Source organism: Eleutherodactylus coqui, chromosome 10, assembly GCF_035609145.1.
Source record: "Eleutherodactylus coqui strain aEleCoq1 chromosome 10, aEleCoq1.hap1, whole genome shotgun sequence".
Classification (NCBI taxonomy): Eukaryota; Metazoa; Chordata; class Amphibia; order Anura; family Eleutherodactylidae; genus Eleutherodactylus; species Eleutherodactylus coqui.
The window spans coordinates 28,338,749-28,464,135 of NC_089846.1; the positions used below are offsets into that span (position 1 = coordinate 28,338,749).

The 125,387-nt window shown below is 45.5% G+C and overlaps 2 protein-coding genes across 4 annotated transcripts; one reads left to right on the forward strand and one right to left on the reverse strand.

Moving 5' to 3' along the window:
• The first annotated feature begins 1,219 nt into the window (after positions 1 to 1,219).
• Positions 1,220 to 3,157, forward strand: TMEM187 (transmembrane protein 187). Of its 3 annotated transcripts, none has more exons than XM_066579771.1 (2): positions 1,220 to 1,306; positions 1,827 to 3,157. In XM_066579771.1, exon 2 carries the CDS (start codon positions 2,147 to 2,149, stop codon positions 2,927 to 2,929), a length of 783 nt encoding a protein of 260 aa, XP_066435868.1. In that variant the 5' UTR covers positions 1,220 to 1,306; positions 1,827 to 2,146; the 3' UTR covers positions 2,930 to 3,157. The 3 variants fall into 3 exon arrangements, with proteins under 3 accessions (XP_066435868.1, XP_066435867.1, XP_066435866.1); XM_066579770.1 differs by having other exon boundaries at positions 1,243 to 1,340; XM_066579769.1 differs by lacking the exon at positions 1,220 to 1,306 and adding an exon at positions 1,362 to 1,616.
• Positions 3,158 to 9,488: 6,331 nt separating this feature from the next.
• Positions 9,489 to 72,712, reverse strand: IRAK1 (interleukin 1 receptor associated kinase 1). The gene is made up of 13 exons (XM_066580733.1): positions 72,525 to 72,712; positions 45,607 to 45,783; positions 40,901 to 41,050; positions 40,488 to 40,615; positions 38,226 to 38,405; positions 36,960 to 37,024; positions 32,107 to 32,221; positions 29,939 to 30,259; positions 29,329 to 29,397; positions 23,983 to 24,210; positions 18,324 to 18,843; positions 15,807 to 15,932; positions 9,489 to 10,008 (listed from the first exon to the last, which is right to left on the reverse strand). The coding sequence occupies exons 1-13, from the start codon at positions 72,628 to 72,630 to the stop codon at positions 9,953 to 9,955; spliced, it is 2,241 nt and encodes a 746-aa protein (XP_066436830.1). The 5' UTR covers positions 72,631 to 72,712; the 3' UTR covers positions 9,489 to 9,952.
• Positions 72,713 to 125,387: the final 52,675 nt, after the last annotated feature.

Here is a 125,387-nt window from a genome sequence, read left to right on the forward strand (position 1 = left end):
TAGAGATGAGTCATGGCTGGGAGAATACTTCACGAAGAGCTGGGCCTGGATAGTAGAAAAAAAACCTAAAATGGATGGCATTGGCGGAGAGGTTACCTGTGAGCCTTGGAGGTAACTGTACCGTTTTTGCATTTTTTCCTAGCAGACCTTAACTGCAGAATAACATATCCTAAATTTTAGAAATCCGTAACAATTATTCTGAAATCAGTAATCAATTATTCCGCAACAGAAAGATTTTCCGATCGTAATGCAATGTTGCAGTTTTGGGACCTATCGCGTAGGACAGAATTACGGCGCAGAACATTCACGCATGGCAATCTGAGGTTTCAGATTTTCATGCACCATGAGATCTTCAACGGGTGACTGCGCTGGATCAAGCAAGTATAAAAAACAAAACAAAAAATGTAAAAAAAAAATCACCCGGCTCAGTCACACCCTGTAACAGTTTACATTACTTTATGATGCTGTAGGGATGTGACCGGTTCCCTTTTTATTTCCCATAGAATTTTTTTCAATGATATAGTACACTGTGTGTTGCAATTTAGCCCCGGACTACGACCCTGGTGAAAATCCACCTGATTAAGTTTTCAAAGTGATGCCACTAAAGTGCTATTAAATTTCATTTCTTTTATTACCCAGGACTGTGACTAACAAGGGGGCGCCCTCTACGTCTAGGGGGAAGACAGTTTCTACACCAACACAGAAGGGGGTTCTTTACTGTAAAAGCAGTGAGACTAAGAAACTCTCTGCTTGAGGACGTGGTGATGGCGAATTCAATTACAAGAGGGGCCTAGACGCCTTTCTTGAGCTAAACATTATTATATGAGGTTATAGTCACAGATTACTTCAGATGGGTCTGTGATCCGGGGATTATTCTGATTGCCAGATTGAAGTCGGGAAGGAATTTATTCCCCTTGAATGAGGAATTTTTTTTCCCCCTTCCTCTGGATCCACAATTGAGGGGGGGGGGGGGGGGGGTAATAGGCTGAACTGGATGGACGATATACTTGCCAATTGCTGGAAACTACTTTTGAAAAATAAAGATCGTATTCATAGGTTTGTTTTTTTTACTGTTTACGTCAAAAAGCAGATTCACCCCGGGGTAGTATTCACGTCTGTCCGGAAAGGTGTAGTATTGCAGGGTTAACCATTACATGTCCAGCTGCACAAATAGTACATCCTGAATATATTAGAAGCAGCAGGATGTAGCCGCCGTCAGTCCTGCCAGGAGTGAAGAGGGGACAGACCACAGTGATCTGAGATTAAGTGCAGCGTGGAGAGCGGCTGAGTCTTCCTCTAGATACATGTAACTGTCTATATCCTGACACAACGTGACTCTTGTATGTATCACTTGGCATCTGATAGCAATAGGATTGCAAAGCCTCGTCACGCGGGTTTCCTGTGCAGCTTCAGTTCGCACCACCCACAACTGAAATCCTGATTTATGCACAAACCGAGCAGGGAGAACATAAAGTTACTCAGAAAGATAGAAACTAAGTGATTAGACCAGGTCACTCCCGGGGACACTTACCGCACTATAGTCACACCTACTGGTAATAACTGGACTTTGTAAAGCCTCATTCTGAGGAGCAATACATTGGCAGAAGCAAAACCAAGTGAGTCTCTCCTCTCCCCACTTTGGGTTAATATTTAGGCCCTTGTGTGGTCACAGCATGTAGATTTAGCAGATTCGGAACATAGTACATTTATCTTTGAGATCGGCTTATTTCATACTATTTTTGAATAGATCTGATAATCTCAATCCTTGCAATACATTTACATGACGCAATATTGTAAGTTTAAAAGTTCCATTTATTTCCATTTAGGGCAGAAAACGCACAAATCAGCATTGATATTTAACAGGAAACTGCATTCACAGTTACTAAACCGAAATCCTGTACAGCAGGGAGCCGAGCAAAGTGCAAGAGAATCTCGAGCGCCGGCCTCTCCACTTGTGCAGCACTACACCGCCTCTGTGCACAGCCACATTCAGGAAGTGCATAATCTGCTGAAAACCCATCGGGGGTGGGAGGTGAAGACATTAGAGGCGTCTCCGCCTGCTTGCTGCTTCCAGCACACTCTGCTTACTGGTCACATTCTTCAGCAGCCATACTTGGATAGTCTCGTTTCCAAAAAGTGTATAAACATGACAGCACAGGACGGCTCATTGTGGCACGTGCTCGGAGCTGTCACTGCGTGCATGATAACTGTGAGCACTGGGGTATTCGACACCGTTAGTACAGAACTAGGTTACAGTCACTATGCTGAAAAACCTATTCCAGGACTTCCCGGTTTTCTCGCCATGCCGTGTAACTCCCTGATTAACCTTGGATACATTGCGTTGGGTATATATTGGCTGGCCCAAGACGAAAAGGCTATCGGAATCAAGAGTCCGAATGGACGTTATCTGAAGAACGTCTTTTCCTGGATGGCTGTTGTATACGGCCCGGTCCAGTGGGCCAGGATATGGACTCAGGCACAATGGGCTGCAGTTCTAGACCAGTGGTTCACGTTGCCTATTTTTGCTTGGGCGATTATCTGGTGCAACTCCATACTAGACAACTGGGACGGTCAACACTTCGTAGTCATCGAGTTCCTCTCGTTGAGCAGTTATTTCCTGACTACGATCCATCCACATGGGTTTGAACTAGCCCTGGCCATACATATCATATGGGCATTCACTTCTGGACTGCGGTTGCAGAGAAGGTTTGGAGATTCCACCACAAAGATGTACTTGGTTCTTGCGTCGATATCGTGTCTTGGCTTTGTTAATCTTAAGCTTCTCGATCACTGGTTGACACAGTATGCCATTTTCCAAAGACTCACCGGACACTTCTGGTCGAAGATATGCGACATCTTGCAGTTCCATTATGCTTTCCGCTTCTTGGCACACCTAGACCGATACAGATTGACCAAGATGAAGAAATAAGAATCAAGGCATTTGCACGGCCGTATAAATGCAGGGAAGCTTTTCTTTTGATGGAATCAAGTCCCATTTAGCACAGAAGTAGATCACGGTCAACGATGCCTAAAAAGAACCAGAAAATCAAACCTTGGGTCATTTAGCACCAGGATGAGGGTAGAACATAATACAATCGGACGTGGAGGCCTCTGAAAATGTCAATGGTAATTAAATAAAAATCTTTGCTTAAAATCAGTTTGTGTATACGTCACCTTAGAAAGGTCACCTTCTAGAAAGGTCTTCCTGAAAGGTAGAAGTAGCATGCAAGGCAGCAGATCATCCCCATACAGTTTGCATTTTGCAGCCGCACAGCCCCAGTTTACCTTTTTTTTTTTGGCCAATGTGATCAGTCGACAAACAAAGGTTTGCTCATTTCTTGGCAGATTGTGGATGTTCGCTCACCAGCTCATTGGCCAATGTAAGAGCCATTAGGCCATCTTCACACAGTGCATAATCACGGCAGGCATTCCCTAATGGAAAACCTGCAATTATGTTGTAAATCCGCAGTGACTAAATTTGCACTTAAACAGTGCGCATATATTTCTTGTACATTTCGGTCGTGCAAAAAAAAAAAAAAAAAAAAAAAAAAAAAACCAAAAACAACCACAACATACATACTCCATTTTCCTGTGCATTTGTGCACCAAAAGTCCCCATAGCAGCCAATGGGAATGCACAAATGCACGCGCAATACGCTAGGAGATGCGTGAAACACTGCGTACAAGAACTCAGACTAATTAGCCATTCCAATGTCTGGAAGCATCAGTACTTTTTTTTTTACACAGGCAAAAAGTATAGTACAATACGCCAGTGTGTGTACAGAAAAACAACAAACTTTGTTTCGTGAATGTGCTGTGCTCATGCACACACAAATGTGCATACGCCCATGTGAAGCCAGCCTTAGGCTAATTTCACACTGGCGAGTAAGATATTGGGCTGTGATACTCGGCCTGATATCGTGCTCACCAACATGCGATTTTGCTGCTGATGCGAGGAGTTTTGTATCAAAACTGCCTTGCATCACTTCGGGGAGGTAGCGCTCTTCCTCCACGGCTGGTAGCCATGCCAGGGGATCGCAGAGTGTTTTCCATTGTTTTCAATGGGAAATCTTGCATCGCACTTGCGGACACCTAGCATGCGAAGTGATGCTGCCGTGGCCCCATTGTGGGCAATGGGCGATGCGAGGGCACACCCAAAGATAGGACATCAGAACTTTTTTTCCTGCATCGTGGTGCAATGTGGGGTAAATAACGGATAAATAGCTTATGCGTATGACCTCATTCAAAGGAATGGCGTTCATATTTGTGCGGCTCACAACGCGAAAATGTCGCGCGAGAATCTCAGCCATGTGAAACCGGCCTTCGCGTCTGTGTAAAAGGTACATTTTTCTGCCCATAAGGAGGATGTGTCAATCAGTGCTATTTACATGGAACCATTGTTACCTATGGGGATGTGCTGCTGACAAACTGATTTTTCTGTCCTCAAACAATGCAATCGATCGACGAAAGCGCCCGCTTGTCTGATACCCGCTGGGATGGTTACAAGGGGAAATGATCAGCTGGTGGAAAGATGGCTTCCAATCCACCTGTATAAACCGCACGGCCCATAGCCGCATTGCAAACCATAGTCATTTGCAGTAAGACACAAGCGGTTTTGCCAGTCGTTGAGTGTAAACCATGATGGTTCAAGTCATTTGCAAACCATTCCCGCTCTTCCCGAGAGAACAGACCAAAGATGGACGGAAGGGAAAAATGTGAACGTTGTTTGAAAGCAGGTCATCGCTCCGTGTAAAAAGACCTTTAGACGTCTTGTGACTAAAAGAACAAAAACATTACAGAAGTTGTCATTTTGTGGTCCCAAGAGTGTGTAGACTCGGCCCACAACAGGTAGTTTCGTTTCAAAACAACATTGAGCATAGGACTACAATACATAAAAGGCTCGATGTGATGGCGGTTGGTAGGAAACACCTGTTTAGTTCTTCTGGCACATGTTCCACGGCAAACAATGTTCCAATCTAGATCAAGTGATGGCGCTGTGTTCATTGTACTGAGAGGCCAGGGACATCGTGCATTATGGAGTTAAGACGTCAGGAAACCTGTAGACACAGTTTAAAGGGATTTTCCAACACTACAACTATTGACGACTTGGCCTCAGGATAGACCAATAGTTGATCAGCAGGGGTCCGTCGTTCGAAATCTCTACTGCTGACCTGATTGAAGACTGTGTGTTCAGGTGAGCGCTGCAGCCTCTTCTCCGGCATGTAACATGTATATTGGCCACGTGGCCTGAGAGCAGCCATGCGAATAGGACTGAGCTGCAATACCAAGCACAGCTGCTATACAATGTACGGTGTTTATGCCTGGTATGGGCTAAAGGGCCAACAGCACTCAACTGAGCTACCATGTCACTTCAGTCAGCTGATAGGCCAGGATCTCAAGTGGAGGACACTCAACGATCAGGTCATTATTAGTTTAGTGCTGAAGATCCCTATAAAGGCCATATTCAGGTGGATGGATGCTAGTTGTGCCCGGGAAACTCAAGTGCAACTTGCATCAAAGCAGCACATGGACCCTGTACATTGCATGTGCTATTCTCATCTGAAAATGGACAAGAAAAGAACATAGTGATTTATTTTTCCCTACATAGACCATGAGTCCATAGAATCATAAACTGGTAGAGTTGGAAGGGACCTCCAGGGTCATCGGGTCCAACCCCTGCTTAGTGCAGGATCACTAAATCATCCCAGACAATTGTCTGTCCAGCGTTTTTTGAACGCTTCCATTGAAGGAGAACTCACCACCCCCCGTGGCAACCTGTTCCACTCATTCATCCCACTGTCTAATATCTAATCTGTGTCTCCTCCCTTTCAGTTTCATCCCATTGCTTCTAGTCTTTCCTTGTGCAAATGAGAATAGGGCTGATCCCTCTGCACTGACAGCCCTTCAGATATTTGTAGACAGCTATTAAGTCTCCTCTCAGCCTTATTTTTTGCAAGCTAAACATTCCCAGATCCTTTAACCGTTCCTCATAGGACATGATTTGCAGAATGCTCACCATCTTGGTAAATCTTCTCTGAACTTGCTACAGTTTGTCTTTTTTTAAAGTGGGGTGCCCAGTCCATGTGAAAGATTGTCTGAATAGCCCCATAGGTCATGGGGTTGCGTTCTACCCATAAAATACAACAGCACACAGCCCGCATATATGGCTGTCTGAATGGGCCCTAAAGGAGAGGTTCATCCAAATACTTTGCCAAAATTTGCGACTTTTTTTTTTTTTTTTTTACACCAGAAAACTGGCACCACACTCGCTCACCCCGAACAGCAAACTGGGCACAGCCTCCTTGCCCCCAGAGGTTTACAATAATACACCAGAAATTTGTTTAAATTATAGCGCCAATCTAGGCCAGCTCATACCTGTCTTAGAGTTCACCTTTAAATCGCACATATAAGCATAATTAAAAGTTAAAGTGCACATTAGATTAAGAGTGACGTATAAAATACCAGGCTTAATAAATTGCCCCTTTGTATTTTCAAAAGCCCCCCCCCCCCCTTCTTTTCTGACTTCCTCTGGTATACCGACAGATGTGCCAACTCCTCCATTCACAGAAAAAAAACAACCCTGTATTACCCTGAGCAAACCTATCCAAAATCCTGGAAGTGCCCGTGTGCAAAACCCGCCACCCACTTTCAGGCAGCGTTGGCCCCTATCTCCAGCATCAATGGAGACTGCTAGCAGCTTTCACATTCCATGACATCATAGATTGGCACATGTAACAACATATTTTATTCTGCGCACTCCCACCGCATAGAGGAGAATGATCTGAACCCTCTGACGGATCAACTCAGATATGAATGCCAAGTATGCTCAGAAATGCAAGATACAGGAAAAGGTAAAAGGGATGAGCCAACAATGCCGGCATTCATCCAGTCCGATCACTGGCACACAGGTTCTTCATTGTCGTCACGTGCGCCTCTACCCCCAGTACACATACTAAAGTAACAAAAAAGATCTTATATGGATCTGCAAGGGGGACGGTGCCATTAAGGAACCTCCATTGCTACAGCAATTTTGAAATGGGAAAAGCAAGAAAAAGGTCCTAGCTGCACAGCATATTAACCCCCGGCGCCCTGTAATAGTCTTTTTGTTAGTCAAAGTACGGCTTTGCAGAGACATTTATGGCAGACCCAAAGCATGCAGTATACTGAAAGTGTCCAGCAGGTTTAGGTCCCACTTCTGCACAGGGAATGAAAGGACATTTCGCTAAACATCTGTCCATTTATAACCAAGTCTGACGTGGACTTGCAGGATTCCTGTCTTCTAATAGGTGGCGCTATAGAGGTATTGTTCCATCTTCACATTTGCATATATTTCCCAGAAAAGCATGGATGGCCTTATAAGTCTCTTCACATCACTACGTGCTCTCCCTAAAGGAGAATCATTACACCTTCTGACTCCCGTCCTAGGCCTCTCACCCAGTAACCTACTGTACACCAATTAGGGGAACACCCCTCCCCCCCAGTCTCTCTTTTCCTTCTAGAAGAAATGAAAGGCTGTGACGGGTTTATCAAGCGCTGGCTCCCATTGGTTCACGGGCACCACGGCTCAGCCAATCAGAGCAATCTCTTGCTGGAGGCAGGGTATTCAAGCCCCGTTACCAGCAAGAGATGTTCTGTCGGTGCTGAGAACTAAATGGAAGCCTGCCAGAGCGCTGGAAACCAGTGGGAGGGACCCGGACAGCGCTTGCTAGGCGAGTATAAGACACCCCCCAAAAATAAGGCACTGTGCCTCTTTTGTGGCAAAAAAAAAATTAAGACAGGGTCTTATTTTTTTGGGGGGGGGGGGGGGGGGGAGAACACAGTAGAAGTGTCAGCTACATCTCTGTGCGAGTCTGCCTCCTTCTCCTTCTAGTAGATACCTCATCTCCCTCCTCTCTAACATGTCGCTGCTCATCTATGAACGACTTGACTATGAATCTGGAGGCAGGTGGACTGTACAGGAATGATCATTGCTGGGACAACTTGTAGGACATCTGCGCCCGTCAGGGCCCTTTTACACAACCCAAGAATTTTTTTTCCTTTTTGTGCTGAAAAATCAAAGGTTTCATTTGAGCTATATAACGAACTTTGCACTTTATCACATACTCATAAGCTTGCTGACGACGCTGTGCCTATTTAAGCACTTTATACTACGAAGGTAACAGTGATTTCTAGGTTAATGCACTTTGATTTTTCACACAGCCGGCATTACACATATCAGTTGTCCATTCAATAGACATTCATTTTCAGTCGTTCTACAAATCATTCTCCTCCATACCGGTCTATTTCCGCTTCCTTAAATTTACCCACTCATGTTGGTACCAGATTTGACCCCATCAAGCCAATAAGCTTTTGGGTGGTCTTTCCCCCCCTACTTCTAATTCCCAGCAGGACTGCCTTTTTAAGTGAATTTCTTTGCATGACCCGGCAGAAGTAGAATAGTTCCTGCGTGGTGATCTTGGTTTCTAGTGAGGTCTTTGGCTCGTTTCAGCCCAGGACTACTTTTGTTGGTGATGGTCACTGTGGACGGGATGCACAACAGTCTCCTCCACTATCACAACTCGAAGGCATCAATCTTCTGTCTTCCTGATTATCCAAGTCTCGCAGCCATGATAGCCAAGGGGAAGACAATCACACGGACTAACCTGGATTTTTTTTGTTGCAGTGACGATATCCTTACTTTTGCAGAGGACATTCACACTCACCATTGCATTCTGTTCAAGGACTAAAGCGCCATTTACACGGGACGTTTATCACAAACAGAGGTCTTTTGAGCGATAATCGTTGAGTCTACATGCTACCATCGTTAGAGTTTCGGCCATATGATGATTTTATGTTGAGTTTAAAAGCCATCGTTAGGCCAGACAGCTGATAGCACACTGTGATTCTCCATGGGACCACTGATAACATTGTATTTAGCTGCAGTCCCGCAGCAGAACAAAGGGGCTGTATGCAGATAACAGACCACCCGCTGTTATCTGCATACAGCAGAGGGAGGCTCGTTTACATGCAAATGAAGCCAATAAGCTACTAAGGGGCATTAGTGCCCATTAGCAGCTTATGCAAAATGATTGCTCAAACTGTCAATCATCCTATCTTTTGGACGAATATTGAGCTATCATCTTTGTGTGTAAATGGGCCTTGTCAATTTTGGAACCAAGGAAAATGAACAACCTGAAAGCCAAAGACAAAGCCATCTACGGCGTCAATTGCTTTGTTGTATTTTCCATTTTTGAAGGTTGTCATCCTTTGTTTTCTTGACGTTCAGCTGCAAACCCCATCTCACTGCTTTCTACTTGAGCTTTCAGAACGAGCCGTTCCTGATCTTTTCTGCCTTCGGTCAGTAGGGTAGTGTCGTCGGCATTAGACACATTATCTATCTACGTACATACACACTATAATGTGATGTGGCCACATTGCACATGGCTTTGGTCGATTGCATAAAAAACAAAAAACATTGGACTGCAGAGTCAAATACTCAAAAAAAAAAAAATAGGTCTTTAAATTTTATTGAAGTCAAGGAATAAAGAAGCAGAGATACTCTGCGCTATCGGAGACTCCGGTCTTTGGAGCAAGAAGTTTTTCCATAACAGACAAAATGGCTGAACATCAGCAGTGCAATTAATGATTGTAACAGAGCCATATAAAAACGTGAGGACAATGCTCATTATAAAAGAAAAGCACAATAGTCTACTAAAAATAATAAATACTAACAAACATTCTCCGAATTGAAGTTTCGCTTGGTTTCCATCAGTAATACCAAACTTGTGTCATGGAAATAGTAACACTTGTGTGATTGGAGCCTGAAATCCTGTACTTCTGGGCCATCCACTGTCTGAGAACACTTCCAATGCTGATAAAAGCTTCTTTACAGTCATCAGTCTGCAAGCTAGAGTTACTGGGGGAGGCTGAGAACTTTTTGCCACTGTAAATCCAAAAGCCTTTCCTCCAAGGGTCTAGCTGGGAAAGTCATCACTTTCTTCTGGGTATCCTCGGCCCTCTGAAGGGTATTCTACAGAAAAAGGAAGGATGTGTGTTAGATTGCTGGATGCAACGCAGAACCCACCACAGACTACACCAAATATCTGCGCCCAGGCGTCAAATCTATATCCTCCATCCTCAAAGCCTAGGGTTGCGACCTGCACGGTAACCCACTGGCCTATTACAGGCCGGTATTTTCAGAGCCTGCACTGCCCCCTAGTGCCAGTTAACCCTCCTCCGGCAGTCCTGACATGAGGGGAAACACAGACCTGCAGAGCTGACAGCTTCCAGGACCTCCAATGATGTCATGTCATGTGATGTGATACCCTGTGTGCGCGCGATGTGTGCGGGATGTGTGGGGGGATCAGGATGGACGTAGCACAGCCGTGTGCGGGATGTGTGGGGGGGATCAGGATGGACGTAGCACAGCCGTGTGCGCGATGTGTGGGGGGGGATCAGGATGGACGTAGCACAGCCGTGTGCGCGATGTGTGGGGGGGGGGATCAGGATGGACGTAGCACAGCCGTGTGCGCGATGTGTGTGTGTGTGTGGGGGGGGGGATCAGGATGGACGTAGCACAGCCGTGTGCGCGATGTGTGTGGGGGGGGGGGGATCAGGATGGACGTAGCACAGCCGTGTGCGCGATGTGTGGGGGGGGGGATCAGGATGGACGTAGCACAGCCGTGTGCGCGATGTGTGGGGGGGGGATCAGGATGGACGTAGCACAGCCGTGTGCGCGATGTGTGGGGGGGGGGGGAATCAGGATGGACGTAGCACAGCCGTGTGCGCGATGTGTGGGGGGGGGGGATCAGGATGGACGTAGCACAGCCGTGTGCGCGATGTGTGGGGGGGATCAGGATGGACGTAGCACAGCCGTGTGCGCGATGTGTGGGGGGGGATCAGGATGGACGTAGCACAGCCGTGTGCGCGATGTGTGGGGGGGATCAGGATGGACGTAGCACAGCCGTGTGCGCGATGTGTGGGGGATCAGGATGGACGTAGCACAGCCGTGTGCGCGATGTGTGGGGGATCAGGATGGACGTAGCACAGCCGTGTGGGCGATGTGTGGGGGATCAGGATGGACGTAGCACAGCCGTGTGCGCGATGTGTGGGGGATCAGGATGGACGTAGCACAGCCGTGTGCGCGATGTGTGGGGGATCAGGATGGACGTAGCACAGCCGTGTGCGCGATGTGTGGGGGATCAGGATGGACGTAGCACAGCCGTGTGCGCGATGTGTGGGGGATCAGGATGGACGTAGCACAGCCGTGTGCGCGATGTGTGGGGGATCAGGATGGACGTAGCACAGCCGTGTGCGCGATGTGTGGGGGATCAGGATGGACGTAGCACAGCCGTGTGCGCGATGTGTGGGGGATCAGGATGGACGTAGCACAGCCGTGTGCGCGGTGTGGGGGATCAGGATGGACGTAGCACAGCCGTGTGCGCGGTGTGGGGGATCAGGATGGACGTAGCACAGCCGTGTGCGCGATGTGTGGGGGATCAGGATGGACGTAGCACAGCCGTGTGCGCGATGTGTGGGGGATCAGGATGGACGTAGCACAGCCGTGTGCGCGATGTGTGGGGGATCAGGATGGACGTAGCACAGCCGTGTGCGTGATGTGTGGGGGATCAGGATGGACGTAGCACAGCTGTGTGCGCGATGTGTGGGGATCAGGATGGCAGGCCGGCACTGCAGTGACAGTGTCAGGACCCGAGGAGGAGAGCAGAGGAGCAGTATGAGGTATGTACCATGTACTGCATGTAATCTTGTATGTTTAGGTGGTATACGTTTTACCAGCTGTACATATTACATACAGGACATATCCAGGTTACATCAGAATCACTATATACAGGGGAGCTATATCTCCTGTATATAGTGATATGGACCCTGCTGGGGTAACCTGGGAATCTCATATATAATTATATACGTGTAGATTGTATGCGTTGTGAGCGTCTGCAGCGTGTTCTCGTGAGTAGCGCGAATCGCACTAAACGTCAGCTACTCGTGAGAACACGCTGGCCTGGATCCCACACATGCGCACAGCCGCTGGACGGGATCCAGGAGATAAAGGAGGGGGGAAAAAATGGTGAGAAGTCACGCCCCCAAGCCATGCCCTTTTTAACCATGGCCGATATTTTTTCGTGACAAAGGTGGCAACCCCATCAGAGCCGTACAGGAAAAAATACTGGAAGCACTGACGCAGACCTGAATGTTGCCACATAGACCCCACTGACTATATTGGGGTCTGTCCGGCCTCTAACATTCCCCCAGATGATGTAACTCAGCATGCTGCACTAATGCATCTGAGATTTTATGCCAGATCTGACAAGGAGCCTCCAAGCGTAGGTGTGAACAAGCTCTAATCCAGCATCTGTATGACCAGCTGCTGGATTGTCAGATACATATATAGTTTATAGTTTAATCACTTAAAGGTGTTTTCCCACTACTTTAGATTGCTTCACAGCCCCTTTGTACTTCCTGGTTGCTGCTGACCACACCATGTGACTGCTGCAGCCAATCGCTGACCACACCAGTAATGTTCTATAGCCAGCGATTGGCTGCAGTCACATGTCCTGGTCTGCAGCAACCAAGAAGCACAAAGAGGCTGTGAAGCAATTTAAAGTAGTGGGAAAACCCTTTTACAGTCCTGGTTCTTTAAGGGGTGGTTATGGTTACTGGACAATATCCCTTTAATAGGACTGCCTATAGTAAAATAAACTGAGTAGTGCTTAACTCTGCTGCCACCGGAATTCAGCGCTGCAGCCTTGCTGTGATCCCAGTGTTGTGACAGCTGATGTCACGGGAAGTCAGGTGACCGCTGCAGCGTTACATTCCCAAAAATGAACAGGGATGCTGCAGCAGTCAGCCAACTTCTGGTGTAGTCAGCTGTCACAACAAACGCCGGGAGCACAGCGGGGCTGCAGCGCTGGATTCCGCCAGAGGGCAAGTACTGCTCAGTTTATTATTTTACTACAGGCAGTCCCCATTAAAGGGATGTTGTGCAGGAGCCAAGAACCCCTTTAAACCTGCACATTTACAGCAGGAGCTTATGCTTTATCTGCCATTTTTGTCTCCTCTGATTTCATACGCAACGAGCGCTGTTGATCCTGGCGGTCAAGTGATTGTTTCAGCTTTCTGCAATCATGTGATCAGTCAGCAGCTGGGACTAATTAGTAACAGCCTAAACTGCAACAACGGTCACTGAGACGGTATAACAGAGGGGACTATCGGGGCTTTGAAACAATTGTTGTTCCAAACAAAAGAGTGGACAATTGTTCACGTTTCGTCGTCTTTGATTTAAAGAGGACCGAAAAATCCGCGGGTTCGTTCACCAATCGTCTGGTTTAAAGATGGCTCGTTAAGTCTCTGTATAAGTGAATGAGAACCTATGTTAGACTGAACGAGCCAACAATATATCTGCTTGTATGAACAGGCTGCCCGTGAGCGGATGAGCCAGCGGTGACATCATTCGCGCAAATAATATCTGCAAGTCCAAAAAAAAGGACCCCAAGGGCGTCTTCACACAACCGTATGCGCAAATATGAAGGCCTTAGTGCGCTGTATTCGCGCATGAACGAGGTTGATTTGCATGTGCGCACGTAGTACTGTACTATTTGCACAAACAGGGCCAAGTCCCCTCCCCTAGATTAAAAGGCCAACGAGGTCCAGATGTGTTTTTTAGTGGTTTTGGATAGTGTTTCACTCATGCACTTGCATATTTGCGCACCTCCTATAGACTTCTATGGGGCCTTACTGCGCAAAATGCAGAAAGATAGAGCAGGTCCTACTCTTTTCTGCGAAACGCGCACATAAAACCACTCATGAGAAATTAATGGGGTCTATTCTCTGTTTTGCATGTGTATATTTTACGTGTGCAAAAAGGGTGTGAAGAAGCCCTAATTGGTCCGTTTAAACTAGTTGAATTCTTGACCTAATGTTTAAATTTTCTTTCGCGCATGCACAGGCCTAATGTCCACAGGCGGATTTAAATTGCGGTACCTGCGCAGATGATCCGCAGTTCAAGACGCCCATCGGGAAACAAGGGCGTCCGCACCTGAATTAAAGCATGCAAATTTGATTCGCGGATCTTTGGATGCAGAAATCAAATCGCAGCATGCCCCATTTCAGTGCGGTTACCACATTGACTGCTTCCATGGAAGCCGTCCGATCCGCAGCCAACACTGCGGACGGGCCGTGGATTCTGCCGGAAAGCAGGAGTTTGGTTGAGAAAGAAATTCTGTGCATGTGCACCGGCCGGCACTTCCACAGTACAGAAAAAAAGACGACCCGGTAGGCAGGGTCCTCGGCCGCGGGCAGGGTTGGATTCCGCTGCTGGCTCCTGCATATGGAATCCGACCTGCTTGTGGACATAAGGCCTACAAACTGGCTTATGGGAACGATTGTTAGTCTGATCATGTGATCACAGAGGATGGTGGTACATCTTGTTCACATGGGGAGATTCACAACCGGTCAGCGAGCATTTTTACGCATACTGAAAATGAAGTCTTTGCCAGTCTGCCGGCTGTTCATTGCCCCGTTACACAGGCAGATTGTTCGTGAAAGGCGTCTGCTAATCAGGCCATAAAATAAAACGAAGTTCTTTTACATTTATTTAAATTTTATTTCATTTTCTTAATCTTTGGGGATCAAAGCATTAACCCCTTGAGTGGCGGGTTTCCTACCACCCTGCCGTGCCCACCAGGGCAGGTTTTTTAAAATGGTCTAATCATTGAATTTCAACTAATTTTGCAGTTGGGTCTCAAGAGCCATAACTTTTTCATTTTTCCATTGACATGGCCAATTTTTTTGCGGGATAAGTTGTGATTTTTTAAACAGGGGGGGAGGAAAAAAAGAAATGGGGGGAAAAAAGAAAAAGGGGCCATGTCATTAAGGGGTTAAATAATGTATTAACTTCCTTCTCTGGGTCATTATGATGCATGGATACCACATGTGTGATTGTATTTTTGATTTTTTACAAAGTAAAAGGGAGACAAGTGTTTATTATTTTTTTACCAATTTTTTAGTCCCTTTAGGGGACTTTCACAGGGACCCATCAGGACCCCCTGATCACATTCCAGGGGTCCGATGGTGACAGCCCTTTACATGCTGCAGTCACAGACTGCAGCATGTAAAGGGTTAACACAGCAGAGATCGGAGGTTCTCTGATCTCTGCTGTAAGAGCTGGTACCTAGCTGTCCTGACAGCCAAGCACCAGCTCTCCCTGCCACAGAGACCATCGGCTTGCTTCTGACAAGCCGATGGTCTCTATGGCAACCTGTAAACAAAGCAGGAGATTGCCGACATATCGGCAATATCTTCTGCTGGTTTTTCAAAGCCATTGCACTGCTCTGTGTGGGTCTGTGCAGGCAGAGCACACTGTCACAGCTTGTGGCATTGTGCTCTGCAGCTCCCATAGTGATACATAGCCTGGAAATCTTCCGGGCTATGTGCAGTGGAGCTCGTCCTGGAAAATTTCCGGGCGTGCCACTCAAGGGGTTAAAAGGTGGTGGTGGTGGTGGTGGGGGGGGGGGGGGGGGTTATTAGTTTGGAGCAGCAAAGAGAAAAGCTTTAAACTTGGCAGTTGAACATTTATCTTGGGGTGAAGAGAAAGTGACTGTAATAGGCTGCCCTCTAGGGACTGTTCCCAGGGTGTGGGCCCACCTAATTCCCAGCCAAGGTCCAACCACGGCGATGGCACCTAGTGATAACCCTCTATATTCTGCTATTTCTCATTTACAATAGATGTTCAGAAATGAAATGGTTAAATTAGAGCTATTGAGAAGTCTGTGAGCGGACGGGGAAGAGGGGCAGCGCTGCGGGGCCGGTTACCTGGACTGGTTCCAGAGTACAGCAGTTCCAGGCTGTTTATTTTGCCCTGGTCGTACAGTGCCAGCTGCTCCACAAATCTCTGCTTGGCAGGGTTCACGATGATCTGGTGATGTGGCATGGAGATAGCTGGAAGAAAAAACGGGCTGTTAAACCTCCAACACAGAGCCGAGCGCTGACTACACTGAAAAGCAAATAGTGTCTCTCTGGAGGTGCCGGATCTCCGCGAGTCACGCCGGCCGAGAGCGGCCCGCTCCCAAAGTGCAGCCAGCAGCTCTCCTCTCCCCAACACTGCTGATAACAGGGGCCGCTGAGACGGCGCTGCTGCAGCTCAAACATAAAGAGAGCAAATGGAACAAAAAGTTACTGTTTTTCCTCAGTGCAATCGGACAAGTATTTTCTCTTGGTGGGGGAATGGAAAGGCAAAGAAAGAAAAAAGTCAAATCAATAGGAGACAAAGCTGTACATTTCCATACATTAAACATACGATTTTAGACTCAAAATGGGGGGGAAAAAACCTCAACTGCAATACTTTATTAAAAAAAACAAAAACAAACAAAAAACATGATTTCAGAGAGAAAAATGCAGAAACGGACACAAATGTATGATGAAAAGCGCTTTGGAGAAGCAATACCTGCAGTAGTGAAGGTGGAAACGCTCAGCCAAAACACCCCTTCTTATTTCGGCTACCAAGGCTGTCTGTCCACGGGCATTGCGCTTTAACACCGCAGACTTCTGCCGTGGGAGAACACTAAAGTCACCGCAATTTTCCACGATGAACCCACCATTATGATAGGTTCATCGCGGCATGTCGCAATTTTTAGGCGCGAGCGAAAAATAGCTCTGGATTTCCTGCTTGTGTATATCGGGCTGCGCTGTCCCTAGTTATCCTATGGAAAACATCTCAAGCGTGAGCTGCGTGCGATTTATCACTGCAGATCACGCTATGAAATACCGCCAGTGGCCGGCCAGCCTGATCTGTCAGTGGTAAGCCCAAGAGCTCATGCAGCAGTTCACAGTAAGTTTCATTTGCTGCAACCAGAAACCCCTCTAAACTTTGATACAAAAAGTAGATTGGAAAATTTACTTAAAACTTTCATTACAACTATTCCTATTTTCAAGATCTCTGCTTGCTGTCATTTAACACCAGAAGGGAATACTCATCTGGAGATGCTGCATTGGACCGGCAAATGGCAGTGTATAATCAGAAACTGGGCAATGGCTATAAGACACCACATGGACAACAGCTGGACAGGCTCGGAGTGACCCCATAAAAGGTGCAGGTAGGTGGTCTCCAGTATCTGGATCCATGCTGACTGCATCCCACAGTTTCTGGAGGATCCATAGAGCAAACACGACGATTGAGGTGGTCCCACAGATGCTTAATTACGTTCAACTCTGGGAAATTAAGGGGTCAAGGAAGTACTTGAAGTCTTGGCCGTGCTCTTCCAACGACTGTCGGACATTTCTAGCAGTGTGACAGGTCACATTGTCTTGCTGGAAGATCCAATCAGAGAAGGCTACCTTTGCCAACCAGCGGTGGCCCAATTTCGATACAGCTGTGCAAACTGAAGCCTTTTCTCCCGATGTACCTTTGTTATCATAGATGCAATAGAGTCCACTGAACTGTTTGACACACATCTACCTTATTTTCATGGTGAGCTGCTCCATGGTAAAGTATCGGTCGGCCCTCGCACATCTTCATAGCCAACGTTCACCTCTCACAACACCACATGGTGCTCCGCAATTTCTGTGCTGGGTATTCCCAATGGTGCCATTTGTCGTCTCGCTATATACTTTCACCCAATATTATGCCAACAGTTCAGACTGCGCAGTTTGAGAAATACCACCACCCTCGGCCCAAAAGCCAATCATCATCTTTTTTGCAACAAGTGATATATGTGAGCAGACAGCCTATCGCACACCTTATAAACCCACCAAGCCAACCACACATCACTTCCTTCATGGGCTATATGCTGCAGACCGTCCAAAGTAGGTGGTGGTCATAGTGTGACTCAGTGAATGCACTCTATAAAGCTTTCCTTCAAGCCAGAATACCCCTCTAAGAGGCACTGCCACCAGAATCCACAGGATAGGTGATAAATGTCTAATCATTGGAGGCCCCACCGCTGGGACCCTCAACCGGAGTGAATAGGAGTGAGGGTCTGCCGCTCCAGTCAAAGTTTATGGGACGGACAAAGAAAGCCAAACGCCGTACTTGGCCACCTTCATCAGTCCCCTAGACCTTGAATGAACCGACAGCATGCATGCTCAACCACCACTCTAGTCAAAAGTGTCTACACCGTGGTTGTGCAGTGAAGAGGAACAGGGGTCTCGGGGGACCCCCATTGCATTGTGGGGGTCCCAGTGGTCAGACATTTAACTCCTATCCTGCGATAAATGTGTATTGTTGATATACCTCCCTAAGGCTAGGGATTCACCAGGGCTTTACAGTCATAAATATCAGGCTACAGCTGCAGTCAAGTGAAACCCTATGAAAAGCCTCATGGTCACATTTACCTTGCGAGTCTCCAGATGCCGAGCCGCTCCCGCCTTGTGTACTACCACCTCTGTTAAGGTCTGAGGCTGTGAGCACTGTACTGCGGCCCTTCAGCGCCCTCATGTGAGGTGAGGAATGGGTCTCTTGTCCGCCTGGACTGGCACTACATTCGAGCCCGGGTGAAGCAGCAGCTAGGGATAACTCTGGGATACTTTCATCACTTTCTTCGGGTAAATTTGGAGTCCTTTGACTTTCGCATGAAGAAATAGTGCAGAAATTCTCCAGTTTCTCATCATATTGTAAGGGGCTGTAGGGCCGGACGCTGCCTGAAGCCAGAGCGCCCCCGGAAGTACCATATGGAGTAAATTTGTCAGTGTTTTCCTGAGGGGTAAGTAGTGAAGCCTGCAGGCTGGAAAGGAGATCCAGGACAGGAGGAAAGGAATCTTGGTCATCCGCAAGTAAAGAGCCGTCGCCATCGCCGCGGGGTCCCGTCTCCGAAGTGTGCAGGAGGAGCTGCAATCTACTAATGTCGTTAAACACCTGAAAAGACAATGTGAGAAAGGGAATTAAAGACGTCTTACTTGGCCCCTCTTGGAATGAGGTTATTACATTCCTACATGACTATTCCATGTGCCCGCTCTCCTCAAAACAGGTCTATTAGGAATTACTGATGGCATTCTAGGGCAGTCTGATATTCTTCAGGTTTTTGCTTTTCTGTGCAAGGAAGGAGACTATGGCATGGAAATCCATGGACCAGCGATCTATCTCAATACTGATATTGTATATTAAAACAATAGCATACCGTATGAGTAGGAAGGCATGGTTGTACTCCATGATGGTATGGGGCACCGCCACGAGGGCCCTGGAACAAGATTTCAATCTTGTGCTGTGGCCCCTGTAAGATGGAGAGTAAAACCCAATTGCAGAGTTGAAAAGTAGCATGTGAGAAGCAGAAATCTGCTCTACACATCTCTAAGTCCCGGTGGGACCGCTGCTATGGCTGAGGTAAGGAAAGCGTACGGGAAGTGGTCTCCTTCTGCTATGATACATGCATGGCGCCTCGTTGGACCTGTGGTCATTCCAAGCAACTCCCAATGTGATCAGTACCTGAATCTCCTGTAGACAACGGTGATGACTTCCTGGATGATCGGGCCCCCCATCATAGCATGAGGCGGACACTTCCAGTACTTTCCTTACTTCAGACACAGCAGCGGGACGTAGAGATGCAGAAAGCGGATTTCTGCTTCTCACATACTACTCTTTCAACTTTGCAGTTGGGTTTTACACCCTCACAGGGGCCACAACACAAAATTGAAACCAAAAAATTCTGGGGACGTCAGGGGCCCGCGCCGTACCATTATGTAGAGCATCCATGTTTTCATGTTCAAGTACACTGTTATTTCAATCTAAGTCACAAGTACTGAGATATGGCGCCGGATCCGGCTTTTCGCCTTCCAACTGTGAGATTCTATTCCTGAATAGGAAATAGATTTGGAAAATCTGATCAAGCTGGTTGGAAGTTGCAGATACCGCAGCATTACATTTTTGGGTGTAACTGTTCTGTGCAAGAGGCGATCGCTCAGGCATTCGCAGATTTCTCGCATTTCTAGACTCCCAACAGACCCAAGATGGACTGCATGAGCCATGATGATAAAAAAATAATGCAAAAGACTATCTATGTCTGTAAACAAACGACTGGTTCAACATTTAATTGCGCCGCGTATAAAGAGACCCTTACTAGATGAAGGAAACGATCAAAAAAAAAAAAGGGTGTAAGTTACAGTAAATCAACAGGCCCACCCTTTTTTGCTAAGCCCCACCCACATTTTTGAAAGGAAAAAAAAAAAAAAAAAAAAGATCGCCCGAAAGTTGCAAATTCATGCACAAGAGGACTAGTGCAGAAATGTACAACTTATCGCCATAAATCCAGTGCGCAGGAGGGTTAGATTTCACGGTTGTGATGTCAGCACTTGATACATATACGGTCATTGGACAGTCAGGGCTTATCTCATCCTGCAGAAGCAATGTGTGGCAGATCATTTCTGCAGGAAATTTCTTATCCTGTGTCAAACACCAATTAACATGAACTCCCTTTCTTTAACCCCTTAAGGACACGGTCTATTTTGACCATAGGGATGTAACGACCTGTGTGTGTGTGTGTGTGTGTGTGTGTGTGTGTGTGTGTGTGTGTGTGTGGGGGGGGGGGGGGGGGGGGGGGTTAATCATCTCTTTTCAAAGGCCAAAGCTTTTTTTTTTTTAATTTTATTTTCCATGGATAGAGGTCTGGAAAGGCAAAATTAACAGAATAAGCATTTTGCCTTTATTGTGTCGTGCGGGATAGTGTTTAATTTATTGTACAGGTCGTTACTGATATGAAGATACCAAAATAGGTGGGTTTTTAATGCAAACAGAAAAGTGCAAAAAAGGATTTTTTTGTAATTTAAGCTCTGATCACTGATAATGCTTTGCAGGACTTATGTACTGAAATGCATTATCGCTCACTATAGCCATAGTAGGCCTGGACACCAGAGTTGTCATGGTAACCCATTGTTCCAATGCAATTACATTGCGAGGTCCTGATGATGTCACAGAGGAGCGCACATAATATGAGAACTAGACCACTCCTATGTATAGGTGCAATAGTCACCACTGTACAAAATAAGCACTTTCACCTTTTGTATCACCACTATTTCCCCATAGAGTGTAAGCTCTTGTGAGCAGGGCTCCACTCCTATTGTTTGAATTTTTAAAAGGGATATTCTTCCCAGAGGTAGGACCTACACCTACCTCTAATTTCAGACAATCATTTTAAAGGGGTCTTCCGGGACCAAGACAACGATGACCTATCCTCAGGATAACTATTCAATATGAGATGGTAGTCTGCCGCTCTGGACCCCCGCTGATCAGCTGATTGAGAAGAGTTTTTAGCAGAAAACTATGCTGCACACCGGAAAACCCTCGCTCTGCCAAAATCCTTGGGATGCCTTTCAGTGCCTATATAGAGGCACCTGTAAGCTTTTCGCAGCGTTGGATGTTGCAAAAATGTCTCCCCCTCCCTTCTCTTTCCCTGCTCCCATAGGATTCTATGGGACCCGCCGCATTACATTGGCCAGAACTAGGTTTTGGCTGAGCGTATATGCGCCAGCCACGTATGTGTTTTTTTTTCGTGCTGCCGGCATATTTACACACCGTATATTCGCCCGTGTGAATTGCTGCATTGGAAATCAATGGTTCACATGGGTACCGAATATGCGCCTGGGCGTGAAAACAAGCCGTATATGCGCTCATGGGAATAAAGCCATTGTCCATAGGCAAATGTGAAGTGCAGGGCACCCGCTCGGACAATACGCAATTCAAGCTGCCCTTATGGGGACACGGGCGTCTGCAGCTGAATTAAAGTAAGCCGATTTGTTTTGCGGACCTTCTGGTCCAGAAAACAAATCGCAGCATGCTCCATTTTGCTGCAGTTCCCGCACAAACGGCTTCCATTGAAGTAAATGGAAGCAGTCTGAACCACGGCCCGTCTGCAATTTAATTGCGGAAGAGCCACGGATTCCACGGGAAGGTAGGAGATTTAAAAGATCTTTACTGCGCATGGGCGGTGGCGTGCTGGCTAGCGCTTCCGCACAGAGACCCAGACAGGCAAGCACGGTCCTCGGCCAGAGTCGGATTCTGCAACGGTCCCAGACCTCATGTACACAGGTGGGTTGCAGCACGGTCACTAGCCACCTGCACCCAGCTATCCTGGGAGCTGCAGCTGGCACTATGCAAGTGAATGGCACCATGCTGCAAGTCCCTGCACAGCTGGTGAATGGGAACACCGATCTACAGGGAAAAGTTCGAAGGGGACGTGGTGATAAACTAAATGCTGTGAACCCTTTCATTCTAAGGATTTGCGGTCAGACCCCACTAGTAAAGGGACAGCAACACTTTCAATGGATAGTCCCATCGCATAAAGTCCATAGTTTCCCTTCACGATTATTCAGCAGTTTATAAACATTAAATCTGCTAGACAGCAACCAAATGAGTTAGGGCCCATTTACACGCAGAGATGATCACTCAAAAAAAAATAAAATAAAAAGCTAAAAAGCGATCGTTTAAGCGATAATCATTGCGTCTAAACACGTGGCCATTGTGCACTGCTAGCTTATCGACATTCAGTCCAACCTAAAAACTGTCGTTCAGCCTTATTAGCAGTTCTCCATGGGTTGTGCTGATAGCATTGTTTCCTGAAAACAAAAGGATCTGAATGCAGATAAGAGCCCTCAGGCTATTAAAAGGGGTTGTTCCGCGCCGAAACGGGTTTTTTTTTTTTCAACCCCCCCCCCCCCCCCCGGTCGGCGCGAGACAACCCCGATGCAGGGACCTAAAGAAAGCTTACCGGAGCGCTTACCTGAATCCCCGCGCTCCGGTGACTTCTATACTTACCGGTGAAGATGGCCGCCAGGATCCTCTTCCTCCGTGGACCGCAGCTCTTCTGTGCGGTCCATTGCCGATTCCAGCCTCCTGATTGGCTGGAATCAGCACGTGACGGGGCGGAGCTACACGGAGGCGGCATTCTGCACGAGCGGCTCCATTGAAGAGAGCAGAAGACCCGAACTGCGCAAGCGCGGCTAATTTGGCCATCGGAGGGCGAAAATTAGTTGGCACCATGGAGACGAGGACGCCAGCAACGGAGCAGGTAAGTATAAAACTTTATAACTTCTGTATGGCTCATAATTAATGCACAATGTACATTACAAAGTGCATTATTATGGCCATACAGAAGTGTATAGACCCACTTGCTGCCACGGGACAACCCCTTTAACTGCTTTCAGCTAAAGCTTCATTTCCACACTTAATTGCTCTTAAGTAGCTACTTAATAGTTTATGCAAAATGATCATTTAAAGCCGTCACTGAGACTGTTTGAGCGATCATCGCTCTGTGTAAATGGGCCTTTAAAAGGGGTTGTATGAAGATATAAAGTTATCACATTGTATAATGGAACACATGGAGCAGCAGCACACATGCACATCCTGCACTCCATTCATGAGGTGGCCTTCAGGACCCCCATCCCAGCAGTCAGACCCCCACAGATCATAAAGTTACCCCCTATCCTGTGGATAAGACATAGAACTTTTTAGCTTTGCACAACCCCTTTTTTAAAGGGCTTAGCCCAATATAGACTTATCACCTTATCCATAGGATAAGTGATAAAAGTAATATCGGTGGGGGTCTCGCCATTGTGACCCCAGCCATCCCGAGAACATGGGTCCCAGGTCCTCTTTCTCATTACTCCAGGCTCAATGCACCCAGCCGCAGTCATCTCAGACTGAATGGAGCAGCGGTCGCACATGCACAGCGCTGCTCCATTCATTTCAATGGGGCTGAGAAAAAGTAGCGCTCAGCTATCTCCATCAGCCCATTGATAATGAATGGAGCGGCTACATTCCCACATGACCGCCAGTCTCCCACTGATAAGACTTCTCACCCATCCTGTGAATAGGCAATAAGAGTCTATCTATCAAAGCGCTGTGGAATACGTTGGCGCTATACAAAAAAACTTATCTTGGGATATCCCCTCTAAGCCAACCCAGAGATCCCAGCTCCAGGCTTTCCTCCATTACCATGCAGAAGACAATAATGGCACTTGTTAGGCTTGCTTAGTGTTAATGCTCCTGCCTTTTCTGAATAGTTACCTCCACCATGCTGGGACGTTTCTTCTGCCGCCCTAAGCATCGACATGCCAGCAAACAAAGCTCTTGAGCGACCTCTGCAGGGCAGTGTCCTAACCGGAAGTCTAGATGATGCTGGCAGATACGAGATGCGGCTCTGGATAGTTTGCCTTCTGCACCTCTGGTGCCGGTAGCTCCCTGCAGACTGCTGTGCTCGCTCTCCTGATCGCTCTCCTCATTCACAATGTCCTTCTGAAGAAGAAATAACAGTCTGATTATATAAGTGACGGCCACGTGGGGGTCCATACCCTTTCAGAAACTTCAGCGTGCAAATGTAATACCTGGCAGAGAAACAAGGGTCCCCTTATATGGACCAATTCTATGCCCAGGTGTAGACTGACAAGGTCAATGGTTTACATTGGCCAAGCATTGCTGGTATGGGGATGACAATCACAACTACGATCGTTCGTCACCAAGACGACAACTGTACATCTCCCTAGTCACATGGGGATACGTACCATTGCTTTTTAGCAAGCATAGGAATGCTTGCTGGTCAACAAATCGGCCGACAAACAAGGGTTTGCTCATCCATCAGCTGATCGCTGTTTACTTTAAATGGTCCGACAGTCAGGCAAAACAAACCTTCATACTTGATGTTAGAGGGCCTTATATCAAATGCAGAGGAACTTTACATGGCCCTCAAGCTTAGTGGTTGTACATATTCAGTGTACTGTATATGCACAATGTTGACACGCTTGTTGGTTACAGTCTCAAATAATGAAGGCACACGCGCTCGGCAGTTGTAGTGGAAAATAAACAGGAGGTACTCTTTTACGTAGTCCCTTCCCCACGCTCCCAGGACTCCCTCCTCTGTCTCAGGCCCTGACAGTCAGCATTTCTCTTGTAGGCCGGCTCCTCTCCGCCTGTCTCTTGTACACAATGCATCCACAATATGCCCCACAGTAGGGGCAACTGTAGCTTTTTTTAAAAAAATTCTCCCAAAAAGCTCCCTAGCCTCTCACTGAAACGGGCCAGCTTGGAGAAAGTGTTTGCATAGCAAGATTATACCTACTTGCATCAGCTAACCCTCCAACAGGGGTCTGACCAGAGACTCTGGAATTGCATCATGGAGGCCTTCCTGCAGAACCTTCTGCTTACTCCTTGGACACTTCAGACAGCAGAAGGCAGACGGGCAAGAAACCGGTACTTTTATCAAACACGCAACTCCTTCCCATGTTGTTTTGACGCTCTAGCAGCGTCCTATCACAATATAGGCACCCTTGTTAATCAGGCTCTCTTCTACACTTGCTAACGTCTTTAAGTATCGGATAGTGCCTTTAAGTATTGATGATCTAGTCTTCGGACCGCATGACTATCAGATAGTCAGACTCGCAACACCTGATTACTTGCTGTTTGAACAGCTGTGGTGATCAAGCGACTATTATGGCCTCATCATCGTATAAAGGTGTGGCGGTGCCTGGTATTGCAGTTTAATCCTTTGAATAGGACGGAGCTGAAAGGCCATGTGACCGATAAATGGGATATCACCTGCTGAAGGGACGGCAGCGCTTGCCCCAGCGTCATGGCTTCTTTAAACAACTGATTGGCGAGAGTCTAGCTCTATTCAACTGCACCAATCTGATATTGATGGCCCATCCCAAAAATAGGTAATCAATATCTTAAGACACAGAAAAAGACTTTAAAAGGAGCTGCAGAGCAAGATCACATGACCAAGAAGATTCGACTGCAGTACGAGTTCCACCTTCTTCTAGTACCCACCACCGTTATACAGGGCATAAGCAGAATAGATGCACATCAATCATACACAAAGCACATGATACAATCACACACCAACATATATTTGCATCTACATAGCAACACAGTGAGAGTAACAGATTTTTCTTATGCAAATTCTCTCACTATTGCAACATTAAATTTACCATTTTCTTGCCCGATACTTTGTGTATACAGCGCTCTACTACATAACTAGGCCAAGAGCACACTAGTATATAGACTCAAGTGATCGGATAGCGCACGGACACCAGTCTGTGTGCCATCTGATAGAAACAGCACGTCGTAGTAACAATGTGTTTGTCTCCCTTCAGCCTATGTCCATCTAGTTTAGACTGATTCCACCCCTCTTGTTGATCCAGAAGAAGGAAAGGAGAAAAAAAAAATAAAATTCCTTCCCGAATCCATACTGGCAGTCAGAATAATCCCTGGATCAACATTTGATAATTCCTACCTGACTCCAAGACCCGGATCAACAATCTGCCGGTCACCTAATGCCTATATCCTGGAATATCCTTTTGCTCTAGAAAGACATCTAGTCCCCTCTTAAACTCCTCAATGGATTTTGCCATCACCACGTCCTCAGGCAGAGAGTTCCAGTCTCACTGCTCTTACAGTAAAGAACCCTTTCTGTGTTGGTGATGAAATGCTGTCCCCAAATACACCAGTGTTCAAGCCTTAAGTGTAACTTCTATCACATTTGCATTCAGGCTTCTGTTCGGTATGCCACTTTTCTGCTCCATTACAGCAGCCGGTAAAACTGAACCCTGCCTGAAAGGATCTGTCCTGTGACTGAACCAAATGGCGCTCAAAAAAGGACCCCACTGACTAATGGGGTCTATCCGGCTTCTGTTAACTTTCTCTGATGAGGTAACAGTCTTCCAAACCGTTTCATCTGGGATTGTATGCCGGCGGTGCCGAACGGGGCCTCCGATGTGAATATGGCCTTACTGCACAAAGATCCTGCCTAAACTTGTGAAGAAATATTGGGCCATCGTCTTAAATCCCCGGCACTTAGACCCTTACTACGGAATGTGATAATCCCACAACAGTCTGGAAGACACTCGCTGCAGAACAGGGGAAAAAAAGGCATCTTGTTTATTGTGAACCATTAGTATTCTGCTGCCCCCTCCTGGACAAGCGGTGCAGATACCAAGAAAAGAATCAGCATTCATAAAGAAATCAGCAATCCTATAGTTCCAGATTTGGCCTTCGGGAGGATCAGCTGATCGGCTCACCTTTACAACCACCACTTATATATTTTTGGCTTGACCTTTGCTTTATATGAAGTAATTCCCGGCCAGGCTTCACCTTCCAGTCTCCATCATGCAGCCTCCCCAACACGGCAGGAAACGAGTGACGCTCTCAATATCTCAGCGCTCCCACATAAATTCCATTCTTTATGGTTATGACTAATATCTTAGCAGTATATCAAAGTAATAGCAAGCGAGCTGAACTTCAGGGGTTTTCCATGAAAACATGTTGGCCTATTCTTAGAATAGCCCATTAATGAGTGATAGCGGGAGGTAGATGTCCGACACCCACGATCCACTGATCTGCCCTACGAATGGCCCGTGCAGCTCATCAGTGGTGTAGTGGTGGTCCGACACCTACTAATTACACATTAATTGCCAAATCCAAAAGCAACTAAACCCTCTAATTTGCTACCGGCTTCTTCTATTGAAGACGAAGGCTGTAGAAAGTTGATCGAAACCAGTGCAAGATGCAGAAGGATGTCGTGTCCTCATGCCCCACGTCAATGGACTGACCACAGAGGAAGTGGAGAAGTCTGGAAGACACACACATGCCTTTGTTGGCCGAATCGTGGAGCCTGATTAACACTTTCGTTACCGAGGGTCATTAATACTCCTGTGTCCAGGTCATGTTCTGCAGTTATGGCATTCCCACTTTAATTTTTTCTAAAAAGACAGTATTTTTTTTGTGGGGCGACCTGTAGGTTTTATGGTACCATTTTAGGGTTCATACAACTCACTTTATTGTTGTGGGGGGGGGGGGGGGGGGGGATATTTTAATAAATGGGAGTTGGTTTGTAATCAAAAAGCCTTTATTTTAACCTTTTTTATCTCCATAGGGAACTTGAACTTCTACAGTGCAACAGGCCTTGTATTACAGGCTGCCTTTTAACTACTTAAGGACTTCCATTTTTTCCCTCTTCCCACTTTAAAAATAAATAAATAAAAATATGATAACTTTTTTATGAATGCAAGTCCACCATCTTGTCCTTACATTGTACATACTGTGGCAAAAATGGAATGACAACGTTATTCTATGGGTCAGTAAGATTACAAGGATACTCATTTTTTTCATTACATACATACATTACACTTTTTGCTGTACTACTTTAAAACAAAGAAACACTAACTTCGGAAAAAATAAAATTTTCCGCTGCCATCTTCTGACCATAATTTTTTTTTTAAATTATAAATAGGGATAAAAGGAGGAAGTTTAACCTTTTATTATGTCTAGTCCCCACAGGAGAATTGAACTTGCGATCATTTGGTATTATTACATTATACTGCGATCTAACAGTTATTCTTTAGAAGGCCCCAGGCTGCCATGGCAACTGAACGCCACCTCACGATTGCATCACAGGGAAGGGGGTGTTATGGACCCCCAACTTAATTTGGGGGATTTAAATGCTGAACTGACAGTGGCACTTTAAGTGTTAACAGACACAATCAGCAATCATGTTGATTGCAACTGTTGCCGGCGGGTGCCAGCTGGAAGAGACAGTCGGCACCCAGGCTAACAGGATACCCAGACGGCAACCCAACGATCCAATCGTGGTGGGGCTGTTCAGGACATTTATATGTCTCTGTCATAGTTGACAGCTCCATTTAAAGGCTTAAATAGCTGCACTCTAAGGCCTCCCTCACGCAGGCGTTTGCAGAAATGCAGCGTTTTTCAATGGTGCATTTACTGCAGATTCCGCCCGGTTTCAGCAGAGATGGCATTCTTTATGCCAGCTCTGATTAGCTGAGTCAGTCAATGAAGGGCTGTGATTGGTTCTCAGCACTGGCTCGATGCCCAATCACAGCAATCTATTGCTGGAGGCGGGGGTTCTCAAACCTGGCCTACGGTAATAGACTTGTCAGTGCAGGGGTAGCCTGGATCAGCAGCAGAGACCAGCAGCGGCTAGTAAGTATTGCTTACGCTGCGTTTTCAGCCCTCTGAGCAGCCCAATTGAAATGAATGGGAGCATTATACAGCATTTAGCCCTGTGCTGAAAATGCAGCGCTAAACTCTGTACAAAACCGCCTGTGTGGCTGAGGCCCAAGTCATCTATGTTGGCAGTTGTAGCACTTCGGTGCCAGAGGCCAAAGCGAGCCAGTACCCACCGTGGATGGAGCAGGCTCACCTCTTGGGACCGATGCCTATACAGCATATGTTGTGGACAGCTCTACACATACGCCATCAGCTTACCTTGTGACCATTTTCCACATCGCCCCCTACATCATATACATTTATACTCCGTTGATCTGAATTTTTCCACATATATGAAAGTTTTGGGTAGATCAAGAAAAGGGATCTGAAGGGGGAAAAAAAAAGGAATCTTACCAGATATTTAGTGTGAGAATTGCTATCGGCATCTACAGCTTTTCTTCCAGTTAGAATTTCCAGTAAAACCTTAAAAAATAAAACATTTTTTTAAAAGTGAGAGAAGCAAGACGTTCCGATCAGGGGTCGGTGGGGGGATAAAAGCTGAATATACATGTTAATTGCAGGACATGCAGGCAGCAGGAAGACACGACTTTAATCAACACTAGAGCAGATGACTTCTTCCACCGGAGGAGGGACCGGGACCACAACTCTAAGCCAGGCACACCGCAGTACCAGACAAATCCACAATCTGGGACGCCGTCTCGTAGGAGCCATGTGTGCTCTACAATGGGAAAGCGCTGAATGCAGATTACATCCAAGTCCTCTCTGGAGATTTGAGGCCCGAGCCAAGAGAGAAAAAAAAAAACCCCTTTAAGAAAGATGTACCCAATACATTTAAGCAGCCATTAAATATGGAACGCCACTGTAAAACACGGATCCCCAATGCAGCCGTGCGCATGGACCCAAGGCGACGCCAACGATCTCTCAATATAAGAGGACTTCCTTCCCCTTGTGCGTATAGGCAGCGAGAAGCGTAAGGACTTGAGGATCGATGATGATAACTCACCACTCCAAAGCTGTAAGTGTCAAGTTCAAAGGTAAGTTTTCCCAGTTTCACGTACTCATCGGGCAGGTACGCCAGCGTACCCCTCACAGTGCTAGTCCGTGCTAAAGTGCGACTTTTCCCCGCATCGCACGTATATCGGCTGAAGCGAGCCAGTCCAAAGTCCCCCAACTTGGCAACCAAGCCTTTATCCAAGAGGATGTTCGAGCTCTTGATATCTCCATGGATGATGCTGGGTTTACAGGTGTGCAAGAACTGGATGCCGCAGGCTGCCCCCTGCAGGATGCTCAGACGTTGCTTCCAGGTCAGTGTAGGAAAGCTGCCCTGCGGAAGGGAGAAGTCATGACAACGCTGATATACGGAGACCGCTCGTTGTTAAACAGCAATATATGTGAGTTTCAATGAAATAGAGACCGCCCAAGTTTCACGGCCTGATGTCACGCCCGCCCATGTGAATTAACCTAGGGCCGGCTTCACATATTGCTGATTTTTGCGCAGTTAATTCCACTATGGAAAATCTGCAGCATTTCCAGCCCATGTGAACTTACCCCAAGGCCTCCCTCAAACGGAAGTTTCATCACCGTGCTAATTACGGTATAACGCTCCCATTGTTTTCAATGGGACTGCTCAAAACAGACACTCGACGCTGCGCTTTCCAACGCCGTGATTTTCGAGCGGCCTCCTTATTTTTGAGTATTTAGTGCTCCTCAATGGTGAGTGCCAAAAGCGGTCGCTGGCCGCAGCAGCCAAAGACGAAAGTAAAACACGGCAAAGCCCCGCGGTTTAGGTCGTAGCACTTACGCAAGGCATGTGTGAGGGAGGCCTGAGGGTGCGTTCACGAGTTGCAGAGCGTTACGCATTTTGGTGCGGCTCTGCAGCAGATTTCACCCGTTCAATTGAAGTCAAATTAAAGAACTGAAATTTGCAGCAATCTGCAGCATGTGAAAGCACCTTAAGGCTGGGTTCCCACGATGCGGATTCCCGCTGGAAATCTCGCGGTTTGGCCGCGGTTATTATACTTACCAGGCTCGGTCCACATCCCTCCCACTGCGCCCTGGAGCTCCAGCAGGCTTCCTGCAGTCCTCGGCTTCCCACAGAGGATCGCTTCCTGGTTACAGAATGCATAAATCCCGCCTCCAGAAAGTGATGGCTCTGATTAGTTCTTGAGTGCTGCTCAGTCAATCAATGCAACACTCGATGAACCAATCTGATGGCTGTGATTGGCTGAGTAGTGCTCTAGAACCAGTCACAGCCATCGCGTTGTGGAGGCGGGATTTATGAATTAGTTGAGCCACGACATTTATTGGCCAATTCATAAATCCCGCCTCCACAATGAGATTGCTCTGATCAATTCTCAAGAGCTGCTCAGCCAGTCGATGCAGCGCTGGATGACCCAATCACAGCCATCGCTCGGCTTCATCGAGCGCTGCATTGATTAGCTCTTGAGTGCTGCTGGGCCAATAAATGTCATGGCTCAGTTAATTCATAAATCCAGCCTCCACAATGCGATGGCTGTGATTGGCTGAGCAGCACTCTAGAATCAATTTATGCAGCGCTGGATGAACCAGTCACAGCCATCACATTGGTTCATCGAGTGCTGCATTGATTAGTTCTTGAGTGCTGCTCAGCCAATCAGAGCCACCACTTTCTGGAGGCGGGATTTATGAATTCCGTTACTAGAAAGCAATCAGCTGGGGACTGCAGAAAGCCTGCCAGAACTCCTGAGCACTGCGGAAGGAACGCTGACTGAGCCTGCTAGGTAGTGTATTGTCTTTTTTATGTAATGCAGCTTAGGATTATTTTCGGGGTAGGGCTCATTTGAAAATCCTGAAAAAAATTCAGGGCGGGACTTATTTTCAGGAAAATAGGGTATATGGCATATACTAGTACATCTCTTCCATCTGTGACTATTCAGCATTTCTGAGTAAACAGCAGACTCATCTTCAGCGCCCAGCAGGTCAGATTTTGAACGATCAAAGTTAGTTTTTTGTAGGAGTCATCGCTCCTATCGGGAGACAGCAGTCATACCTGGACTCTGGTGCCTAAGGGGCCCCAACGGCTCCTGTACTACATCAGTATTATAAATGGTACAGGGACCCGATGCACATTTTGCATTGCAGCCTTGGAGCTTCCAGCTTCCGATCTAGGGGGTATCATCACTGCTGTCATACCTGTTTATGTAGTCTATCCTCCAGCGAGCCATTGGGTAGATACAGATAAACGAGGCAATATTCCTCTTCCTGCATACAATAACCAGCAAGGTCAATTATGTTTGGGTGGCGAAGACTGCGGAAATATACAGAGAGAAACCAATCGGAAACGACATAAAAGGTATTATTACCGCAATGAACATTACGCAACAGAGTCCAAAGAAACAAGCATTTCATTATGACACTTCAAACCAACGCACGCTTCTGGAAACAGCTGGGTTTACAAGGGAAGTTAAATTTAACCTAAATAGGGAACTACACCCACATGCGTGATTAGCGTGCGGATCGTTATGTACTGCCATCATTAGATATGAAAGGAGTCTGGAAAATATATATTTTTCATCTTGTGACTGCCGCACGCCAAATAAAAGGGTAAGGAATAATAAGTCATATGTAGGGCCATACCTGGGAGCGTGGGGGCTCAACAAGCCACTGCTGCCTTAACCCTGTACCCAAATACCCCGGCCAAGGCTAAATGAATCATTTTCCTGGATAAAGGAAAGCCTGGTTACAAATCTGTTATAAGGAGAGGATATCACCCCTGCTGGGTCCTGTTACTTTGTATAAACAGTCATCAATCAGGAGTGCCATGAACCAGACAAAGCAGCAGGAAGTTCTGAGAGCTCCATACTTGGAGGGTGGGAAATCAGCCCATTTCTGGGCTAAAATTAAGGAGGGGCGCAAATAAAGGCAGTTTACATGCAACTATTCTCTAAATACAGCGTTTTTAAAGGGGCACCAACTTTTCAGACAAACTACCAGCTTGAGTTAGTCTCAACATTCCTGCCATATACTTGTATTAAACATTTTGTTGCTTTACCACTGTAAATCACATTTGAAGTGGCTTCTTTGCAATCTATTGTCATTAGGAGCAGACAGGGCTCCTGTACACTTACAGGCTGACAGATCTGTAGACACTGTGATAAGGATCTCCACAGTCCCTGCTTCTTGCCATTAGTGTGTGTGGGTGCGTGTGTACACTACCATTTGGCCAGAAGGTCTCCAAATACCTGATTGTTCTGGGAAATCAGAGGGGTGAGTATTCAGATACTGCCTCCCTGCTGATTGGACCATAGACAGTACAATGCAGGGTTGGAAGTAAGGACAAGGAAGTCAGGACAGTGAACTGCTGGCAGAATGCTTAGCTTGTTATATTGCCCCCTCTCTGAAAGTGGAATTCAAAACAGCAGAGCAACAGAAAAATAAGGAAGACTATAGGGAAGGTTGAAGTTTAAAGGAGTCCCTCTGCCCCATGTAAGCATTATAATGGTGCATAATATTTAAGGGCCCATTACAGATTTTGCATTGTATCCCAAATGGAGATTGAAGTTACTGCCAAAGATAAAAAGGCATACAACTATAATTTGTGCCATCATTAACTATTAGTCATGGTCACTGGCTTGATATCTATATGGACAATACTTATGTAATTACAATCAAAAGTACGGTTAAAAAAGTGTCAGGACATGTGAGAAAGTTGGGTAGCAGAGTTACAATAGCACCAGCCATATAATAATTTATATAGCGCCAACTTATTCCACAGCACTTTCAAGCATAGGAGAACACAGACAATACAACAGTTAAATGTGATATACAATCAGTTATTAGAAGCAAATGCCCTGGGAGCGGTAAGGAGGTGCAGGAGGACAGGTTGTATGTTATAGGCAGGGTGAAAGGTGTGGGGAGCCATAGGAGGGGCAGGGGGACTAGGTCAGAAGATTTGGAATGCCTCTCTGAAGAGGTGCATTTTTAAGGCGCTTCTAAAATTTCATGCACTGGGGATTGTCCAGATCCCTTGGGGGAAGAGCATTCCAGAGGACTGGTGCTGCTCTAGTAAAGTCCTGTAGGCGAGCATGTGAGGTTCATATTAGAGGGGTGTTTAGCCTGAGTGTGTTAACAGATCAGTGTGCGGGCTAGGTGGTGTATGGACAGAATAATAAACTTTATTTGTATAGCGCCAACATATTCCGCAGCGCTTACATAGACAGGGGATACAGAAAGACAAAAGTACAAACATTACAGAACCACAGTTACATAGTAATCAATTGATGGAAACAATAGGGGTGAGGGTCCTGCTCCAACGAGCTTACATACTACAAGTAATGGGGTGATACAGAAGGTAAAGGGGGTGGAGATGTGCACGGTATGGCGAGGTGGAGAGTGAGGGGTGATATACACAGACAATGGTCAGACATTTAGCCGTGTGACGGCAGAAACAGTATGACTGCAGGAGCGGTTTATGATGGCTAGCAGGGATTGCAGTCAGTAGGTCAGGGAGCATGTTATCAGGCGGAGTACAAAGGGGTTTGTTTAGGGAATGCGGTATGCCTCCCTGAAGAGGTGCGTTTTTTAGAGCACGCCTAAAGTTCTGTGCGAGTCCTGGATTGCTCGGGTAGCCTTTGGTAGTGCGTTCCAGAGGACCAGTGCTGCTCTGGAGAAGTCTTGGAGGCGGGAATGAGAAGTTCGAATTAAAGGGGCGCTCAATCTGGTTTCGTTAGCAGAGCGGAGAGCCCGGGCTGGTTGATGGATTGAGATGAGGGAGGCGATATAGGGGGGCGCTGCACGTGGAGGGCTTTGTGGATGAAGGTGGCGAGTTTAAAGGGAATTCTGTATTTAACGGGCAGCCAGTGCAGTGACTGGCACAGGGCAGAGGCGTCTGAGTAGCGGCTGGACAGGAAGATGAGCCTGGCTGCCGCATTCAGGATGGATTGGAGAGGGTAGAGTCTGGTGCAGAGGAGGCCGATCAGCAATGAGTTGCAATAATCGAGCCGGGAGTGGATGAGAGCAACAGTAAGCGTTTTTAGCATGTCCACAGTGAGAAAAGAGCGGATTCTTGCGATATTCTTGAGGTGCAGCTGACATGTTCGGGCCAGAGATTGGATGTAGGGGGTAAAAGATCAGAATCAAATATGACTCCAAGGCAGCGGGCATGTTGTCTGGGAGTTATGGTGGTGCCACACACTGAGATGGAGATGTCAGGAGGAGGTCGGTTAGTGGAGGGTGGAAATACCAGTAAGTCAGTTTTAGAGAGGTTTAGTTTTAGGTAGAGAGCGGACATGGTGTTAGAGACAGCAGACAGACAGTGATGTTTTGGAGTAAAGGTGCAGAGATGTCACGGGAAGAGGTGTATAGCTGGGTGTCATCAGCGTACAGGTGGTATTGGAGGCCAAATCTCCTGATGGTTTGTCCAATAGGGGCTGTGTAGATAAAGAAAAGAAGGGGGCTGAGGACTGAGCCCTGGGGGACCCCAACAGCAAGGGGAAGAGGGGAGGTAGAGCCAGCAAAGGAGACACTGAAAGAGCGGTCAGATAGGTAGGAAGAGAACCAGGAGAGGGCAGTGTCCTTTAGGCCAATGGAGCGAAGCATACTGAGGAGGAGTTTGTGGCCAACAGTGTCAAATGCTGCGGAGAGGTTGAGGAGGATCAGTACGGAGTAATCGCCCCTCGATTTGGCTGTCAGTAGGTCATTGGATACCCTTGTAAGGGCAGTTTCTGTCGAGTGTTGAGGTCGAAAGCCAGACTGTAGGGGGTCTAGGAGAGAGTGCTCTGATAGGTAGCTTACAAGGCAGGAGTAAACCAGCCGTTCTAGTAGTTGAGATGAAGGGGAGGTTAGAGATGAGTCGGTAGTTGGCAGCATCAGTCGCGTCGAGTCGGCTTCTTTAGCAGTGGGGATATGATGGCGTGTTTGAAAGAAGAGGGAAAGATGCCAGAGGTCAGAGAGGTTGAATATAGTGGTGAGATGGGAGATGACCACTGGGGAGAGGGAACCGAGGTGGTGTGAGGGGAGGGGGTCGCTAGCGCAGGTGGTGGGGCGAGCAGAGAAGAGCAATTTGGAGACTTCTTCCTCTGTCGCTGGTCTGAGTACAGACCGTGAGCAGGAGCTAGATGCAGTGCTGACAAGACTAGGGTCAGGGCTAGTCTGGGATTGGGAAGTTATTTCCTGACGGATGTCATCAATTTTCTTTTTGAAGTAAGCAGCCAGCTCTTCGGCACTGAGATCCGTCACCGGGGGCTGTGGTTTAGGGCTGAGAAGGGAGTGAAAAGTATCAAAGAGCCATTTAGGGTTGTGGGATAGTGAGGAGACTAGAGAGGTGAAATAGACTTGTTTGGCATGGTGGAGGGCAAGGTTGTAGGACAGAAGGGAAGCCACAAACTGTGCCGTGACGCCATGGAGAGCTTTGTGGGCGAGGAGTTTAAATTTAGTTCTGCATTAGATGGGCAGCCAATGCAATGGTTGGCATAGTGCAGAGGCATCTGAGAAATGGCTGGATATACATTAAAAAAAAAGTCTAGCTACTACGTGCGGGGAAGGCCAATGAACAGCAAGTTGCAATAGTCGAGTCGGGAAAGGATGAGGGTGACATGTCTTTAGCGTGTCCGTGGTCAGGAACAGCCAGATTTTAGCAATATTCCTGAGGTGCGGGTGGCATGTTTGGGCCAGAGATTGGATATATTTTGGATTGTAGTAATAATGGTAATGTGGGTAAAATGATTGGATCTGTTGGATTTGCTGTTACTAGGATTATATACCACCACCATTACAGGAACGGCTCGGCTTATTTTGATGCAAATCGGAAACATTTTCCTGTAGAAATATTTGTATCTCAGTGAAATGGGAATTATTCCAATATCTCAGTGATTGGAGCCAAAATCTGGCGAGAGCCAAAAGCTCCCAAGTGGAAAGTGCTGATTCATCAAAACAGGTTGTAAAGCAATGTTCTCTACCACAACCAAATACGAGATGAAGTTTAGGAATACAGATTTATAGATCAACTGGAAACATGAAACATTCATACACAAGGCTGTGTTTCTTACCATGTAAGTTTTTCTATCTCCGTCAGGAAACTCATCTTCACAGTATTCCATTCTAACTCAGAATCCTATAAAATGTACAAATGTATATAGTGCTTACACTAAAGAGTGGATAGACTGGGGGCAGCCATTACACTAAACACTGGGGACAGACCGCCGGCAATGCTTACACTAGACTATGCAATAACTGGCAGTAGCATTGACACGGTGCTCTATTAGTGGCACCAACAGCCAACAAAGGAGGCCATCACCGCCTAGCTTTGCCAAGCTTCTCAATGTCAATTTCCCTGGTTATGCGGCATGTACTACTACATACAGTAACCAGGCAGATTTGCCATTTAAGTTTGGAAATGCCAAGTGACTTCCGCTATAGCAGCCATTTTCTTGATGTTACAGAATGAGACAAAAAAGGTCAAATTGGAAAAAGTTGAATTAAATGGGTTGTCCAGTTGTAAACTATTGACAGCCTATTCTTAAGATAGGCCACGGATAGTAGATAGTAGATCAGCAAGTGTGTGCCTCCCAGGACCCTCTCTGATCAGTTCACCAGGCTGATGATTTCCACAGGAAGCAGACCACTCCATTCCCACTGCAGTGGTGAGGCTTGGTATTGCAGGCCATTCACTTCAATAGGAATTTTGCCTGTAATGCCAAACCAGGCCACTGCAGTGAGAACGGAGCTATGTGCTTTATGCAGAAATTGTCTGTGTGCAAGAACACTGACCTGACTAACAGCTGATTGGTGGGGTCTTTGCCTACCTGCAGGAGTAGATCAGTAAGGGTCTAAGACCCCACCAATCAGCTGTCAGTCAGGTCAGTGTTCTTGCACCCAGACAATTTCTGCATAAAGCACACAGCTCCGTTCTAACTGCAGTGGCCCAGTTTGGCATTACAGGCAAATTTCCTATGGAAGTGAATGGCCTGCAATACCAAGCCTCACCACTGCAGTGGGAATGGAGTGGTCTGCTTCCTGTGGAAATCAGCTCAGTACATGAATGCACCAACTTGGTGAACTGCTGATCAGCAGGTCCTGGGAGGCAGACCCTTGCTGATCTTAAGATTAGACCATCAATAGTTTACAACTGGACAACCGCTTCAGCAACTGGCAGTCTTTATTTTAGAGGGAAATAAATTTACTTTTTAATCTAACTTTTCATTCTCAATTTTCAGAAGACTGTTCAAGAAAACCCAATTAACTATTTTTTAGAGTACCTTCAGTGAAATACCTCTCCACAAGGTAACCATTGTATAAAGTACGGGTCTGCATACCTGTTTCAGCCGCTTGATTGCATACGCAGTGTTCCGGATGACTGCTTTATATACAAAGCCAAAACCACCCTCTCCGATAAGAAAGGACTGAGAGAAGTTTCTTGTACCCTGGATCACATCTTGGAAATTCCACAATAATTGTTTAGAGGGCCCTACCAAGTGACTGTCAGCAAGGGATTCCTGGAGGCAGAAATGAGAAGAGTATTAACTAAATGCCAACAGTTACCGTAAACTTGTGTAGCCTGATCTCCTTACATCTGAACATTTCTCAGTATTAAGAGGTTATATTTGTAGTGTCAGAGCATGCAAAAAATATATAACTCACTTGAGACAGAGAAATCTACTTTTCTGGCTCTCAGACAGGCTTAAGCACACCACTATCCAGAGTACAGAGGTGAAGTATAGTGGCTGTAGCTCCTGTTCTACCAAAATACAGGCATCTTAGAAGTTAGAGGGTTAAACCCATCTTATCAAGTGATGGCATTGTTAGGATATGCCATAAAGTTAGGATATGTCAGTCTACCCTCTGGGACCATACATTGATCATGTTACGTTTTCCCTGCACAGCACGTTCCCAATTAACCACCTATGCAGGAATCGTCAGACTCAAATTCTACAGTCATACAGTCTGTCTGTCCCATACAGGGTTGCAGATGGCAACCAAATTGGTTTCCAACATGCCCAAGAGTTTGCAAGTGGTGACAAGAATTTATAATCTTGTTGCCATTTGCAATTAGCCCCACCACCGCACACTAGCTGAAGAACCCATGTACAAAAGCCACAGTCTCCTTGCTTTACTCTGTAGAGTCTACGCTGCCTTGTTCTGGCTACTTTCATCTTTCAGAGACTGCATTAGCTTGTAGATAAGTATCTGTTTCTCCGAGGCACCTTAAGTGCATGATGAACAGATCGAGCACTGAAGACCTGCTGCCTCCAACCTAAGAGAGGTTGGAGGTCAATTAGACCAAAATGTCTGTTTCAATACTGTGGCTGTTGCAACAATTTACTACCATTCGTTACACCTTGGATATTTCATATGTGGAAAGAATCACAAATAAAATAGTTATTCATTGCTAATATTTGTCAAAAGTGCTGTGAATTCCTCAAAAAGGAAGCCGGTCCATATTTTAGGCTCCTAATCCTTGTGATCTATCAAAAAGGCTATCCATTTATAAAGATGCCCTTGTAAGAATCTAGTAAAACAATTATGTATAAAGTGGACTTCTAGCACGCAACTGGTAACCGCAGTTGGAGAGTTATGGGGCAGTGCAACTATCTTAGAAGTCATGCAGTAGAGTCTCCAAACCCTCCCCTTCCATGTCCAATTGACATCCCCCTGACTGCGCATCACCATCAGCCTCCTCCAAATCTCCTGAGCATGAGCAATAAAGCAAGATATACTCCTAGGATGCAAATCACAGTACAACTAGCTTCACTGCGCATGCCCATGAGTTTTAGAAGTGACTGGTAGGAGGGGAGGGGAGCAATCAGGCATACAAGGAAGGTTTGGAGACCCCACTGCATGACACTTCAGGATAACAGCACTGCCGCCATAACTTAATCTGTAATTAGCATACAGCTCCACCAAGTACATTTTATATATCATACAGCAATATAGACTTCATAAAAGGTGTCTCTTATATATCTATTCCTGTTTATTAAAGTTCCATAGTGGCAGTTTAGGGGCCTAAAAACTGATGGTCAACTACAAACTTTAAGGGGAACATATCAGTTATAACGGGCACAAGAGGAGAGGGGGCGAGCACGGCGCGGGGCACAAGAGGAGAGGGGGCGAGCACGGCGCGGGGCACAAGAGGAGAGGGGGCGAGCACGGCGCGGGGCACAAGACATAGTAAATATTTTTTATTATAACGTTAACTATCTATTTAAATAGGATTACTAAAAATGTTATTTGGCTCTGAAATTTTTCAGTTTAAGACCCAATGGCTCCTTGGTAACTATTTTAGTCCGGTGCTCTGCCCTAATTCTTCTTAAATTTACATTTGAAAAAAACATGGCAGTGAGAATGACTGCAGGATCATACTGATGTTTCCATGACACAAGTCTACAAACTAAAGTCGGCACAGGAGCTGCATACACAAACTACATGGAAATGGAATTTTCTCTCTTTTTGAATACATTGGAGAATAAAATGTTAAAAAAAAAAAAAAAAAAGTGGTGAAAGGCGGGCCTTCCCTTTGTACATAAATTGTCCAATCCTCAAGGATTAGGCATGTAAAATGGTTGACGTTTGGGACTTACTTGAATAGAAGAATGAGTATTACTAGTAGTGCTGTCGCTGCTGCTGTCAGAGCTTGACCTTTTGGATGGGCAAATGCTGCTGGACATCAGGTACGGAGGAGGGGGACCAGGAAGAGGTAGTGGGTTCCCTAAGAAAAAGGCAACACACATATATGCAAATAACTAACAATGTTAACAATTTAGATAGTAACATTTAACTGGGACCCGTCAGCTGACCTGACATCTATTGTATTAAATACCTGCATTCCCCATAAAATAGATTTTTAAAACTCTGTATTGCACAATTCCTATGTTATTGGAAATGTATCAATAAAGGATAATTGGGCGTTACCATTCCCCCCCTAAGTCCTACACTTTGAAGAGGAACATTAAAAAAGAACGGTCAACTTAGTAACAAAAGTACTCAAACATACCAGAAGGACATGCAGTGTCTGTTGAAGGCGGCTTTCTCTTCTCCAAGCGACTGTGCTCTGTGCAAGGCCATGTACGTGTGGGAGGAGAACGTTCTTTGGCTGGATAAGGGTTTTGAGTAGCTGCCAGTTGCGATTTTTTCTCCAACCCCCCTAAGGAGGAAAAAGGGAAAAGCGATGCTTAATACACAAACACGTTAGTGACCAAACAGCTGCCTACACCACACTTGTATAAAGTCAGCCTCTGGCCCTTTGTGCACCACCTGCTAGATTTAAAAGCTATCACCAGACCGTCCTTAGTCCAAAAACAACAAAGATCCCCCACATTAGTGCAGTCATACCAGCTCTTGGCTGAACTGGTATTACACGTTCTTAAAATTATTGGCCAATTGTCTTCAAAGTATACCTCCATCCAGTCCTACTTCCCAAAGAGATTTCAAGGCTCGTAGGCAATGTACCAAAAACATTCGACCCACCATTTGGCCACAATTGAGGATACTCAAACGCCCCTCAAAAATACTTCTGCTCAGCTGGGATGCAAAGAATGCATTAAATACGGCATTGTGGCCTTTTCTGCACTCCAATTTGTAACTTTATCCCCTCTTATATCCAATCTGATCTATCTACTACTCTTACAATAAAACGGACAGAATACTAGACCCGTAGAAGTAGTTAGAGGAACCAGACAGGGATGCCAGCCTTCACCCTTAGGGCTTATTTAGACAGAGGTGCGGGATGGGTATGAATCGGGCTCAGGAACAATGACCGTTACATATCTGAGCGGTGGCGGCTGTTTCAAACAGCTGACACCTGTCAGATATGGGCCGTGATCAGAATTTGCAGCGATCCCATCAGTTGGACAGCTTCCATGCACGGTCAATCCTGACTGCAGCATGTAATAGGTCAGCCGGAGAGGGGATGTTTCCTCTTCCAACTCACCATTAGCTCCCAGTGATGTGATTTTGCGGTGCCAATGGTGGCTATGGTAGCCCTAGGTCTAGTGAAGACTCCCAGAGTTGCCACGTATTTAACCATAATAAGCCTTGTGATAAGGCTTGGCGTCCATTTAGATGGGACGACTGTTAGGTGCTTAAGTACCCCACAGTCATCACCGTCCGCCAACAGGTAGCAGGTAAGGAGAGGCCGGCACGGCCCGCTTCCATGACTGAGCAATGTTTGAGTCAAACTTTTTTTTAAAAGTGTATTTATTAACCCCTTAGTGACGGCGCTATCGTAAAACTACGTCCTGCTGTTGCAGGACGTGTATGAAGGGAGGTAGCACCGCTATCTCCCTCCATACAGCGCGGGCATCAGCTGTTTATTACAGCGGCATTTAAAACCCCCAACGCTGTTTGGGGGTCCCGCACGCCCGCCCCCCCCCCCCCCCCCCCCGCGGTGAGATCGGGGGGAGCCGTGCAGGTGTCATGGCAGCCGGGGGCCTAATGAATGGCCCTAGGGCTGCCTATCAAGACATCCACACAGGGTGGCTTGATATACTGCTTTTTTACAGGCAGTCTGACGTAATGCTATAGCATTACGTCATACTGCAGGAGTGATCAAAGTATCGCATGTTAAAGTCCCCTAGGGGGACTTCAAAGTAAAGTAAGAAAAAAGATCCATAAAGTTTAAAAAAAAAAAAAAAAAGTTATAAAAGTTTAACTCACCCACCTTTTGCTATATCAATTATTAAAAAAAAAAAAAAATCGAAATCAAAATATGTATTTGGTATCGCCGCGTCCGTAAAAGTCCGATCTATCTAAGTAGTGCATTATTTTTCCTGCACGGTGAACGTCGTCCGAAAAACAAAAAAAAAAAAAAAAAAAGAAAGAAAGCCAGAAACACACTTTTTTAGTTACCCTGTCTTCCAGAAAAAACGCAATAAAAAGCGATCAAAAAGTTGTATCTATTCCAAATTGATACAATCGGAAACTACAGGACATCCCGCAAAAATTGAGCCCTCGCTCAACTACGTCGACAGAAAAATTAAAAAGTTATTGTGCGCACAAAATGACCGCAGAAAATTTAAAAAAATTAAATAGATCTTAAAAAAAGTACTACAGCAAAAAAATACTATATAAGTTTGGTATCGTAGTAATCGTACTGACCCATAGAATAAAAATATCAGGTCGTTTTTGTTGCAGTTTGTGCGCCGTAGAAATAGGACGCACCGAAAGATGGCGGAATGTCGTTTTTTTTCCATTTCTCTCCGCTAAGAATTTTTTAAAAGTTTTTCAGTAAACTATATGGTACAATAAATAGTGCCATTGAAAAATACAACTCATCCCGCAAAAAACAAGCCCTCATACAGCGACGTCGATGGATAAATAAAGGAGCTACGATTTTTTTAAAGGGAGTAGGAAAACACAAAAATGGAAAAAAGCAAAAAAGCTTTATCACTAAGGGATTAATAAACCATGCAAAGGCATACCCGTCCTAGGCTCATGCAGCTGACGGGTTGGGCAGTATGAACCCGCTGACAGGTTCCCTTTAAGCCTAGGATTTTAATGTTATAGCTGACCGATGCATACATCTATCAATTTGCTGACATGCTAAGCAATAGCCCTCTTTCCATGCCGCATCTGCTTAACTTGCTTCTACTCTATGAATACATTTCCTTCCTTTTTTCCCCCATTTTCCTAAAGATCTGCAGCTGTGAACGCTTCATCCGTTTAGGTGAATGCTGACTTGGCGCACTTTACTCATGGCGAGCGAGCAACCATAGCCTTTACTCATCCATCATGTGTCACCGCTGTTCTAGCTTCTTACCATTCTGGATTGTGTCACCAACGTCTGTGCTGAAAGAGAATACATGACTAAAAAAGCTCGTTTCTGTAATCATTCACATTTTCTGTCGTATAGCTGACGGCGCTATTTTTTTCTGTTTGAGAAAGGGAAATAAGGAATTAAACTTTACGGGGGGGGGGGGGGGGGGGGATTACTTTTATATACAATTTTTATTGTATTTATTCTTTTAAATCCATATAAATCAACGGGGAAATCTTAAACATTGCGATCTGTTTTTATTTTGGCTTCTCTGCTCCTCAAAACAGAACAGAAATGGAATTTGTCAACTGCGGCCAACGCCAGTGGACGAGCCCCAATTCCTGAATATAGCATCATTATCTGGACGGCTTCCTTTTAGCAGTGGGACCAGCGCATTAAGACACAAAGCTCAAAATAATAAAAACCCATAGCAAGGGAAAGCGTTCCCCACGACCCTGCACCTCGTTAGTGGAAGGCACCACCTATTAACTACTTCCCGTTACTTCATGTCAATATACGTCGTATGGCTGTGAAGGGTGTATGCAGCGAGCTGGGGAGCAGAGTCCGCTGCTCCATACCTGGTGGCTAACTGCCGACAGCAACTGCCATGATCTGAGTTAGTGCTGATCGCGGTCATTAAATAATTTAGATGCCGCACTCAAAACGAACAGTGCCTCTAAACAGCCAGAGGGCGGACTCATGCGGCGCCAATCAGTCCTCTGCGTTTTGATGGGTTTGACATAGCAGCCCAGAGCCTAGTTAAGACTCACAGGGCTGCCATATGTGGGAGCCTATTATGCCTCCCTCTGGCAGAGCTTAGTAGACAACATTGGGAAAAAAAAACACTTAAAAATGGTGCTAATAAAAACTACAGCTTGCCACCAAAAAAAAAAAAAAAAAAAAAAATTGCTCTTGCACAGCCCAATCAATGTAAACAAAACTTCTGGGTCTCAGAATGTGGTAACAAAGCAAAATATTTTTTTTTTTTTTTAAGAGAAAATAAGTGAACTCTCATTTTAGCATCTTTACTGTACGATAAAACAGCAAAAATTGTGTTTCCTTTGATTTTATCTACTTGTTTAACTTTCAGTACATTAAGTGTGACACACACACCAGGTATGTTGAGGGGAAAAATAGAAGTTATGGCTCTTGTAAGGAGAACAAACAAAAATATATAAAATCTGCTTTTGACAGGGTTAATAGGAGAGACCCCAATAGTGACATATTAGGGTAGCACTGGTGGGCCCAGCAACATCAGATGCAGTTTCCTAAAAAGGAGTTTTCCATACTTCGATATTTACAATCTATCCTTAGGAAAGGGCACAATATTAGATTCGTGGGGGAGGGGGGGGGGGGGGGTGCGCAAGTCCTTGCACCCCTGCCGATCAGCTGTTTGAAGGGGCCACGGTGCTCAGGCGATCATGATGGCCTCTTTATTGCCCTGTGAAATTATATCTATTGGTCAACATTGTCTCTTTGCAACTCAGTCCCATTCAAGTGAATAAGACGAAGCTGCAGTACCAGACACAGCTGCTATGCAAAGAACGGCACCATGCCCAATCTACAGTGAAGAGGCCGCAATGCTCAATCAGGCGCTGCAAGCCCATAGAAACAGCTAACTGGTGGCAGTGCCAGAAGTTGACCCTCACCAATCCGATATTGAGGACCTATGTCTTAAGGATAGGTTATCAATACCCAAGTCCCGGAGAACCCCCTTTATAAATGGTCAATAGGCACAGTATAGCTGTGGACCAAACAGCCCTCCAACACTCCGACAAGTTTCTGCGTTGGCCAAACCAACCAAATTCCATCTTTCACCTTCCTAGAGAGGTTTAACATACAGTGACCTGACTGGTCACTATGGACATGGACATCTTTCTAGAGCATCTGGTGTTTTTAGACTTTATTTTTGAGAATAGAAGACGGAAAAAGACAGATGAACTCACAGCATTCAAGAATTTTGTGTGCCCGAAATAAGCTGAGCTTCTGTAAGATGAACAGCAGGTCCTTCAGCAGAGCATTTCTGTTCATCCAGTACCACATGACCTCTTCTGTCCGACTCCTCCGACGTCCTTGTTGCTCCAGAACCCGCAGAACCGTCTGGTCAGGAATAATCATGGAAGCTGAAAAACAGAAAATACAACCGTGTTAACAGGAACCGGACACACAAATCACTACAGAAAGCCTTATCCCGCTCATCTGGGATTACTACAAGGGATTCCAATGTTGCGGTGTAGTTAATGCTATCATTCCCAGAGATCAGCCATATTTGGCTGTAACATTTAACGGAACCTTACGCAATTGGAAGATGGATCGATGCCTCAAGTCAATGACAGACCTTTCATATGGCAATAGAAGCCTTAATAAAAAAAAAAAAAGAGGCTGTACATTTGTTTCACTGGGACTGAGCTGTAATATCAGACCGAACTCTTGGACAGGAGCCGTGCCCCTTTTGGTGGTGGAAGACCTTTTTCACATCTTGTTTAAAACAAAAAAAAAAAAAAAAAAAACCAAAAAAAAAAAAAAACACCACAAGACGCCGACCCTAATATTATTCAGCTTTGGGACAAAGACGTTTCAACAGAAGCTTTTATCTGATATGAAGCCCGACAACAGAATCATTCATGCAGCCCAATGCCGGCATATCAGATGTTCCTGAGAAAGAAGCGACGATACAAGACAAATGATAGGTGGGAGCAGAGAATGTACAGAGATGCTTAACCCCTTGAGTGGCGGGTTTCCTACCACCCTGTCGTGCCCACCAGGGCAGGTTTTTTAAGATGGTCTAATCATTGAATTTCAACTAATTTTGCAGTTGCGTCTCAAGAGCCATAACCATAACCTGTAAACAAAGCAGGAGACTTAGAAACAGGAGATTGCCGGCATATCGGCAATATCTTCTGCTGGTTTTTCAAAGCCCTTGCTTTGTTCTCTGTGGGACTGTGCAGGCAGAGCACACTGTCACAGCTTGTGGTATTGTGCTCTGCAGCTCCCATAGTGATACATAGCCCAGAAGATTTCCGGGCTATGTCGCTATGATCAGTGGAGCTCGTCCTGGAAAATTTCCGGGCGTGCCACTCAAGGGGTTAAAGGGGTTCTATGGTTTAGACAAATGCCCTATTAAAGTCCAATATTCGAAATACCCCTCTTAGCCAGAGAGTGGCTACAAGACAGTCCGACACTCTGGATGACCCACTGTGTGCAGTATACAGACAACTCACTGATTTCAATGCACATAGTGTAATACTTCTTTTCCACTGAGGAGGCACTGCAGGGAAACTGAACACTTGCTGCCAGTTTTAAAGACAAGTTACAGATTAAATTGCTGGAGGGCTATCAGTTTGTTGTTGGGGTAATCTTCTGACAAAAAGGGATCCTCCAAAGCAGACAACTTATGTAAGTGTGGACGACACCATGGTCCACAGCAGGGAAAGTCCAACATTTTGGCATCTCTGGGCCACATTGGAAAAAGAATGATTGTCTTGGGCCACACATTAAACACACAACCACCAACAACGCAGGGCATAGTCCTCCAAATAACACCTACCACCAGGCCATATGGACTCCACACTGGAGTCAGTGCCTGCTTCTATATGCCAACCTGAATGCAGAAACTTGTTCAGGCTCACATGCAGTTTGCACCCACTGGCCTGTTTCTGACACCAGGGAGGGACGCAGCGTTAGCTGGCCAAGATGAGACAACAGTCTTTTGTCCTCACCTTGATACGGTAGAGAAGCTGTCAAGACTCAGAACAGGAAGGAGCATTGCCGTGACAAGCTGCCCCACTGGACCCAGAGTGACTGAGCGAGTCCCTGACAGTTGCAAGTGCGTCCACTGCCTCGCTACCTGTATAAGCCTGTCTGAGTGGAAGCTCCAAGCCAAATGATGCCTGCAGGCTTACCTCCTCCAGATTCAGCCCCGCCCCCCCCCGGGCTGCATTCATAGCCATCCGGGGCCACATGTGGCCTGTGGGCTGGACACCCCTGGTTTAGAGAAAGAAACTACACCAAGAAGTGTAACCACAACCCTTGAGTTTCCTCTCAACAATTTTATTGGAAAGTAACAGGTTATAGTTGACTATACTTTTAATGAAATTCCCTCATAGCTTCTGCAAGGCACTTCTTTGAGCAACCTGAACCAAAAAAATTGTAACCTTCAACAACGCTACTGATTTCCAAGAGCATTGATGGGAAAGCAACCAGAAGACAAGCTGCAGGCCCAACGAGATACGATCACATCAGGAGCGGCCCTGCAAGTGAGAAACCATCTCAGAGGCTTTGCTTTGACGACCTAGCATCTTGCTGTAGGCTTAAACTTGCTGACCAGACAGGGATTAATATATACACCATAAACCAAATACTTGAGTCACTTGTCCCCACCAATCACAATGCATTTTTCATTTTCCAATTGGCTATCTATGATCCCATGAGAATGTATAGTACATTGACCACTGAGGACAACGTCCAGCTCGCTGCACTGACAGTAGGTTGAATGATCAAGCTGAAGGATGGTAGTCCCTCAGTGACGGATCACTGTCCAAGTACTGATGGCCTATCCATAGGCCAAGTTATTAGTTAAGAACCCCCAGAATACCTCTTTACGATCAAGGATGATCAGAAGATTAAAGGGTATGATCTGTACAGTCTTGTATTGACATATCACAGTGCACATTGGCGCCAATGACAAATAAGTTAAAGGAAGGTGGATAGTCCTCATGACCTGCATTTTTTAAAATTCTTAAGTTTTGGGCAAGGAACTCAAAAATAAAATTTTCTGAAATACTACCTGTATCACACCAGAAAGGAAATGGAAGATTAGAGGTAAACAAGTGGCACAAGAACTGGTGTAAGCAGGAGGGGTTGGCTTCTTGGAGAACCATCAGCTATAGGCTCTATGGCAAGGATGGGCTGCACCTTAATGGGCATGGGGCAGTTGTGCCAGGGAGAAGAGGACTAAAAGGCTGGAATAGCATTTAAAACTAGGGACTAGTGAGGGGGCAATTACATTATAGAAGGTGAAGTGTAGATATTGGTCTTAGGCTAAGTAATGAAGTTGGGAGAAGAATTTAGAGCAGGGGTGAGAACAGTTACTAGGGATATGAGGAAAATAGATAAAGGAAATACACAATGTGTGTTTATATTAAAAGGGGTTTTGCAGTTAACAGAAGATGACACAGGACGTCACCATTCTGAACCTGTGGCATCACAGCACCCAGGATGTGATTGCTGGCCGCAGGAGAAGAGTAGTGATGCTGCAGAGGTCAAGTGACTTCCAGTGACATCTTCCACAACAAACATCGAGAGGAACGGCAGGGCTATAGCGTTGGATCCCTGCTGCAGAGGAAGGGCAAGTACCGCTCTTTGTTATTTTAACATAGCTGTGGACATAGGGGCAATGTTATCTGATAACTGGACAACCCTTTAACACCACAAGCCTCACCAACATTGAGGTACTAGAATAAGGCTTGATGAAAAAATATCTGACATAGTAGGAATATCGGAGACATAGCTGGACAATAACCATGACTAGGTAGTTAACTAATGGTTATTTATTATTTTTTTATCAAATGATCGTAAGAACCCAGGAAAGAGGGAGGCGTTTTGCCTTTATATAAAGCCCTACAGTACAGGACACATGTTACTATGCTGCCAAAACAAATTGTTCTTTCAGCCAGGTCTGAACTAGACAAATACTGCAAAACTTATCAGACGGAATTCTTCTAGAGCTGCAGAGGGAGGACAGCTGCTTTGTCTTATGGAGGCAGATGTTCTATTAATTAGGAATTATGCCCAAGGAACCCATGTGAAACGCTCTCATGCCAACATCATAATGAATTTCTTCTTACATATTTTGGACATTGCTCTAAAGATGGATTATCTAAGTGGTGGCCTTAATCCTTCACTGGCTGTTTTATAGTCACTGCCTGCCCAGGATCTGCGGAAACCCAACTTCATTTCTCCCAAATTAATCAAATACACAGCAAACAAATTGTCTAGAGCCACATGGCCGACATTCCTACACCTCCAGCAGAATTTACGATGGTTAGAGGAAAACAAATAGCGACAACATGAGAAATCGCACAAGAAAAAGTCTTTCCAATGTGCTGCAAAGTGGCCTCTTTGTACATTCAGCATCCATAGAAAATGCTACATAATATGTTGGCTGGAACAATGCAAATAAAGAAAAATATGGATCGTTCCATTACCAGCACATGGCAGCCATCAGGTCCGCATATACGTCCAGGATGTAGCGAGTTCACACCTACATTCACTTCAATAACCATGCCAGAAATTGGCGAGTAGGAGTGCTCGTAATAAATAAATTACTTGAAAGCGCTGCGGAATAAGTTGGCGCTATACAAATAAGATTTATTTGCATATTTTGCTTCTAGAATAAAATGGAATTCAAAGTGATCAAAATGTTTTATGTTCCCAAAAACTGGATACATGAAGACAAGAACTCTTACCGCATAAAACAAACCCTCACAAAAGATCTGTTGATGGAAATATAAAAAAAAAAATAAAAAAAAAAAATGAAGTTTTATGACTCCTGGAATGCAGCAATACAAAAGCAAATCTAAAAAAGACAGACAAAAAAAAACACACCACATATTATGATGCTAAATAAATAAAATGAAAAATTACTTAATTGTTAAGGTGCAAACAGGCTTTGGTACCAATGGGCTAAGGTACCATCAGTTACCGGAGCGTTGGGAGGCAGCCATACACTTTTCAGCCAACATTAATCCAAGTGCATACCGGCCAATTTGAGGCGGAGTTCACACCTACATTAGGAACCTTCTGAACAGAAATTGAAGGGACCGCATTATAGTCAATGGGATCCGCTCAGGGCCGTCGCAAGACCGATCCGCTCAGGGCCGTCGCAAGACCGATCCGCTCAGGGCCGTCGCAAGACCGATCCGCTCAGGGCCGTCGCAAGACCGATCCGCTCAGGGCCGTCGCAAGACCGATCCGCTCAGGGCCGTCGCAAGACCGATCCGCTCAGGGCCGTCGCAAGACCGATCCGCTCAGGGCCGTCGCAAGACCGATCCGCTCAGGGCCGTCGCAAGACCGATCCGCTCAGGGCCGTCGCAAGACCGATCCGCTCAGTCAAGGGATTTCCCATAATGGTGCCGGAAACCAGAATACCCAAACACAAATGTGAATCTAGCCTAAGGCTCTGTGTGCACTACTAGTCGGGGTTCTGTTCGGATACCTGTGGAGCTTTCTGATATTTGGGCCTACAGTGTGCAGCACTACATCCACTTTCACAAACGAGCAGAACTTTGTGGGACGCCATTGAAATTACATCACAGGGGGCCCTTTTATAAGACCATTCTTGTTCAGATTCTCGCTGATCATGCAAATCAGTCACCAATAGCGTTTATGCTGAATACCATCGTTCTGAACGACAAACGATAATTTGTTGGCTTATGGTTCATCGTTTAGTTTAGGCAGGCATAAAGACCCATTTACACGCAAAGATAGGTCGCCTGTAGACGGGTGGGTCGGATCGGCAGCGAGGATTCTCACCGCCGGACCCGACCTGAGCGTCTGCAGAGAGCGGCACATACTCACCCGCAGTCGGCAGCGGGTGAGTGACGTTTCTGTGTGGGGCTCTGCGAGCCCCGCACAGAAATAGAGCATGCCGCGGTTTGTTTGCCGTGCGATATTTTGCGCGGCTGTCTGCATAGGATTGCGTTTGTTAACGCAATCCTAGGCAGGCTTGCAGCAGCGGAAATCCCGCCGTGGAATTTCCACCCGTCTGCAGGCGGCCATAATCTTTCAAATCACTGAAAGATTTTGCGATCTATTTGCATAAAAATTGTTAATAGCCAATTGAGAAAATACTAACATGCTTTTGCATGCAGACAAGAGTGAAGAGCAGTGGATAGTCGGCCACTGCAGAAACGGGAGCGGCGGAGCATTTTTATTTAGTTTTTACTGCATTGTGAGCAGCATAGATTTTTTTTCTTATACCCCCAGATAACCCCTAAAAGTTGCAGTACCAACCCAGACCACTGTACAATGTATGGAGCTGTCCGCTTCCTGAAAAGGGACAACCCCACAGTACTGTAGAAGTGACTGCAAATTCATTGTGGAATTATATAATTCTTCTACAAGTTATTTGCATTTAGCCTTTGGGTTAAATTATTATAAGGAAGTAGATATCTAGAAACTGTAGGCCAATCCCAAAAGGTAACATTCCTGTCCAACTAGCGTGAAAATAACCCTATTATGTCATGATGTGGCAGATCAGACTATTAATAGTCAGAGCAACGCCAAGAAAAAATACTTGGAAGAGGTTATTATCCTCTTTATAGGCTGTGGAGAAACTCCTTAGAGCCACGTAGAGATCCATTCCCTGGTATTCCTGGAGCGCCATCATATTCCGCAGCGCGGCACGCAAAATGTCCAAGTTCACATCGGCCCCAGGTAAGAGGAAAGACAACAAAAAAAAAGGGGGGGGGGGGGAACAAAATCCGTGTAAAATTTTGCATATTCTACCCAAATCAGGTCTCCAATTGCGCATGCCTCAGCACAACTTTTTTGTGAACGTAGCGACACACAAGGTACTTTTGGCGTGCACACAACAAACGATGCTCCATTGGCCAATTAGTCCTAATGAGTTCCAGATGTTCTCCTTTTCCAGCGGAATTACACAGCGCACCCACACGTCTTCTTGCGCACCTTCTTATTTACTTTGATGTGCAGGGAAAAAAAAAAAAAAAAAAAAAAGCATGCTGCATTTTCTCTTTTGTGCGACCGCAGCGTGCAGGAAAAATACGCACATGTGTACAATCCATTGGGATCGATGGATTCTGTACCTAGCATGTTGCACATGTAAGTTTTGTGCGCGCGCAAATATGTCCGTGTGAATCTAACTTTACGGATAGATTTTAACGAGTGACCGCTGCAGGCCACAACATCGCTGGTGCAGCTTGAGGCGCTGATATAATTCATTACATCGTGATGTAGTGAAAATCCACAGCAATTCCACAACTTATGATGTCATCGTGAAACCCCTTTATGACATAACACATACAGGCCTGGAGTGTGTAAACTCCGCCCTATGTTCTGTCTATGGTAGGTTTAAAGACAACCAAAAGGGTTAACAGACTATATTCACACTTTAAGAGTTTCTGAACTAGATCAAAAATAAAAAAATAACGCACGATTTTCAAATAGATATAAAAAAAAAAACAAAAAACAAACACTTTCGGATGCATTTTTTTCCCTCCGCTGTTCAAAACCATGTCAAAGAGCGCCAAGTCTGAACGCAGCCACGCCTCTTTCATAACACAGCTCTTAGTACGCGACAACGCAACTTGATTATAGGCTGTAAAGGGTTAATAATTGACTTGGGCCATTGAAAAGCTATTGTTCCCCTATCTTAAAAGAAGTGTTGCAAGACAAAATTCCTTTTAAGATCAGGTGTAAATGAACCGGCTCATACTCCCCTCTCCCTGCTGGCCGACATATTACTTCCTGGGCTGCTGCAGCCTAGGATGTCCCGTAAATGGGCTGCTAATGACAGAGCAGTGTGCTGTCTGGTTGGCTGCAGCAGCCTGTGACATTCCATAAACAGCTGTCGGGAGTGGGAAGACGAGTATGAGCCAGATTATTTTTACACTTGGGGGTGGGGGACCAGATTTTTAAAGGAAAGATTTTTTTCTGGGAAAACCCTTTTAAGACAACAAAAGCCATTGTAAAGCAATTGGAGGGGCAAATAAAGTCTTGTACAGAAAGTTATTACATAAGAAGTCATGCTCCTAGAAGCACAAGCAAACAAAGTAAAAATCCCGATTTAAAAAAATTATATTTTTTTTTAATTTTAAAAAATTTACGTGGAAGCCTCACAAGGATGTTAGATTTTCTGTCTAATGCAAGTGAACAGCAGCAACTGGTTCACCTTCCATGGGAGCAAACAGATGGTAGACGCTTGCCATTCAAAAAACGGATGACGTATGCCGATGACATGATTGCGTACATCCAACTGGAGGTCACACCGAGCCTCGGCGGCAGGTTAATGGAGAGTCAGGAATACGCACCGCAGTACCAGGATTTCATGACACCAAGGAAGCATCAGACAGACAATGAATGAGAGCAAGCATCCCAATACCAAGCTCATTCATATTGTCCATCACTAACAGGTTATTCTTCACGGCTGAAGCTGTCCGGTCAGCGACCTGGAGGACAACCTACAGCAACCCCCATAATTCCCCATGACCGATAACAGTTTCATGGTTTCGTAACTCAGCAGAAGACGGCGTTACCACGAGACAAGCAGTGAATCACCGGGAAAGCTGCAGATGTGACATTCATGCACGTTATCACTAGGTTACTGGAAATCACATAACGATCCTTGTAAAGTTCCAGGTCTGGGCAGGGGAAGTTTAGTACATGAGACTGCACTCGTGTTAGATCTCTTGTTCGGCTGTTCTCTCGCTCCGCGCTCATGGCTGCGTGTACGTGTTCTGAATGGAGAAAGCCGAATAAGCAGCAACAGACACCTCTGGCAGCGGCTCATCTGCAGAGAAGAAAAGCATCTGGCAGCTGAAACCCAACTGGGAAAGTCCGGGTGCTTTTAGATGGAATGATTACCGTTCATAAAATCCTTTAAAACGAGCGCAGATAATCGTTCAGTCTGAACACGAGCGGCCGAACAAGAATCGGTCACTTTTCGGACGCATTGATTTTTATGTCTTGTTCGCTTATTGCTCCGTTTAAACAGCGCTGGTTCAATCGCTCTCATTCGCTTATACAAGGAGTGAACCAGAGGATGCTGGGACATGTAGTGCACATCAAGTCTGGCGACATTTACAGTTTAAAGGGGGCATTCCGGCTTTTTAAAAAAGTGACGACCTTTCTTCTAGAACGGTCATCAGTAGTTGATTGATGGGGATCTCAGTCCAGCAGCTCATCGTCCGGCGCGCTGTCAGTGCTGCAGGACAGAAGTCATCAGCGGTCAGGGCGGGACGTGTAAACACAGGCTTCACTCAAGTCAATGAGAGCAGCTCTGATCTCTGTTGATCTAGTAATAACCTATCTAGAGCAGAGGTCATGGGTGAAAAAGGCTGGAATACCCGTTTAACTGACCTGACAGAGCAGCTCTAGAGCTCTACACAGCAATTCTGCTTTAACCCTTTCCAATCCAATTTTGGATTCAGGGTTTCCTAGGGGGTTTTCTCTTTCTGCCATTATACAATGGCACCACCTGCGGGCTAGAGCCAGTACCGTGGCATGGGACATGCTGGAGTCCCGACAACAGAGCGGCCAGTAATCTACAGTAAAAATACCCTGCCGGACGTCTTCCGACATCGGAGCTGTACAGCCTTCAATCAGAATGTCTTCAGACATCAGACAGTGGGATGGAAAGGGTTAAGGCCGGATTCACATGAGCATATACATATTTGTGCCGTGTATTTGCTCACACAAGTGCGTTTTATACAGTGCTTTGTGCACACAAAATAAAATATATAAAAAAAATATGCAATGACGCTCAGCCAATTAGTTTCAGAACTTCAAAATGTTCTTTCCTTGCCAAAACAAACAAAAAAACAAAAAAGGAAAATAGAACACGCTGCATATTTTTTTGCGCAACCAAAGTACGCACATGTGAACAAAACCATTGAAAAAAAAAATCAGTGGGTTCTTTTTTTTGCCTATAGGGCATGCAAATTTTGCACACAAATACGCCGCTGTGAATCCAGTTTAACGCTGGTAGCACATGACCAGGTTTAGAGTGCGGAATCCACCCACGCAGACGATCCACGGATTCCGCACCCATTAAAAAAAATAGAACATTTACATGCCGGCTCACACGAGCGGAATAAAACACTGCAATTTCCACGAGCAGATTTAAAAATTGCAGCATGTTCTACTTGTCAGCAGGATCCACGCAGCCCGCTTCCACTAAAGTCAATGGAAGCCGTCCGACCCGTGGCTCATCTGCAATTGACATTGTGGATAGGCCGCAGATACCAGTGTCATCGCCGAGCAACGGTGCGGGAAAAAAAAATCAGATTAAAAAAAAAACACAAAAAAAAAACAAACAGCCCTGTACTGCACATGACTGATGGCAAGGGGGGGGGGGGGGGGGGTCAGTAGGAGAGCAAAAAAAAGCCAGCACCCTGCCCTGACGTTCCCCACCAGTAGGAGGCAATATGAGCTCTATACCACATCACCTGTGTTAGAGCCGGCCAGAAGTCCCGGCACCACTGGAGAGGGCATGTTTGTCCCCTCCCTGGATAACACCTTTAAGCAGACCATAGAATTGATTTTCATAGTTATCTATTACCTTCTGCAGAATTGGAGACCAACTTTCCGCATGCAGCGGGGCTCTTCTGGTACTTTATCCCTTATTCAATTGAGGAACTAAGCTTACGTAGCAGAAAAAGGGAACTCCATCCTTGGCCACAATCCCTGCTCTATCCAGTCTAATAGACTAAGTGTCTGAAAAGTACCTGAATGCTCAAGGCTGTAATAAAACGCCAGAAAATGGGTCAATACTAGCGGAAGTCACCCGCACACCCCTTGTGAGCATGCGTAAAAGCAGTACCGCCTTCAGCTTGGATGTGGACTTAAGAGGGAATCCATCATGAACGACTTGTAGATACACCACCAATTAAGTTGCGGTGCTTTTAGTTTAGGCGACATGAAGTCTGAGAAGCCCCTTTTCACAGGCCCCCCCCCAGTCCCGCCACCCTTTTCACAGGCCCCCCCCCCAGTCCCGCCACCCTTTTCACAGGCCCCCCCCCAGTCCCGCCACCCTTTTCACAGGCCCCCCCCCAGTCCCGCCACCCTTTTCACAGGCCCCCCCCCAGTCCCGCCACCCTTTTCACAGGCCCCCCCCCAGTCCCGCCACCCTTTTCACAGGCCCCCCCCCAGTCCCGCCACCCTTTTCACAGGCCCCCCCCCAGTCCCGCCACCCTTTTCACAGGCCCCCCCCCAGTCCCGCCACCCTTTTCACAGGCCCCCCCCCAGTCCCGCCACCCTTTTCACAGGCCCCCCCCCCAGTCCCGCCACCCTTTTCACAGGCCCCCCCCCCAGTCCCGCCACCCTTTTCACAGGCCCCCCCCCCAGTCCCGCCACCCTTTTCACAGGCCCCCCCCCAGTCCCGCCACCCTTTTCACAGGCCCCCCCCCAGTCCCGCCACCCTTTTCACAGGCCCCCCCCCAGTCCCGCCACCCTTTTCACAGGCCCCCCCCCCAGTCCCGCCACCCTTTTCACAGGCCCCCCCCCAGTCCCGCCACCCTTTTCACAGGCCCCCCAGTCCCGCCACCCTTTTCACAGGCCCCCCAGTCCCGCCACCCTTTTCACAGGCCCCCCAGTCCCGCCACCCTTTTCACAGGCCCCCCAGTCCCGCCACTCTTTTCACAGGCCCCCCAGTCCCGCCACTCTTTTCACAGGCCCCCAGTCCCGCCACTCTTTTCACAGGCCCCCCAGTCCCGCCACTCTTTTCACAGGCCCCCCAGTCCCGCCACTCTTTTCACAGGCCCCCCAGTCCCGCCACTCTTCAGCCAAGTCAGCGTGACCCTTTTCAGAAGGGAACGCACGCACTTCCCATAGAGATGAATGGAAGTGTGCATGCACGGCCATTGAGTCACACTTGCTGTGCAAACGCTGATTTTGCCAGTGGGAGAAGGAGGGGGGGGGGGGGCGCGGCAGACACCACTGAGATGGGAGAGCAGGCAAGAAGGAACAGAAGATCCTTGGACTCGACATCATCTAAAACTCAAAGCGTCATGATGACGGCTTTTTTTTAATTGCAGCACCTATGCATTGTCTAGGTTGTTAAAGGACATACTGCAAAAGATAGACACCGGACATATGGTGCACCAGTTTGTAATAAAGGTAAAAAAAAATTTCATCTACTCACAAAAGGGAAAAAAAAGGGCTCATTGGCCGGCATACAAGCCCAGCCCAGCCTTTGCAATTCCAGCTTCTTCTGGGACATTTTTTGTACAGGTCTAACTAAGGTGGTTTCGCGCTTGGGGTTCCGATTTTCTGCTTTGTTTGAGGAGAAGGGATGGGGGAAGATTTGTAATTTGTATATCACCAACTTATTCCACAGCACTTTCAAGTAATTTGTTTATTACCCCCAAGCAAGCTAGGTGCTCCTTTTACCGACTTCGGAAGGATGGAAGGCTGAGTCAACCTCAAGCCGGCTACCATGGTGGGATTGAACTCGCAACCTTCAGGTCGTGAGCAAGAGCTTAGGACTGCATACTGCTGCCTTAACACTCTGTACCACACGAGGCCACAGGAGGAAAGAATCCCCACAGCCGAACGTCTTCATCACTGGACAGAACCGAACAGCACCGCATGGACCCCATTGACTATAATGGGGTCCACCCGCTTTTCGCCCAGCTATCAGACAGAAGAAAAAAAGCATTGCCTGCAGTGATTCTTCGTTTAGCATTTTCAGCCGCATCAGTGTTGGAACGCACAGCTGGATGTACCACTGAAGATGTGAGACCGCCCTAAATGACTGTCAGTCTTCCCTCTATGTAGACATCCAGAGGCAGCGGTTAGTCACCGATTAGGACCACTCCTCCGGACTCCAGCCATAAAACAGGCACTTCAATGAACAAAATGCAAGTTAGGGCCCTTTTACACGGAACAATTATGGTTCAGGTAATTGATGTGTCTTGTGAAACTGAAGGGTTCAGTGGAAACCCTGCCAATGATTAAATGGCAAATCACTCATGGACCTTGTTTACTTTAGTCAGGCAGACTATAATTGGCCCGTGTAATCATCAACTACAGACGACGGCAGGAAGAGATCTCTGGTGAGCTCACCTCCATCCAGTCAGCGATTAGTATCTTTGCACACCATTTTGATCCCACTATACAAGTCAGATGCCTATTTTGCATACTTGAGTGTCCCAATTACGGCGATGTTAGGGAAGACAGCCATGGCTATGTGTGGCCAGCATAATCTACTGCTATCTTGACATTAATGGATTATTTTCCCGTATGATATCACAATCAGATGGAACTAGAATGGGAAAATCATTTGTGCAAATACACCCTGAAGGCCACAACCTACCTACTGCAGTCATGGGCTTCCTAGTAAGTGATTGCCACTTTGGTTGTGTCGTAGTGCAAAGAGAGGAGCAAAAGAAGGGTTTTTTGTATATTTTATTGCCTTGCCACACTTCGCAACCGCTTTCTCAAGGTGCGGGTGGGGTGGAAGCAGCGGCCGCTACGATGGTGGTCCGCCCGTGTTGGACCGTTACAGTGCATTCCATACGCCTATTGTCCCTTTCAGTAGAGCCGCGCAGGTACTTACAGAACAACCAACCTGCACAGTCATACTATTAATTAAGGGATCATTAATTTTAGAGCCCAGTGATTCGTAACCATCTAAACCTGTGAGTCACAATGTGTCACAGTAATTACTGTGCGGCGAGACTTCATAACAGCGACACAAGCTGCAAGGAAAAAAGGAGCAAAAGTTATGTAAGCAGCACATGAGGTCACGAACAAGACCGAAAACAAATGTATCATCAAAAGTTGTGTAAGCAAATCCATCAACTAAGGCCACAGGAGTTATATTTGGTGCATGACATATACCATAGCCTGGCCAAGACGGTGTGTTGGCACCCAACCCTGCTAGTCACTGCCTAGCTATATCTCGCCACGTTAGCAATGGGCAAGGCTGAAGCAGCCGAATTTATTCATTAGATTTGCATGTCAATGAACTCCAATTACACCCAAGTAAAGCAATTTGTTTCCTGAGCATGGACATCAGTTTGAATACAAAGCCAGAAAAAAAAAAAAAAAAAAAAAAGGGGGAGTAACTTCGTTTTTACATTACTTATCTTAGCACTGATCTCGAGTTACAGCGTTTCCCTGAAAATAACCCCTTCCATGATTTTCCATAATTTTGGGGAGGTTTAAAGTATAAGACCTACCCTGAAAATAAGCCCCAGTTGCAGTTAAAAAAAGTTAATAGGAATGCATTGGGTGCGTGAAAAGGGCCGTAAAATTGCAATTGCTGTGTTTTTTCCTGGTCAGACACGAGTTCCTTACCCAACAGGCTCAGTCCAGGCCCTTTCCCACTGCTTTCCAGACCCAATGCAGGCTGCAGTGCTCAAAGAACCAATCACAGCCAATGCTCCATGGAGGCGGGATTTATAAATCCCATAACCAGGAAGTGATCCTGTGTGGCGGCCGAGGAATGTGGGTATTGCGACGGGCTCTGGAATGACCTGAACCGAGCCTGCTGGGTAAGTAAAATAAGACATTCCCCAAAAATAAGCCCTAGTGCATCTTTTGGGGTAAATATATAGGACCCAGTCTTATTTGGGAGGGGGGGGGGTGGGGGGGGGGGGGGGGGGGGTGGGGGGAACAAAGGTACTCCAGAGCTGCATTAATGATTCTGCAGACTTCAGGGCTGGAATCTCCTAAGTATTCCTGACTGATTTGATGCCTGCACACCGCCTTATCTCGTCATTTACACTGTGTAAAAAAATGTAACTTTGATACCAGGAACTGCTCCATAATCTGATGTAGTATAAAACTGTCCTACTGCATTATACAGAAGGTGCTAAATGGAGATGTGAGTGCAGCTCTGGAATACAAACTGCAGCTCAGGATCGGTGCAAGGTAAATCCAGCAATGTATCTGCAAAGTCACGCTAACTTTATTCATATCTGCAGTTTGCCCGAGAGGTTTGGCTCTTCGTTCCATTTCTCATAACTGGATGGATCAAGACTCAGAATGACAAATCACATTTTTCTCTTCTCCTCCGTTCTTCACTTCAGAAGCTTTGGCCACAACGGCGAGCGGCTCAGACGGATCCAGCCAGCGCCGGCCGGCCAGAACAAACAGACCGACATTCTTTTCAGCTTAGAGAACTTGATTTGCTTTAGATTTAGTTTTACGCGATTCAACCATTATAGAACCGACTCCGCTATTTACAACTAGTGATTAAACTATTAAAAAGGGGAACCGGCCACCAATTTTTGGGGTAACGGCTGGCAAGGTGCCATTTCACCCGGAAAAATGCCATTCAATTTTCTTGAAAAATTTCTGGATTGTGTGTCAGCCCAAAAACTTTACAATTGCGCACCATGTACGCAAATTGTTGCAAGTCATCGGGGAGAGCGCCGTCGCATTCTGACTTTTCCCGACCCCGTCTGCTCACCTCCACCTGACATAGCACCAACCTTTGTAATCTGCTGCACACTATTGGCCGCACTCCTGAATAATACGCCATGGTGTACACCCCTCGACTTCATCCATGCCTCTACCGGCAGATAGATTTTCTCACTGTGCTGGCTAGTGGAATACTCGAATGTCATAGTCTTTACAGAGGAGATGGTAATGGTGGCAGGTTCCTGCACACGCACCAATGCTGTTAAGGAGAATACAACGCGACTCGCTGGATGAGGAGAATGAAGCGCCGACCAAACCAGCAGAACGTCTACGACTGACAGTTATGAGTGGTAACCGTACAATGGCACCTGGAAAGCCCCCAACCACTCGAGGACTGGCCCCAATATGCCGATGCCGTATATTATAGGTGTTTATATACAGCAGCCGTATCTGCTGTACAGATCTGAAGCATTCCAATATTACACTTGCGTCTCACTTTCATCCCATACATGTGAGCAGATACTTCTTGGACTTTACAAGAGTGGCATTAACCCACTGTGCCCAATACTTCCTGCTAATCTCTCTGCTGACACTCAACCCAGAGTGCCATACAAAAGGATGCAGAAAGATCGGCACAGAGCTTGGCACGGTTCCCAGCCAAGTACACTGAAAAGCAGTCAGCCCGACAACGGCAGCTACATAATAGGGACTCCCAGCACGACGCCGATGAGGCCGCCTAAAATATAAAGCAATCAAACCTACACATGGCATAGAGGACTCTTGCTAGCCAAGAACTATAGCGGAAGCCACTGCCAGAGCCAAGAATTCAGCCCTCGCTGCTGGGCAAGGTCCCCTATGTTCCTCCATCCTCCACTTTCTGATGCCCCCTCAGCTGACCGGCATGTCAATGACAGTCATGCAGCGTATACACGGGCTTTAGAGATAGATGCATCTTGTAAGAAAACCGCATCGCATCCAAGTGCAATGAGATTTTCTTTGGTTCCCACAGGGAGTAACGGGTGATTCTTGAACAGAATTCCCAAAAATACAACATGATGCAATTCTTGCACTATCGCTGCAAGATGGAGGGGAGGGGGGGGGGGGGGGGGGGGCACTGGGATTTCTGCGGATCTCGCAAAGAACAGAAATCACAAGTGAAAGTTGTCTAATTTATACCCTAGTCTAAATGGACAAATGGTTCATAGACCAATCTCAATCCAGAAGTACATTAATGTACAATGCGCCAAGTTTATTAAGACGCCTTCTGGCTGCCCACGCACCAAAAGAGCAAATCACCACCTACAGAGCAGCCAGAATTTAGGCCACTTTTTGGCTTCAGTTACAGTAAATCTGTTGATCTGCTGGAAGCCCCTTTCGCTGAACGCTACTACTTTTGGGAAAAAAAAAATAAAAGGACCGGATACGCACTCAGTGGACACGGTGCGATTTTCACGCATCCAAAACTCTTGTGTGATTGTGTCCTAAAAGACAGACCCCATCCCTGCTGATGTTCCTCAGCCAAAAATCGGACCGATCTGCGCAAGATCCACGCACAACACAATAAAGATCATTTGTTGCCTCATTTTAACTACACCGAATCAATAAGCGCTGCTTGTAGAGCCGGCCGCCACCGACAGCTGCCGCCAGCAACAATATATTATTAGAGGGAAGGGATTGCCCCGGGAGGAGCAACGGGTGTCACATGTGTCTAGGATGAGGAACTAAAGCTATAATAAGATGGTGGGGACTGCCCCATTATTAGGGGGGTGGTTGCTACATGCACTTGTAATCCCTACAACTGATGCTTTTTAACCTCTTAAGGACCAGGCACTTTGTAGTGATTTTATGGACCTGTTTTTCTTCTGTCAAAATTATTTTTGCTGCAGTTTTTTTTTTTCTTCCATATAGAGGGTATTAGTGTATCTTGACACCACCGGACGCTAGGGCTTTGACAGGAGGAACGCCCCTCTCAAACCCCCAGCTCCCGATCGGTCAAGGCAGGCAGGTCCTGGTAGCACAGTCTCTATTGATGTGTGCCAGCGCTGGAGACTTAGTGCAATAACATGGCAGCATTAACATGTAATAATGTAAGGCTAAGAAGACCACAAAACCCTCAGCCCAAGGCTCCAGCGCTGGCACACATCAATGGAGACGCTGCAGCGATAACCGTCACCTGAGCAGCTACCACCGCCTCCGGCCCTTTTGTCGCCTGAGCGCTTTTTTTTGCCCAGCAGCTGGCTGCCGCAACTATTTGCTCCCTGACAAGCTCCCCCACTCACAGATTGCAATAGTGCCTTAGCCGCCGCTTCTGCTCTGGCAGCTGGGACAGCCAACCAGCTGCAGTTGTTGCCTCAGTGCTGTCTCCTAGCAGCTGTCTATCAGCTCTGGTCCGGCTGACACCGCCGCCAATGCATCATGTCTGCTCACTTACCGCCGCTCACTGAAGCCATTCGGCTCTCGCGCTCACCAATGCCATTATGCTCCCCCACTGAATGCTGAATCGGTAGTGGCCTTCTAGGACCCACACGGCTACCAGATGTGCAGCCAAATCACAAGCTAGGGGCGTCACCCCGTCAATCTTGACGCCACCAGGAATTCCTGGTGGCGTCAAGATACACTAATACCCTATAGAGCCATTTCTTAAGACCTTTTGTCACTTGTTTTTTCCCACGTTTTCATTTTAGGGTGCCTGTCCACAGGTGCGATTTTGCCGGCAGTAAACCGCCAGTGAATCACGCAGGCCGACGCTTTCCATAGCATGGTTATGGAAAGCACCGGCACCTGTCCACGAGCGGCGTTGTATACAACTACACAATTTTGTATAGTTCATTTTTAAAATTAGTGTATTTTACACTAAAATAATTACAGGAATGGATTCTGTTTTGAACATTTTGATATATTAATTTGTATTGTCCAAGATTATAGGGCAAATGTGGCAGTTTAGGTTGGCGTGAGCAGGGTTTGGTTTTTAACATCTGTCTCCCATGGTGTCATAAGACCTCTGGGGGAAATTCACACTGTAGCTGGAGCATCTATAGGAGCACCAGTGGCAGGTGAATACATCCCCCTATAGTGACAGTCACTTGCAGAGCTGATCTAGTTCCGCCAAGACCCAGCAGCTGTGCCATGCCAGGGGGCACCCGGTGATCATTGGGTTAACCAGTGGAAACGAAACTTCCACTTCCTCTATTCTCTACATCATGCTAGTTGAGCACCTCTATGAAGTCAGCACCCCATCTTTCAAAAAAGTTATTTTTCATAAGTTCTGAATGCACCCCAAAGAGTTCTAGCTCTTTAAAAAAAATTAAGAAAAAAAAAAAAAAAAGTATCTCTGCGGTGCTAACTTTCAAAAACAATATTACTAAATCAGCGAGAACTTTGTAAATATAGGTTCTAGAGCTTTGAGCATTAAAGGAGATGTCCCGCGCCGAAACGGGTTTTTTTTTTTTTTAAACCCCCCCCCCCCCGTTCGGCGCGAGACAACCCCGCTGCAGGGGTTAAAAAAACAACCCGCACAGCGCTTACCTGAATCCCGGCGGTCCGGCGTCTTCATACTCACCTGCTGAAGATGGCCGCCGGGATCCTCTGTCTCCATGGACCGCAGGGCTTCTGTGCGGTCCATTGCCGATTCCAGCCTCCGGGGCGGAGCTACACGGAGCCCCATTCAGAAAAGAAGAAGACCCGGACTGCGCAAGCGCGGCTAATTTGGCCATCGGAGGGCGAAAATTAGTCGGCACCATGGAGACGAGGACGCCAGCAACGGAGCAGGTAAGTATAAAACTTTTTATAACTTCTGTATGGCTCATAATTAATGCACAATGTATATTACAAAGTGCATTATTATGGCCATACAGAAGTGTATAGACCCACTTGCTGCCTCGGGACAACCCCTTTAAGAGTTTTCTTCAGAACTCTTGGTGCTATCCAGAACTGTAATAAAATCGTGAGATTTCCCAAAATGTACACATAACTTAATAAATAGTTATTATATGTAAATATTTTTTTGCGAAATCCAGCGATTTTATAGGGTAGCACCTCAAGAGTTCTGAAGAAAACTCTTAATGCTCAAAAGCTCTAGAACCCATATTCACAAAGTTCTCACTGATTTAGTAATATCATTTTTGGACGTTAGCACCCCAGAGATACATTTGTTGATTTTTTTTGCTTAATTCGCTAAAACTATTTTAAAATTAATGGGGAGCTCTACAACTCTTTGGGATGCATCCAGAACTTATGAAAAAAATGAACTTTTTTGAAAGATTGGGTGCTGACTTCACAGGGGTTAGTGGAGCGTTATGTAGCCTGCAAGCAAGGCAGCTACATAGTGGGGGTATTGGAGTATCTTGACGCCACTGGAAGCTAGGGTTTTAACAGGAGGAACACCCCTGTCACACCCCCAGCTCCCGATAGGTCCTTCCAGGACCTTTGCTTCTTGACCCTAGGAGCTGGGAGGCCATTTACAGCGTGGGAGATATGCTGCTGGAGGACTGACACCTGGGGACATCACTGACAGTGCTCCCACCTGCGTTGGCTGCAGGAGGAGCCAACATGGGAGGCTACAGTACGGAACTTCACCAGGGACAGCAGTGCCAGTGCTCCCACCTGCCTGCCCTTTAGGGGGAGGGCAACTTTGCCGATGGTGCAGGAGTGCCACCTGGCAACACTGCCGACGCTACTTACCACGCACCCAGCACGGCAGCGTGATTACATAGTACCGAATGCCGGGTGAGCACCTATTCAATAAGTTTAGGGTCGAGACTATTTGCATAAACTTCCATAGCGGCCGAATAAAAAAAAATTCCTCCAAAAAAGGAAGTTGGCCTGGACCTCATATTATGTAAATAATTTATCAGTTTGGGAAAATGAGAGTTCAGAGGGGGAGACTCTGTAGACTTCTTGCCCTACGGTGGAAGGGTCCGATCTACATACACAGAATCCCCATGCAGAAAACAGACACTTATCACTTGTTGGGTGACTTGACTGCAGCAGCAGATATCAATTATTTGCAAATATCCAAATATGCAAATATAACGACTAGTGCAAAGCAAAACTGGAGCAGCTGCCCATACCAACTAGTTACATCGCTTCTATACCCAATAGATAGAGTTACTGATGGATGCAGACATTTACAGCAGCTCTGGTTTCAGACACTGCTGCAAATCAGGCGATATACTGGAAGCTGTAGGCAACCCCTACATTTTCCATCTAGTATATGGTGAGTATAACACGCCAGCGGGAACAGCGCCACTCAGTCTTCCCCGGTCTGTGTTAGTGGAGTCCTGAATAGGGATTGATAGGGCATATGGAACGGATTTTCTCCATATGCCCCATCAGACATCTCTAAGCAAGACTTGGTAAAACAAAAGTCGCTTCTGTGCCTTCACGCAGAAGCAATAATCTTGCAGTGAATGAAGGCGCGACGGACGCAGATCGCTTCCACCCGCCGCCTCCATTCACAGTAAACAGGCAGTTGCTCATAGATGAATGACTGCCTGTTCACACAGGACGATTGATTTGGTCTGCCGGCAGAAGCTGAACGACTAACGATCATCAAATGAATCCTTAGTCGCTGACAGTATTTACGCTGATCACTTAGATTCCTGCGTACAGCGAGAATCTGAACGATAAACCTTCAGTGTAAAAGGGCTGTAAATCATGAGCGATGCTGATCAGAGCCGATCCTCCACTCTGCACCTTCCTTTGTCCCGTTCCCCCATTCATTCCTAAACAGTTTATTGCAGTGTGATAAGATGCATTATTGGCGCTGCCATGAAGGGGGCACTTCTGTGCAATGTTTCTCTGGGTGCTACGTGCCACATCTATAGGTTTCCCAGATCATTAGAAGCGATTAATCATTGGAACAAGAATTACTACGTTGTCTGCTGTCAAATGACATCTTTACACAGAGAATTGCTTGCGTTTTGTCCGTTATTTTGCTTGTTGATTCTTCAGCTCTGACTAATGATCATACAGTGCAGAGGGCTCCTGGTTCCTGTATAAAGCAATGTACAGAACTGCGCACAACGCCACAAGTCCCGAGGGTCACACAGCGCAGTCTAGACTTCCACCAGTAGATTAGTGAAGTTTAAGAAGTGTTCCACCAGACAGAGCTGCAGAAAATGTATGAAACTTGGATCAAAGTCTTTCCGTATGAAGGGTACTGAATAATTAAAAGCTGGATGAAGTGCGGTATGAGTGTTAGTATGCAAATTATGGGGCCCTTTGTTGTGCGAAATGCTACTTTGTGTTAAGCCCCATTTACACACAAAGATGAGCACTCAAATTTGTTCAAAAGATGGGATGACTGACAGTTGGAGTGATTATTTTGCAGAAGCTGCTAATGGGCACTAATGCTCATTAGCAGCTTATTACCTCCTTTTGCATGTAAATGAGGCTCCTTTCTCTATGCGCAGATAACAGCAGGTGGTCTGTTATCTGCATACAGCCCCTTTGTTCATGAATGGGTGTGTGAGTGAAACCGGCCTCTGATTGGTCAGGGCTGTGACCAATCAGAGGCAGATCATTCAGCAGATGGGGATTTTAAAGCCCCGCCGGCTGAATAGTGCCGAGAAGCAGTTCAGGAGAACTGACAGCGGCCGCGGCTGGACTCCGGCTCCAGCGGAAAGGTGAGTATACAATTTTTTTTTATTTTAACACATTTTAGGATGAATTGCAGGGAAGGGCTTATATATTTAACCCCTTCCCGACAATTCACCCCGCGCACGCCGGCAGCCCATTGCTTTCAATGGAGCGGCTGTACTGCCGGCTCCATTGAATTCAATGGGCAAACATCGTTCTTCTCTGTCACAGCTGTTACAGCTGTGGCAGAGAAGAATGATTTGTCTTCTATATGTTCTCAATGGGGTCGGCGCTGCTGCCGCCGGCCCCATTGAGCGCATATACAGAAGAGAACAGGAATTGCAGATCGGTGCGATCTGCGATTTTTTGTTCTATAATTTATCAGACGAGCGCATAAAAAGCGCTCATGTGTCCGATACCATTGCAAAGCAATGGTTTAAAAAAAAAAAAACAAAAAACGCCAGACGCATGCGCAAATCGCGGCTAAATACGCCCGTCTGACTAAGGCCTAATAGAAACACTTCCACAATGTGTGAACGCACCCTTAAGGCAAGTCTGTGCCAAAAGCCTTTGACATGAGACTGCCGAGACCCCCCACTGATTGTAAAGAACAAAGCTGATGTCTCAGACTTTCTATTGACTAGAGAAGAGAAAGGGCCGCTGAGTAAAACTTTTGACATATCGCTAGAACATGGAAAAAGTTTCTGGAGATCTGCAGCAGATTTCACTGCTTGATTTTGAATTCAATTGGAAGGGTCAAATCTGATGCAGATCAACGCCAAAATCCACAGCGAATCAGCACCGTGTCCACACGCCTTAAGGCCGGGCTCACACAACTGTATGCTTACCGCCTATTACACGGGACCTGTACGCCTGTGTAATATGCAGCAACCTGCAGGCAATCAATTACATTGCCTTCTGATCACATTAGTACGTTGGAATTGCGTAATACACTAGCGCAAAAGCCACCCCAAAAAGCACAGCATGTTTATTTTGCTGCTTACATATGCAAGTATGCAAGAGAGACTATGGGCGCGTGTATTCGTGTGACCATCCGGGGAGGGAAGGAGAAAAAAAAAAAAAAAAAAAAAAAAAAAAAAAAAAAAAAAACACATACAAGTGCACTGTGTATGACAGCGTACACTACCATTTCGTCACCAGACGTGGCAGTACGCAGGGTCACGGCCGGCTCCACAGCAGGACCCCTACGCGTTATACAGTCATTATGAGCTGATGGCGACAGGTTACCTCTAAAAGCCTCACTTTTGTTTCCTTTTCCTCACCTCTGTGATTTTACCTCACTTGGTAAAGGTAGCGTTTCTGACACTTGCACACATCATCCCCAGCATTGTGGCCAGAAAAGGAGAAGATGGGATGAGATGTAGTTTCACTGTCATCTGTGACTCAGTAGGAGAATCTGCCCTCACCAGCGCCATCTCACAACACAGACTGGAATCTCACTACTGAAATACTGTGCTTAGTCACTGCCAATATACATAAGTGATTCACACTGAGGAACCCATGGAGGCTCTACTACCCTGTTGTACCACCTCTAGCTTGGATACAAAATACACCACTTAAACATACCCTTAGGCAAACAGCTCAGCCATGAACAATGAACCGCCAGCGAACAACTCATTAGGAAACCACTTGGGAGTCGCATCACTGGCACTGCCCCGATATGTGGGCCACACACTTAGGCTAGGTTTACATGGGGAGGATTTGCCACATGGAGAATCCACAGCATTACAGTAGCAGCAACATTAACGAGATTTTTAAAATCTTGTACATACACAACAGAAAGAAAAAAATATACATCTATCCACCCAAAATCCGTGTGAAAATTAACGTCCATGCAGAATGTGAATCTACAACATGTCAGTTAGCTGCAGTGAGGATTCCGCATCAACTGAGGGGGGGGGGGGGGGGGGGTCAAGTCAAATGGTGTCGATTTTGATGCAGATTTTGTAGATTTGTTGAGGATTTCTGGTGGAATTTGCTGTAGTAGAAATCCGCAGCAGATAAGCCCAGTGTGAACATAAGGGGCATCTACATAGGCATCAGCCGCTGGCACCTGCCAATAACTGCCGGGCAGCACCTGATCTTGCATCTTCACTGGCATTATCCGTAAACTGCCAGTGTTAGCGGCGGCTGATAAACCCGTAACTACATCAGCAAGTCATCATTGTAATGTTTCTGAATTACAGGATGCTTTGTTTAATCAACTCCGCTCACTCATTATTGAAGCCTCATCAAAGTATTTACAAGCCTTCCAGCGGGAAAATCTGATAATCGGTGAAGCACTTTTCCCGCCGCAGACAATGCGATTTGTGACATTGTACAAAGGTTGCAGGAAAAGCATGAGTTACAATAAACAAACATGGTGAGCCATGAGGAACATCCACAGTGCAGAAAGAAGAGTACAGGTTCGGGTGGATGTCGCTGCTGCCAGGGTCAGACCCCACCGTGGGCTCCCGCACGTGGAATACGGCTCTGCCGCGTGCAGGCGGTCTTAGTGATTGGGGGAAGAGGGGCCTTGGTAAGAGGTGACCTAAACCCAATGGTCGCTCTGACTGAGGTCCAAAGATCCTGTATGCAGATGGGAGAAACTTCGAGAAGGTCAACCATCGCTGCCGCCTCCACCAATCAGGGCTTTATGGCAGAGCGGCCAGAAAGAAACCTCTTCAGCCAAAACCTCATCCACCCGCTGCAGACAGTCTGCTGCGGCCAAGCCACGTGGAAATAGACATGCGGCACGGAATTCAAATCTGTTTCCACCACGGGCTCTCTATGGGGAGAGGTTCCTGCAGCAAAATGCAGGCGGACAAGCTGCTTTAAATGGCGCGGTTTTGAAGCTGACTTCCGCTACAGAAATCTTATGGAATGTCCGTGCGGTTCCGCTGCGGACATTCCGCAAGACTTCGGCCCCGTGTCAACCCAGCCCAAAAGAGAAGTGTAAACCTTGTGGCATCAGACCCAAGACGACTGGAATCACTGCCAAAGATGCTTCAACTAACTAGGAAGTACAGGGGGTGAATACATTGTAGCAAAGACACAAGTATCGTTTAGTCCAGCGGTCCTTGTGGCCGGACTACAACCATCAGAATGCCCTCAGAACAAGGCTCTCGTGGCATGCAGGGGGTTGTAGTCCTGCAGCAGCTGCTCTAGTCAGCACAGCCACATTGTACTCGCAGCCAGGACAATCTTCGAGTCGCCCTTTTACATTGTAGCAGAAGGACTCTGCTGTTCGCTACATTGTATCACTCTAGGAATGCTTCATTGTGATTAGAGCCAGTCTGTAACAAGTGAAGAGAATTCTAGAAGTAGCATGATGTCACACGGAGCGGGGCTGGGGAGTAGTGGAAGGTGGATTCCCCGATATATATAGCTTCTCCATGTGATTGCTGGGCGCCACCCACCATATAATATAGTAGCGAAACACCAAAACAAAACCACCACACTGTACCCAAGTTATATCCCAACATGCAGTGCACAGATACCACCGTCTTATGCCATTATACACCAGCAATGTAATATTGCCACACTGTGCTTAATAAAGATTCTGTCATACAGCGCTGCCTTCACATCACATACGGTACATTTGGTGTCCCCCCCCCCCCCCTCCCCAAATGAATATGCCAAATATATCCATAAGGCCCTATTTACCAAGAATATACCAAAAGGGCATCCGTTAGATCAGTATGCCCTTATTTGCTGTATAGAAGAGTGTTTAATACCGTCACAATAATACCAGCAGATTCAGTTGAAATAATATTGCCATGTAGTACAGAAATATACATATTTATTACACACGGTACAACACCTGAATAATACCAACATGTTCTGTTAAGATAATACAGCCATACTGTCTGCAAATACCAACATAGTACAATATCACCATACACTGCCCAAATACTAATGGATATTCTATTGCAATAATACTGCCACACAGTGCACAAATACCATACAGAATGAAAATACCAGTATAATACAGTGCTCAAATACCAACATATTCTGTTCAAATACTGCCAAACCGTAAATATAGCGCTCAAACAACAACTACCTTCAATGGCCAAATAATACCAACATGTTCTGTTGGAATATCGCAATACAGTGCGCAAATACTGCCATACAGACCATAACAACATACACTGCCCAAATACCAACACATTCTGCTGAAATAATATCACCATACTGTGCACAAAAAACAGTGAGAATACTAGTATTGTACAATATCCAAATGATACCACCATACAGTGCCCAAATAATACCAACACATTCCACTGAAATACTGCCAAACAGTGTGAAAATACCATCATAAATGGCCTAAACACTACCTACATCCAGGTAATAGCACAATGTTCTGTTGAAATATCATAGAGCGGTGATACGAGTATTTTACAGTGTCCAAACAAAGCTGGTGCCCATATAATACTAACATATACTGTTGAAATCTCACCACACAGCACACAAGTATTGCCATACAGTGTAGAAATGATATAGTACAAAGTGGGAATACAAATAGTTCACAATGTTCAAATGATATATAGTGCCCATAAAGTACCTACATTCAGTGCCCAAATAATACCGCCACGTAGTGCACAAGTTATAGAATACTATTATTTTCACTTTGCATGGCGGTATAATATCATACTGTGCCCAAATTATACCACTGGTGTCCATAGAAATACCAACATAGCCTGCTGAAATATTACCACCACATAGCGCACTAGTATTGCCATACAGTGTGGGAATACCAGTATCCAAATGGTATACAGTGCCCCTCTACTACCCATATGCAGTGCCCAAATAATACCACCACGTAGTGCACAAGATATACAATACTGGCATGTCCACTTTGTATGGCGGTATAATGTAACATTCAGTGCCCAAGTAATACCAACATAGGCTGGTGATGACCCACCACCATACCGCCCTATAGTACCCACATATCATATAGTACTAGACTGGGGCTATATAGTGCTACAATGCCCTCCAACACTGTACATTACATACGGGCTTCACTGCGGGGATTGTGGCGACCACAGGTTGTCATCGGCCGACCGTCCGTGACAATGGCAGGTGCAGCCGCCGTACCCAGATGCTGCCGGCCCCGGGAGGAGGAGCAGCAGCGCGGGGGCCCGGACGATGCTGTCGCCGTCTTATCACTACTCACCGAACTTCTTCCAGTCGGTGTCATCCAGAGAGTCCATCACCTCGCAGAAGCTCCACATGACGGCGGCCGGCACCTCGTAGACATAGAGCTGGTCTAGGCTGGACATGACGAGCCGCTCACACCCCGGACAGCCGCCCGGACACTAACAGAGCGCCGGAGAGCGGCTAATGATGAACTCCATACCGCACTATCACTTCCCCATATAAAGACACTACTGCGCCTGCGCGAAACTTCATGTCGGGGTGCGGCGGCCATGTTGGAGGTGGCACAGGCTGCATCGATTCCAAGTTTATTCTCAGTCATTGCGGAGTGGAATGTAATGCAGAGAGATGAATATGTGTAGAAGGAGAGTTCCAATAATCCGGCATTTAATAGCTTTTATCAAAACTTGCCATGAGTACAACTGCTGGAAAAGCAATAATCTGATACTGGATTGAGATATATTGCATGCAAGTGAGAGATCACTCCAAAAAAAAAATCGGACTGATAATGCACTCGTAAACGTAAATTTTTTTATTTATTCTTTTTATTGAGATGTGTTTTGTGAAACAAACGTATCGCCTCGCTGTCTATGCGATTTTTCATACATTTTTCAGGCACTTGAAAAAAATCATAAAGTTGTTAAATTAGGGGGAAAAAAATAAAAAAACACTGTGCTGGCATGCAAATCACACATAATACGTGATAAAATAGCACATCCTGCGTTCTTTTTTTACTCACGTATTGTACGCAATAAAAAACCGCTAGTGTGAGTGGGTCAATGAAAATCAATGTACTTAATATGTGATGCAATTACGCTCGTCTGAGCTTGCAGAATCTGTAATTGGGCCCAAACTGTACTGCTTCATAGATAGTACTGGTCCCCTCGTGTGGGGGGGGGGAAGAAACACCTGGCAGGCTCATGCACACGGACGGATATTGATATTTGCTGCAGAATCCTCAGGTTAGGTCATCATTAGCTGATTGGCTGGGGTCCACCACTTGGGATCCCCACCGATCAGCTGATCCTCCGGCCCGCCTCTGACCATTATCGCCTCTGACCACCAATGACGGCGGGTCGGAGAATAGATCCTGAGGATAGATCATCAATCGTAAATGCCTGGAAAACCTCTTTAACATATACTTTTCGGCAATTTCATTGCCCTTTTCATGTTCTTCTTGAACCAAGAAAAAGCTGCAGTCAGATGTTACTTTGACATTTAGCAAAAACATTAACCCTTTCCAATCCACTATCTGATGTCTAAAGACATTCTGATTGAAGGCATTACAGCTCCGATGTCGGAAGACATCCGGCAGAGTATTCTTACTGTAGATACTGGCCACGCTGTTGTCAGGGGCCTCTCCAGCATGTCCCATACAGCAGTACTGGCTCTAGCCAGCAGATGGCACAATTGTATAATGGCAGAAAGAGAAAGCCCCCTAGGAAACTCTAATTCCAAAATTGGATTGCAATGGGTTAAATAGCCTACATATACAATGTTTTGTTTTTTGGGGTCTGCAATGTATCTGTGGGTGTTTCCCCATAGGCATTTCAGACTTCAAAAACACCAGAACAAACCCATGTGAAACTGTAATAAAAAAAAATCTGACACCAAAAAGGAATGTAAAACGCCAATAAAAGCGCTTGAATTACGTTTGTTTAAAACATCCCTTTTTGGATACATATACAGACTGTACCAAAACTGCACTTGGGAACACCTTAGGCCTCAATTCACACAGGCTTTTACTGTCAGATCCACATGGATCTGTGCAGAATTTGCAGGAAAGCGGCACCAAGAATTGACATGGCAGTTCTTTTTTTCTGTGGACTTGCAGAATAAAGATGAATGCACTTTGTATGAACTATGGCACAGATCTGCACAACATCCAATAGAATTGTGAAAATAGTGCAGATTTCATACCTGATTCCGCAGCGGAATCCGTGCCCAAAAATGCAGCAAAATTTTGGCGTGCGAACAAGGCCTTACACTTATAACTGCTGGGTTTTATTTCTTTTGCTTTCTTATTTGATTGGAAAGAGAGGGAGGAACAATGAACTTTATATAAGTTTCATAGAGAGATCTTGCTATTTACTCAACCGCATGAGGCGATGGGCAGATTTCCTGTTATCAGATTGCACAATTTTATGGTAAGACAAGATTTAAATGACTAAAGTGAAGAGAATGATGCAATATACTGTCTAGATGTTTGCTTGAAATATATTATTTACCTTTGTAATTAGAATAAAATATTTGTAGGCTTTTTCATGTTTTGTGGTTTGGTTACTGTAGTAGGGTGGATTCAGACGAACGTATATCGTCTCGGTTTTCACACCGAGCCGATATACGTCGTCCTCATCTGCAGGGGGGGGGGGGATGGAAGAGCCAGGAGCAGGAACTGAGCTCCCGCCCCCTTTCTGCCTCCTCTCCGCCCCTCTGCACTATTTGCAATGAAAGGGGGCGGGGCTAAGGTTTGATTTAATGGATGGGCCGATATACGCCCGTGTGAATAAGCCCTTAGATTCACCCTAAGGGTGGATTCAGACGACCGTATATCGGCTCGGTTTTCACGCCGAGCAGATATACGGTGTCCTCATCTGCAGGGGGGGGGGGGTTGATGGAAGAGCCAGAAGCAGGACCTGAGCTCCCGCCCCCTCTCAGCCCCTCTGCACTATTAGCAATGAAAGGAGGCGGGGCGGAGGTGGGGCTAAGTTCCGAGAATTAGCCCCACCCCCATCCCGCCTCTCCTCATTGCAAATAGTGCAGAGGGGGCGGAGAGGAGGCAGAGAGGGGTCGGGAGCTCAGAGCACTGCTCCTGGCTCTTCCAGGCTCCCCCCTGCAGAGAGAGACGACGTATATCGGCTGGGCATGAAAACCCAGCCGATATACGTTCGTCTGAATCCAGCCGTAGAGTGAAAGGTAAAGTGTGGGACGGAAGGTACATATCACGGAGACTACTAGCATCCGTGATGTAAACCCGGTCCGTCTCTCACTCCAGTACTGAGTTCCACCTGGCCCAGACAGGTGAGGTGTATAAATGGGTGCAGGTTGCAGTGTAAAGGGAAAGTTCAGAGCTGCCTGGTGTTAGAGACACAAACTGCAAGTGAGTTGAACTGCAGACTTCATTACACAGCGCAGCAAAGGTTTGCTGGGCCTTTGCCCTGCTAATTTAAAAAGGACTTTGGTGGTTTTGCTTTGCTGGACTGTTGGTGTGAAAAAGGACGTCTTCTTCCTGTTTTCTGTTCTCTGGAGATTACCAGTGCCTTTGTTATGTTCAGCCAGCAAATAAAAAGAGACACGGACAGTATTTTGGTTGCGGCTTGAAGTGTGTTCCCCTGCGTTGCTACATTACATTGCTTGGCAAAAGTATTCACCCCTCTCTGGTGTTTTTCCTGTTATGTTGCATTACAATCTGGAATTTAAATGGATATTAATTTAGGCTTTATGTAATAGGCCTAAAAAAAAAAAATTGTCCAAATTGTTACAGTGGAATCAAAAAAATAAAATAAAAACCTTGTTAAAAAAAAAAATGCTGAAAAGTTGTGAGTGCATATGTATTCACCCCCTTTACTGTGAGACCTCTAAATATGCCTGTGTGATCTGAAGCATTGGAATCCAATGCTTCAGATCACACATCTCTAAATTGTCACTGATACAGATGTGAAGGTTTTATGGCCCCTGAATTAGTGTTAGGGGGTCACCAGATCAGCATTGTTATCTGTGCTATAGATGTCTCATACTTCCCAGTCACGCATGAACCCTCCTGAACAATACACATTTTGCTCTACTAGCTAACATCGTACCAAACTCTTTTTTTATTATACGTATATTAAAGTTGTGTGTGTGTGTTGTTTTTTTTTGTCACAGTAAAGTGGTTGGCATGTTCTGTAAATCCAATAGCACCTCCCCCCCCCCCCCCCCCCCCAAAAAAAATCTTTTAAATTCTAGATTATAGTGCAACAAGACAGAAAAACACCGAGGGCTGAATACTTTTGCAAGGCATTATATTTGAAGGGGCTGACATGCACTAGACCCCCGTTCTCGCGGTTGGTTAGAGCCTCAGCGGTCAGACCTCCACTTATCAGCAAGTTATCCCCTATCCTGTGGATAGGCAATAATTTGCTTTTAGGGGGCAACCACTTTAATAAGTGTACAGAGCGTTAAAGTTGTCCATAGACTCTTTTCAGTAAACATAGAGGCAGATGGCAATTTTGCGGCATGTATGTAGTGTTTAAACAGCTGGTAGGATGTACTGTGTCAATTAAAACAATCACAAGTCTAGGTGCAGCCTGGCAATTAGTGGTCATCCACATGCGGTTACTGCGGTTCATCCGCAGCTTGTATATAAACCCAAAGGGAACTTTCACAAGTGCAGAATACACTCTTTGTAAGAAAGAAAAGTCCAGCACTTAGAAGGATTATTCACTGAGACACTAGGGCTCTTGTTTAGTATTTGCTCATTCACTGAAAAGGACCCACTAAAAAGGTATCACTTTTAAAATTAAAAATTAACTTTTATTTATTCTGTTAAAAAATGGACAAACATTTATGACGACACAGAAAAATTATTAATACCTCCGTTTATTATGATGTACTGAAGGTATAGAAGGTCAGTCCTGAAAATATGTACGGACCTATATTCTTTCCTACATAGAGGTATAGAAATATGAAACTGCCCTCAAATTGGTCCGCTATTATGAGACACTATGGTCTCAAGAGGATGCTGGCCACGTGGGACCTTAACTTTACTATGGATTGTATAATAAAGTTTATTACAATACAGAATCGTAAATCTCTTGTGTGTATTCTTTATTCCACTTAGTGGATAAGTTACTGGGTGCAGTTGCTGGTATTTGCTGCATGGAGTTGCGTTTTGCTGCATGCAGTTACATCAAAGTCGAGAGGTGACTACTCCCTACTAATCCTGCTTGATCTCTCTGCTGCATTTGACACTGTCGACCATGACCTCCTTCTCACTATGCTCCGCTCTATTGGTCTAAAGGACACTGCTCTCTCCTGCTTCTCCTCCTAACTCTCTGCTCTTTCAGTGTCTCCTTTGCTGGCCCTACCTCCTCTCCACTTCCTCTCGCTGTCGGGGTACCCCAGGGCTCGGTCCTTGGTCCCCTTCTCTTCTCTATCTATACAGCCTCCAATACCATCTCTACGCTGATGACACCAACTATACACCTCTTCCCGTGAGATCTCTGAACCACTCCTCTAAAATATCACCGACTGTCTGTCCGCTGTCTCTAACACTGTCCTCCTTTTTTCTCAAACTTAACCTCTCTAAAACTGACCTCGTCTTTCCGCCTTCCAACCGACCTTCCCTCAACATATCCAGTCCAGTGTCTGGAACCATCATAACTCCCAGACAGCATGCCCGCTGCCTTGGTGGGGGTGGGGGTCACATTGGACTCTGACCTCGCCTTCATCCCCCACATCCAATCTCTGGCCCAAACATGCCACATGCCCCTCAGAAATATTGCTAAAATACGGCCGTTCCTCACTACGGACATGCTAAAGATGATCGTGGTTGTCTTCATCCACTCCCGACTCAACTACTGCAACTCGCTACTCATTGGCCTCCCCCGCACTAGACTCGCTCCACTCCAATCCATACTAAATGCGGCAGCTAGGCTCATTTTTCTATCCAGCCGTTACTCAGACGCCTCTGTACTATGCCAGTCGCTGCATTGGCTGCCCATCCACTGTGGAACTAAATTTAAACTCCTCACCCACAAAGCTCTGCATGGCGCCGTGCCACCATACATCGCCTCCCTGTACATACACCACCCAGCGCGCTCACTGCGATCCGCTAACACATTCAGACTAAACACCCCTCTAACACAAACCTCACATGCTCGCCTACAGGACTTCACCAGAGCAGCACCCATCCTCTGGAACGCTCTACCCCAAGGCATCCGGACAATGCTGATGCACAAAATTTCAGATGTGCCTTAAAAATGCACCTCTTCAGGGAAGCATACCAAAGTCCCTGATCTGATTCCCCACCCCTTCCTATGGCTCCCCAGCATCTTCCACCCAGCATATCACATACGACCTCCTCACGGCCCCACCCCGTTTGTCTACTAATCACTAAATTCCACATGAAATCCTCTACTGCTTGTATTCCCAATGCCTCGCTTCACCCCCCTTGTACCTCCTGTACCACCCCACCCCATTTGTTTCAAAGTGATTGTATTTTACATGTAATTGTTGTATTGTTTGCATTTCTCCTATGCTTGAAAGCTCTGCGGAATAAGTGCTATACAAATAAAGATTATTTATCTCAGGTAGATATACAAATGATTAGAGTTGTGGTGATTAGATGAACGGTCTTGCCATCTGAGGCCCTAAAAGTGAATGACCTCCTTGGCATATAAAAAGGCTCTCGGAGGCCCCTAGTGTGTAGTGACCTCTTCTTCTGCTTGTGTAGAGCTTGTTGACCACTAGACCCCTTTACGGTGCAGAGAAGAGATTTCGCCCAATTACCAGAGTCTGAGAGGAGCATAGTATTGGGATGTGGGAAGCTGAATGGTTGTATCGATGAACTGCCCGCTACCTGGGCCGTTCTGACCAGACTGTTAGGATATTAGGACCAGTGGATGCTAGAGGGCACACAAAGCGACCGGGCTCAGGACGCCCTCCACAGACCACCAGAAGAGAGGGTCATCTAATCATCCAACAAGCACGAGTAGCTCCAACTATTTTATTGTCTGCCGTAACCATTTCCAGGTGCTTGGCTGAAGGACTTTTGGTCTCACAGACTCCATTACAGGTACTGCCTTTGACACAAACCCATGGTTGCCTCTGTTTGCAGTGGTGTCATGAACGATGAAACTGGACGCTATGGAGTGGAACCGGGTTGTCTTCAACATTGAATCTAGGTTTAGTTTGGGCACTGACAACAGTGGTGTTCATGTCTAAAGATCTAGGGGTGATCCTGTCTTTGCTGTGGAGCGACACACTACCCCTGCTGGTGTGATGGTCTGGGGGGGGGGGGCATTGCATACGACAGTTGGTAATCCCTAGTAGTGGTACGAGGGCCAATGACAGCTCAGCGATATGTTCAGGACATCCTGCAGCCACATGTGTTCCTCTCACGGCGGCTTCCAAGAGGCAGCAGGATAATGCTCGGCTGCGCACACAAGGGGGTCACAGAAATGTCTCCACAACATTGTCACACTTCTGAGGCTGCCCAATTGCCAGATTTATCGTTGATAGAACATGTGTGTAACCATCTGGGACACCAACTTCAACAGCCTACGAGTTTGCATGATCTATAGGTTCAGTTACAGCAAATGTCAACTAATATGCTGCAGGATACCATACAGGACCTGTATGCCTCTATGTCCGCCCATATTACATCTTGTATCCAAGCTAGAGGTGGTACAACAGGGTACTAGAGCCTCTATGCCTGCCTGTATCACATCTTGCATCCAAGCTAGAGGTGGTACAACAGGGTACTAGAGCCTTCATGTCCACCCGTATCACATGTTGTATCCAAGCTAGAGGTGGTACAACAGAGTACTAGAGCCTCCATGCCCACCCATATCACATCTTGTATCCAAGCTAGAGGCGGTAAAACAGAGTACTAGAGCCTCCATGCCCGCCCGTATCACATCTTGTATCCAAGCTAGAGGCGGTACAACAGGGTACTAGAGCCTCCATGCCCGCCTGTATCAGACCTTGTATCCAAGCTAGAGGCGGTACAACAGGGTACTAGAGCCTCCATAAATTATCCTTTTCCTCTGATATTGTAATCACTTACTTATATCAATGTTACAATCATACAGAGAAAGTTTAATTTGATTCCGATATCTACCTTTTAGGGGAAAAATGTTTTTTTGGACAATGAGTGTATAAGTGAAAGTATGTAGAAATTTTAGCTGATCGCTTCCCTGGGCCACCATAGAAAAAACAATTTATCTCACCATTACACCACAATCACTATCTTAAACCATTAGAAATGTTAGGCCTTAAAGGGGTTGTCTCATCAAAGCCCTTTAATAATATGGCCCCAGGAACCAGAGGCCATGCATTTCTGTATGTAGTATTACATGGCGGCCAATCAGATGAATGGCCATCCTTATACAAGGATAGCTCCAGTCCACCAGAATGGGAGATCTCTGTTCTGGCTCATAAAGGGGGACCCCCCCCCCCTGTAAGATGTCCTTATGCCCTAATAGGGCCTAACAGGAGTTGTCTTCAAGAGACCACTTTAACCCTTTTACCATTACAGATATTAGGTTTTAACCCCTAAACCTCTATAGAACTCTAAGGAGATCATTGATAATACTATTACTGACCCCTAAAACACCTTATATAAAAAGGCGTGAGTGGCACAGTTGGGGGGACACTCCTGACTTTACTATGGGCACCACCTCAATTCCGGTTACACCTTGCCAACAAACAAACCTTTGGTTATTGCAATTAGAGAGTTCAAGCTTTGTTTCATCAGACTATAAAATAACAGAGTATCTGATATGACTTGTCTAAGTGTTGGTGGCATACTTGAGATGTTGACTCTTGAGAACAGTTGGCAGGTAGGGTTTTCCTCTGAGGACCTGATGACAGATTACATTTCTACAAAAACAATACTGCAAAGTGGACAGGAACATCTCCGGTCATCTGGAAGCAAAATGTTCCTGCAGGACCGCTATCTATATCTATGAGCAGATAATCCCCCTAGACTGTATTACTTAAAGAGACGGATTCATCACTAGGGGGCACAGTTTATCAGAAAATGGGCATGATTTGTTGGAAAGGGGCCATAATTTAAATGCACCCCAAAAAATTGGTGCTACCTAAAGGCTGATTTAGACTCAACGATTCTCACTCAAAAATCGTTCAAAACTGTCCTTTGAGCAAGAATCATTGGGTCTAACTGCACAGACATTGTGCAGTTTTCGTTAACGATTCGCTTATCGTTGTCTTTCTTATAACTGAGCCTCATCACTGCTGCGCGTTGAGTTTTCAGTGGGATACCACTGATACTATATCCCACTCGGAGAACACAGCCGGAGTATGAAGAAGACAGCGCTCCAGCTGTGTTCTGCATACCCCGCTCGGAGTGCTCAGCTGTAGAAGACAACAGCTGTATGCAGAAGATAAGTGGCCCTGCTTGTCTTCTGCATTCCCCACTCGGAGCGCTCAGCTGTATACCAGCTGAGCTCTCTGAGAAGACAACAGCTGTATGCAGAAGATAGCAGTCCTGCTTGTCTTCTGTATACAACGTGAGCCTTCATTTACACAGTGCCATTTGAGCAACATTTTGAGCCATCATCTTGCTGTGTAAATTCACACAACGATTCTCTTTTGAGCGACTTTTGACTGATAATCGTTGTGTCTAAATGGGCCTTTTGCCAACTAAAAGGGGGCAAGCATCTGAAGATGCAACAAAAGTATCAACCAGCATTAGTTTCTCTGATGAATTTGGTGCATTTTAGACTGGTCAAAGTTTACACTGTCTAATTACCAGGCTAGGTGCACACTAGCCATGACTGCAAATTGCGCAAGCAAGACTTGGGCGCAATTTGCACAAGGCAGCACAAAAGTACAACTCTGTGTGCTGTCTAATATACATGAACACAGTACATTGACATGGCCCATCTCTTGTCCATGAAATGGACAGGAATAGGACATGCAATGAGTTTTTTTTTCAGGCGAGCCATCAGTCCATGTGAGAAAAATGTCCATAGGCTATAATGGGGCCAGGTGCTGTCCATGGAAATATATGGACAGCACATGGCCCAAATATATGCAAGTGTCTCGGAGGCCTTAGGCCCAATGTACACGTGCAGATTTGATGTATTAGATCCACAGGTCTAGACGCCCATAGGAATCAACGGGGCGTCCACAACTGAATTAATCCCTGCGGATTTGATTTTTAAGTGCTTTTCGGAAAACCCCGCGCGGATCTAAAATTGCAGCATACTTCGTTTTATTGTAGATCCCACGTGGATATGGCTCCATTCATCTCTAAGGGAGATGAAAATACACAATCCGCGATCAACCTGAAGCCATTAAAAAAATCACTTTTAAGATGATACACAGTGCATCCGCTGCGGATATCTGCATTGAAAATCAGCGCGTGCCGTGGACATTGGGCCTTAGATAAGATTAGAAAATCTGCCCCAAAGTATATCTTTTTTTCCTGGACTGTTCTTCTAAGTACATTTTAATAGGTTAAACAGATTAACACAATTTTTTAAAGGAGTTGTCCCAAGTTTCGGAAACCTTTGTCACCGGCTCCTCCATGCATTAAAATAACAAATCAGCAGTCCCTCACCTTGCCCCACTTCCCCGAAGGCTCCGACCTACCTGTGACGTCACTTTACAGGTTGCAGTCAGGCTGCACCCATCTACAAACAACTGCAGGAGCCAATGAAAGAACTCGGTGACCATGGCTGAGCGCTGTCATTGGCTGTTACAGCATGTCTATGAGCCGGCGGCGGAGGGCAAGTGGGGAGTGGAGAGAGGAGTAACTAACATGGGGGACCCGGGGATAGTGGTTTCCTTAACTCGGTCAACCCCCTTAAGGACCTGCTCTACTTTGGTGCTTAAAGTGACCCTCCGATCCTGGATGAACAAAGATGGCTGATGCACACTGTGCATTACTATGTATCATTAGTCTGAGACATTACATGCTACTATGACTGGCCAGTGCTGCTCACATGGGCAACACTCACCAATCAAAGCAGCATGTGGTGTCTTAGGGCGGCTTCACAGGAGAGTAATTCGCTGCATGTCACCTGCATGAGTCAGTCGCATGGCACGCAGCAAGTATGCGATGACATTACATACTTGCTGTGCACTGCCAATCACCATGCACTATCTTGGCATGTAAGATGCGCTAAGATCAGGGGTGTAGCTAAAGACTCATGGGCCCGGATGCAAAAGTTATCTTGGAGCTCCCCAACTGCTCTTAGCCCCTTAACGCCGAGACGTAACTTGAAGCTGCTGGGCCCCAATGCAAAACCTGTAACAGGGCCCCCAACTACAAGGCTTTATTCATAGTACTGGGCTCCCTATATGGAGAAGAGAGGCCTTATGGGCCCCTAAGGCTTCTGGGCCCGAGTGCAACCGCATCCCCTATGGTTACATCAGCGTCCAAGATAGAACATGCTGTGATCTTATATTTCACACAACATGCGAGCCAACGACAAATTGGTACAGCATATTACACACACAAAACCCACACACTGACGTGAAGGAGCCGTTACGGATCCTTCACACTGGGGAGAAAATTGCGTGATTTTCTCGCAATACGAGAGCGAGTGATAACGCATGATTATGCAACCAATGATTTTCAATGGTTTCATTCTTATTTGCGATGTTTTCACTCCTGCGATGCTACGTGGAAAAAAAAAATCGCAGCATGTCCTTTCTTTTTGCAAGATCGCCCATTGTTTTCAATTAGGCCAGCGGCAGCAGCGTCTGCCCCATTGAAAGCAATAGGGGAACATCGCAATATCCTGCCAATGCTGTGACAGCCGCGGTGAGGATGAAGGGAGGGAACCCCGCAGGGATGCGAGGCTGTTCCCATGTAAAAACGCCTCGCATCCAGTGGTTTTCAAAAGGATTGCGAAAGCGATATCGGCCGTGAATCACAGCCCAATATCGCTCTCGTCAGTGTGCAGAAGCCCTTAGACTAATGATGTATACTAATGCACAGGTGCTTCAGATACTTTGAGAAACTGTGCGGCCATCTTTTTTAATCCAGGATTGGGGATCCTGCACGGACGGCTTCCATTGCAGTCAGCTGATATTGCGGATGGACTGCGGATCCCGCGGGAAAGCAGATTCATAAAAAAAAAAATCTGTACTGCGCATGTCTGACGGCGAGCCATGTGAACAATTCGCAGTACAGATATCCCAGCACAAGAGAGGTCCAAACGGACGTCACCAACTGCCCGCACAGGTATGCAGGGACCTCGGCCATGGGAAGGATGGGATTCCGCTGCGGGCTCCCGCATGTGGAATCCGACCTGCCCGTGGACATGAGGCCATAGGGTTTGCTTGTTGTGGGGTAAGCTGTTGTTTCTATTTGTATGGGTAAACAATGTATTGTATTATATAACGTTTCTTAATTTTTTAATAAAGGAAGGACAAGGTAAAAAAACAGCAACTCCGCCCTTAATTTTGTTTATTTTACCGCGTTCACCGTGTGGTATAAATGACACGATCATTCTTTTTTGTGGGTCGGTATGATTATGATACCAAAATTATATATTTTTCTTGTAGTTTTTTTTTTCACTTCTTCACAACAGAGGCTTTTTTTTCGAAAATAATTAATGTTTTTGACATTTCTGCATTCAAAGACCTGGAACCTTTTTATTTTTCCATCAACGGAGGTTTGTTTTTTGGGTGACAAGATGTAATTTTTCTTTGCACTGTTTTGGAGTACATACAAATTTTTGATCACTTTTAGGGTGAATTCAGACGACCGTATATTGGCTGGGTTTTCACGCCGGCCGATATACGTCGTCCCTCTCTGCAGGGGGAGGAAGCTGGAAGAGCCGGGAGCAGTGTACTGAGCTCCCGCCTCCTCTCCGCCCCTCGCCACTATTTGCAATGGGAGAGGGCGGAGCTACATCCAGGGACTTAACTCCGCCCCCTCCCATTGCAAATAGTGGCGAGGGGCGGAGAGGGGGTGGGAGCTCAGTGCACTGCTCCCGGCTCTTCCAGCCTCCTCCCCCTGCAGAGAGGGACGACGTATATCGGCTGGGCGTGAAAACCGAGCCGATATACGGCCGTCTGAATAAGCCTTTATTGTGTTCTTTGGAAGGTGAAATGAATACAAATAGCATTTCAGCTGAGTTTTTTTTTTTTTCTTTTGCTTTATTTTGCAGTGTTTGCTGTGTGAGATTAAAAAAACAAATGTGTACAATTTATTGTACTGGATACTGTGAATGCAGAAACCCCAAACACATTTTTTTTTAATATGAAAAAAATATATATAAGAACCGCAAAATGGATTTATTTATCCTAATTTCGCTAGTATATTTTCTTTTACTTTGTCCTTTTTTTCAATGTTTCTGTGGGTGGACGCTGCGAATCCATTGACTTCCATTGCCTCCATTAAAACGTGTGTAACGTAATGGAAAGATCCTGAATGAAATAGCAGCACATCCCAGAAAATGCCAGAGGGCATAACGGAATCCAGACAGACCCCATTATAGACAATGGGTTCCATCTGGTGCAGTTTGATTACATTATAGGATGGATCAGTTAGGGCAAGGATTCCGTTTTTCTGCTCCCATACCAGAACAGGAAACTGGAAACCTGAACAGAGCCTGAACGCTGGTGTGAACCTATTCTGTAAGGGCGCACACCCACTTGCGTTTTTTTAACGTGATATCGCTGCGTTTTTTTAAAAGCGATTGTCAATGGGACTTTCTAATGTTAAAAACGCATCGCAAGTTTGTGCTTCTGCAATTTTTGTGCGAAGCATTTTTAACATTAGAAAGTCCCATTGACAATTGTGTTAAAAAAACATGCAGCGAGATCGCGTGAAAAAAACGTGCAAGAAAAACGCAAGTGTGCAGGAGCCCTAAGTGCTCATTTAGAGGAGATCACTTTTCCTGACCTGGCAGGCTACTGTATAGGCATGAAAGAGACAGTGATAGACTATTTACTTGCTCACTTCAAGTCTAATATCCAGCAGAGTAAGGCTGGATTCAGACGAACGTATATCGGCCGGGTTTTCATGCCCAGCCGATATACGGTGTCCCTCTCTGCGGGGGGGGGGGAGGCTGGAAGAGCCAGGAGCAGTGCTCTGAGCTCCCGCCCCCTCTCCACTATTTGCAATGAGAGGGGGTGGGGCTAAGTTTTGGGAATTAGCTCCGCCCCGTCCCGCCTCATCTCATTGAAAATAGTGCTGAGGGGGCGGAGAGGGGGCGGGAGCTCAGAGCACTGCTCCCGGCTCTTCCAGCCTCCTCCCCCTGCAGAGAGAGACACCGTATATCGGCTGGGCGTGAAAACCGAGCTGATATACGGTTGTCTGAATGCACCCTAAGGCTGGCTCCACACCAGCGTATTTGCGCACACAATATGCAGAGAGTAGACCCCAATGATTTCAATGGGTTCGTCCAAATGCGTGTATTTTCATACGCATTTTGGGCTGTGCAAAAACGCCACAACATCCTCTACTTTCCTGCACATTTGCGAACCAAAAGTCCCCATAGAAGTCAATAGGAAGGAGGTAGGGAGGGGCGCAAATATGAAAGAAAATGTGTGATACGCTGCATAATTCCACTGGAAAGAGAACACATCTGGAACTCATTAGACTAATTAGTAGAGATGAGCGAACGTGCACGCTTAGGACAATTACTCGATCGAGCATCGCTTTTTTTCGAGTAACTGCCTAATCGGGCGAAAAGATTCGGGGGAGCCGGGGGTGAGCAGGGGATTGCGGTGGGGGGGGGGGGAGAGAGAGCTCCCCCCTGTTCCCCCCTGCTACCCCCCCCCCCCCGCTCCGCCCCCCCGAATCTTTTCGCCCGAGTAGGCAGTTACTCGAAAAAAGCGATGCTTGATCGAGTAATTATCCTAAACGAGCATGCTCGCTCATCTCTACTAATTAGCCATTTCAATCTGTGCGTCATGAATATGCTTTGCAAGAGGAAAAAGGACCATAAAATACACTGATGTGCGCAAAAAATAAACCTTGTTTAGTCTACAATTATGCTGCACTCGAGCATGTACAAATAAGAGTACCTTTGTGTAAAAGTGGCCGAAATCATGTTTTTGTACCTAAATGATGTTGTTGCAAATCACTCAATTGTGACAATGTGTAAGGTGGAGGGAGAGCTAGGAGAAAAATCGACCTACCATCATTTCTAAACTGTTCATTTTCCTGTTCATCCTGAAGGGGGCGCTTTGAGTCTTTTACATTTCTTTTGAGCACATCTCTTAAGAAAGTCACAAATGAATAAATCTCTGTTGCTTTGGGAAAGTAAAACAAATGTGTTGCCGATGTCCCCGCCGGTCTGAGGAATGGCACGAGATCTGAGTGACTGCTCTACATTCAGCATATGCAAAACTGAAGCCCGCTTCCATATGGATAGTTTTTAGTGCTGATTCCTGTCGCCACAGGACAACGACTTCATAGAACGTAATTCTAATCATTTAGGGCTATTCAAACAAACTCCTAATATAGCCAAGTCGGCCGTTACTCTAAATCGCTACTTGTCCTAGTCTCTTCCGTTTTCAAGGACAAGAGTTGGGCGTGCGGCATTTATGTCTCCACCGGGCATGTGTGTGCAATCTGATTTTTTGGCATCCGAATTCTCTGACTAAATACGGCAATGGCCATGTGAATACGCCTTTAGGGTGAATCTAAGGGCTTATTCACACAGGCGTATATCGGCCGGTTTTTCAGGCCCAGCCGATATATCCTTTCCCTCTGATGCATTGGCTTATAATGCATCAGTGCACAGGGGCGTATTTACGTAGCATAAAAGCGCCCGACCGGGCAATTTCACGCCAGCAGTGGCAGCAGCATAGATTCCTATGGGAGCTTATGCTAACTGCCGGAGAATGGAGATGGGAGGGAGCATAGCAGCGTGACTGCTAAACTCCCTCTCCCTTCTCCTCTCCGCCCCTTACCACTGTTTGCAATGAGAGGGGGCGGGACAGGGGCGGAGTTAAACTCCCCCACTACCATTGCTTGCTGCGGACAAGGGGCAGGGAGGAGAGCTTAGCCCTGCCCCATCACGCAACCTCCCATTGCAAATGGCCGGCGAGTGGGGGGGGGGGGGTGTCTTCCCAGGCCCCACGGCATTGCGGCCTTGGCGTATACTTGCCGGGCTCTTTGCTGTTCAGGCGTTTTTACGGCGCCGGCGGGCGCATGTAAAACGCCTACGGCCATATAGATGGGCCCTGAGGGTGGTTTCACACAGGTGAGAAAAATCACACGATTTTCACATGAGGCGAGAGCCCATAAAAAATGGATTATGATTTTCAATGGTTTCATTTGCACCTGCGATGTTTAACCCCTTAGTGACCAAGCCTGTTTGCGCCTTAAAGGGGTTGTCCCGCGAAACAAAGTGGGGTTATACACTTCTGTATGGCCATATTAATGCACTTTGTAATGTACCTTGTGCATTAATTATGAGCCATACAGAAGTTATCAGAAAATTTTCACTTACCTGTTCCGTTGCTAGCGTCCTCGTTTCCATGGAGCCGTCTAATTTTCAGCGTCTAAACGCCAAATTAGACGCGCTTGCGCAGTCCGGGTCTTCTTCTTTTCTCAATGGGGCTCCGTGTAGCTCCGCCCCGTCACGTGCCGATTCCAGCCAATCAGGAGGCTGGAATCGGCAATGGACCGCACAGAAGCCCTGCGGTCCACCGAGGGAGAAGATCCCGGCGGCCATCTTCAGCAGGTAAGTAAGAAGTCACCGGAGCGCGGGGATTCAGGTAAGCGCTGTCCGGTGTTCTTGTTTAACCCCTGCATCGGGGTTGTCTCGCGCCGAACGGGGGGGCTGTTGAAAAAAAACAAAAAACGTTTCGGCGCGGGACAACCCCTTTAATGACCAGACCAAATTTTGGAAATCTGACGTGTGCCACTTTGACATAGAATGACTCCATAAAGGTTTTGCATATGCGAGTGATTCTGACATTGTTTTTTCGACACATATTGTACTTCATTTAGGTGGTAAAAATAGAACGATAGAATTTGTGTATATTTTGTAAAAGCACAAAAATTGTGAAAATTTTGAAAAAATTTTCATTTTTTCACACTTTTAACTGCGATATCTCAAATATGTGTAAACATACTGTACAAATTCTTGATAAGATATATATTTCCATCATTCTGTACACACATTGGAAAAAGTTTAGTTTTTTTTAACCATTTAAGAGACGTGCAAATTTAACATGGATTTTTAACATTTTGAAGAACATTTTCCTTTCCTACACCAAGCCAAGATTACAAAAGCTCATAGGTGTCAGAATGATAGATACCAACACAAATGACCCCATTTTAAAAATTACACCCCTTAATTTATTCACTGTGGAAAACTAATACATGGGGAGGGCGTGTCCGGCAGATGGCGGGATAGGTCGCACATCAGGCGAACTCCCCCGTCCTTTCCCAACCTGCAGCTCTGAGGCACCAGACAGCAGCGCAAACTCACCTCCGGACGTGGTATGGTGAAGAGAAGACTGCCGCGGTTACAATCATCCACGCCGAGCAGGGGGAAAAGCACAATGGAGAGGTTCCTCGGCGTGCCGGGAGAATCCTCCGCAAGGCCCAAGATGGAGCCCGATACCGCAAGACCGCAGGAATCACAGCTGGAGCACCCTGCATCTGTAGAGAGGGAGCGACAGTGCGGGGAGACAACACAAGGGGCTGAAGACCAGGGACCCTGGCTTGGCGTGGAGGGGAAGTTGAGAGGAGGCCCTCTGAATACGGCAGCCATGGAGGAGGAGACGCTGGATAGCTCACCAGGAAAGGGAACTGTGAGTAGTCCTGGCAGCAGCCCTCACACCCAGCGCAGCACACTCTTATCCCGCTCCCCCTCAATTTGCTTTTCCTCTCTTTGTGTTGCTGATGGTGCGGGAGGGGAATGGTTGGGAGGATCATGGAGGAGAGGATGCGCGGTTCCTGATGCCAGAGGTTGGACTCTGAGCTGGGCCCGCGGCCCCTGACCTAAGCACTGGGTGTGCATTTACCCCAGGAGCATTATACAGGAGGCGCGGGGCTTTTCTCCTTGACCCACCCTATGTTAAGCGCATTGCCACCCACATGTCTCCTTACAAATGTGGAGACGACAATGTCTGGTTAATGTTGGTGCCTCAAGAGTTTTCATCCAAGGCCTCTTAACGAGGTCTATTGCAATTTTCTTATGTCCATTTGTTTGGGAGGGTGATGCGGGGGGCCAAAGCCTACCCTGGTCTGTTTCCTCACACCCCCCACACCAGGTGACCAATCGCACCCATTGCTCACCTACATAGCATCTGCAGCTGCTTAATTCTGCACAAGGTTTCTCATGGTAAACCTTCTTTCTTCTCTTTTCCTCTTGTCACTTCCTTCTTCACCCTTCTACCACATTACCTTCCCCTTCTTCTCCCCCCTACCACCGTCCCCCCATGGCCGACCTAGAGTCAAGTCTACCATTGCTAGAACTAGATGGCTAATCTAAGTTTTTGTTCCTTTAATACGAGGGGGCTGAACAAACCTGCCAAGAGGGGGCAAATCCTAGATCATCTGCACCGGAAAAAAATAATGATCGCTCTCATTCAGGAAACACATTTCCAGGATGCTAAAATCCCCAAATGTAAACACAGCCATTACACCACATGGTTCCACAGCCCAAACCCAACGACAAAAGTGGGTGGCACTTCTATAGCCATCCACAAATGCTTACCTCATAAGCTCATATGCTCAGAGGTGGATGGGTTGGGCGCTACATATTTTTAAAGATCCAAGTAAACAATGAAACTTTAACAGTGGCTAACGTTTACTTCCCAAATCAGGACCAGAAACGGTTCAGAATCCGGGTGTTAGGGACCCTGGTGATCATTGCAGACGGGTCCAACATCATCCTCGGAGGAGACTTCAATCTGAGTATGGATCCTACCCATGACTCCTCAAAGGGTAAGTCGGGAGTTTTCCCCTCTGTCACACGTAGACTCAGATCAAAACTAGCTAATCTCAGGTTGGTAGATCTCTGGAGGACTCTACACCCAGGAGAGAGGGACTATAGTTACTATTCTGCTGCCCATAATAATTATCACAGGTAAGACTACCTTTTTGTATCACATGGGCTGTTGGATAGGCACCCCTCCTCTTCGTGGGGTGCATTTATATGGTCAGACCATGCTCCAGTCTGGGGGTACCTGACGGCAGGCAGAAGGGACAACGCGACTTTTACATGGCATCTGAAGATAACTTATTAGATGACGCAGTCTGTACACAGGAGATACAGCAGACTATAGAGAATTTTAGATCTGACCATGACACAGACCCCACCGCAGCTCCCATGAAGGATCCATCCTGCTGCGGGAGTTATAGGCCGATCTCGCTCCTAAATGTGGATACGAAGCTATTCTCTAAGATGCTTGCGGGTCGCCTGCAGTCCCACATCCCAACTCTGGTACATGGAGACCAAGTGGGCTTTGTCCCGGGAAGGGAGGCAGGGGACAATACAATTAGGACATTGGCACTCCTGTCTAGGGTCTCAAGATCAGATAACCCCCTATGCCTTTTATCAGTCGACGCTGAAAAAGCGTTCGACAGGGTGGACTGGGGGTTCATGGAGGCAAGCAGATCGGGTTGGGACCGAGATTCTTGGGATGGGTTATGGCATTATATACAAAACCCTCCGCTCGAGTTAGGGGTAATGGTAGATTATCCCAACAGATCCAGATCAAAAATGGCACTAGGCAGGGCTGTCCCCTGTCTCCCTTCCTATATATCCTTGTCATGGAGACACTGGCCAATGCCCTTCGGGTAAATGAGAATATTAGAGGGTACAGATAACTAATGATGAACATAAAATTGCCCTATACGCTGATGACTTACTAATATACATAACTAACCCTAGAATTGCCCTTCCCAAAATATTGGAAGAATTTCAGAGATTCCGACAATTTTCAAACTTTAAAGTAAACTTGAGTAAATCTGAGATCTTAAATGTCAACATAGCAGAGGGTAAAAAGGAGGCCCTGAGATCCGCTTTCCCATTCGCTTGGAATAAGGAGAGTATTACATATCTGGGCATAACAATTACATTAAACATAGCAGACCTCTTCCAAAAAAATTACAAACCGCTTTTGGTAAAACTAGAGGGAGACTTAGATAGATGGTGTACAGTGCCCCTCTGCTGGTTTGGCAGGATTAGCACCGTTAAAATGAATATCCTCCCGGGACTCTTATATGCCCTTCAAACCTTACCCATACGCCTACCGGGAGCTTTCCTGAACAAGATCCGGAGGTCAACGAGGCGGTATGGGTATCCCGAATCTATCCTTATATTACAGGGCCACGCTAACACGGCTTATTCTGGATTTAATCCGTAGAAGGACGCAAAAAAGATGGGTAGTAATGGAACAGGATAAAACCCCCCCACAGGGGAATGGGCTTAGTGTGGCTCCCAGGGCTGGAGAGACATAGAAATATAGGACTATCACCTTTCATAGAGAACCTCCTGTCAACACGGGAGGGGCCTGCTACCAAAACAGGATTAATTATGAGACCGGGACCTTTGACACCACTGGTGGGCAACACCGATATCCCCTCATCCTTTAAAGGCTCAACATTTACAAACATATTGACGGCTGACCGACCGCCTGAGATCCCTAGGGTTAGAGATATGCTGGGGTTGGATGGTCTTAAGACACTGAGGAAGGCGCTTGGGGACCGGGGGCCCCCGGCTGGAGCATGGTACCAATACCTCCAACTATGTCATTACATCAGGACATTAGGAAGAACACAGCAAATAGGGTCATCTCTGACACCCTTCGAGAACCAATTTATCTGCAAACAGAAGTGCCAAAGTAAAATCTTCGAATTATACAGGTTCTTCGTGGATGAGGACACTCGGGGTAGAGGGGTGGCTTTAGAGAGAGTGGGAACGTGAGTTGGGTGGCGCCCTTTCCGAGGAGTCATGAAGAAAGGCTTACGTCTTGACACATAAGATAAACATCTCAAGTAAATTGCAGGAACTGAATTATTAGATACTCACAAGGTGGTACAGGACCCTGGAGAGGTTGGCCAAAATTTACAACCAACACCCAGATACCTGGTGGAAATGCCTGACAGAAAAAGGCACCCTTGTCCACATCTGGTGGTCGTGCTCGTTGATTCGCCCCTTCTGGCAGGAGGTCAACACTCTCTACATGTGGGCTAGCGGGAATCAAACCCATCTGACACCGGAGCTAGCACTATTGGCCATATTTCCTGACTCGTTGGCTCAGGCCAAGAGCTCGTTACTGAGATTTTTTGTTTTAGCAACACGCCAGGTGATTCCCAGAAAATGGAAATCCACGTCTCCACCCACCAGGGTAATGTGGTTGTAGGCGCTTAACAACATCAGGTATCTAGAGGAACTACTCGCTAGAGATGAGATGCGGTACAATAAATATTTGGCAGTCTGGTCCACATGGAATCGACTTCGCACCACCCAAGATGTGACTACTTGGGTTGCTAGCGGAAGTATTCCGCCTCCCCGTCCTCAACCCTTCCTCCTATAATATCGTCAGGCTGCAGATCAATGGTTTGGTTTGGTCTGCTTTAGTGACACTGAATAGGTCGGATCTCCCCCCCCATCCCCCCCCCTTCTGTACCCACGTCTCTGTTTTCTTCAATTCTTCTCTACTTTATCTATATACCTTAACTCTTTTTTTCTTGATTATATAACATTGTGAGCGTAATATCACTCTCAATTGTTATAATTTTCATTTTACTTCCTTTGTTTATGTTTAAATTGTGTCTCTGAGTGAAGTATTGCTGAAAGTGATTAGCTTTTATACAAGACGCGGAGTTATGAGATATGCAAACCAGTTATAAATATTCAGAGACTAGTGTTCTGTAATAATATTGTTTTCATTTGCATTGATGTAAACCTATATTAAGACATAAATCAATAAAATACATTTTGAACCTAATGTATTCACTGAGGGGGGTCAGGAGTATTTTTACCCCACAGTTTTTTTTCAGGAATGAATGCAATTTAGAGGAGAAAAAATAAAATTTCATATTTTTGCAAATATGCCATTTAAAAGACGGTATTTTTTTCTATAATGTACATGAAAATGCATATTTGCACCCAAAATGGATACCCCCATTTGTCCTGTGTTCAGAAACATACCCATTGTGGGCCTAATCTTGTGTTCGTATGCACAACGGGGCCCAAACCGAAAAGAGCAGTCGGTGGCTTTCAGATCAGACATTTTGCTTGAAGGTGTTTTAGGCCCCATTGCCCACTTGTAGAGCCCTTGATGGACCAAAGTGATGGAGAACCCCCACAAATAACCCCATTTTGAAAACTAGACCCCTTAATGAATTTATCTAGGGGTCTACTGCTTATTTTGACCCCACAGTTTTTGAATGAATCTAAGCAAAGCAGGAGGAATAAAATTAAGATTTTCATTTTTTTGGCAATTATGTCACTTTTAAAACCGTTTTTTTTGTACAGCATACATATCAATGAAGACTTGTACCACAAAATGGATCCCCCTGTTTGTCCCGTGTTCAGAGACATACCCATTGTGGCCCTAAAATTATGTCTGTATGCACAATGGAGCCCAAAACGAAAGGAGCAGCCGGTGGCTTTTAGAACAGACATTTTGCTTGAAGACGTTTTAGGTCCCATTGCCCACTTGTAGAGCCCATGAGCGGCCAAAACGAAAGAGGACCCCCACAAATTACCCCATTTTGAAAACTAGACCCCTTAACAAATTCATCTAGGGGTGTACTGCGTATTTTTACCCCACAGTGTTTGAATGAATTACGATTTTAATTTTTTGGGCAACTGTGTCATTTTAAAAACATTTTTTTTCGTATAGCGTACATAAGAATGAAGACGTTCACCCCAAAATGGATCCCCCCGTTTTCAGAGACATACCCATTGTGGCCCTAATATTATGTCTGTATGCACAACGGATCTCAAAACAAAAGGCGCATCAAACTTCAACTGTGTCTTAACTTGTACGTAATCACCATTATCTATTGGATAACGGCAATCACATGACCGGGGACCACTCACTGCAGCCCTCGGTCACTGCTCCAGGCTCTTGGCTACATTTAGTAGCCAGGAGCAAAAAGACTTTGAATTTCCAGGGCCCTGCACAGCTTTTGAGCTTGTGTCCTCCATTTTGCTAACGGGCACATGCGCAAAAGTTGGGGAAAGGTCCGCAGATAAAGATCCCATCAGGGGACATCAACAGTGGCCTTAGGTAAGTAATTTCACCTCCCCTCACGACTTTGATCCGTGATTGGAGGTGAAAAGTTAACTTTTTTTTACTTTTATGTGATCGCAGTTCTTAATTGGAAGACGGCGATCACGTGACCAGGAACCGCATTTTGCGGGCCCCCTTGAAATCTCCAGGCTCTCAGCTACATTTGGTAGCCAGAAGCAGGGAGATTTTAAATTACCCTGGCAATCTGCGGCTTTTGCACATGCGTCCGCTATCTTGGCGGCAGGCGTATGTGCAGAAGCCGTGGTGAAATCCACAGTAAATGTGGGACCTTAGGTACGTAATTTCATCTCCCCTCACGGATATGATGCATGAGGGGAGATGAAACTTAAATAAAAAATTTTTTTTTTTTTACTTTTTAAAAACTTTGTTTACTTTACATGATCGCTGTTAACCATTGGATAGCAGCGATCATGTGACTGGGAACCGCATACAGCGGCTCCCGGTGATATCTCTGTGCTCTCGGCTACACATTGGAGTCGGGAGCAGAAGAATTTTAAAATTTCCCAGGCCATGTGCGCCTTCTGTGCGCGCGCCCGACGTATGACGTCAGGCGCGCATGCGCAGAAGGCGCCGACGGGACCCGGGAGGCCAGGACACCGCGGGTCATCACGGAGAAGGCGAGTGAGTACTTTCAGCTGCCCTGATGGATCCGATCCATCGGGGTAGCTGAATCTTTAACTTTTTAAAAACTTTTATATGATCGCTGGCATTCGGTAAATGCCGGCGATCATGTGACCGGGGGAGGGGACCCGCGGCTCGGAATGGCAGCTCCAGGTTGCCGGCTACCTCCGGCAACATATCCTATGTTGCGGATAATCATTGTATTCAATAGAATGCTAAAGAACTTTTCACACTTGCAGAATATTTCCACACGATGCGCCTAAAGATGCAGCTTAATCTGTTGCTGCGTATTTCTGCACCATAGGCCGTATGTATAGATGTGGATTTTTGTGCAGAATTTTCTGCGTTTTTCAGTACGTCTGGTAGAAATATTCCATATCCGATAATGGCACGGATTTGGGTGCAGGATTCATTGTGAATAGGGACTTAAAACCATGGTAGAATGCCATAACAAAGTTGCAATGTGTAGCCTTCTTCTAAAGTGGACCTATGACTCGCTATCAACTAATTTTTCATATAGGCAAATGTATTTTGGACCACACATATGTGGCGTTAGAATAATCACTTAATATAGGTGATATTCAAGGGGTATTGTAGCCTTATCAGTCAGGTATGCCTAATTATTGTGTGATGCATCGGAGGAGAATACAATGATAAAAACTCAAGTGATGTTTCCAAGCTCTTCTGTTTTATTGTTCCAATACAAGAGGTTATATAGTGTGGCATCCCCAACAAAGTCAATAGTTCAAAGTCTACAGCATGTGTGATACTTCTCTCTTAGTAAAATATTACAAAGGTTATTATAACAACGCTGTATGCTCAGAGTCTGAGATCCTGTAAGTAAAATATCACTACAGTGCATCTTTTGCACACGTACGTCTTGCTGTGCACATGACTCTAATGCGTAAAATATAATTCAATACTTTCATATTGATATATGTCTTAAAGAGATTTCTTGGCATTATAGATATGGCGGCCTTCTTCAAAAACCGTGCTGCACCTCTCCACAAATTGTGTATAGCATTGCAGCTCATTCACTTCAAGACAGCTGAGTAGGATTCCCATAACGGAGTTCGACCCGGTGCCCGGCCGGTGAACCCTGCGTAAATCTCCAGCGTCCTCTGTTCTGCGCTGCGGATGTGCTGGCCGGTGCTCTGCAATGACACGGATCCCGTGATACTTCCGCAGTGAGCGGAAGTGCCGTGTGACGGATGGCTTCCATTGACTTCATTGGAAGCCGTCAGGGCGCATCCGGCACAACATAACAGCATGCTGCGATTTCTCACTTGCAAGCGGAAAATCGCAATCGATTTCCGCTCGTGGGCAGGACATCGCAGATTCTCATAGCATGCTATGGACTGGATTTGCTGCAGTGTCACATGGGCATAAGCACATAACGCATCCTTTTGTTCCGCATATTCACGCAATGGGCGGTATTTGCACGCGTATGTACGTTTTACTGTAGATTTTGCATGTGCAAATCGTGTGCACAAGAAAACCGCAACTATGCTTCCATTCATTGAAATGGGTAATTAAGATGATTCAATATATGCTATTTTGTGCAAACGAAATGCGCTGAGAAATACACTTATGTGAACGAACCCATTATAATCAATGGGTTCTATTCACTGCGCAAATAAGTTTGTGTTACACAGGCCTAAATGGAACCTGGCAGTGTGAACATGCAATCTAACTGCAGGCATGATGTTACAGAGCAGGGTGAAGCTGGGCAGACTGATATATGGGGAAAGAGTCAGTATAACTTGTCATTTATTCATTTACATCCATGCTCATTCTGAGCTTAGAAGTCCAATGGGCGGAGCTATCAGTGACTGACAGCTACTGATTGTGCATGTAGAGAGAACTGTCAATCACTAATAGTTCCACCCACTGGACTTCTAAACTCAGAATGACAAGTTATACTAAATCTTTCCCCATAAAACAATATATCAATCTGCTCAGCTTCTCCTTCTCTATAACATAGACTGCATTCTGAATGTGACAATTCCCACTTCACTATTACTCAGTTCAGTATTGTGGGCACCATACACAGCACCCTGTGCATTATGACTGAAGGTAAGTCCTAAAGAATAGAATATTTTCCTTGATAATTCTTACCTTTCATGCCTCGGTCTTCAGTTTCAGGTCTTCCTATCTTGTGCTTTCTTCCTTGGACTGCTGCATAGGTCATTGGAGTTCTGGAGTGACTGTAAATCACCAAATCTAGACTTGTCATTGACAGTTCTTGAACCACCTCCTACCAGATGAGGACTAGTAAGCCAGATATACAGAGAGATCAAGGCGTAACTTGAAGCTCCTGGGCCTCAATGCAAAATCTGTAACAGGGCCCCCAAATATAATGCTTTATTCATAGTACTGGGCTCCCTATATGGAGAAGAGAGGCTCCTGGCCCCGGATGCAACCGCATCCCCCATTGTTACGCCAGTGAGAAAGATTAATATCTGTGCCTTGTATTCTATTACCTTTCCCTCACCTGAGATACTAATATCAGGGGCATTCTTGTGCACCCAGTTTATAATCCATATTTCACATTAAGTATTGGATATCTTCATAGTCATCGATTGCTGCATTCACTTTTTAGGCTTCATTGACATTTTTTTTTTTATTGAAACGGTAACATGTTATTTTTTTGTACTCAACCAACTATCATTGACATTTTTGTCACTGCCTGCTTTATTATAGGATTCTCTGTTTGGGATCCCCAGTAATCACCTGATTGTCCAGGAGGGCCAGATGTCATCATTGGGGTCGGAGGCTTCACTCCCTTCGGCGTCTGACCTTGGTGTTTGAGCTGGAATTGCCAGAAGTGTCATAGGAGGCTTCAGCACCCACTGATTACAGTGGGAGTGAAACCCTCTATGATGCTTCCACCTCCAACCAGCTGATGAGGTCTGCGCTGCTGCTTGACATTGTAGACTTTGAATTTATGTCAAATATTTGTCATATTTGATCTCGGTTACCTTAAGTGCATTTTTAACTAGAGATGAGCGAGCATACTCGCTAAGGGCAAATACTCGAGCGAGTATTGCCTTTTCCGAGTACCTGCCCGCTCGTCTCAAAAGATTCGGGTGCCGGCGGGGGTGAGCGGTGAGTTGTGTGAGTGAGCAGGGGGAAGCGGGGGGGAGAGAGATCTACCCCCCCCCCCCCGTTCCTCCCCGCTCTCCCTCGCCGGCCACAGCTTTGGCAGAGGACTACGATGTTCTCCGATTGCTTTCAGTGGTGGCGCTGCCGCTGCTGCCGGCAGCCCCATTGAAAGCAATGGGATGCAGGAAACCACTGCAGTCATTTTCGGGGAAGGGCTTTAAATATAAACCTTTCCCTGAAAATCACCCCAAGCATGTGTAAAAAAAAAAAAAATAAATAAAAAATTATATATATATATACACACACACACACACACACACACACACACACACACACACACACCCCTGTCCGCCGCTGAACTGCCTGAGTGCTCAGCCAATCAGACAAAGCCCTTTCAGGAGGTAGGGGACCAAGCGGCTAGACGCGCCAAGCCCCAACAGCGGCAGAGAGGTGAGTATATGGTTTTTAAATTTTTTTCCAGCAGCTAGAGATGATTTTCAGGGAAGGGCTTATATTTCAAGCCTTTCCCTGAAAATCACTGCGGTTGGTGCCTGCAGTCCATTGCTTTCAATGGGGCCACTGGCAGCAATGGCGGCCCCATTGAAAGCAATAGGCACGGAGCTTCATCCATGCGTTGTTTGCACATACGCGCTTGCAAAACAACACTTGTGTGAACGAGGCCTCAGTCTTATCAGTCTTGTACATACTAGAGATAGAATTGGTGAATGGACGCACAAATCAAGCGTTTGTGCTCCCGTTCAGACGACATGGGTCCCGGCGCATATGCGCCAAGATTACCATGCCGTCGCCCCTTTTCCCTCACTCCCCATTACAGGCTCACTATTCTTCTCCTCTCCGCTGGCTCTCTGCAACAGCAGAGGCTGGGAGCGGACCTAAGCCCCGGCCCATCCCGCCTCCTCCATTTAATGGCTATGGACAAGGGGTGGGATATTAGCTCCGCTCACAGCCCACCCCTTGACAACAGCCAGCACAGGTGAGCCTGCACAGGGGGGGGGGTGAGAAGAGGGAGGGAGTTTAGCAGCCAAGCTGCTAAACACTCTCCCACCTGCGACCACTGCCATGGGCTCCCATAGGAGCCCATGCAGCAGCCAATGCATTCCAGCCCAAAAGATAGTTCCAGGACTATCTTTTGGGCTCGATGTAAAAACACTCAGGGCTATATTGGCTTGGCCGGGCACTTTTATGTCTCAGGAATGTGATCTGATGTATTGGAATCCAATGCATCAGATCACAGCGTATATTAGCCGGCCGATATACGCTCGTGGGAAAGAAGCCTTATAGATGAGTTCCTGAGTGCCCACCCCCTTTTGACATCCATCTGCCTTGCTAAGAGCTCATTCACATGGGCATATTGAATTACGGTCTGCCAAAAGCGTTTTCACTTTCTTCCTATATTACAAAAAATATAATACCTTGTGGTTTAAGAATTAGGAAAATTGCTACTACTATATATTCAGATGCTTTTCAAGAAAAGTTGAATTCCGTCCTACCAGAATGTTCTATCAGATTAATGAAGCTCTTCGTGTCTTATGACAATTACCTCCTGCAGGATCTTAAGAAAGAGATCTGTGAATTATAGGACTCCATTTACACTTCTGCTTCTTTGCCTACATTTAAAAAATTGGATCTTCAAGTTAAAACTATTAACCTTAGGCCTCGTTCAGACGAGCGGCTTTTTGCGCACAAATAGCTGCGCAAAAAGATCGCCGCTTGCGTGTGGAGAAATCGTGTGAACAAAACTAAATGCACGATCTACATTCGCGCATACTTTGCTCATCCACACAATCCGTGGTGCTTGCTGCATTTTAATCTAGTTCCCATAGTAGTCAATGGGAACTCCTGCGCAAAACGCGCCAAAGACAGATCAGGTCCTATCTTTTCTCGCAGCGCGCACCTTAGATACGCGCATTGTAGCCACTCATGTCCTATCTTTTGCAGGTGCAATTATTTTGCGTGTCTAAAAATCGTTCATGTGAACGCTTCTATAGGAAACTATTGGCTCTAATAGACGCGTTCTGAACAAGGCCCTAGAGGCAAATATTATAAATGGAGAAAAATCCAAGTTTCAGAAAGATTTGAGAGATTACTCCTTAGGTCAGGTATCGAATTGGAAAAAAAGATATTTAAAAGGGTTTAACCCTTTCCAATCCACTGTCTGACGTCTGAAGACATTCTGATTGAAGGCTGTACAGCTCTGATGTCGGAAGACATCCGGCAGGGTATTCTTACTGTATATTACTGGCCGCTCTGTTGTCGGGCCTCTCCAGCATGTCCCATACCACAGTACTGGCTCTAGCCAGCAGATGGTGCCATTGTATAACGGCAGAAAGAGAAAGCCCCCTAGGAAACCCTGAATCCAAAATTGGATTGCAAAGGGTTAATATATCCAGTTATATCTTATCAGAGCCTCAAATACATTTGCTGTCAAAAGGGTCAATTTTTTTCGATCTGGGGACTTTGATGTTTTTCAAACTATACATGATGTTAATAGATTTTAATAAGAACACTCACATCGATGTGTCATGTTTTTTCATGATCATAATGACTTTGCTGTGGGATATAATGAACATACTGTAATCACCTCTACTAACCTTCTAGATTTGTCACATTCGGTTCAGTTACGTCAACACCAGAAGGAAGCTGATTACACCGTTGTCAAGATCTGAATTCCTCCTTTCCAGTTTTCAATCCCCATTTGTATCCTATCCAATCCCACCCACAAATTCTGGAGAGATTTCAAGAACTTGTGCAAGAAGCTTTAAAGGAACATATAGCAGCAGTCCATATTGTTCTAATTTGTCTAAAGCAGAATTTTTCTGCAATGGAGCAAGTGAGGAAAAATGGGGATAAATTAATCTGCCCTGCAGATAAAGGAGGCGGAGTTATTGTGATGAATGCCGATCTTTATAATATTTGGAGATTTGGGGCGGTGTGCAAATTTATTGGTTTTTGGAGGAGAACCCCGCAAAATGTTTTCAGTTAAAATTGAGAGCTATGTCGGGTAATGGCGTCCTTTTAGGGGCCATTGGAGAAAAACTAGCTTCATGCCATTCTTTTTCCAAAATGGGCAAGGATCTTTTTCTACCACCTTTGAGAACCATAGGTGTTGGCATAGGCTCACTGGGGGAGAAATTCAATTGCTTGGGTAGATCATTACCTACAGCCTCTACTTAGAGAGGCTTCAGGGTATTTGCATGACACCAAACATCTTATATCTGTTTTGAAACCTATTGAATGGCACCATAATTATTGTTTGTTGTCCGGCGATGTTAACGGCCTGTATCCATCAGTGCCTCACGATTTATCCTTGCAATATCTATTTTACTAATTAGATACTTACAGTAGCTACGCATCAGGTGTTAACAGTTTTTGATGGAGGCTGTTGATCTGTTGAACAATAATTATTTCACCTTTGCTAAAAATATTTTCAAGTACAGGGATCCCCTATGGGCACTACATGTTTTGGAATGCCATAATGGCAACTGTGATTCTTTTTTATTTAACCCTATTGAGCAGGTAACCAAACCCCTAAAGGGAGGAGATTATAGACGTAAGCTTTTAAATCGAGAGGTATTCTGCATCTTTTCATTACAAACCCATAATCCAGAGGGCATAAACATTAGACAGCACATCATCCATCACGAATGATCATTTTTTTTTAGCTATTGAGACTTTAATTAGTGTAATCATGCATTGGTCTGTTTCAGATCATGTGTTAAATAGTGTGAGAATTAGAGTTGAGCGAACGTACTCTGCCGAGCTTGATGCTCGTTCGAGTATTAGCGTACTCGATGGCGCTCGTTGCCTGAACGAGCATCACGCCGTGTTCGACCCCGCCCCAGTTTTTGGCTCCTCCCCGCTGTGACATGCCTGTTTTGGCCCCTCCCCGACGCAGCGCTGGCTGGCTGGATGACAGAGACAGCCAGACAGAGAGAGGAGAGAGAGAACCAAGAAGAAAAAAAAGCTCGGCACTCGGAGTCCCACATACAAAAATGCTCGAGTCTCCCATTATAGTCAATGGGGTTCGTTACTCAAGTAGAGCTCTCGAATTTTCCGAAAAGCTTGACTCGAATAACGCGGACCCGAGCATTTGGGTGCTCCCTCATCTCTAGTGAGAATGCATTATGTATCATCTTACGACTAAGGATGTTCCAGTTCCATCCGAAACTGCATTTGTCTCCGTATGAACGGTTTGCTCGTTTTTAATGTGATGAAATAAACGCCCGGATTTAATGAATTTTCCTGCTGCTTGATTACTTCTATCTTTGCCATTTGCTCTGGGAACATCCGTGTACGAAGTATTAGAACATATCTGGTCGCTGAGTATATACTGGTGGGCTCCCTGAAGCTTCTCTTGTATCTGCTTTTCAAGTGCACACACCGAGGCCCAATTAATGATTCTTTTAGTCTTCAGCATCATCTGGCAACATTCGTAAAAAAAACAATGCACGCGTATAAATCACGGGTTTGGGTACCTGCACATGGACTGAAAAAAGGTTGCGCAAGTGATTCCCCGTCTGTGTGCTGTCCGATGTAAAGGACAGAAAAACCATCCGTGTGCATGTCCTCTGAGCTGCGATATATATTCTTACACTCCTACAGCTTTTCATGGGTGATATTGGTCCATCAATACGGACCAAAATAGGCCATACTGTGATTTTTTTTTTTACTTGCAATATTGGTCTGCACAAAAAAATGCCCATCTAAATAGGGCAATTTACTTTAACTCTTTCTAATCCACTGTCTGACGTCTGAAGACATTATGATTTAAGGCTGTACAGCTCCGATGTTGGAAGACGTCCGTCAGGGTTCTCTTACTGTATATTGCCAGCCTTTCTGCTGTCGGAGCCTATTCAACGTGTCACTTCATGCAGTACTGGCTTTAGCCAGCAGATCGCGCCATTGTATAACGGCAGAAAAGAGTAAGCCCCCTAGGAAAACCAGGATACAAATTGGATTGGAAAGGGTTAATGGATCCATGTGCTATCCGTGTTCAGCAAGTAAAAAATATACCAGCGTGAATGGAACTTAAGGGTTATCCTGTATCCAGTCATACATGTGCTGGGAGGCATGAAAGGGGCATTTTCCTGGTCAGGTGGATGATTGAAATGTAGCATCCCATGATGGAGATATTATTTCCTTTGCAGGAGCTGCAGGCAGCCTTTCTACTTACTCCATCTCTACCCAGTGTTCTCCCTCTAATAAACCTTCTGTTTCCTAGATGCCTTGCATCATGCGGAACAAATGCAGCAGCAGTGCCAGAGGAATCCTCCGCTCTGCCTTTCTCAGTATTTCAAACGTTTCTGTACAAATCAGCAGCCGAAGCGGTAAAATGCTTCTACCTCCAATCCATTCATTTGTATGACTCCATGGAATAGATATAATCTAAGTAATATTGATAAGGGCGATTTTATGTTGCGAGTTTTGTGCACGCATAAAACAAGATTCCATTATTTGCAATGGCTCTATTTACATGTGTCATTTTTCTCTCACAGCAATTCTGTGAAATTGGAAAAATCACAGCAGGATTTTTTTTTTTTTCGATGAAATTGCCAATTATTTCCTATAGAAGTAAAAAAAATAATAAAATTACATTGACTCGCATGCTGATGTGATTTCATGCGAGTGAAGTTTTCACATACATGAAAAATAGCACATACTGCAATGTGTTTGTTTTTTTTTGCAAAATACATTGCAGTCACGGGCAAAATCATACATGCACATCGACACTGAAAAAGTTGCGCCTGAGGTTCTCGGGCACATGGACATCCAATTGGTATTAGTGTATGTTAACGCCACCAGCCTGAGGGGTGGAGATGGGCTGAGGAGAAGGGAATGCCCAAAGATTCTCATGGGCAGATGCATACACACCCTCAGCGATATATGCCCCTAAGTTGAGGGAAGTTTCTATTATTACACAATGTATGGCGTCCTGTTGCCATGACAACCAGCCGCATGTCGCCGATTCGCCCATCCTGATATCCACACGCCGGCTCCCGCTGGCACCGCTAGCCACAGACATGCTGCCGCTATCTACCCCCCCCGCCACTGATCAAAGCAGCCGAGCTCCAGTTGATAGCCGGCTCCCAGTGTCACCCCTGCTCCCGCTGTAAACCCCCTACTGACGCGGATAGCCGCGGGCGGGCGGCCGGCTCCCCCGCTGCTGCCACGCCAGGACCCCTGAGGTGTCAGGGCGGACGGGCTCCCGCTGCGCTGGGACCTCTGAAGTCTGAGGGCGGACGGGCTCCTCTGCTCCCGCAGGGCCGCGCCGGAGCCTCTGAACTGTGAAGGTATGTGTATCTGTCTGTGAAGCCTGAAGCTGTGTCTATGCAGCCAATTAAAAGCTTCCCTCAACCTAGGGGCATATCGCTGAGGTTGTGTATGCATCTGCCCATGAGAATCTTTGGGCATCCCCTTCTTCTCAGCCCATCTCCACCCCTCAGGCTGGTGGCGTCAAGATACACCAATACCCATCCAATTTATGTGCTTTCCGATGCGCGGGACACCACACATTGACATGTTTTATTTTTGTCCATATTTTTGGGTCATGCCGTGACTCTCATAGCATTTAATAGAGAAACTGAGTTTTGTTCCGTACAGCACGGGCTAATGTCCACGTGCATATGCATTAAATGCCACAGGTCTCCCGCGGCATTTTACACATACACAGCCCATATGCTCTGCCAGACGAGACAATGTATAGGCTGAGTATGCACTGCGCATGCCCGGGAATTTGATGTCACGAATGTGTGTAGCATGATTTGTTTTCAAATTCCCCACTCAAAGATGCATATCAAATGTAGCCTGTATGCATTGTATAGCGGATGGGCAGCGTATTATACGGAGTCCATAGAAGAGCTGCATATCATATGCAGAGAATAGAGCATGCTGCGATTTGATTCTCTTGCATATGGATACGCTGTATCCACACGCTGGTGTGCATGTAAAAATGAAAAGTCCATTGACTTTCATTGCCTCCTTTTATCGCATATCACGTGCGTGTGCAACTTATCAGCAACCCCTTTAATAGTTTTTGGATCCATTTTTTCAGACATCTTGGAGAACTAAGCACAGATGTGGATGTCGGCTCGCTCAAATTCTTCTGTCTCTTCCTGTAATCCCAGACAGACTCAATGATCAGGGCTCTGTAGAGGCCATATCATCACTTCTAGCACTCCTTGTTCTTTACGCTGAAGATCGTTCTAAATGGCATCGGCTTTATATTTGGGGTCCGGCTGCAGAATAAATTTGGAACCAGCCGCCATCTAATTTTGAAAAAAAAAACTACTTTGCAGCATTTTTCCACATCTGCCTAAAACTTTTACATAGTACCGTTTACTTAACCCAATTTAGTCTAGGTCCCACGCTGCTAGCACCTACACTGTCTTCTTGGTTCCGACACCAGGTCACATGGTATGGACCTATTGTTGTGGGGGATGTAATGGCAGGAGTCTGCTTGACTTTATCATATCGATAACTAAGCTAGCCCCCTTTTCTGCTTCTGCCTCCACTGACTGAGAAGGGGTCTGGCTTAGTTACTGAAATGAGCTGTCAAATATTGGTGCGATATCTTTCCAACTATTACACTAGTTAAGCCAGTTATGAAATGTTTCTTCACAGCACCTTTTTTTTTTTTTTAAGATCCTGGCCCCGTTCTAAAGGAACCAGACAGGTTGCAGAGAAGCTGCCGATTTGCTCTTGCATGGACCGCCAGCCTTCTATTACAGCACATCATGGGATCTAATGTGATAATAACTCTCTGGCACTTGAGTAGCTCATTAATGCACTTGCTGGAAAATGATTGTGCTGTATATGTGACGATCTTCTATCAGCCATCACAGGTTAGAAAGCAGCTTTTAACAATGAGACCTTACCATGCGCAAGATAGCCAAATTGGTTGTTTGCCACACTGTTTATTCGTTGGATCAAGAGGCTAAATACAGTTATTTATTGTGAAAATGATGGCTTTGCGGAGTAGTGAAGTCTCTTCAGCTGTCAGGATGACAGTTAAGAAGGCCAGTATTTTCGATCTCCAGAAACAATACTCTTACCGTTCACTGCGGAGTTCGGAAATTAAAGGGATATTTCAAATAAATGTATTCAATAGGCACTTGTACATAGATAGCTTACTGAAGAACCTGATTGGAACGTGTAGTGTGGAATGCAGCACGATCATTCACCACGTCTTAAAGGGACACTAACTTCTTGGACAATTTATGCTCATTTATTAGCTTGTGTAAGACTCATTATTTCTGTAACATACTTGCATGTTGTTGCTTTACCATTGTAAATCATGTTTGAAGTGGCTACCACTAGGTGTCTCCCTTCCAGCTCCTCTGCAATACACTCTGTCATTAGGTGCAGAGCTTCTTAGTAACAGCGAGCAGAGGAGCCATCTGCACAGAGTAATCTCCTATATAACACAGCATTTTGCCACATATTGCAGCGATTTTTTTTATTGCACATGACAGCATATGTCCTACAGGTTGTCATGCACGATTTTCCTGGTTTTACGCACTGTAGTTGCATATGTACAGCGTTTAGTACGCACCCATAGAGAACAATAGGGCGCTATCGCACATAATATGCGGTAAAATAGAACATGCTGCGTTCTTTTTTTTACTTACATACCAGTATTATACCAACGAAGAACCACTAGTGAGTGTAACAGTTAAAATCAATGTATTTGAATTGTCACAATGTACTGCATATTACACGCATGTGTAAGGGGAGGACAAAAAAATAACAAGATCACAATACAACTAAGCCATTATTACCTCAGCCGGCCTGACAGAAGACACCAACCTACTGTCACCTCAGAGATCCGGTGGGCTCAAGGACATGTGGTAGGAGCCATTGTGCAGTTTGATAGAAAGTACTCTATACTGGATAAGCCCAGGACCTGTGATGATGTCACGGTCATGTGATCACCTGTTTAAGCAGAGTCAGGAATCACATGACATGGAGTTTATCACTATATGCAGGAGTCTGGTGATGTGTGGAAATCAGGATGGATGAGCATGTAACAGAGCTGTGTGTGTGGTGTGTGTGAATTAGGATGGATGTAGTAGAGCTGTGTGTTATGTAGTGTGAATCAGAATGTAGCTGTGTGTGAATCAGGATGGATGTAGTAGAGCTGTGTATGTGATGTGTGTGAATCGGGATATAGCAAAGCTGTGTGTGTCATGTGCTGTGTGTATCATGTGTGGTGTCAGGATGGATGTAATAGAGCTCTGTGGGTGATGTGTTCAGATCATAATGGATGCTACATGTAGCAGAGCTCTGTGTGTTATGTGCTGTGTGTGTGCTGTGTGGGGTCAGGATGGATGTATAAGAGGTGTGTGTGTGTGTGTGTGTGTGAATCAGGATGTAGCAGAGCTGTATGTGTAATGTGTGGGAATCAGGATGGATGTAGTAGAGTTGTGTTTGTGATGAGTGGGAATCATAATGGATGTAGTAGAGCTGTGTGTGTGATGAGTGGGAATCATAATGGATGTAGTAGAGCTGTGTGTGTGATGCGTGGGAATCATAAGGCCTCCTTCACACGGGCGACAAAGTCGCGCGATTTTGTAGCATTGCTACGATGCTACAAATCGCATGTATGAGAAGCCCATGGTTTCCTATGGGTTCCTTCCCACATGAGATGTTTTGTAGCCTGCTACAAAACGACACACAAACCTCGCAGGTCCGGCGATATGCCCGCGACAGAGGAGGTTTTGTAGCCCATGTTTCTCTATGAAGCCTTCCTCTCTGTTGCATCGCATCACACGAAAACGCGGTTTGCATGCGATGTAACTTTGACAGTGGCAGATGCTACAAAGTCGTGTGATTTTGTAGCGTCACATACAACTTTGTAGCTCTACAAAATCGCGGTATTGCTGCGAGAAAATCACAGCGATATCGCACGGTGCAGCGATGCGATATCGCTGCGATTTTCCCGCAGCGATGCGGTGTCACCCGTGTGAAGGAGGCCTTATGGATGTACAATATAGCAGAGTTGTGTGTGTAATGTGTGGGAATCAAGTTGGATGTAGAACTGTGTGTGGCATGTAGTAGAGCTGTATGTGTAATGTGTGTGAATCAGGATGGATATAGTAGAGCTGTGTGTGTAATGTGTGGGAATCAGGATGGATGTAGTAGAGTTGTCTGTGTGATGTGTGGGGATAATAATGGATGTACCATGTAGCACAGCTGTGTGGCGCCACCACAAACACTGGTACTATAATTTCCTAATAATTACTAGTAGCATCCACAGAGCTTAGGGGGGGGGGGTCTATTCACATAGTGCAGTCAAATCTTTGTTTCTACTATGATATTTGAAAAATTATAGCAAAAAAACACGACCGTTAAAAATGGTGGCAAAAAAAGGTGATGTGACTTCACCTTGTAAATAGGTCTACATAAATAACAGTGCAGACCTGATGCAACAACTTCTGTAGAAGAAAAAAAAACTATTTCATCCAGTCTATGCAGAACACAGGGATAGCACAGCCAGACATGACAATCTTTACAGAGTGAACAAGTTATGTTTCATACTCCTTTAATTGCTATAGTAAAATTATTCCACTATTATTATTATTTGATAAGGCTGCTGAAGTTTTATGCAAAGCAAAAAATAAAAATTACTTTTGAAAGTGAGAGATGTAAGGTAACTTTGGCTATGTGAAAACCCTATGGCTCTTTTGATACGCCATTACGGCTATGTTCACACTAGCATTTTTGTTTCCATCTAGCTGTTCTCTGGTGGGAGTAACAAACCACAAAAGAAAAATAGAAGCAAAAAAGATAGCTTTCTGTTTATAGTGAATGGAAACTGGAAGCAAGGTTAAAAAAAAAAAAGTTTTTTTGAACTGGAAGTAAAAGCGCTTTTGCTTCAGTTTAAAAAATGGAAAAGTGAGGAAAAATTGACAAACACATTGAAACTGAAGATCTTTCGTTCCAATGTATGTCTGCGGGCAGAAACGGCAGCATTTTCTTTCAGTTTAGCTGCTCCCACGACAGAACAGCTGGACGTAAAACAAAAAAAACAAAACGCTGGCGTGACTGTAGCTTTATAACTGTTAGAATCTAATACTATAAATCAATTTCTAATAGACTGACAAAATAAAAATAGGTTCAAAGATAGGTTCGATGTTAGTGTTGTCACTCAGGACTTTGCCAAGCACGTGGTCCTGTCAGAATCCAGTGACAAGATGTATGGAGATCCTTCGTGTTCAAGGATCCGTTAGCTGATGGCAATGCCTTCCACTGTCCTGTAGTTTCAAAGCAAATTGATTTCCTGATGATAAAAATTCTGTCTGCATGAATCTGTCACTAGGGGGAGCTAACTGCGAAGGTATTTGTACAGCCTGTTAAACTCAATGGTTGCCATGTCAGGGAAAGTAGTTCGCTTCCTCCCATCACAGTCACGTGCCTGCCTCTACGGCAGGTACACTACTGACACAAAGGACAGCTCCGTTTTAAAAAACACATTCTACTATATAGTTAGGATTCTTTCAATACACAATAATGAGAAAAATTATGTAAACCCTCTTTGAACTTTATGGCTCTACATATCAGGATTTCATAAAAATCAGACAGTCCTTAAAAGGTCTTAAAGTTCGGTAAATACAACTTCAGTTACAAAAAACACATGACAAACTATAACATGTCATTATTTAACAAAAACTAGGCTAAAATCCAGAAGCAATGTGTGAAAAATAAAGTATAACCTTACTGCTTCCATAGGAATTAAGAGGCTAAGTAGCAGCCAGGTGCTCCTAATCAAATGCTCTTTATGAATAAATCATCATCAAATGTGGCTACCTCTAAAAGCAGAAGTTGTTGCAGTTTGCTGATCTGGAGCATTCAGGCATGTGCTAACACAATGCCAAGAGGGAAATACATTAGCAATGATCTTCGAGAAGCAATTATTGCTGCCCATCAATCAGGGAAGGGTAATGAGGCCATTTCCAAACAATTTAGAGTCCATCATTCTACAGTAAGAAAGATTATTAACAAATAGAAAATATTCAAGACAGCGCACAGTCCTCACAAGAGTGGACATCCCAGCAATTTCACCCCAAGGTCAGACAATGCTGAGAGAAACTGCCAAGAAAACAGCTACATCTCAGACTCTAAAGACCTCAGCATGTTAAATGTTTGCATTAATGGCACTACAATTAGAGAGACTAAATAAGTAGAAGTATGGCATTGCCAAAAGAAAGTCTATGCTTTCTAGAAAGAATAGGGCCGCACTGCTTAAGTTTGTAAAGTTGCATCTGCACAAGCCATAAGACTTTTGGAACAATGTTCTTTGGAAAGATGTGTCCGAAGTGGAGATGTTTGGCCCTAATGCCCAGCGCCACATTTGGCAAAAACCAAACAATATATCAGCACAAATCCCTATTACCAATTGACAAGAATGGTGATGGAAGGGTAATGATTTGTGCTTCTTTTGCAGCCACAGGACCTGCAATCACTGAGTCAACAACAAACTCCTCTGTATACCAAAGTATTCTATAGTCAAACCGTCGACCAGTCCTCCAAACGCTAAAGCTTGGCTTGAAACTGGGACATGCAACAGGATGCCCAAGTACACCAGCAGATTTACATCAGAATGGCTGAAAAATAAAAGAATCAAGATGTTGCAATGGCCCAGTCAAAGTTCAGACTTTAACCCAACTGAAATGCTGTGAAATGCTTCTACAAGCTATTGATCCGTAGGATGTACTTGAGTTTTCACACACTGCTTCTGCATTTTGGCTTAGTCTTTGTTAAATAACTAATGACACAGTATAGTTTGGCACATCAAATTTTAAGACCTTCTAAAAGGACCAGATTTTTTATTATGCCCCATTATATAAAACTATAACATTCAAAGAGGGCGTATTCAGTATTTCTCATGACTTCATGTGTATATAAAAGGCTCCATATATTTTCCTCATCTTCTCAATACCTTTGTAGTACAATGTCTTCCAAACCTGTCAATAAAATGTCTGGTGCAAGAAGATGATAAAAAGACACACTTTGATGCTCCACCTTGAGCAAAGAAATGAATTTCAATTACTGTAAGCCCAGTTCTCATATAGGCTTAACATTCCTCTTCATGTCACAGCGCCATCTGCCAATGGAAAGCCATTCTTTGCACTAAAGCTGGCCATACATTAGAGACAATGATTAGCCGTGATGATTGAGCCTGCATCGGATCATTCCTACAAACCATTCCACCAGCCACCATATAGGGGGTTAGGAAAGTAGGTCCAAAGTAGTGCAACAACCTAAAAGTAGTACTACTCACCTGTCCCTGCTCCCATTCTTCTGGTGGCCGGTTCTTCGCTGATCAACACTTCTGGCTGCACAGCCTGATGATGGCCACTGCAGCCAATCAGCTGCAGCAGTCACATGACACTCTGTTAGACAAGGGTATAGCTACAGGCTTGTGTGCTACGGTACAAAATATTCAGCTTTCTCTCATCCCGTGACTATACTACCAACCCCAGAATAGGGATAACGCTTACAGATAGGAAAGAATTTATTAAAAAATATTAGATTCTGAGTAAAATGATGCTGGATGTTAAAGGCCCCTATAAATTACAGGCTGTAACTTTCAATGCTAGAACGGTGACATATACTCCTTTACAAGCGGTTTTTCTGCAGGAAGTGGACAGCTCCATACATTACGCAGTGGCCCGATTTGGTACTGCAGGCCGAGTCCCATTCACTTTAATAGGACTCAATTGGCAGTACCAACCTGGAATATTGCACAATGTATGGAGCTTCTGCTTCCTGCAGCAAAGCAGCTCGAGGTGGGATACCCCCTTTAAGGCTTATTCAATGTAAACCTTCCATGGCCCGAGTCCTGTAGCAGATATAGCACATATAGCAAGACTGTGGGGGATGGGGGAACATTACACACTGAGCCCATTGAGTCATATCTGACAGACGACAACTCAGAGGTTTTTTGCAGCAACAGGAAGACGGCAGCACATTGTCAATTGTAAGTTCATGTGCATCTTTCACACAGGGGAGGGCCGTCTATAGTAAGCTTGTATGACATTGTTCATTACATTCACTCCAAATCATAAGTTGTAAAAGAAGGCAAAAAACCTGCCATACCTCTGGAGTGATGTTAGTGATGAGGGGGGCCCTTGGGTACTAGCTTATGGGCCCAGTATGCGACCCCTATTGCTATGTCACTGGTGTCAGTGGATCCAGAAGTGAAATCCAGACTACCAGCTACTGGAGGGACCAGAGTAGGTATTACTCCTTTTATGAGAGACCTGATTAGTATGGGAAAATTAATGGCAAGATTAGTAAATACCAGGGTGTATTAAGTCATGCAATTCTGATACATACGTCTAAGGGAAGCTCCCAAGAATTCCCAACATACTGTATAGCTCTCATGTATGCCATTGCTTACATCCTACTGAGACGCTTTCAAGATCTTATTTTTCACTGCTTAACCCCTTTAATATCAGTCAAGAGCAGACAATTACAGACAATCTGCCCACAATCGGCACAGCTTACCTTTTCACACTCCCGCCTGAAATGCGCTGCTGCACAGCAGAAGCATTCTGTGACATAGCGCCTCCTCAGGGATGGATGTATAATGTCCTGGGAAATTAAGACTTTCCTACTTCATCTGAGTGCTATGAAAAGGTGACATATTGCTATTTAGGAGTAGTGTGAATGAATATAACTGGCAAGTGTTTTTATTGGCAGTATGTACAGGTATTATTGTATCTTGACGCCACCAGGAAATCCTGGCGGAGACAAGAGTAACAGGACGGTCACACCCCCTTTACCTGATTGGCTGCAGACAAGGCTCCGCTACAGGTCCTGGAAGTCCACTATTCTGCAGTCCCGACTGCTGCTGTAAGTATCTCTGCCCCTGTACATAGCAGGATTTAACCTTTTAACCTTGTGTAGGAAAGACTGCATTTTTTTTTGGTTGAGTTTCTTTACAACACTGATACAACACAGGAATAAACCCACAAGAAGGCTAGTACAGAAGGGTAGGATTAGGTGCAACAATGGGGCCGTGACTAGGAAGAGCGTTCAGCATATTTATTAATGTGTTACAAAGCAGTTGTGTTTGGAACAGTTACTTCAGTTTTGTTTAACAATACTAACTTCAGATAAAACATTTATCGACGTTGTCTTTACCCATCAAAATCTACACACAAATATAAAATTTTTAAACACCACAGTTTTAACGGACTAGCAAGGAATTCAATGTCTTGAAACAAAATCAAAGTAGGTTTTTTTTTTCCTTTTTTTCATTTAAAAGGGAATAATAACCTTGAGAGGGAAATTTTAGGGAAAGAAAAAACAGGCACTAGTTTGATACACGTGGTAACAGAGCGGAACTGTACAGAGAAAGCACTCGGCATACATTTAATTAACAGTCCTTGTATATTTGGTCATATGATGTTCACTACGGATTCTTGAAGCAAAGTCTGTTTTTGTACGGCTATTAACGGAAGCAGTGAAGAACGGATCCCTGTGTCAACGGGGAAGGGAGAGGGGGGGAATGGAAGCCACCGAAAGGGACAAAATCCATTTTGCACTTCTCAGTTGGCCTTCTAACACTGTTATGTCGCACATCACTCGGTTCAATCTAAACAGATTGATTCGAAAGGCTATAAAAATGAACATGAAGCCCATGAGAGGCCAAAGTTACAATCAACCAAACACAGAAATCAGGTCATGTAATCCTTCAGGGAAGACACAAAATAATCTGATGAAGAAGTGCAAATCTTTTACCACATAGTAGGTTGCTGAACCTATAGTTGCATGTTTCTAAATTGCAGTTTCCTAACACACCGACAATAACCTTGTATTAGGGAATAACCGTAAATGAATACCTCCTTATATACAGAGTAGGTTCCCCAAGGTTGTCGTCTCACTAAAACAACCCCTTTCAAAAGCCCTATTAGGGCATACGGACGTCACAAAGTGGCCCTCTGAGGAGCTTGAGCAGGAAGCTGCTGTCCGAGTGGCTCCTACTCCGGTGGACTCAACCCACCAATGTATTACATGGATGGCCGCCATGTAATACTACATTTCCTCTGCAGGGAATAGTCAGGCCAGCTTTCATTGCAAAAGGGGTTGTCCTCATGACACAATCCCTTTGAACCGAGTCGTCCATATGCGTATGTGTGATCCATATAAAAATACCAGTATGAAAATGTCAATTACATAACTTTTCCTAACACCCCTTTCAAATGTCAAAGCCTTAAAGTGTGAACGTTCCAGCAGTGAGCTTGGAAGCGCGACTCTTTCCACAGCTTGTGGAAGCACGGGTAATATATCCTTTCTCCGACAGTTTCTTCATATCCTCGATATCATGTTATTTTCAACTGAGAAGTGTTAAAATGTATATTGAAACACGCGTTACTTTCATATTCTGCTTCCAATTAACACAGCAAAACGTTTTTCTAAATATATATATATAGAGAGATATAGATAAGATCATATAAAACCAGAAAGATTGTGGAGTTGACGGACTCGCTTTGACATACACGCAGACTGGTGGGCAGTTGTAGTTACATTTCCCTTCGTTTATCCTAGAGATACCAGACATATCACAAACGGCTTGTATTATCCCAAGCGAACTCGTAAGAAAGCGCAAAATGGAAAGAGGGGAAAATGGAAAGCATACAAATGATAAAAGGCTACAAAAGGATCCTCATTTTAATGGTGCAATGACTAATAAAAACACAAAAAGAAAAACAGATATCCTGCAAATGAAGGATTCAGTGAAGAGTTCAATGCTATGCATACGGTAATATATATATCTATATGATCATATACACAAGTGGTGGAAGTTGTCAGAAGGCAGATGTTATGACCTGTACAAGAGCGTAGGGAAACAGGACGCTGGGATAGAAAACTATGATAGCCGTGTGCCAACACAGAACGCCACTTTTTTATCCCACCCCCCCAAAGTACATGCATATCTTAAAAGGGGTTGAAAAAGATCTATATTCAAGAAACGGCACCACTCATGTCTATTGATTTTGTCTAGTATTGCAGTATTTAGTAGAGTACCTGACGGATGCAGTTAGACCCCTTCTTTTCTAAGCTTAGACGATCCCTTTGACTTCTTTTCTGACTTGTGAATGAAACCACGAACAGGATTCTTGTCAGAGGATACAAAATGTAAACTAACCTAAAGTGCATCTAAACAATGTCAGAACATGAAGAGCTCACACTTCATAACGTAACATTTAATATTGCTGCTAAAAGCAGTTCCGACCAAAAAAAAAAAAATCTGTGCAAAAGAGGGGGTCAGTAACTATGGATATAACCGAGCCGAAGCTTCAGGGACTAAGATCAAAAGCTGCTTATATACAGATAAATGTGGCAACAACTTCCATAAATCACAGGAGCTTTATCATGGGGAACAGCGGAATTTTATTTTTCAACGGTGGGAATGAATTTCAGCTGTCACGATTGTTCCCATCACGGCAAAATGTCTTTATATGTTCAGCTGATCTCTCACTTTACTGAATATGTGCAAAGCAGCAACACGGCTACCAAGCTTTATGGTTGGCTTACATACTTACAGTCTTGCATCCAGTATTTTCTGCATGTAGAAGACATTTGCGAGTTCAATGGACACTATTTGCCATTAGAATTTAAAGGGATTAGGCATTTTACAATATGGTATTTTAGTTGTCAGAAGGCCCATGGTCGCTGATCAGTGCCTGTTTATCTTCTGCTAAAAGCTCCCTACATATAGAACATATGTAAGGACGGATTCACACGGGTGATTTTGACATTTGTGTGCTTTATGTATTTGCAGATGGCTGCACACAGCAAACACATTGACCCATTATTGTCAATGAGGCAAAGCAGACATGCATTTTTTTAACTTTTTTTTTTTTTTTTACATTTTCAACACAGATCGATAATCTATATGAAATAAATGTATGGAGGGGGGGGGGGGGGGAAATCACAGCATGTCCTATTTTGTCAGATTTTTCAGATGTCGGTCATGCATTCAAGTCAATGGGTACTCAATTTAAAAAAAAAATTTAAAAAGTTACTGATCATTGCTAAGTAATGCTAGAAAAAAAAATTGGGATTTCATTCATTTTTTTGTCCATGAGAAGAAAAAAAAAGGTTGACACTAGAGAGGAGTAGTGCCTTAGCCAAGTATCTCCCCGCTCGTCTCTAAAGATTCGGGGGCCGGCGTGGGTGACAGGTGAGTTGCAGCGGGTAGCAGGGGTGAGCGGAGGGCAGAGAGGGAGAGAGAGATCTCCCCGCCGCTCCCCGAATCTTTAGAGACGAGCGGGGAGATACTCGGCTAAGGCACTACTCGCTCGAGTAATGTGCCTTAGCGAGTATACTCCCTCATCTCTAGTTGACCCACAAAAATAAAAATGGACCTATGCAATGAATACAGATCCAACACGGACTTATTGTACATATGGATTAAAAATCTGTTCCTTTTTTCACGGACTAAAATCAGACAATCGTCTCAATAAGCCCTTACTCGTACAGAAAGTCACCCCCAATCCTGACCTAACTCAATTCAGATAGAGAACGTGGTAGTCAGGGCTCTATACAGTTATCTTCACTCCGGCATCATGGATTTGTTTCATAGTAAATCCTAACAGATCCCATGGATTTATATTGGGTGGAATAGTTTAGCTAGCATATAAAATAGTACAGCCGGGTACGATATTCTCATTGTTCGGGCACTGGAACCATGATCCTAACATTAATTGAGGCTTCAGGTGGCTTTACATGGGGAGACTGTTGGGAATAAGACCAATAGTTGGTCAGTGAATGCAGGTGGAGCACACACCAAATCTCTCTTGGTCACCCGCCTCGACTTACTGTGAACAGGCAGTTCAAAGATGAATGAGTGCCTATTTACACTGAGTGAGAACTTACTCACTGGTTGCTTTATTTCAATGAGCTGAAACAAAGCGAATAGTGACTACAAAACAACTTCTCGCTCAGTACCCTGTCAGGGTCCCAGGCTTACACGGGACAACTACTGCTGAAAATCGCTTCTGAGTTGTTCCCCGTAAGGCCAGACTTATTTCCTCTACGCTTCCTTTACAGCTCAGTAAGCAGTTTAGGAGAATGAATGCATATTATAACAAATTGTTTAATAACATACCAAAGAAACAAACCTTTAATAGCCAATAAAAGTCTGCTACATTGTATCCTTCCTGTCCGTTTACTGGATACTATAGTATATACTGGCTTAAAACATCAATTCAGAGGACTTAAGAAAGCCACATACCTTGGAGAGGAGATCACTACTGACAAGAAACTGAATGGCAGAACTCTGCGGGCCTTCCTAACCATCATAACTCTTCCCTGTAGTCAGCTTTGATCAGGTGTCAGGTTCCTAACCCAAACTGCCAACCTGATCTACAGACGGCCCAACATGAAACCAAACCCTAAAGGCGCTCCTAGCAAGCGTAACTATAAAAATGCTTCTCAATTCTCAAAAATAAGCCTTAAAACCCAGCAATGTTTCCCCAATCATGGACAATAACCAGCTTCAGTATGGATGCTCTGTGATACGACTGTCATGCTACCATATGGATGTTTCGGCACCGTTGTGTGTTTGTACAGGGGTTAGATTTTGTACCCACTCCAAACTGTGCCATGCTGTATTGGTGTCTATTTGTTTTTCCAAGCCCAAGTCAATGGATACAGAAAAATCATATCTGTGTATATAATGCCATTGTAAAACTTCTGTCCCTTTCCACACCATACAGACACTTAGTCACAATGATAGCACTAGTCAGAAATACTAAAGCACAGTTCTCCGTCCAGAGTCCAGTACCTGCATGAGGTATCTGAGAGGACATCTACATGGTCAGCTACACTTTTGCTTAATGGGTTATTTCATTTAAATTAATCTTGTGATATTTCATAGCCTAAGTTCCTACAAACCCATCTCTTCCTAAAGGGTTTGCCCAGTTGAAAATGATTGATGGCCTATCCTCAGAATAGTACATCGGCGAGGGTCTATTGTTTGAGAACCCTGTTGATCCTGCTAGCCAGGCCAGTGTGCTCATGCACTGAGCTGATTTCTGCAGGAAACAACTCCATTCCCACTGCAGTGGCAAGGCTTGGTATTGCAGACACAGTTCCCATTCACTTCAACGGGAACTTTGCCTGTAATACTAAACCTGGTCACTGCAATGGGAATGGAGCTGTCTGCTTCCTATAGAAAACTGCTCAGTGTAGGAGCACAGTGGCCCAGAGAACAACTGATTGGAGGAGGTTCTGGGGAAACAGACCTCTACCGCTCCACTATTGCTTACCTTGAGGCTAGGCCATTAATAATTTACAAATGGAGAACCCCTTAAAGCTTATGAGTGTCATGTGAGAGTTCCATCTGATAGGGATATGGATGGAACTTGCATGTGAAAATAACCTATTCATTTCAATGTATTTATTTATATGTGCGGTTGTCTCTTGGAATGCTGGTCCAAAACAGAAAGATCACAGCGTGTCCCACTTTTGGGAGATTCTGTTCAGGAATGGTCAAAAATCACATCGCACTTGCATATAAAGAAGAGTTTCATGCAAATGTGAAGCGATTTTTCCCTTGAAACATGCAATATTCACACACGTGAAAATCGTATTTGTAGTGATCTAATCCGTTTTTCTCACAATATGCAATGCAATTGCAGTAAATATTGCTGGTTTAGAAGGGTGATATCAGTCCGTGTTTCTTGGACAGGTATTTCACTCACCCGTGTAAATATGGCCTCAAATCAGCTGTGCCACACAAATTGGCCTAACCTCTTCAGTAGGCAATAACAATTCTAACTATAGATGTAGCAAGTCTTAACATGACTGGTGCATCTTAAAGGGGTTGTCCCGCGCCGAAACGTTTTTTTTTTTTTTTCAATAGCCCCCCCGTTCGGCGCGAGACAAACCCGATGCATGTGTTGAAAAAAAAAACCGGATAGTACTTACCCGAATCCCCGCGCTCCGGTGACTTCTTACTTACCTTGCGAAGATGGCCGCCGGGATCTTCACCCTCGGTGGACCGCAGGTCTTCTGTGCGGTCCATTGCCGATTCCAGCCTCCTGATTGGCTGGAATCGGCACACGTGACGGGGCGGAGCTACGAGGAGCAGCTCTCCAGCACGAGCAGCCCCATTCAACACGGAGAAGACCGGACTGCGCAAGCGCGTCTAATCGGGCGATTAGACGCTGAAAATTAGACGGCACCATGGAGACGGGGACGCTAGCAACGGAACAGGTAAGTGAATAACTTCTGTATGGCTCATAATTAATGCACAATGTACATTACAAAGTGCATTAATATGGCCATACAGAAGTGTATACCCCAACTTTGTTTCGCGGGACAACCCCTTTAACTAGAATATTCAGCATTGTACTAGATCGCAGTTAAATGTCAAGCTAATGTTTTCTACATCTGTAGGTTCGAATTTCTGTGCTGATCAGTTTCTTAATAGAGTTATATCAGTGAGAGCTCCCTTTTTCCTGCATTGACAGATTTAAAGGGGTTTTTCGCCTCTTCAGGATAGGTCAGCAATAGTTGATCAGCGGTGCCAGTCAAACCTCTTCAAAACATGCTATTTGCCTGCCTGCGGCTGCCACTAGAGGGGGTATTACTGTATTATCAAGCTCCGTTTATACATAGTATTTATTATGCTCCTCAGCTCCCTCAAGTGGCAGGTGCAGGCAGTCACAATGCTCTGATCATTATTAAGAAGTACTGACATCTGGAACTAAAAATGACAGGATGCTAAAAGGTAGAGATTCTCTTTAAGGCATTGCCTTATGTTCATTACTTAGAGGATATAGTGAAGGCCATCATCGTAAATGACAAGCTCTTCCCATGTGTGACCACCTACAACCAGATGCTGCCTAGACTTAGTGCAAGAAACACTTACACGACTATTAAAGTGTTTCAGCCTTTTAAAAACTGTGAAGCAAGTGGTGATCAAGGCACATTTCCCTTGTGTTTAATTCTAAATACAATCTAGTCGTATCTCTGCATCTATGAATAAATTAATATTAAAAATATACTATAATTTTAGACATGAGATAGAAAATGGAAACTACAAAGTCTAATCCTCTGGACGATTTAGGCAGGTGTGCAAACCACAACGTTTTGTAGATTTTCATACTTCCACAAAAGTACATCACTTAGGCCGCCCGCACACAGCTGGATTAGATTCTGCATGTGGGATCCCGCAGCGGAATCCAACCCTGTGCCCGGACGGTGAGCCCGGCGTACCCGTCTGCAGTCTTCATATTCTGTACTGCAGGTATGCCGGCCAGTGCGCCGGAGCGCATGCGCAGTACAGATTATGCCGCACCATCACTAGGTGATGACGCGGATCCCACAACCTTTCTGCAATGATGATGGCAGAAGGGCCGAAGGTCAGACGGCTTTCATTGACTTCAATGGAAGTCGTCCGCATGGAGTCCGGCTCAAAATAGAGCATGCTGCATTTTTTTTCCACTGCGAGTGAAAAAAAAAACACAATTAATTTCTGCTTGTGGGCAGGAAAAAATGGTATTTGCCGCAGAATGCGAATCCGCCCGCGTGCAGGCGGCCTAAATCCATTTACCTACTACTTCCTGTAACACAGATTTCAGATTAAGATCCCTACAGGATTTAAAAAGATAGGCAGAAACATCTCAGTCAGTCACATTAATGACAGATTCTGCATGAAGCAAATCATTTTAGAAATAGAAAATGTGACCAACTATGTCAAACTGTTGATTTGGGCCGCCTGCACACGGCAGAGCCGGATTCCACATGCGGCAGCCCGCAGCTGAATTCGACCCCGACAGCAGCAACGTCCACGCATACCTGTATTTTCACTTCTTCGACTGTACTGCGGACGGACCGGGCGGCTCGTCGTCAAACATGCGCAGTACAGATTTTTTTTCCCTGCACAGCCACTAGGCGATAATGCAAAATCCGCGACCCGTCTGCAATGTTAATTGCGGATGGCCCGCGGGTCGGGCAGTTTTCATTGACTTCCATGGAAGCTGTCGGCATAGAAACCGTGCAAAAATGGAGCATGCTGCAGTTTCCCCCCTGCTTGCAGAAACCGCAATTGGTTTTCGCAAGTGTGCAGGAAAAAGCATTTTCCCATAGCATGCTATGGACGGTAATTGCTGCTAATCTGTTAGTGTGCACGCGGCCTAAAAAATACCTGCCATGAGCAAGATAGTCCGTTGGGGTCCCTGATGAATGATAACTTCAGAGGCGGAATCATCCCACTACCTCTGTAAATTGATGCCTTGAATGATTATACGGAGAAGTGTCATCTCTATAATAAACACTCCCTCTAGTGGACTAAGTAGTATATAGAAGAGCGTGGTATCACACACAGATCTACAGATTATGCTGGGGGAGGAAGCAGATAGGGACCCCACAACATACGAGTATGTTCATACGTTGCTGAATTTCCACAGTGGATTTTGGTGGAGATCGGCAGATTTGTGGCATGTGGATTCTAGTGCCGATTTTACTCCCTCATTTGAAAATGTGAAATCCACAGTGAGTATCCACCGCCAAAAATTGCCATGCTGCAAATCTTAAAATCTGCACCACAGGTGAGTTTGCACAGCAGATATTTTTCTGCAGCATGTTGATGAGAGTTCTTGAAATCTCCTACATAATGCCGGTGCTATAAAATGCTGCAGATTTTCTGCAGTCATTCCTGTTGCAGAGCATTCGCACCATTTCCACAACAAATCGATGTACCCTAGAAATTTTTTTTCGGATTTCATAGTCATGGGTATACAATACAATAATCTGGGCATAATAGTTTGTACACTAAATGCATTGCTACCCAATGCACAGACGGGCCCTGCCACACAGTGGCAATTTAGAAGACCAACAACACAGCACAAACAGTGGCAATGAATTCATGCGGTGCACTGTCACATGCAGTCATTGTATGGGAAGAAACTGGATGATAATCGTGTTACCCAGGCGTATGTAAATATTTATATGCAGCAAATCACCCCCCCCCCCCCCCCCCACTTCCTTACTGTCCACCCAGGAAGCTGGTGTTCGGTGCATGCATCGGATTCACCTCTTCATTCCATGGGCACACAAACACATTGAAGACGGTGAGGCTTATTTACTAATACTGTCTAAAAGTTAGACCGTGCAAATTTAGACTAGACAGTTTTAAAATGTTCTAAAATTATCACTGAATGATAGATCTGTTAAAGTTTAGACCACCTATTAGCTTAGTTGATGCCGAAAAGTTGTGCCAAAATTTGCTTCAATTTGGCACAATTTAGGCCACAACCCTTTTTCAGACAGGTGGGAAAAACTGGCCAAATTTGCACTAGAAACCTGTCGTATTTTGAATAGTGAATAAGCCTCAGTGTGTCTGCACCGACATGAGTCCGATAAGTACACTGAACGTCGGCTTCCCAGGCGAACAAAGAAGGAACAGGGAGACAGGAGATTATAGTTTTACTGGCCACGGACCTATGCGCCCATAAACTTACTTTATGCTCATAGTACCTTCCCTTTAAACTTAGTCTGAACAGAGTCTAACAGATGCGTCAGCATCGTAGCTTCTGTTTGTAATGGAAGCCCAAACGCTGTTCCGGATTAGTTGCACATCAGACACAACAGCACCCAACTTAATCCAAAGGACTTAAAATTGGGTCTGTCGGGTTCCACCAATAGGCAGATTATGTTGATGTAAAAAATTGCACTGCATGTTGCACTATTTTTTCATCAAATGTCATGGAACCAGATGTAAACCTTACCTAAAAGGTGGCCATACAGCTTTGAATAGCTATTGGCCAACAGCCATTCCTTCCAACACTGCCTACACATGAACATTTGGCCAAAAATCAATTTGCTCTCAATGGACAGTGCCGCCATCTTGAAATCCACTTTGCCCAATCTTTTTTGTACTGTGACATCTGCTCTCGGAGGGAGAATTGGGATTCCACTCAAAGCACATAAGATGGTCAGTGGGTATGGCCGACTTTAATATATATTGGCAACTTTAAGGCTGAGTTCACACAGGGTGGATTTACCACGGAATTTCCCTGTGGAATTTCGCTGCGGCAAATCCCAGCATTAGCCAGTCATGTGGCCGAGATATGTCAAAAAATTTCGTCCACACGGTGGAGGGGGGTGGGGGAGGGTGGAAAATCCGTTGCGACAAAGAATAGCCAGCGCTGTGGTGCCGATTCCCAGGACGCAGCATGTCAATTTTTTTTTCCCATTGCGGTCTCGCTCCTCTCTATGGGAGAGCCGGCCGCAATGGAAAAGCATGCAGCAAAGCCGCTCAAAAACCCGTGGCTTAGTGCCGTGGGTTTTGAAGCTGCGCTTATCCCGCGGAAATTTTGCGGTGTTTCGCTGCGGCAAAAACGTGAGATTTACGCGGCAAATCCTCCCTGTGTGACCCCAGCCTAAAGGTAACAAGTGCATTAGCTTACATCTTATCTTACATCCTTAAATGTTATACATACCTCGCCAGTCGTTCCCCCTAATATCAATGCTGGAAACGGCACACCAAATAGTCCACCCATTGTAAAATTAGAATGGGTGTACTACTTAACAGCGCTGCTCAATGCTCTAAATTGTGGCTTCCAGTGCCGAGGCCGGGTGAATGACAAGGGAGGCAAATATAACACAAACCCGGACGCAGCGGGTCACCTACTTTCAGCCCATAAGCTTAGCATAGGGAGCTAAAAGCAGATGACAGATTCCCTTTAATTTAGATCACTTTACATACATTTGACTACAGAACAAGTGATTTATTCTGGAGAGCTCTTAAATATTAATTCTCAATAAAGTGCTCTGTAAGGGTTTACTGTTTCATTGTATGTTTGCGCTATAGTTCATGGGTGGTAACATTCTAACAAAATCTAACAACCATTATTAACTAAATAAAGTGCAAATCCAATTTTAATTCATTTACCATATTTAAAAAATCAGTGTTAAAATCAATATTAAAAGATACTATGGGGCAATGCAAATAAAGTTTGTTGCAGAGAGCATATGTGCACAAACTATGTTGTACTATGAGCAACAAACTGTTGGGTCGGTAGTCATTGCTGCAGACAGCAAGTTACAAAATGTGCAGATTTTTTGTTAACTTTTAAATAAAATACACTTCATCTACACAAGCCTGGACTTCTCTGAGGGTCGTTGCACACAGTGACACAGATTTACTTAGACCAAGTGTTTTAATATGCTGGTCTAAGTAAAGATTGCA

Coding starts and splice junctions, on each gene's coding strand:
- TMEM187 (XM_066579771.1), top strand. CDS start 2,147: ATGACAGCACAGGACGGCTCATTGTGGCACGTGCTCGGAGCTGTCACT.
- IRAK1 (XM_066580733.1), bottom strand. CDS start 72,630: ATGTCCAGCCTAGACCAGCTCTATGTCTACGAGGTGCCGGCCGCCGTC. Junction 38,406..40,487: donor ATACTCATTCTTCTATTCAA/GTAAGTCCCAAA, acceptor TTCTGCCTCCAG/GAATCCCTTGCTGACAGTCA. Junction 37,025..38,225: donor CAATCAAGCGGCTGAAACAG/GTATGCAGACCC, acceptor TACATTTTATAG/GATTCTGAGTTAGAATGGAA.